Raw genomic sequence first — 104,969 nt, forward strand, 5'->3', positions numbered from 1 at the left:
CAAGTTGTTGAGCGGGGGTGGGGGGGGGGGGGGGTGGGGGGGGGGGTGTGGACGTAAGTTGTTGAGCGGGGGGGGGAGGGGGGGTGTAGTAGTACATACTACACACACTACGCGCTCTACACACACTACACACTCTACACATACTACACATGCTACACACGCTACACACTCTATACTCTACACCAGGTATCACCAAATGGCGGACCGCGGTCAACAACTTTCGTTCGCCACCGCGGACCCGGACCTAAGGTCTGAGCTATCTGCCAAAAATGGACCGCGGAAAGATTTTATTGATTACCCCTGCTCTACACTCTACACTCTACACACACTACACATACTACACATGCTACACACGCTAGGCTACACACTCTATATCAATCAATCAATCAATCTAATTTTATTTATATAGCGCTTTTTACAAAATGTTACCGGAGGGGTTTAAAATGGACACAGCGAGAAAAAAAAAACTGATTTAAAGTGTGCAGAAACAGTCTGAATCGTGGTTTGAACCAACCTAGTTTTTTTTTGCCGGGACCGAATATTAAAAAGAAGAAAAACCGGGACAGCCCGGGAAACCCGGGACAGGCACGTGAAAACCGGGACAGGTGGCAACACTAAGCCAAAGGCTAATTTACAACCCTTGTCCCTGGACAACCCTTGTGGAAAATGACATTGCAAATATCTGTAATATCTAGCCGTTAAATGGACATTTTATGTAAACTTCCACCATAAATGCTGTTTAATGTTTGAAAAAATTTGAAATCACGTTTAGAACATACGCAAAATATTTTAATTATTCGTTTTTTGTTTGGTGCTTTTATTTTCTCAGTTTGTTGAGAAGTGAACTGTATCTTGCACTGTGTCCAAGGTCGTTAGAGTTGGAGAAACGATTTTTATTGTCGCGAACTGTATTACCCATAATTCACTGCGACGTTGGCAGGTCAAAGTTTAACACTGTCATGGCCGCCGTAGGAACATTGACTTGTGTGTCTTACAAATAATTTTGTTTCTTAAATAACCAAACTCTTCGTACATAGGATGCTGTACATATTGGTTACATCGAAAACGAATGACTAAGTGTTCCACTTAAGCATTTGCTATTTTTGCATGAACGCCGTTACCGTGTTTGAGAGAAATCCCGTGTTGGATTGCTGCGGCGGGTTGAGTAACGTGGATTTCACCAAGGTATTCTAGCTAGCAGTTTCCAGTCTTTAAAAGAAGGAAACATGTTAGAAGACGGTGTCGGTCTATCATTTTTATCTAGTTAACATTTATGAATTCAATATAAAATGGAGCGAAAGGGCGGAGAACCTAGCTTACCAGCATTCTCGCCAAAATGACGTGTCATCACTTGGTGTTAGGTGCACAGAGGATTTGTCATGTAACTATATGTAAAGATAAACTTTACATGATAGATATTTACATGCTGTCAAGTTTCCTGTTAAAGGTAGGATGACTGGTAGCGTGGAGTTTGTTATGTGTGCCTAGAAACACATAAACACCCATTTATTGGCCAGGTACACTGACATGCACAAGGACTTTGTCTTGGTGAAATCGGTGCAGAGAAGAATGATGCAGTTTTTCAGAATATTGAAATCAGAGAAAAGGGTGTCGTCATTTGGGTTTCATTAATTTCATAATTTCAGTAGTCTTTGACTCCCCCCATGCAACAACTAGCTTGTCATAAATAACAATGACAGAGGAGCACCTATTTTACTAGGGCTTTTTTCTTGTCATGTTTGCTGGAGCCTCCAGCCTTTCTGGGAAATTGGTCAAATGATTACCCAGGGCCATGTTTTTTTTCCCTTGTTCACAGAGTACATGAAATATGCTGAGTCCTTGTGTTGCAGGATCCAGTCTTTGTCTTCACATATGTATCTCTGTGCTGTATGGGTGGTTCTTCTCACCTTGAAAATGGTGGATGCAATAAAAGGAGTTACAGTAAAATATAATAAACATAAACATAAGTCTGTCATAACATGCTTATCTGATGCAATAAATATTTCATACTGTTTATGCTCTATTTTCTACCTTGAACATGTCATCACACCTTAAATAGAGAGTTTCCACTCTCTTATTTTGACATATAATGATTTGATGTCCTGGCAGAAGTGCCCTGTGGAGAGGTCTGATGACCATGTTTGTGCAGGATTAGTGATGAAGGCCAACCAGATGTGTTTCATGCCTGAGGGTATAATCATAAGGTTACCCCAACAGGGACAGGTATCTGAAAGGCTGTTTGTTGTGATCTGATTATCTAGTTTTGCACTGCATCATAAGATCGTCATTTGTTGCATAACAGCCTCATTGCTTGAAAATGGTGGATAATGATGCATTAGAATAAAAGGTTTTGGAAGGTTGGAAGCCTCTTTACAGACATTTTTCACAATTACGTCATTTAAATGAAAATAAAAGCATTAACCATAAATAAGCTTTCAATCAGTAATAGACTGTCTCTTCATTACTGTAAGAAAAGAAAGGTCTGTTGCTACAAGTGAAATATAGAATTGTTGGTACAAGCAATAAGCCTGGCACTGTATACACGTACTGATTCCTGCAGGACATGGTGAGCTTAGCTATGCAAACAAACTGACCTTCGTTTTTCTTAGGCTGACATGTCTGTGCTGTTAGCGGTGATGAAGTACATCGACGTGATGGAGCCTAGGTTTTGTGTGGCTGTTGTCGCCATCATCTTCAACCCATTCTTCTGGAACGTGGTGAGCCCCACAACCACATTATGTATCATATGTAGACACTAACATAGAGCTGGAAGTCACTGTTACTACATGTTGGAGCTTTGAATGGAAAAGTATAATAATTTTGTTCACAGTTAAAATTTGAATGGGACATATGTTTAGAGAGCATTGTGAATAGTGAAATAACACCATTATTTGCTGTAGCTGAAAAACAGGACAGTAGTACTTGGTCATTTTACTGTACCAATTCATATTGCATAAGGAGACTGTGTAATATGATTAAATGACCATTGTATGTTTGTATTGCCTGCCTAGATGATCTGTACAGGTTAAATTTAAAACAAGCTCATCATAAACTTGTTATAAATAATTCTTGTCACATTTCAGTAACAATACAAGCCAGCTTCCCTCTAAGAATTTATGACTACCTCATGATACTATGTGAACACGTTGAAATGAGGACTGCCACGGCAGATTTGACATCAGCGTATATTACTTTCTCCCTCTTGCCTTTTCTTTTCCATTACGGTGCTTTCCCTTTGAATATCCAGCGAGGTAACAGGATTTGCAACCACACAGATTAAAAAAATACTCCAGAAGACACTAAAATGTGCTGATGGTCTGTTGAATATGTAGGTGGTCTGTTGTGTTCTTGACTAGGTCTGGGCATTTTTCACTGTACCTTCCAGAACTGACATGACAACTAGTTTTTAAGACCAAGTATTGTTTAGCCTCTTTCCCTGGACGCTGCTTCTGAATTAAAGCAAGCGCTCTACACACTCTATACATGCTATGCACTCTACACACTCTACACATACTACACACGCTACACACACTATACACACTACACACACTACGCACTCTACACACATTACACACACTACACATACTACACATGCTACCAGTGTTGGGAACGTTACTTTAAAAATACTCTATACTATACTCTATACTCTATATTATAGAGTTACGCTATAATAAAAGTAACTCATTACCAGGGAAAGTAACTGTTTGCATTAAAGTAAAAAAAAAAAGTTATATGCCAATGAATAAGGATTTTTTGAAAAGGCAGTTTTCACAGTCAGTTGAAATGAGTAGATCAGAAAGGTGTTTAACTTTTGATATTTATTGCACATCAACAGACCAGTGCAGGATAAAATCCTTTAAAATCCCAAATCTTTGTAAAATAAAAAAAAGCAGAAGTAAACAGTTACACTATATTTAAGTGCATTTACATCTATCAAATTAAATTACATTTTCTCAACCTAAGACAACTGGTTTGTTCACAACAGAAGTAAACTTAACAATAAAACCTCTATTCTTAAATAAATCAAATACCCAGTCTGGTAGACATTCAGGAACTTCAAGTATTTTCTTAAATAATGTTTATATCGCCTTGAAAATACTAACTTTTCTTTGGCTTCCTCCTGACTTGCCATTTCTGCCTCTTCTCTGTTTGTGTCGTGTGCCACTGGAGTGCTTCGGCACGCGTGTAACAACACTGGCTCTGATTGGCTACCATAACGCTGCTTTAGCCAATCGCTTACTGACTTGTTAAGTTAACTTGTTAAGTTAAACAGGTGTTACACCGAGAAATGTGACCTATCGAGATCTGTAACTCCTCACTAGCCTGGGCAGCGGTCCACTCGGATTACTGTTAGTATATCAATATATAGTAACGCACCGCTTTTAATGACCAGTAACGTCAACGGCCTTGTAACGACAGGAAAAGTAATTAATTATTTTATCCCGTTACTGACAAAATGACGCCGTTACCTAACGGCGTTATTCGCAACACTGCATGCTACACACTCTATACTCTACATACTACACACACTACGTGCTCTACACACACTACACACTCTACACATACTACACATGCTACACACGCTACACACTCTATATCAATCAATCAATCAAATTTTATTTATATAGCGCTTTTTACAACAGTTGTTGTCACAAAGCAGCTTTACAAGTGCCGAGTCCTAGCCCCCAGTGAGCAAGCCAAGGGCGACAGTGGCAAGGAAAAACTCCCTAGTTTTTTTGCATGAGGAAGAAACCTTGAGAGGAACCAAGACTCGGGGGGGGGGGGGGGGGGGGGGGGGGGGGGACCCATCCTCCTCTGGCCTCTATACTCTACACTCTACACACACTACGCGCTCTACACATACTACACATGCTACTCATTCTACACATTACACACTCTACATGTGCCCCACACCCTCTTCATGACTGCTGTTTATCTGCCTTTGTTCATCCGCTTCAGCATTGTTGAACTTGACAGCAAGCTAATTAATTTTTATATTCTTCTTTTGTATTCTTTATTTGTTTCTGTTTTCATCCAAAACATGGATATAACTTGTCTGCTTTTTAGGCAAACCTCTGTAAGTAAAATAGAAGTAAAATACCTCACAAAGACACAGCTATGGCTTTCATGAGGAAAAATAATTGATGTTGACATTTTGTCTGGCCAATTTAAGATCAACTTTGTGACTCTAAAATTGCTTGTGAGCAGTAGAACGGGGACAGAACTACAGACCAACATTTAGCATGAACACCTTTCCAACTGTTTGGCGTTACAGGTACAGCACTTCCCACATCCAGTTGAGGCTGGTGTGCTTCTGTTTTCTCAGGGGATAGATTATGTCCATGGGATGGGTTATGTCCAAGGGCTGATTTATATCCTAGGGACGATTTATGTCCAAAGGCTGGTTTATGTCCAAGGGACGGGTCATGTCCAAAGGCTGGTTTATATCCAAGGGACGGTTTATGTCCGGGAGCAGTTTATGTTGCGGTACCAATTTCAAGATTGCCTCCTTCTACACGTCATGTCAGAAGTTCAGGCTTGTGATTGGTCAATAGGTGTGTCAGTCGAATGTCCTTTTCCTAGGTAGGTGGTTCTTGGCCACATTAAGTGGTGAAAAGCAGTGTGAGATTAGTGAGATAGCAATGAAGCCCAGCTGATTGGCAAAATTACTTTTTAAAGTTTTTTAGGGAAATCTCAAATGTGCATTTAGTCGGTGTGAGACCTACTGCTTGAATACTTGCCTTTTTAGTGAATGTTATGGACAAAGGTGAAAATTATAAAATGCATTTCCTCTAACAGGCGTTAATACTGTATTCATCAACAATCAGACAATCACGGTCTGCACTGAATCCTGAATAACAACAGAACGAGATTGCTTGGTATTTGGAAATACTGATCTCAGATATTTAAAGGGCAATAAGTAACCATGCAATACCTCTGGACAAACAGGACGAGGATGCTGGTGTTGAGCAGGCCTGCACTGCCAAACACTGATAGGGCAGAGGAAGAGGACAATCACATGACAACATTATTACACACATTATTATTACATGAGAATATTACATGTGTTATTATTACATGAGGCTGTTACACGTGTTATTATTACATGATAATTATTACATGACAATATTATTACATGTATTATTATTACATGATTATATTATTGCATGCATTATTTTACATGCATACATAATGTAGTCTTTGAGTGCCACGCTTTTGATCTTCCTTGTCATGGTTGTGAAAGTAAGAAAGATGACTATAACTATTCTACCTACTCTTTGGTCTGATTTTGGACTCTATTTTGGCCTTTATATTATGTAAAGCTCTGGGGAATGATTTATGTGCAGCTTTTTTCATTGCAATCTTTGAAGTTAATATTTTTTCCTTTGGTGTTAGGTTTGTTGTTTCCTTTGTTTGGGGTTTAAGTGCCTGGTGATTCTGAGATGGGCTTCTAATGGAACGGTGCTGCAGATCAAACACATTTTGGAGAAAAACATGTGGCGCAGTAATGCACTTTTAGACTTAAAGTGTCCTTTAAAAAATAACGTCAGGCCTCAAATGATTGGAATGTTTTTCTTTAGCACAAACGATTAAACTCCTGTGCAATTACAGTGTTCCGATGGTGCACGGACACAAAGGCTTTAAACAATTAAGGTACTAATCAACAATAATTAAGCTTTTTAAAAATAATTGTAAAAATGCTTCAGTCTGTTAAATTAACCAACCTTAACTTAATAGCCTTAATGGGTTTCTTCGTTGGAATTAAAATGGGCCAAGCCTGGGTGCATCATAGAACTGCAGGAAGTCAGCTGTGCTTTTCCTTCACTGCAGGCCGCCTGTGAGAGTGAGACAGTGGACAGTGAAGTGGGTTGTGGCTCGGTGTCATCAGAAGGCCCATGGATGTTTTTTTTCTTCGTGGTCTGGGCTTTTAGGTGATCTGACATTATTATTAAGCCTCTGCTCTTCATCTTTCATCGAGTTGTATGGGCAAAGAGGATTCTAGTTATGTATCATGGTCACAGATCTTGTTCGTTGATTCGTTATTAACGGATGAGATCACAGCAGAGTTTGTTGTTGTGGCGCGGTGCGTGCATGCAAGCTTCTGTCTGATACATGGAGGAGTGTGTGTTGAGTGAGGGAGATCTCTGGAATCTGGATGCTTCTAGGCACTAGTTGGTATATCTCCAGTGTTGCTTGTCCTTTGGCACCATCCAGCCATAGGCTGCACTTCAAAGTGTGAAAATAGCCCTCATTCATTACACACACCCACTCACACACACATGCAGCACACCTTGTGGTAAAAAAGAAGCTCTTTTAGTTCACTATATTAATATTAGTTATTGTTATTATTTTATTAGTAGTAGTTTATTAAATCATATATAACATAAGTACAGTTGGGTCTCTATTGTTTTCTGTAAGTGTAACGTATTGAACAGGCAGAGAGGGATCCAAATGCGGAAGAACACCGCTTTTATTGAAATTAAACGTTGGTACAAGCACAGGCAGGTGTATCACGAGCACTAGTAACAACTGCGTTGTCTTGGCGTGGTCAGGACGGTCCAGGGTCATACCGGGGAAGCCGAAGTCAGGAGGTACAGAGGGACTAGGCAGGAGACGAGGTCGGGGACGTAAGCGAGGGTCGGAACACAGGAAAGCAGGCAGGTAATAGAAAGGCTTGGTATGCGGCATGAGTCGGCAATACTTCGCGACTAGGAAGTGGAATGTGGGCGTTTAAGTAGAGATACAGGGGGTGTGGTGATGAGTGTCAGGTGAGGCTGGTTAGGTGGAGATCAGGTGGCATTCCTTACAGTACCCCCCCTCAAAGGAGCGGCACCCGACGCTCTACGACGAGCCGGGGGTCTACCGCGGCGTCTGGGAGCGGGAAAGTTGGGGTGCGTTGCGTGGAAATCCGCGATCATGGCAGGGCAGAGGACATCCCTCGCCGGAATCCAAGCCCGCTCCTCGGGACCATATCCTTCCCAGTCCACGAGGTACTGGAGTCCGTTCCTTCGGCGCCGAGACTCCAGAAGCTCCCGGACGATGTATGCCGGTCGACCGTCGATTTCCAGGGGGTCCGGAGGGCTAGTGGACACAGGGGGAGTGGTGAACGGACTATAGTGAACTGGCTTAAGGAGAGAGACATGGAAGACAGGATTGACACGATAATGAGCAGGCATAAGGAGCTTATACGAGACAGCGTTGACTCTGCTGAGTATCTTGAATGGCCCGATGTACCGTGGACTAAGCTTTTTACTACGCTGTTTCAAATGCAGGTTTTGTGTCGATAGCCATACCCTCTGTCCCGGATGATAGATTAGGGCTGGAAGACGACGGCGATCCGCGTTGAGCCGGCGTGTGTGCAGGGCGCGGCGTAAATGGACGTGTGCCATCTCCCAGGTGCGGGCACTGCGCTTGAGCCACTCATCCAGGGCCGGGACGTCAGCGGGTGTCTTGTCCCACGGGAAGAATGCAGGTTGATAACCATAGACACATTGGAAGGGTGTGAGTTTGGTTGCGGAGTGTATGATCGAGTTGCGGGCATATTCTGCCCACGGGAGGTATTTGTGCCAGTCATGTTGGGAGGTACAATACTGACGGAGAAACCTCCCTAATTCTTGGTTGTATCGTTCTACCTCTCCGTTAGATTGGGGGTGGTAACCCGAAGTCAGACTAACAGTTATGCCTAGAAGCTTGCAGAACTGCCTCCAGACCAGAGATGTGAATTGTGCTCCTCGGTCTGAGACGATATCTTCAGGTAAGCCGTATATGCGGAAGACATAATTAAACAGATCCAGCGCGGATTCCATAGCTGTAGGTAGTTTGGGGCGAGGAATCAAGCGGCACATTTTAGAGAATCGGTCTACGATAACCATGACAACTGTGTTACCTCCAGAAGTGGGTAGATCTGTGACAAAATCCACAGCGAGGTGAGTCCAGGGCCGGAGAGGAACAGGTAGAGGAAGGAGTTTTCCTGCTGGGAGAGTACGGGGAGTGCGGGATTGGGCGCAGACCGAGCACGCTAACACGTAATCCCTGATGTCATCTTCCCAGGACGGCCACCAATAACGTTGTGAGATGAGGTGTCGTGTATGTGTAATACCTGGGTGACCCGTGCCTGCCGTGTCGTGAGCGAGTTGGAGGACACGCCCCCTAAGGGGTACGGGGACGTACTGTTTACCCTCGGGGCATTCCACGGGACCTGGATCGGTACGCAGGGCTTCATCCAACTCCTCCTGAATCTCCCACCTGATGACAGCAAGGAAACAGGAATCCTGCAGAATATACTCGGGTTCCTTAACAACAGTGTCCTTTTCATACAGTCGGGAAAGGGCATCCGCTTTGACGTTCTTAGATCCGGGTCGGTAAGTTACAGTGAAGCGAAACCGAGAGAAGAATAACGCCCATCTGGCTTGCCGCGGGTTCAGTCGCTTGGCAGATTTCAGATATTCTAAATTCTTGTGGTCTGTATAGACTAAGAAGGGGTGTGTCGCCCCCTCCAACCAATGACGCCACTGTTCGAGGGCGAGTTTGATGGCTAGGAGCTCTCGGTCACCGACGTCGTAATTCATCTCGGCGGCTGACAGTTTCTTTGAGTAATAGGCACAGGGATATAACTTCGGCGGGTTTCCCTGACGCTGCGAGAGAACAGCGCCCACTCCCACCTCCGAGGCGTCGACCTCCACGATGAACTGGAGCAGGGGGTCAGGGAGATGCAGTACAGGAGCCGACGTGAAAGCCCGTTTAAGGAGCGAAAACGCTCGGTCTTCCTCGGCAGTCCAGATAAACTCCCGTGACTTTCCCCCTTTAAGGAGATTGGTAAGAGGAGCTGCCAACTCACCAAAGCCGCGGATGAAACGGCGACAGAAGTTGGCGAAACCCAGGAATCGCAGCAGTTCTTTAGTAGAAGGGGGGGTTGGCCAGTCTGTGACTGCCTTGACTTTATCTGTATCCATGGAGACCTGACCAGGAGAGAGCGTACATCCGAGGAAAGTCACTGTGGAACGATGAAACTCACATTTCTCAGCCTTTACATACAGGTGGTGTTCCCGCAGGCGCTGCAACACCGCTGAGACGTGTCGGACATGTTCAGAGACAGACGGGGAATAAATCAGGATGTCGTCAATATAGACAAACACGAAATCATCAATCATATCACGGAAGATGTCATCCATAAATGCCTGGAACACGGAGGGACTATTTGTCAGTCCATATGGCATTACGAGGTACTCATAGTGCCCCCTGGCGGTGATAAAGGCGGTTTTCCACTCATCGCCCTCTCGGATTCGAATCAAGTTGTACGCACTCCGTAGATCCAACTTCGTAAAGAGGTTCGCCCCCATCAGACGTTCTTGTGAGGCGGTGATAAAGGGAAGAGGGTAAGCGTACTTCCATGTGACTGCGTTGAGGGCACGGTAATCAATACAAGGACGTAATCCTCCTCCTTTCTTTTCGATGAAGAAGAAGCCAGCTGCGACAGGAGAAGTTGATGGTCGGATAAATCCCTTCTGTAGGGCTTCGGTGACGTAGGACTCCATCGCCTGATCCTCGGGACGTGAGAGAGGGTAAGGTTTCGTCCTACGAGGTAAGGGGGCTCCTGGGAGGAGGTCGATTGCGCAATCACATGGCCGATGGGGAGGCAGACGACAGGCACTGTCCTTGTCGAACACGTCAGCGAATCCACGATACTGCATGGGGATGACCTCAGACAGGGGTGTATCAGGACTTTCTACTGAGGAGGACCGGAGTGGTAAGTGAATACAATCCTCGAGACAACGGGTTTTCCACCGTACTAGCTCTCGTCTCTTCCAGGAGATTTCCGGGTCGTGAGCCGATAGCCAGGGAAAGCCTAGTATGAGAGGATCCCGGGGCGTGGATATTAAGAAAAACTCCCGCATCTCTCTGTGGAACAGGCCCACTCGTAGCTCTACGGGGCAGGTACGAAGCGAAATTACACCCTCACCCAAAGGCTGTCCGTTTAGCGAGTTGATTTTCAGGGGGGGATCCATAGGTACGGTGGGAAGGTGGAGGTGATAGGCTAGGTCCCGGTCTATGAAATCGCCAGCCGCTCCTGAATCCACTAAAGCCGACAGGTTCGTGTCTATGCCCCCCCAAGATACTAGTACTGGTAGGTTAACTTGGTTTTTCCTCTGGGTAACCAGTAAGGGTTGGTAAGTGAGTGGGGACCTGCCTAGCTGCATGGACTCATCAGATTCATGGGGGTTCTGTTCACATACGTGGGGAGATGGTGCACAGGACATGGGAATGGGAGTGTCCTCTATTTCAGAGCGGTAGGGCCCCAACAATTTGTCTACTCGTATCGCTGCCTGAACAAACTCAGCTAAAGAGAATGCTTCTCCCCGACAGGCTAGTTCGACCTGCACGTCGGTCCTCAGACCCCGACGAAACACGGTCCTCAAGGCTGAGTCACTCCAACCGCTCCCTGCTGCCAGTGTGCGGAACTCCCTAGCATAATCTGCTGTGCTCCGTTGTCCTTGTTGGATGTCGTAGAGTCGGTCTCCGATGTCGCGACCGTCAGCAGGGTGATCGAAGACTGCTCGGAGCAGCGCTGTGAACTGGTTCTCTGACTGGAGGGCTGGGTCTTTGGTGTCCCACAAAGCGGTGCCCCAAGCACCTGCTGTACCAGTGAGGAACGAGAGAATGAAGTGGACCCTTGGCAACTCTGCTTGGAATCGAGCGTGGTGGTACGTGAAGTATATTGAACACTGCATGAGGAAGTTACGGCATCGGTCGGGAGATCCGTCGTAACGTTCGGGTACGGCTACGGGGACGCTCACGGTTGTGGAGGTTGTCGTTGTGACGAGACGAACGGCTTCCTGGAGTGCTGCCACTTGGAGCCCTTGATCTCGAACTATCCCCACGAGTTGTTGGACCGTCTCGGTGAGTGTCTTTAGTGTATCTTCTGCTGGATCCATGGTTAGGCGAAGTATTTCTGTAACGTATTGAACAGGCAGAGAGGGATCCAAATGCGGAAGAACACCGCTTTTATTGAAATGAAACGTTGGTACAAGCACAGGCAGGTGTATCACGAGCACTAGTAACAACTGCGTTGTCTTGGCGTGATCAGGACGGTCCAGGGTCATACCGGGGAAGCCGAAGTCAGGAGGTACAGAGGGACTAGGCAGGAGACGAGGTCGGGGACGTAAGCGAGGGTCGGAACACAGGAAAGCAGGCAGGTAATAGAAAGGCTTGGTATGCGGCATGAGTCGGCAATACTTCGCGACTAGGAAGTGGAATGTGGGCGTTTAAGTAGAGATACAGGGGGTGTGGTGATGAGTGTCAGGTGAGGCTGGTTAGGTGGAGATCAGGTGGCATTCCTTACAGTAAGTGGTTGTATGTCTTAAAATACCTTAAAAAAACGTTAACCTTAATAAAAACAGCACTCAAGTCCAGTGATGTGCACTTGTAATTTTTGCAGTCCTTGCTTCAATGCAGAAGTGAGCCCTGACACAGCCTGACTCAGTACATATCCCCCCCACAGCCTGACTCAGTACATGCCCCCCCAGCACAGCAACCACCATAGAGGCCCAGTGAAAATTGCCTGGGCAGGTGTGAACTGACTCCTGGCCCACGTGGGTGAGCAGATATGAAAGCGTGGGAGGGAAAGTGATGACTGGGGGCCGTAGAAACACTATGAATGCTTAATGGCAGCAGACACACGTTCTCAGGTTACTCTAAGTTACCCAAGTTACTCTAACAAATCCTCTCTGTGTAAAGGGTTTCAATGTTAAAGAACTTTACAAATACCATTACATATTATTGAATAAAGATTAAACAAACTTTGTGAATTGTTTGCATTCACCTGGATCTCTGGAATAATGGCAATATATTAAAGTTAATCAAATTAAACCTGAAGGTAAGGTTTTTTTAAGGTTCTTTTTAAAGCACGTACAGTGACATCAGCAGGCTACTTGTTGGAAATGACTGAACATGGCAATGATATAATCCCATCTAGTAGCATGTTGGACTTCCTTTGACCTTCAGAAATGCACATGTTCATCATGGAGTAGATTCCACTAGGTTTTGAAATTGTTCTGCGTGAATCTTGGCTCATGTGGCCAGGAGAGCTTCTCGCAGTTGGTGCTGATTAGATTCTGACAGGCTCAGAACAGCCCCTTCTACCTCATCCGAGAGATGTTCTGTAGAATTTAGATCTGTGGACTGTGAAGGCCACAGAAACCTCCAGACGTCCATCCTCAGGTATCTTAGGACCCAGGGTGTGCTAAGAATATATCTCCACACCAGTACTCCACCTCTACTGTTGACACCTGACAGGAAGTGCTCGTAAGTTCATACTGTTTGCACCAAATTCTGAAACTGCTCAGTGAACCAGTTTTTGTGTTCTTTTGCACACTGGAGTTTCTGTTCTCCATAGACGGCAACGGCGGATACTTCAGGAACCTGCTTTAGTAATGGCAGCACTTTAGAAATGAATACATCTTAAGAGGCTGTAAAAGGAAGTGTATGCCTTTATTGTAATGGTTTAAGAGGCTGGTGGAAGAGACAGTCAGGAATTCACTGTTCAGTAAGGCGGGGAGAGGCCGTGCAGTTCCAGCGAGGTCCCCCGAGGGCCCTCACGCCAGGGTCGCCTTCCATGTTCCCGCTTCATAATGAGGGAACATGTTGTTTCCCAGTCCTGCTTAGCGGCCTTGTTTTCCTCTCCAGCGTAGACAGATAGGAAGTCAAGATGTCCTTGTCCGTTACCACCTGAGCTTTTCATTCTACAAACTGTTCAGCCTTATGATCAGGCTTCGTTAGAACATAATGCGTTGTACTCTCCCTAATGTAGCGGGGGCGTGTCACGTTATGCGCGCATGGGATGCAGAAACGCTCCTGTGCCAGAAATAGCTTTGATGCAAATGAAGTCGTTTGTCTTTAGACGGCTTTATTAACCATTACTGGATGACTGCAGCCCATTGGTGAAGAACTCGTGTGAGGATTACACATCAGAAATCCTAATATCCCTCTGGTGTGTTTATACTCACAAGATCTAATTCTGCAATTTTGCTCATGTAGGTACTATTCAGACCAACAGCCATGTTTTATAGTTGATGACGAGTTTCATGCCAGCGTTATGAATCGCTACTTTAGCTGGAGGAAACAAAATGGTAGTGATCTTAGGGGCTAAGATTCCTGCTTGGACGTTTTTCTGCATGCTGTCAACACAAAGGGACGCACTGCTGAGATGATGATGGATGAATTTGTAAGCACATTTATAAGCAGTCAGAAGAACCCGAAACTGATTGGTAACCTCACAGTCAGGCCACGTCCTTGGCACTGTAAGTGCTTGCGGCCTTGTTTTAACTTGCTCCATCACTAACAATGGGCAAGTTAATAATAGTTAAATATAAGAATAGTTAAACATTGTATACTGAAGGAAGACTGAAGCATCCATAATTGAAAAAAATATTTTGAAAAATGGATTATTCCATTTCTTTCTGTCCTGCAGGCCTGCATAGGCCTTCAAACAAAGCAGGCCTGTCCCCTGTCTCCTGTCCTCTGTCCCTCATCTCCTGTCTCCTGCTGGAGTCTGACTGCTACAGAGTACACATTACTCAACCCCCTCTTTTTGGCATCTGTTGACATGGCAACTCTGTAGGCAGGGTTCTGCTTTGTTGGGGTGCGTTTACTTAATTAAGACAGGAAACAGCTCAGCTACTTGAGCCTCTGTGAATTTGCTGGTTCTACTAACCCGGAGCTTTTAGCAATGCTAAGGTAGCCATTCAGTAGCTAATGGGATAGGACATATGCAAATAGGGTATGCAAAGGGTGGTCATTAAATGGGATTACTAATGGCTATAAATAGCTTTATTGACTGAATGTCATGGAGCAACTCTACTGTTCAGTGCTGTTGTATATTAAGCTTTTTAAATAGGATTAGCCACATGTTGGCAATTATTCTGTATTTGTGTGTTCTTTTTGACAAATAGTTTCATTTAAATGTTCTTCATCATACATACGGTTTACCTGAGTAGGATCAGCCAGGTGTGGATATGGACACAGAGGTGTAACCAAGAAGATTTTTGACAGATTTTTCTATTGTTTGTTAAACTAACATCCGTCGTCCGTTATTGATTATCTCACTCTGTTTCCCAGATCACCTCCCTCTAGACAGGTAATCTCACTCTGTTTCTCAGATCACATCACTCTAGACAGGTAATCTCACTCTGTTTCTCAGGTCACCTCACTCTAGACAGGTAATCTCACTCTGTTTCTCGGATCACCTCACTCTAGACAGGTAATCTCACTCTGTTTCTCGGATCACCTCACTCTAGACAGGTAATCTCACTCTGTTTCTCAGATCACCTCACTCTAGACAGGTAATCTCACTCTGTTTCTCGGATCACCTCACTCTAGACAGGTAATCTCACTCTGTTTCTCGGATCACCTCACTCTAGACAGGTAATCTCACTCTGTTTCTCGGATCACCTCACTCTAGACAGGTAATCTCACTCTGTTTCTCAGATCACCTCACTCTAGACAGGTAATCTCACTCTGTTTCTCGGATCACCTCACTCTAGACAGGTAATCTCATTCTGTTTCTCAGATCACCTCACTCTAGACAGGTAATCTCACTCTGTTTCTCAGATCACCTCACTCTAGACAGGTAATCTCACTCTGTTTCTCGGATCACCTCACTCTAGACAGGTAATCTCACTCTGTTTCTCAGATCACCTCACTCTAGACAGGTAATCTCACTCTGTTTCTCGGATCACCTCACTCTAGACAGGTAATCTCACTCTGTTTCTCGGATCACCTCACTCTAGACAGGTAATCTAAGCCATCAAGAAAAAACTTCTCTAAGTATACTGAGCTTCTTCTTGTGACGTTACAGCTCTGGTCCCCTCCCTTCAGGTGCGTCTATGTGTAGTCTGTGTCTGTTCATGTCTTTATATGTACTTCCTGTTAGTGTGGTTGTTTTAACCTATCATCATCATTATCATGTGTCACACTTGGGGCTAGTTGTGGGTCAAGTATTTAATGTGCGTCTTGGTTGTATACCTTACCTGTTTTTGTTGAGTCCACTTAGTGTTGAGTCTCTCTCCGTTTGTGTGTTTTGTTGTGTAATTGTTAACTGTGCAGCATTGTAGCTAATAAAACTACTCTGAATATATGCTCGCCTTGGCATCCTGCATACCCCGCTCAAATCACACTTCTATGTTGGGTGAAAAGCACCTGGAAAATATGTGCTGATTCCCGATCAAGGGCCTTGTCAGTTGATACAGATTCAGTACATGTGAAACCAAAATGACAAAGCAAATGTACTGAAAAATACATTCATGCAAGAGAAAAAGCCAAAATATCTCAGATCAGGTGAATATTGTAAAAGCTGTATGCTTCATTGTAGTGCTAATCCTATCCTTAGCTTGATTTTGTCTGCCTAGAAACTCTATCTAACCTATCTAACCTTTTAAGATAACTTCTGCATCATAATGCGTCACACATATATGGCCTGACTACAGTTGTTTAGCTAACTGCCAATGAGTAATCAGTTATCGGGGTCTACTTATCTGTCTTCTCATTGTTAAGGTCCTACAAGGGAAAATCATGACCAGATTAAATTCTCTCCCTTACACGGCCTGTTCCCTTGGCCTGTATCAGTCGAAGGACATTGTAGTGTATGTCATATCTACGTCTGCCATAAGTCAAAAATGCCTCATCTTTTTCTTAAAGATCCAAGCACTCTTTTTGCTTATCTGGCTAGCATGCACACATGATTTCTGAACAAAGACTTCAAATAGACACCAGCATTTCAGAGGTTATGATTACAGAGCAGTCTTGAAGTGTAGCGTCAGTCCTTTGTGCATCTGATCATTCGCTTTTATTAGAAAGACACACCCACTGGCATATTAGATACAACCATAGGTGTGGTTTTGGGGTGGGCGACATCTCCCCTCATTTTCTTGTCCACAGGACCAACGCTGACCAGATATTACTTGGGTGACATACATACATTTGCAGGGTTCCCAACTTTTCAAGATCACTTGGAGTGAGATTTGTACCTGGAGGGGGTGGCGAGTGTAAATTGTTGACGGGGAGGGGGGTGTAAATTGGACACAAATTAAGTATTATATCGCGATCGATCAATCGCCAGTGGTTGGCGCCAGAGCGAACTAGTAACTCATTGAATCATAGATATGGATCAGAGGTAAATAAACTAGATTTTTTTTTCGGCATGAGAAATCGGATGTGTGGCGTGAGAGCGTGTGAAGACGGTCAAATGCGTGTGTCTCACGCTCAATGCGTGAGAGTTGGCAACCCTGCATTTGCCTTAAACTGTTCACCAGTGCAATGTTGCTAGTATAGTGTAGACATTTTTGACAGTTGTGAGAAATTACAGAGTCTGACCTGGGGCACTTGTACAAACAGATGTTTTGAAAGTCCCTCTGAGGGAAGAGGCCAGATGTGTGCTCATGGAGTAGCCGGGGTGGGCCACACCTTCTCTTCAACAGGTCGTTGTGACCTGCTCCCCCAAAAATGTATTTCCCATCTCAGACAAGCTGAATGTAGCGCTGGTTATGTAATGGCTTACTCTTAGGACACTGTAAGGTTCACATCACATGCTGTGTGTCTGAAGTCTGAAGTGTTCACATCTCTTACAATAAGCACATAAAAATAGATGGAGAGACAGAGGGAGAAGAAAGGAAGAGAAAATTACATTATAAGAACGTTGTTAAAATAATGTTTGTGGTGTATTTAAAGTCTTATAGTTTTTATGTGATTTAAATAATGCAACATAGAGCTTTCTTATGCTTTTCACAGATGAAAGTAGTTCAGCTCTGCATGTGCTCGGCTAGTGGCTGGTATGTTTGGCTACCTTATCTTCATTCCTGATGTGTGATCTTGACCTCCTTTTAGCATTAGCATGCACTAGCATTCATCTAGAGTTCAGCCTTTTGTAATCGGTAAGATCTTTGTGTGTGTGTCTTTAAAAACATAGCGTATAGAGTTGCTATTGACATTGCATGCTTCTGTAAGCAATCACTAAACTACAGTATGATAAATACCTCTTTGCTTCCTGTGTGATTCATTTGCACTCGTTGCACTCTGAAGGTGTGTGTTAACATAGCTGTGATGAGACAACACGTGTTGACATAGCTGTGAAGTCGATCTCACACACATTTTTCATATACGAATAAACTGATGCTGATGATACAGTTTTCTAATCATCACTTTCAACCTGTCCAATTTAACAGCACTGGAACCACGAATACAAAAGAGTAAGAGATCCCAGGTTTTCATTATGAAGTGGCTTTGTGGCTGACAGAAGATGGACATATATATATATATATATATATATATATATATATATATATATATATATATATATATATATATATATATATATATATATATATATATATATATGTGTATGTCACACTGACATTGATGCATTAGACAGATGGATGGTAATAATGCTGTGTTTACCTGGTCCTGATACAGCCTTTTTTATCTGCACCATAACAACCTCTGCTCACGTAGCCCTTCATGAGCTTACTTGTTGTAAGACCAAGGAAACTGAACTACAGCATCACGACTAGAAACCACTGCAGTAGCACATAGCCTATGACCTATGACTTTCTTAAACTAACATGTGAAGTCAGAAAGACGGATGTGAGCATCCCTCATAATGTCCAGCCAGTACCTATATGTTTCTTATTATAGTTGATTCTATTTCATAACCCCGGCTTTGCCACTGCAGTGCTTATGAGTCATGGAGGTGACGAGGTCCCTTGCCCTCCACTGTGAAATAAGCGAGCAGCAGGACAGAGTGCAGCTTGGATAATTGTGCTTTGTTACTAGATTACGCAAGAGTTACGGAGATGAAAGTACAGCTACTGTCTGCGCCTCCGCCCCGGCCCGGCCAACATGACATGCCACGAGCCCCACGAACGTGCTCCTGCTGCCATGGCGAGAGTTCGAGCGAGGTGCGGATGACCAGGGGTGCGGATGACCAGGGGTGCGGATGACCAGGGGTGCGGATGACCAGGGGTGCGGATGACCGGAGACGCCCCAAAAGGACAGAGGCAGCAACTTAAGAGTCGAGGGCAGGAAGAGTGGGAGTGAGGCAGAGAGGGAGAGACGTAAACAGAAGCAGGACACGTGGACGACCCCGGGCTGTGTCGCTGGGAGAAACCAGCGTATTCTGCTCAGTAAACGCTGTGGCGTAAGCATCACTTGGGCAGGAATAGGAGAGTGCTTTTTGACAGCTAGTTTATGACGCCAACCCTGTTGAGAATTGATTGTTGGAAAATAAATAAATAAATACAGCAAAAGTGAAGGAAAAAGGTTGTTAAAACCTTGCTTGGTTGTTTATACGTCATGGAGTAGTGGTATTATTATTGCAAACACACTGTTGATTAGTTGATTTTTAATCATTGAAAACAATAAAGACTTGTAGTCCATGTCAGGCTGAAAACTGATTGACAGGCAGCTTTAAGAGTGTCTTAGGTTCAACCTTTTAAATTCAAGAAGTGCATCCGTAGATATGCAGGGAACATTGCATGTATTCATCTGATGACACATCTGATGTTATTCTCATTTCTACATGGTTTGCACAGCTAATTCCTGAATACAGGTCTCATTATCTTTGCAAGCTCTAGCGAAATGGGATTTTTCATTCACAGATTCCATTTTTTCCATCCAGAAGTGTATGATGTTCTCAATTTAATGCAGCTTTGGCTAATAGGCTTGTGAGTTCCCTAAAGCTACGACACAATTTGAATTACTATGACACAAATTGATTTGAATAGGAAAATAGATTTGCACATAGGGGATAGCAGTGACTCAATGCAAGCACAACATAAGTGTCATCTTCACATAATGACAGATTAATTAAGGCTATTTTAAATTTAATTAGAGAGCAAAACTCTAACTCACCACATGACTTATATGGTGAATTCTATTAGGGTGCAGCTTCTAGTTGCAGTTCCTCCTGTTAGACAAAAAAGGTAGCATGGTGCATGGGTGTGTGTGTGTGTGTGCGTGTGTGTGTGTTTATGCTTTCCCGTGCGTATGCGCATGCATGTGTGTGTGTCTCCTTGCAAGAATGTAAGTATACTAAACTATAAGGCATATGTTTTTGTTGTGTGGTTTTTATATCTTATGGACATAAACCCACCACTGTCATGTCAGTGTTATTACTGTCATCCCCTACCTTCCTGTACCTCTTCACTTTCTCCCATACCTCACCTCTTCCCGTACCTTACCTCCTGTACCTCACCTTCTCCTGTACCTCACCTCCTCCTGTACCTCACCTCTTCCCGTACCTCACCTCCTCCTGTACCTCACCTCCTGTACCACACCTCCTCCTGTACCTCGCCTCCTGTACCACACCTCCTCCTGTACCTCACCTCCTCCCGTACCTCACCTCCTCCTGTACCTCACCTCCTCTTGTACCTCACCTCCTCCTGTACCTCACCTCCTGTACCTCACCTCTTCCCGTACCTCACCTCCTCCTGTACCTCACATCCTCCTGTACCTCACCTCCTGTACCACACCTCCTCCTGTACCTCACCTCCTCCTGTACCTCACCTCCTCCCGTACCTCACCTCCTGTACCTCACCTCCTCCCGTACCTCACATCCTCCTGTACCTCACCTCCTGTACCTCACCTCCTGTACCTCACCTCCTCCTGTACATCACATCCTCCTGTACCTCACATCCTGTACCTCACCTCCTCCTGTACCTCACCTTCTCCCGTACCTCACCTCCTCCTGTACTACCTTGTTCTACACCCCATGTTCTGATCACCGGCCACATAATCCTACTGCCTGCTTTATTTAAACCTGGCAATTTGTTTGCATCTCCTCAGGCTGCAACTCTAGAGTCTGAGCTGTTACCATGACTATTTGCTTGATCTCTCTGCGATCTGAATTCTCCTTTTTTGTCCCCTTTACTGTCTCCTTTACTGTCCCCTTTACTGTCTCCTTTACTGTCCCCTTTACTGTCCCCTTTACTGTCTCCTTTATTGTCTTCTTTACTGTCTCCTTTATTGTCTTCTTTACTGTCTCCTTTATTGTCCTCTTCACTGTCTCCTTTATTGTCCTGTCACGTATGGCCTCGCCCACTCCCTTGGCTGTCACTCCGGGTTCCCTTGCGTCTGTGTTTCCGTGCCTGTTTCTCCCACCCCGCTCGTTGGTCTTCGTGATTCCTTGTTTATTACCACGCCCCTCGTTATTACCGTCACCTGCCCCTCGTTTCATGTCATTGTATTTAAGTCCCGTCATTCCCCAGTCTAGTTATCCGTGGTTTTGTTCATTCTGTATCGTGTTCCTGTTACCCATGCTTTCGTGTTTCTCTGTTCATGCCAGTCATCCTGTTGTTCGTGAGTACTCCCCGTTTGCTGCCCAGTTGCCCTGTGTTATCTGTTTGTTTCAGTTATTCTACGTTTTACCCGTGTTTTGTTTTCCTAGTCCTGAGTTATGTCAATTCATGTTTCGTGTTTGGATTGCCTCAACGTTATGACCCCTGCCTGTTTTGTCGACTCCGAGTTTGGTATTCCCTGTATTAAATCTCGCTCATCTCAGCGTTTGTTTCCATCTCCTCGCTCCATTGCGTATGCAACGTTACATAACCACGGATCGAACCAGGACACAGCGAGAGAGCAAGACTCCGGTGAGTTTAGTCGCTGTAACGGGTTGTTGGCTGCTTCCGTGCAGTTTAACTCTCATGTGTTACAGCGCGAACGAGCCGGAGACAGGAATACCCCTGGCGCTGTGGGAACAAGGAAGTCTCGTCGCAGACCGAAGAAAGCGCAGTCTCTCACTACTGGCTTTCGCGGCGAGACTCCTATTGAGCGCTGTGAGTCTGCCCTGCTTGACGAACACCACAGGGGTGAGCAACCTGTGGTGCAAGCAGCGGGCAGACGGAGGGAATGCACAGACGAGCTTTGGCTTAACCCTCGGTCGGCTCTCAATGGCTGCTGCGAGCTCCCGACGCCTCAGAGGAGGCGGAGCCATCGCAGAGAGAGCCACCGAGGGGCCTGTGTGTCTGTGTGTTCTTCCAGGCTCAACCCGGACCCCGTGGAAGAAGACCTCCCTCCGCTGATCCCGGAAGCCGCTCCCCGAAGGCCCCCCAAGAATTTTTTGGGGGGACGCAGTAGCCACTCGCCCCAGGAGTGGCCGGCTCGGAACCCGGAGGACGTCAGCGCGGCGGACACGCCCCCCGATGACGTCAGTATGGCGGACACGCCCCCCGATGACGTCAGTATGGCGGACATGCCCCCCGAGGACGTCAGTATGGCGGACACGCCCCCCGAGGACGTTGGTGCGGCGACTCCGCCCCCCGAGGACGTCGGTGCGGCGGCTCCGCCCCCCGAGGACGTCATGTCACGTCTACGGCCTGTTCCCGCGATCCCGAGGAGGTCGTCCACGCCAGTTCCCGTTCCCGCTGCCCGTCGGCAGTCCACGCCGGCTGCTGTCCCCACGACCCAGGAGGGGTCGTCCACGCCGGCTGCTGTACCCGCGACCCAGGAGGGGTCGTCCACGCCGGCGCCTGTACCCGCGACCCAGGAGGGGTCGTCCACGCCGGCTCCTGTCCCCGCGACCCAGGAGGGGTCGTCCACGCCGGCGCCCGTACCCGCCGCCCGGCCGCGCCTGTGCCCGCTGCCCGCCGCCCGGCCGCGCCTGTTCCCGCTGCCCGCCGCCCGGCCGCACCTGGTCCCGCTGCCCGCCAGCGGACCCTGCCTGTTCCCGCTGCCCGCCAGCGGACCCTGCCTGTCACCCCTGAGACTGTGCTGCCCTCGTGTGGGCTTGGACTCAATGTGTGTGTTCCTGCCTCTATGCCCGTGTTCCCCTTGCTCCCGTGTGCTGTCCCTGGCTTTGTGTTGGTCCCTGTCCCCGTGCTGGTGTCTGTTCGTGTCCTTGTGCCCGTCCCTGTGCCTGTGTCTGGTGGTGTCGTCTCTGTCCCGGTCCCTGTGTCTGTTCCCCGAGTTGTCACCCACCTTGTTCCTGTCCCTGTCACAGTCGTCCAAGCCGTGTTTGCCTCTGTGTTTGCCCCGGCCCTGTCCCCTGGCCCCGCTCCCGTGTCTGTTCCCAGTCCTGTCTCGTCCAGCCCTGCTCCCGTGTCTCCTCCTGGCCCTGCCCGTACTGCCGTGCCCCGACCCAGCTCCTGGCCAGTCTCTGCTTCCCTGTCTCCAGTCCCTGCCGTGCCCCAGGTCCCTCGCCTTGTCTTGTCTGGTCTTGTCCCTCTGGTCCGTCCTGTGTCTGCTGTCCCTGTCCCTCGCCACGTCCCATGATTCCCTGTCCAGTCTGCCCTTGCGTGCCCCGGAGTGGCACGCCTTGACGGGGAGTAATGTCACGTATGGCCTCGCCCCCTCCCTTGGCTGTCACTCCGGGTTCCCTTGCGTCTGTGTTTCCGTGCCTGTTTCTCCCGCCCCGCTCGTTGGTCTTCATGATTCCTTGTTTATTACCACGCCCCTCGTTATTACCGTCACCTGCCCCTCGTTTCATGTCATTGTATTTAAGTCCCGTCATTCCCCAGTCTAGTTATCCGTGGTTTTGTTCATTCTGTATCGTGTTCCTGTTACCCATGCTTTCGTGTTTCTCTGTTCATGCCAGTCATCCTGTTGTTCGTGAGTACTCCCCGTTTGCTGCCCAGTTGCCCTGTGTTATCTGTTTGTTTCAGTTATTCTACGTTTTACCTGTGTTTTGTTTTTCTAGTCCTGAGTTATGTCAATTCGTGTTTCGTGTTCGGATTGCCTCAACGTTATGACCCCTGCCTGTTTTGTCGACTCCGAGTTTGGTATTCTCTGTATTAAATCTCGCTCATCTCAGCGTTTGTGTCCGTCTCCTCGCTCCGTTGCGTATGCAACGTTACATGTCCCCTTCACTGTCTCCTTTATTGTCTTCTTTACTGTCCATTATTGTCTCCTTTACTGTGATCTTTATTGTCTCCTTTACTGCCTCCTTTATTGTCTTTTTTATTGTCTCCCATGGAGACAATAAATGGATGGATGGATGGGTTAAAAAGCCATATACATTCCACCTATGGTAAAACATGGTCATGTATGTAATAGTGGGGTCGGTGAGTGTGGTCGTGAACAGAGGTGTCAATTCCAGGTTCAGAAAGTAAAAGTCCACACCAGGATTTTGCTCAGGCTTCCTAGATTGTGTTGATTCCACTAATTTAACCTGGATTGCACTAATTAGAAAATCTAGCAAGCTTGAGCAAAATCCTGGTGAGGACTTATACTTTCTGAACCTGGAATTGACACCTCTGGTCGTGAGTATGGTTGGTAAGAGTAGTCATAAGTGTAGTCAGTGTAGTTGGTGAGTGTAGTCTGTGAGTTTGGTCGGTCATGAGTATGGTCAGTGAGTGTAGTCGGTGAATATGGTCATTGGGTGTAGTCGGTGAGTGTGGTCATGAGTGTGGTCGGTGAGTATGGTCATTGGGTGTAGTCAATGAGTTTAGTCTGTGAGTATGGTCGGTGAGTGTAGTCGGTGAGTGTGGTTAGTGAGTATGGTCACTGAGTGTGATAGTAAGTGAGGTCGCTGAGTGAGGTCGCTGAGTGTGGTCGCTGAGTGTGGTCGGTGAGTGAGGTCGATGGGTGTGTGGTCTGTGAGTGGTCATGAGTGTGGTCGGTGAGTGTAGACGCACGGAAGGAGTTTGCAGTCAGCATTTCTGACAGATGTGTGGTTGAGAATGCAGAAATATTTAACTATCAAATGTGGATTGAAAGTTTAATTTGATATTTTTTTGTATTTGCAAACACTGTAAGAAAAACAAATGTGAACAGTCAACAGTTGCTACAATCATGCGCTTGGATAAAACATGGAACATTAAAGTATGGTACTCCATCTGTGCTCACCACCCCACTAAGCCTGACAGGCTGTCTGCATCTGTGCTCACCCTAGGAGGCACGACTCCAGTAAGCCTGACAGGCTGTCTTAGCATCACTTTTCATCCTCTTGACTCCAGTCACTAAACTCAAAAGAACTCCAAAGGTTTTTTATTGATACATGCTCTAAAGTAATTTGTGTATGCTTTGTGTACAGATTATGAGATTTTGAGATTATGTGTACTTCAAAGCATGAAGGCAACATGGTGGCTTGGTGGTTAGCACATTTGTCTCTCAGCACTGGGGTCTTGGGTTCAAGTCCCTATCTGAGGGGAGTTTCCATGTTCTCCCTGTGTCTGCCCGTGGGTTTCCTCCGAGGTCTCCGGTTTCCTCCGACAGTCCAAAAACATGGAGGTTAGGTAAACTGGCATTCCCTCACAAATTCTCCCTGAGTGTGTGACTGTGTGTCTCTTTATGTTCCATAAAAACCAGTTGTCTGAGTGTGTGTGCATGAATGTGTATGTGCTTGTATGCCCACTGGTGCATGTTGCTCCATCACTAGGGTCTGTACTTTCTCGCCTTCCAGCACCCGATTCAGTCCCCCTGGGGGCTGTGGATTCCTGTAGAAAGTACGTTGTGTGCAATTGGCTGCTGCTTCCAGTGTGTGATTGGTCGTGTAAGACCTGTTTATAAATTGTAAAGTTACGTTGGGTATCTTGAAAGGTACTCTTTAAAGTGTACATTCCTTCATTTTATGACAGATGCTTACATTTTCTATTAGCTGTATATGGTAATGATTTAAAGTAATTCGTTGGCATGTGTCCATGTGTCTGTGTGCTTGTGTGTTTGACTATGTATTTTGTATTTTTTATTTCGCTCGTGTGTAAAACGTGGCTGTTGTAATAGTGACGTCTTTCCTTCCTCGTGCGGTTATGTCTTTGCACAGAGAGAGCACGCTCTCCTCATGCTCTTAGTGCGCTACCGATTATTATGACACTCAAAGCTCTCTGAGTGGCGTCACAATAATGACACACACAAATTAACACGTTATAATAACCAGGGCTGACACATGAACACCATCCCAAGGCCTATAGCATCCAACACATCCCTACACCACTTCAGCAAACACATTACAAATTGGACATTGGGCTAATTATAGTGCACTAATAAACTTGTCTAACCCTCCTCCCCGCCAGAAACGTCCTTTGAAGTATGACTTTAATTTGGTGTAATTAGTGAAGCCCTCACTAGATCCAGAGAGTCTCATCAGGGCAGCTTCCTTTCACCTTCCTTTCCTTTGTTGTCTCCCTGCTGGAGACAGTGTCAGAGAGAGAGAGAGAGAGAGAGAGCTACTAGAGATAGAGAGAGAAAGAGAGAGAGATACACCATGGTCTTGTGGATGGCTATACAAATATATTTGATTTGATTTGATTTGACATGATAGACAGGTGTTGTATACATATATGAACTCTTGACAGGTCAGTTCATGACACAGATGTCCGAGATAGCAAAAAGCTATTCAATTTATTTATACTTATTACCAATAACAGGTAAATGTCATTGAGAGTGATATGCACATTCCTTTGAAAGTTCCTCCTTGCCGCGCTGGAACCTGGCTGTGTTAAATTGGTTTTCCATGTCATCTATAGTGTTTAGTTTGGCATTGGAAGCAGTGTATAAGCCACATTAACTTTCTCAATACTAAACCCATCAGAAAAGTTGTGACGTTGCACAGTTAGAATTTATTATGTTTTATACAACGTTAAATGTTTTATTCAAAGTTACTTCTATTCTCAATGTTTGATTGGTTGACCAGTATTTTAAACATGCTGGTGTTTGTGAAGCATGGGTTTTTCACACCAAATCTGTTGACGTGTTGCTAAGTAACGGCTAGATTCGCACTCTGAACTCGTTTGACCTGCGGACAGTTTGGTCATACTCGGACAGAGAGTGTGACTTTTAGGTGGACTGCTGTGATAGGAGAAGTGAGCAGACCTATTTCATGTGAATAGTGTAACGCCTTGGGCACGGAGCCATAACAAGGCAGATGCATTCACTGAGTAGAGAGATTTATTTGAGGTGAATCCAGGAGAACGTCGTTAGTCCAGGGTTATATTAGGTGGGCAATCAGAAACAGTCAGGTATCCAAAATGAAATGACATTATTAACTAAAGCAAACAAGATACACAACAGAACCTGGAATAAACAGAAGCAAAGAAACAATATAGACAGGACTCAAACAAAACAATAAGTAAACGATACAAACCAGGAACACAGAGGCACTGGAAACAAATTTGAGTATACTTAAAAATTCAAGATGCGTTCTTAGAACTGGTCCATATCTGAGTATTGTTTGAATGAACACTATTGTCCCATAATGTAATGCAAAATGGAAGTTACATTGGATGTTGTGTAACTACTTCTTGATATAAGCAATTGTGAATATTAAATCACTGAACCATTGAAAGCATTTCACCTACACACACACTCCTGACAGAAAGACGCACAGATACTCATTGAACCTTTTGCTCAACAGTTTGGATCTTAATTAACTATTTTGTTGCTTCCTAATGTTACTTATGCTTCCTAATGTTGCTTCCTTTTGTGGATTTATTCGCCATATATAAGCTGAGACTTTATGGCTCTACTCACATGACGTGACCACAGTTTTAGGGCCTAACTGTGTTCAATCCCTGATTCTCCTCTTTTTGTACCTCTTTATTACCGTAGCTTACACTCTCCTTCTCAGGTGTTCTCCTCACCATCTGAACCACTCCGCATACACAAGCGCGACGACGTGCGATAAAAGCGGTCCTTATGTTTACGTAGGTTGCCATTTCTGTCCCGTCTGACGCTGTTAGGAGGACGGTGTGCACGCAGGAGGCAGAGGAAGCTTCGAACGGAACTCCAGCCGTAACCCGTTATCTCTCTGCTTTGCGTGATAGTTGCCAAACAGGGAAGAGTAGGAGTACTGTGACACATGAAGCCAGTCACCGCTCGCAAAACGACGGTCGACAGCAGAACTCGTTTGATGGAGAGCACCAACCAGCCGCCAGTTGATGAAGGCCAGCCAGCCATGGTGGCTGGGGCAAGGTCCAGACCTTTTGGTTCCGCCCACGTGCCATGAGCCTGGTCCCGGTGTCTGATGCATGTGCTGCTGTGGTTTCAGGTGGCACGGTGGGAACACAGGACCCGAGGCCTGACGAGACTCTTCGGGAGCCCCTACGTGGCCTGCTGCTGTCTGGGCGTTCTCATTCTGCTGCTCAACGTTTACCGCAGTCACAGGTAAGACTGAGCTCACCGCAGTGGTACCTTCAGAGAAAGCCCAGTGTAAACAGGCCATTGAAGTGTGTTACAGAAATCACTGATGATATTATTGATGAAGGACAGGCCATTGATTTGGTAAAACATTCTGTTTCCTCTGCATCAGCATTTAGGACTACATGTATGTAATGAGTAGATAAGAGAGGGTAAGTACTGAAAATGGTGTGTGTGTGTGTGTACACACACACACACACACACACACACACACACACACACACACACACACACACACACATATATATGCCATAACTTCAAGTGAAGTGTAAAAAGTAAGGTATAACAGGAGAAGAGCATATTTTCATTCTTCAGAAAAACGTGTACTACATACAGTGTAATACATAGCATAACGCAAAACAATTTCATGGACTTCATTCCTACTAATGCTAACAGGTACAGTGGCTCTCATCAGCTTTCTCCTGGCTGCTTCGTGACAGAAACTGACATTGTGTCCAGAACCTCTGACCCTCCCGCGGTGGAAGCGCTCCTCGTGTATGGTCTCATGGGTCTTGGTGCGGATGCCACCTGCCTGCTGTCTCCTGATTGGCTGTTTCTCCTTCCCAGCCAGCTCCCCTTCTCCTCGCTCCTTCTATTTACCGCCTCGCGCGTGTCGCCGTTGCCATGGCAGCTGCTGACTCTCCACTGGATGTGCTGGTGTCATTGACCTTGTGTGCGCGACTGGTGCTGGCTGTGTGTGTGTCTTATCTGTGTGCATGTGTGTGTGTGTATGTGTGTCTGTTTCTGTGTGTGTGTGTGTGTGTGTGTGTGTGTCTGTTTCCGTGTGTGTGTGTGTGTGTGTGTGTGTGTGTGTGTTGGCTCTTTTGGAGGTCTTCATACTCTTTGCTGCTTCTTTTCTTTACACATTGGCAACTTTGAAGACAGGAGCGTGCATAGGTCCTCTACTAACAGTTTTAATAAAGACATGTTGTTTAGGTCCTCTGTCCTGTCCTAACAGTTTTAATAGAGACATGTTGTTTAGGTCCTCTGTCCTGTCCTAACAGTTTTAATAGAGACATGTTGTTTAGGTCCTCTCTCCTGTCGTAACAGTTTTAATAGAGACATGTTGTTTAGGTCCTCTGTCCTGTACTAACAGTTTTAATAGAGACATGTTGTTTAGGTCCTCTGTCCTGTCCTAACAGTTTTAATAGAGACATGTTGTTTAGGTCCTCTGTCCTGTCCTAACAGTTTTAATAGAGACATGTTGTTTAGGTCCTCTATCCTGTCTTTACAGTGTTAATGCAGACATGTTGTTTAGGCTGGGTCTGGGACGTTTCTCCCCCTAGGCTATTTGGTGGTTACGACAGGAATGCCCAAAAAGACTTCTAGCACCCACAACCTGTATGTCAACCATTTATTGCAAATATTAGACTCTTTGAAGTAACTGTCCTATATTTTGATGAAAGCTTTGCATACTATGATGCTTTTCCATCAGTCCTGAAGACATTCTCACATATGTAGAGTGAGGAACTAGAGTTCTGAATTAAAACTGTTTACTGAGGGTGCATTTAAAAGTGTGCGTGTGTGTATGTGTGTGTGTGTGTGTGTGTGTGTGTGTGTGTGTGTGTGTGTGTGTGTACGTGCGTGCGTGCGTGCCTGTGATACAATACCTTTCCCAAATTATATTTGTTTTATAAACAAATTTAAACATAAACCATTTGATTAAAATGCTCTTTTTTACTATTAAGAACATGCATTTAGTCACTTGTGTCCAGATCTTTGAAGGCCCTTGAAATATTAGAGAATGGCACTTTCATCTGTGTAATGGTCCACCCAGTTCCTGGTATTGAAGAAGCACCTTTAATCACCTTTGAAGTGTGGTGGTGGGAGAGGGTAACGTCCTTGCCATGTATCTGCTGCAGAGGGATACCATAACAAGAGGGCAAAGAGGTAACATTTGCATGGAAAGGCAGGCCAGATCTGTGGACTCAATATGCATAGGGTGGGTAAAGGAGGTCACTAGTGTGCGTATGACTCCCTGACGTGAGCGATTTGGAGACAGGGACATGCAAAAAATACGAATCAACAGGGAGAAAACATAAAACAGGAATGTAATGCATTATGAAAATATGCAAAAATGTTCGTTGAAATGCTCCTTAAAAGGTGAAGGTATTGTGATGTTTTAGACTCTAAGAGTTAGCGAAGGTGTAGGTGCTGTATCCGGTTCATTGTGGTAACACCTGTGCAGAAGTCTTTTAAAAGCAGGACACAGAGGCTTGATAGAAAGGGCTTGTTTCCAGAATTTCAATGAAGAAACATAAATGATGTCAGATTGGGTCAGAGTCTGTATTCCAAGATTTTTAAGGATGTAAACACACATACACATAAACACAGACACACCCAGAAGTGGGACTAAAGCTCCCATAGTACTGGGACAGACCGTCCTGATTGGCCATACCCTGCTGAGGAAGAAGGTGGAGAACGTCACAGACCCACCCAGGGACCATTTGAACATGCAGATTAATGAATAATGAATACTAATGAATCCATAACAAGACACATCCAACTGTATCTGCAGTCGTGATTAATCTCTGCATGAATAATATCTTATATATGCATATCTCAGTAAGCTGATCAAGAGTAGAAAGCTACACTCCAAGTCCCTGCTCTGAGCTGGGATTTCATTATTTTTAAGTTATTAAAAGACACTGCAGTGAAGCTATTTGTAGCACACAGTCACAAAGGAATGAGAGCCTCCAGACTCTATTGGCAATTATGCAAAGCTGGCTCATGTTTTGCATAATTTGGGGTGTTTTGTATGACTTGGTCTGACCATTACTGTTTTACTTTCCAACAAAACCCCAAACAGTTTTTAGTTTTGTTCTGTTGCATGGCTAATCTAGGCATATGGGGCTAAGGTAGACACTTGTAACATGCATGTTTGTACATACCAGTGTTGCAGTCTTGTATTAGTGTCTTATTGTGTTCATACTGACTATGCTAAGTTGATTAGAGAGTAGTGTGGCGTGTTACCTTTCAAAGGTTCAGTGCTTTTTCAGTACTTTTTCAGTGCTTCAGACAATTCTACTACTACTTCTACTACTACTACTACCTACTACTTCTACTACTATTACTACTACTACTATTACTACTACTACTACCTACTACTACTATTACTACTACTACTACTACTACTACCTACTACTACTATTACTACTACTACTACTACCTACTACTACTACCTACTACTACTATTACTACTTCTACTACTACTACCTACTACTACTATTACTACTTCTACTACTACTACTACTACAACTACTACTACTACCTACTACTACTATTACTACTACTACAACTACTACTACTACTACTACTACTACTACTTCTACTACTACTACCTACTACTACTACAACTACTACTACTACTACTACCTACTACTACTATTACTACTACTACAACAACAACTACTACTACTACTACTACCTACTACTACTATTACTACTTCTACTACTACTACTTCTACTACTACTACTTCTACAACAACTACTACTACTACTATTACTACTACTACTACCTACTACTACTATTACTACTACTACAACTACTACTACTACTACAACTACTACTACTACCTACTACTACTATTACTACTTCTACTACTACTACTACTACAACTACTACTACTACTATTACTACTACTACTACCTACTACTACAACTACTACTACTACTACTACCTACTACTACTATTACTACAACTACTATTACTACTACTACTACCTACTACTACTACTGCTATTACTACTACTACTACTACTACCTACTACTACTATTACTACTACTACTACCTACTACTACTATTACTACTTCTACTACTACTACTACAACTACTACTACTACCTACTACTACTATTACTACTACTTCTACTACTACTACTACCTACTACTACTACTACTACTACTACTACTACTACTACTACAACAACTACCACTACTACTACTACCTACTACTACTACTATTACTACTTCTACTACTACTACTTCTACTACTACTACTACTACAACAACAACTACTACTACTACTACTACTACTACTACCTACTACTACTATTACTACTACTACAACTACTACTACAACTACTACTACTACCTACTACTACTATTACTACTTCTACTACTACTACTTCTACTACTACTACTACTACAACTACTACTACTATTACTACTACTACTACCTACTACTACTATTACTACAACTACTACTACTTCTACTACTACTACTACCTACTACTATTACTACTACTACTACAACAACTACTACTACTACTACTACTACTACTACCTACTACTACTATTACTACTTCTACTACTACTACCTACTACTACTATTACTACTTCTACTACTACTACTACAACTACAACTACTACTACTACCTACTACTACTATTACTACTACAACTACTACCACTACTACTACTACCTACTACTACAACTACTACTACTACTTCTACTACTACTACTACCTACTACTACTACTACTACTACTACTACTACTACTACTACTACTACTACAACTACTACTACTACTTCTTCTTCTTCTTCTTCGGTGTCTGTGCATATTTCTTACTTTGAATGTTTCCATCACTTGGGATTCCTCATCAGTTGTAGCTCATTTGGCAAGACATGGCCGACGTCTCACTGCTCTGAAAATGCTCTCTGATTTAGGGTCGCAGAACCACAGGGCAGGATGGACTTGTCAGCTCCAACTGGCCTGCACATCTTCCCCGGTGTCCTCTGGTGCACTAGTACATGACTGAAACTTCATTGCGTGTCTAAAAGAGGAAAGCATTAAGCCAAGATGCACATGACGCAAGTGATGGCTAATAATCAATAAAGCCCATCTGAAGGATGATAGCTTTTTTGTTCCTTGCTACATGTCATTGTTTTTTTTTTGTCTGTGGCTCTTACACATCAGCGTTGACCACCCTGTTTCTCCCCTGAATGACGAAATCAAATTGAGCTGTCCAGTGTTATTACACGTGATGCGCCGTGCCACTCGGGATGTTGCCCGCCGTCTAACGTCAGTTTCATCCACAACTATATCTGTTTCTAAATTGTTGAATTTAGTCTGAATGAGCATTTTCATAGATTACAGATGCACCTACATGCTGCAGAACAGCATTGAATATATTCATGAATATATCCATATATTCATATACACTCACTGACACCTTTATTAGGAACATCTGTACACCTGCTCATTGATTATTATTCAATTACCCAGTGATGGGTCAGCAGCTCAGTGCATGCAGTCATGGATGAAGAGTGTCAGTTTACGTAAAACATCAGGGGGAAAATGTAATCAGAGTGACGTTGTGTCCGATGGGCTGATTTGAATATTCCAGAAATGGACAGCGTTTTCCTACACAATGATAACTAATTAATACAGAATAGTGCAAATTAAAAAAAGCAACCGGCGGGGAGGTGTGTCTGTGGTGGAACATACCTGGCTGAAGTGAAGGCCCTGGTTGCTTTAAGCTGAGTGTGTGATTATAGTGACTTATGGCCACTCTTTACGACTGCTGAGCACCGTGGAGTGAACGTGGAACCATGAGGTGAATGGACTCCAGAAGCTGAAGACCACGCACGCTGCTGTCAGCCGCTGACCCAAATCCAAGGCTACAGCAGACACGAGCTTGCAGAAACTGCACAGTTGAAGATTAGAAAAACATTGTGAAGATTATTGATGTTTACTTCAACATGTGGGGTGAAAATTTGGCATAGACAGCTCAGAACAACTCGTAATTAGCATCTCCAACACTGAGGCGGATGTGATACACATCTTGATGTTGTCCTAACGATACGTTAAGGATACATATGAAGCAACTACAAAAGCATCATGAGACGTTTCCCACTGCAATGCACTGCATCAAGATTTGGCTGAACACAAAGCAAATCGAGATATGATGTAAGCAGACAGTAAATTAGATTGAAGAAAATGTGCCATTTTACATCATGTATTGTTTCTCCTCTACTGTAATATCTATACAGCAAGGATCAGCAATGCAGTTTGCAGAAAGCAGGGGTTTCTATATGAACCATAAAAAACGAAGACAGCCTGTCACAAACAGCCTGTCATAACTGCTTTCAAATGTAAAAACAGGTAAACTATTGTTACCAATATGCAGCTGTGAACATCAGTCTCATCATTGTAAGCCCTCGCACACTAAATTTAACTCATATGTCCTACTTTAAGGTTTTTCTTCAGGAATATTAGCTGATTCATGCAATCTAGCTGTGATGTAACTATATCTCCAGCTGTGCTAAACACTCTTTGTACTCAGTGGGATACACAGGTAGCTCTTTGCCAAGGCTAAAAACAGAAGAGAATCTATTTTTTTTCCCCTCCATTGGAACACGTCACCACTGGAACACGTTACCACTGGAAAACGTCACCACTGGAACACATCACGACTGGGAAACGTCACCACTGGAACATGTCATCACTGGAACACGTCACCACTCAGATGTAAAGAATGCTTCTCTCTGTACTTTAAGATTTCCTCCTTAGTTCTCCCTCTTATGATCTTCAGTACTTAATTTCACTCTGATGAAATCCTTGTCCTACTTCTTGGGAGGGATATCACAGGGGAAAATAGATATTAATCTAAAAGTAAATAATATACTTTTTTAATAAAATAATTTCATAAATAGATAAATAAGTACAATCCCTCCCCTTTCATCTTTACCACTTCAGCTGTTATCCTCATGATTGCCATGTCCTCTGTCTCATCGTCATCCAAGAAAACCCATGCTGTTGAAATGTGGATTAAGCACTGGGGTATAATGGAAAAGTTGGAGAAATGTGTTACTACTGTGAAATGTGTGCTACTATCTGAGTACTGTCTGAATCGCTCTCTTTGTGAAATTACCCATAAGGCACTCTCATCTTGCTGGAAATGCACCTGCAGCAGTGACTGCAGATAACTGAATGGAAAAGGAGAAAAGCAGGTCAGATTAGGCCAACCTGAGAGAGATCACAGCTATCCAGGTAGCCAGGAGGTCGGACACCTTCTAGCCCAAAATATTGCTTGCTTGGCCCTTTTGGATTTGTTAGCTAGTGTAAATGTGTGTTGTATAAATTTATAAATATTGTGTGTAAGAAGGGAAGTAGGTGTTCAATGACTTTTTTTTAATGCCGTTTGTCCACTTGTTTACATGTGGCTAGGGAGAAATGGGAAGGGTCTATTGTTATTTTTATGGTTTTATGTCAGCAATTATTTAATTTATTTTTTTAACCTTTATTTAACCAGGAAGTCCCATTGGGATTCAAAATCTCTTTTACAAGAGAGACCTGGCCAAGGTAGCAGCCAAACCACAGATACAATATAAAAATACAATACAATACAATATAAAATTCACTCCCTCTACACTGGAAATAAACAGATGGTTAGATAACAAGCAGTCTTGCCCTTTTTAATACTACAGTCTGTTCTAGACTGGGTTGTGACACCATTTTCTTTTAATTTTAGAGGAGGCCTTCCTTTGTAATAGAAATTTTGCTCTGCAGTTTGGCTTGGGGATCACTGGGGAGATCATTGGAGAGATCACTGGGGAGATCATTGGAGAGATCATTGGAGAGATCACTGGGGAGATCATTGGAGAGATCATTGGGGAGATCACTGGGGAGATCATTGGAGAGATCACTGGGGAGATCATTGGAGAGATCACTGGGGAGATCATTGGGGAGATCACTGGGGAGATCATTGGAGAGATCACTGGGGAGATCATTGGAGAGATCACTGGGGAGATCATTGGGAAGTTTTTTTCGTTGTTGTTGAGGAATGCATTCGCCACATTCAGAGGAGGTGGCAATTTCATGACCTTTTGGATCAGAATCATGTCGTCCTCTGTCGAGGAAGATGGCTGTACCTTCTCTGCTCTTTGTATTTCTTGACAGCAGGATGCTCAACACAATAGCTTGCTGCTTCTAAAACTCCCCAACATGTCAAAAGAACATTTCACATAGACTTTCAATGGTTTTGGATAGATACCACTTCTCTCATTTTTACCAGAAGTTCTGACTTCAGAGATTTCTGCGAAGCTAGATTTGGTGTATGTATGAGATGCATCACACAAGGGTTGGTTCATCTGTGCACCAACTGCAGTCAGAATCGTGTCTTTATTATGCACTAATTATGACCAGCAGTGAGTTCTTGTCTTTGCTATTTCACGTCTTGCAGTAAAACCTCTAGATTATTCACTGTCATCACTTGATGACTCTGCTCTCATTTCACTTTGTCATACAGAACACAGATTTGGTTCTCACTGTGGCATGTGGTATGTTGCCTCCAAGATGTGAAGGGAGTATCAGAAGACTTTGTTGTGCATACCACTGCTGGATATCTTTGCAAATAAAGAAGGGGATTGTGTAAATTATTGCCTTAGAAAGAGCAGAGCACTTAGACAGCAAGGGGTACTACTGGGGCCAGAGCTGGTAGACATGTGAAAGATTCATCCTGAGATCACCCCCAAACTCTTCTGCTATTGTTGTGCTAGAATACTTAATCTCTCTTATATCTGGTGCAATTTTTTTTATCGTTGCAAATGCATCATGTAACTCCTTGGCATTTTCCACACTTTATGGTCACCTGGGCAGCAATCTGGGTGCTTCTAGTTTTGTCTGTCAGCATTTCATTCTTCTGAGTCATTCTATTGTCCGTATACAGGGCTAAGTACTTGAGTATCCAATTATGTGGCATTGAGTTGTGTATCTTCCTGTATTCTGTCTAGGCAAGGCTCAGGCTGCTCTGTCTGGTCTTGTATTCCTTGTTGAAAACCTCTTTCCTCTCTTCTATTTTTCTTATTAACAAAGACAAAATGCGATTTCTCAGGTAAATTATTGCAACTTTTAATGCGCATGATTACATGACTTAAGTTTCAAATCATAATTTTTCACTTGGTTGAACATAATTGAACATAATTGTATCCAGTTAGCATTCGGGCATATATGGTTAATATGCATAGAAATCAGATCATAGTGACTTGCCTAATAATTGTGCACGCAGTGAATATCTCGGGTGTGAAAGTAGGCCAGTGTGCCAGGTGTTCTTGTGAAGATGTTTCATCAGTGTCGTGCGCTACACGAGCAGCGTGAAGTGTCGACTGAATCAGCGCACCGTCACTCTGTCGCCGTTACCGCTTTCCTTCAAACAATGACACAATGCAGCCCAATCACTCCCCATTCTCCCCAGCAATCTCCTTCTCTTCATCGCACCTGCTCTTTCCCCACTGGCTCTTGTCTGGTTCAGGATTGCAATGTTTATAACATTTTGATCTTTTTTGCCTTAATTCCATCTAACCTGCAGTATCTGTATGAACTACATTTTCCATCCACCTGTGGAGGGCTGAAGAGTAAGTCCTCGTCCTTCTGAAGCTGTGGAAAGGAAGTGAGAGGGATTATGGGATTTATGGAATTATGGGTAGTGCCCTATATGGCAACTGTGCAATCCAGCTTGTTTGTGAAGGGATGAGAAGAGCAATGCTTTCTGTGACAGAAACAGCAGTATAAAATGATTCCTTCGGTGGTTCTAACAGCCTGAGGGTCAGAGACTAGCTTATGAAAGAGAATCGCATGTAACCTAGATGATAATAACAAAGATATATTCAGTGAGTATCTTTTGTCAGCCTGTTTCACTGTTTGCCTCCTAGCATGTCTTTGCCTGCTTGACTACGACATTTCTCAGCAGGATGCTACTGTGCAACAGGACTGTGACCCAGTAACCCCTCCCTAGCAACAGTTAAGCCAGTCGTGCTCCCTCGGTTACAGATACATATGAATGAACCAGCTGGGAACCTTTGCGTGCATAAGCTTGTTTTACCAGCTGTGATGTTAATAAAGAAACATGGCTTCACTTCCTTTCTGTGTTCAGCCCGACATAGATAAAGCAGCACGAGTCAAAGCCCCACAAACACCCTGACCCACGGACCTTGAAAAGAAGCACAAAGCTTCCACTCTCTTCTTCATCCTATTTCTCTCCTTTCCTTTCTAAAAGGTCTGGCTACGCAGGCGGGAAGCTTTCAGAGGGCCGGAGCGTGGGGCTCAGGCCCTAGTCCCTTGTTGCAGCTTTTGTGCCGCGTAGCCGTGCAGTCTCACCTCCCCTACAGCAGTCCCGAACCAAAGTCGAGCACTCGGAGGAGCTGTGGTCCCTCCCGCTGCTCCTGCAGAAACACCTCCCGTAGCTCCGGTGGGTCTGGGCCGGCCCCCGCCTTCCGCTCTCCGCATGCGAAGGTCTGGAAAAGGTGGTGCCCTGTGTGCAATGGGAAATGAAGTCGCCAGGATGGTCACCTTTCTCTGTTTAGCACTCAGCCACTGCTCAGATGGCCAGGATGTGTCATTAACATACATTCGTGCAAAGCAAACCTGTTTGCAGATGAATATAGTAGGCACAACATGGCTTTGTATTTCTTGATGGAAAAGCCACTACATGCGAGAACCAGGTGTCATAAATGTAAAAAAAAAAAAAAAAGGTGGTAAAGTCGTAATGGCTTTGCTTACACCATTATTACCTGTAATCAGAGCAGTCAAAACATTTCATAAAGCTAAATCAAAAAGCAGTGGCGTTTAGGGCATAAGGCAGTGACCCTTTCTCACCCACCCCAAATTACATGCTTCCTTAAATTACTGTTTGACTCTAAAATATAGGTCATCAGACCTCAGAATGTGGTAGAAGCGTATATGGGTATGCTGAAAGCTAGTCGTGTGCCTCTTGTTCCTTGTCCTTCTACTGAAGATTTAGCGATGGAATTGACCCACCTGGCTGAATGATTGAGATTTTCACCGACCCGTAACCTTGAAAAAGGCTTTTCAGTTAGGTGCCTGTCTCACTAGTAGATACCAGTCAAAGTTAGCTGGCTATGGTAGCATGTATAAAGATACCATATACATATACCATATACTTTGCAAGAAACCTTGTATGGTAATGACCTATGAAATGACTAAACAATTGTCAACCAAATTTCTCCTTCATATTAATGAGTATCTGTTTTGACTACTGATAAGCTATCAGCTGCTTGATCCGGTGACAACAGTCACCCCAGCTCCATGTTAATCTCTCTTCAGTCCCTGAGGCATCATGCACCACAGCACGCCATTATCACTTATCCTACTCTATGCCAATACGCCGCAACTCCAATACTCCTCTATTCATATACTCATCTACTCAAATATTCCTCTACTCAAATATTCATCTGCTCCTCTACTCAAATAACCTTCTACTCCTCTACTCAAATATTCATCTGCTCCTCTACTCCTCTACTCAAATATTCATCTGCTCCTCTACTCAAATGCTCCTCTTCTCAAATCTCCTTTGTACCTGTGATTTTCCTGCTTCAGGTTCAGTGTCACTGACCTTCTTCCTGACTTCCTGACCTTCTTCCCTTTTAATACCGGCTCATATGAATGCTGTTGTGGTATCAGAGATTGCATTTTGTTGACCCGATCATGTCACAGGTAGTTGTAGACGTGTGGCCTCAAATGACCCTTAAACACAAGTCGTTTCTAAGTCCTTTAATGAACCTGGCAAGCCGAAGCCTTTTATAGCGCTACAGAAAAAGCATGCCAACTGTGAACCTGAGCAAGCATGTTGTTCTGATACCCGTCCTCCATCTTCCCGACCAGCATCACGGTGGCGATGAAGGGACAGCCCCGGCTGGAGCCGTGGGACAGGGTGCATGTGTACTACGCTGGGGCCTCTCTGATGGCTGTGGGCACCCTGCTGGTGGTGTCCAGCTTCCTGGCACTGGGCTTCACCGGGACCTTCCTCGGTAGGTGCCGCCCTCTCACAGTCTAGTCCCCGCTGCCTGTTTACATGTTGACCTCAGGTGACTGACTCGTTAGGGAAACGTCGCTTTGCAGATGCTTTAAAACAGCTGAAAAAACACACCATGGATCCCTTAACTCATTAATTATTTGCTCAGTGTATTTATTCATTCATAGTGTGCATGAATTATTTATGCTTGGGTTTTTCCACTTTCAGTATTTCATCTGTTCATCGGCATATATTAATCTCCTTGTGATCACTTTCAAAAAGACTTTGTAATTAAGATTTTAAAATTAGCTTTGCTGTTGTTTGAAGTATTTGCATGTGCAGACACTCATCCACCCACTTAATAATTTATCCAGCTCTTTAATAGTTGATATGTAGTCATTTTGCTATCTTATATAAATGTACTAATTATTGGTCAGTGTTTTATCCCCACATGAATGCAAATGTTTCTAGTGTCAATGATACTGCAACGATACTGCAATTTCTGAACTTCTCATGTTGCTGCACACATGGCTATTTCCACTGCCCATACCTGGACAAGCATCCAGCTGCTACCCTAACGTCCCCCCGGCACAGCGCCCCCTTCTGTGAGTCTCCTCACTGCAGGCTGATAAGTGGGTTAAATAGCCAAATGACAGTGGAGAAAGACACATGTCAAAAAGTGAACTTCCTTTATTGACAGTTACTTTAACTGGGAGTTGTGTTATAATTGTTTCTGAACACTTACAGTTGTACATTTGTTATAATATTCATTAGTAGGTTTATTGGAAATGTGCAGTATATTACAAAATGTTTATAATATACACTTACCAGCTACTTTATTATAAACATTTAATTTACACACAAGTGCACCTTGCTGGTGTACAGTTCAAGCCTGGTCGCTTTTCAATGATGAGAAAAATGTTGGCCGTCCCATAACAGTCCTTTTCATGCCATATAACCTGTGGTGGACCACTCTCAACACAACAGTGACACTGACATGTACACTTAAAAAACACATCAGCGTAGTGGCTGACAAACCAGTACCAGCCAGACCCACACAACTGGGCCTCTGCCATGTCTGTCCATGCTAAAGCTGTGCGAGACCGAATTACCACCACAACGAAAGCAACGGTCCTGAAAGGGGATCCTCATTGTAAAGTGATGGTCCTGAAAGGGGATCCTCACTGTAAAGCGATGGTCCTGAAAGGGGATCCTCATTGTAAAGTTATGGTAATGATCCTCACTGTAAAGTGTAACTTAAGCTTTATGATAACACTAAAAAAGCAGCTATCATTAACCGCATGGAGACACGAGAAGAGCAGATGTTTACAGATCAGGTTTATTGGGTTTGAAGCCAGGCAAACTGTGGCACTTCCCAGTAAAGCTTCAGTTCCAGTTAAGGTTGACATAAACCATCAGAACCCTGTCACTGAGGAAACGCGACAGTTTACACAGCTTTCATGCTTAAGTTGCCCTTCGGTGGCCTTTTACCTAAGTGCAATTAAAAGGAACAGAAGTGTCGTTTTTGTTTTACTGCATTGTCGTCATTACACCTCTTGCATTTTTCATTATTGACTACCGGATTCAGCAGTTTTTTGCATCTCTGTCCTGCTTTTACAGTTCTCTGGAAAACTGCCCAACGTAATAAGAAAGTGATAAATTCCTCTCCAGTTTCTCTGCCAAACCTCTGAAGCTGGTCGAGCAGGTAGAATTGTGCTCACAACATCACAGGGTCAGTTCCCATGGAGCACCTGTACTGTCATACTGATATATATGTATGCATATATATATGCAGGTCACTCTGGAGAAGAGAAGTCTGCCAGTTCCTGTAAACATAACTCTTAGTGACATGTCAGTGAAATGTTTGCTTAGCTATTGCTTTTGTAGTGGGTTAAGAGGAATGTTTTCTGAACACTGTGTTTACCTGTGATGCATCTGTCATTCAAGGGTACCTTAATGTTCTCAGGAAAATATTATTTCAAGAAATTCCTGCAGTGTATCTGCTGTTGTTGATGCCATTCTGACTGGGAACTTCAGGGCATGTTTGAGGCTCAGCTAGACGTCTGAAACCGCACCGGGACGTCAGTGCATCCACCAGCTGCATCCATCCCAACCAGATGTGGTGCAGGGTGTCTGACATCACAGCCACCTCGTCTTGAACAACCCTCAATGATTTCTTGCACAACTCAGCTAATTACCTATCCCTGATTAGGTTGAGGCACTAAATCAGGTGTAGTAAACAGCACAGTAGTACCAGCAGGCTGGCTTTACTAAGCAAACCCCCGAGTCGAAAAGCGAGTGGAGACGTTTACACAAGAAAAGAACTAGCTGTTAGTTTTGCTCCATTGAAAATGGTGATAGAAAAGGTTGCCCCCCCCCCCCCCACGTTGGTCATGTGTTCACTGTAAGTGTTCAGTAAGTGTTGTGTTGCTGTTAAGGATGGGTATACTGGTAAGCTTAAGTCATTTTTACCAAGAAATATCCAGCAATGGCTAACTAGGTACTTCTCTTTGAAGTACATAAGAAAATTCAAACTGCTGAAACGGTTTGTTTGTTTGGAGACCTGGATAAAAGTTACATGAGAGATGGGCTGAGGTGCCCCCCCGGCTGACATGCCGTGACTGAGTTATGTCAACCACCAGTACTCCCTCTTCCCATCTGGAAAAAGAAAGGAGTGAATGAAAGAAAGAGAGTGAATAAATGAATAAACGAATGCAGAGAAATACCTATTAATCCCACCTGCTCTCCCTGTATGTTTCTTTTTTCCATTGACAAAAAGAAAAAAAAATGTAGGTTGGCAGTGTTGTATCTGTTCAGTGAAAGGAGTTGTTTTCCCATTGCGAACAGGTGACAAATTATTTTGTTTATATAAGTCCGCTCATGCAAGAACTGCTTTACGTACGGGCTTATGCAACCCAAACTCATTTGCGCCTTCAGTCTGTAAATGACAGATAAAGAGTCTGTGAAGGCCTGGGGTCTTCACTGACCAGGGGAGTTACAGCTGGACCTTTGTCCTCAAGTGGGTCAGTGAGAAGAAGAAGAATGTTGCATGCGTCCGTACGCATATGTGTGCATGCGTGTGTGTGTTTGTGTTTGTGTGTGTGTGTGTGTGTGTGTGTGTGTGTGTGTGTGTGTGTGTGTGTGTGTGTGTGTGTGTTTGTGTGTGTGTGTGTGTGTGTGTGTGTGTGTGTGTGTGTGTGTGTGTGTGTGTGTGTGTGTGTGTGTTTATGCTTTCCCGTGCGTATGCTGAACGGGACTTCACGACTAGCGCCTGGTTATACTGCTTCCATAAAGACTGCTCCACTTCTTTTAAAATGTGGCCTAGAAAATTCTTAACCAGGTGAGTCAACCTTGTCCAACTGACCTGAAACGGGAAACGAGTTAGGAGGAAGGGAGGAGGGGAAAAGGGGAAAGACAGGTGTGGAAAGATGGATAACAAACAAATCACTGACTTCTTCAGAATCAAAGTCTTTACTACTTACTAGCTAATAGTTAAAGGAATGAACTGAGATCAATTTCCTTGTTTAACTGTGTGTCAGGCATCAGTTGCCATGGATATGAAGTACATTAATAGCCCAACATGAGCTCCGTTTACATTGTGCGCATGAATGCAGTTTAGCTGGAGGGCTCGTTAGCTGCTGCGTCTCTAGAGGCCCGACCTCTGTCACCAGTCACAGGGGTTTCAGACTTGTTCCCTTTCTTCAAGAAGGCTTTGCTCTCAAAACAAATGCTGCAGAGAAATAAGTTGTTCCAACATAATATTAAGTTTCATAATATATGTTCCCTGAAACTGGAATATTAGCCCAGACAATCCCAGGACCATGACATCAAGATGTTGGCAAGAATCTGGCCGAGCAGAACCTGTTTGTTCCAGCTTCTTGCTATTGCCTGAAGGAGTGCTTTTTTGTCTCTGCAGGGGACTACTTTGGTATCCTGATGGAAAAGAAGGTGATTGGCTTCCCCTTTAACTTGACGGACAACCCGATGTACTGGGGCAGCACGGCCAATTACCTGGGCCTGGCGCTAATGTGAGTACTCGGAGTAATAATGTGAGTACTAGTCACATTAGTACTACCTGGGCCTGGCACTAATGTGAGTACTCGGAGGAGAGTGGCGAGTAGCACCCGATTGCAAACCAATCAGCCAATCAGAGGCTCGTTCCCAACACAGCAGTCACCCGTGCCAGTCTGCTGTACCCATCGTCACTGGCTGAAAAACTCAGCTCAGGTTCTGTAAATTCAACACATGGACTCCCCACACATTCTGATTGCTGCCTAATACTCCATAGATACTTCATTGGTAGTTGGTTGGATTGGTAGATACTTAATTGGAGATGGTGTCCACATGGTAATTATTGTATGGAGACTTGAAGTGTGCAGTTAAGATGATTTTAAGAAACAGTTTTGCCAAACATTTTCTTTGGCGAATGTCAGCATATTCTTAAAGGATGCAGGCAGTTCGCTGAAGCTATGTGGTCTGCTGCATGCTAGCATGTTAGCATATTGAAGTAAAGCATGAGTGAAGTGTGAGGAACCTTCTAGTTAAGGAGAGGATAAATGATTCTTGAGCACAGTACAGCAAATTGAACTCATCAAAAAGTTGAACTCATCATTGTTACATTAATAATATATCAGACACATTCAAAATGAGCAAAGAAAAATAAAACATTAAAAAGACCTGGAGACCCAGGAGACAGGAGAACAGGAGACCCCACAGGACACCAAAAATATATACAGCGTTCCTCCTATACAGAGTTGTTACTATAGATAGCCTTTTGTGTGACAGTAGATAATGGTGCCGGGCTAGCAGTAAAGCCACTTGAAAAAGGCTCTGGGTTTCACCCTAGATAGTTCTCCCCTTTGCGCCTGGTCCAAGACATCATTTCTGGTCGAATGGCAACTACGCAGGCCTATTTTTGCCAAAGACTCTCTTTGCTAAAACGATCATAAATTACTATGACAGTCCGGTGGCTTTGCTGTGTTGTAATATTATGAAGCATGAGCTTCTAACAACCCTGTAAGTGGTTCGAAATACTGTAAGTGGTTCGAAAACCACTTACAGTCATGTTTAATCGTCCCTGCCAGAGCTACGTCACATGCGAGAGCTGCTGTTTTGTCTGCCTGGCCGTCTAGACAGTAACTCTTTGCTGTACCCCTCGACCACCTGTCAAATGCCCCGGACGCAGCTTACATGACCTGCTCGTGGTCCGCTGGTCCGGTTCTGGCCCTGAGCCTCTGCATAGACACAGGTGGCATGACACGCATGTGATGCGTGCACTCCTAAAAATACAAATTAAAAGCACAAACAGGAACTCTGGCTGAACAGACATTTTTATTAGAGAGACTTGAATGGTTCTGTGTTATGTTTTCTTTATTAAGGTTGACACAGTAGAAGGAAATGAAAAGAATAGACCAGCCTTGAGGGCTTGAAATAACGTGGCGCGGCCCGCTAAGCAGCGGAAGTGGCACTGCGATGCTAAAACATGAGGCTTCTGTGCTTTTCTGCTTTCTTTTCTTCTAACTGTTTCACTAAGCAGGTATTGAGAGCTTAGCATGTGTCTTCATGTGGTCACCATGGCAACAAGAGCCAAACCTCTGCTGGTGACTGGCTTGCTTGGTTGCTAAGCAGCTGCTGCTCTAGTCTATGGTCTACAAACTCAATTCTATCTCTCTGTCTCTCTCTCTCTCTGTCTCTCTCTTCTTTCTCTCTCTCTGTATCATTCTCTCTGTCTTTCACTTTTTCTCTCTCTCTCAAATACAAGCACACTATTTCTCTAAAGCAATGCAGAGTGCAGTGCTGTATAATCAATTAGAGTCAAGCTTTCTTCGTTTACTGCCCCTTTCTCTGTGGCTTCCTCCGTTGTTGATACCTTGGTGAACAGGTGCGAAGGGAACGAAAGAGGACGTCTTGTAACCCTTTTCAACTAATTGCCATGTGTGGATGAGCCTGCAGCTGAACCTGTAGGGAAGGTTACAGCCAGGTGCTGGCAACCACGGGGTCATGGGTTTGATTCCCGCTGAGCACACACCCTGTCTTACTGATAAATTTATGTAAATTGCTCTGGATAAGATTGTCAGCCAAAGGGAAAAAAGGCAGTCTAAAAATATGATGGTTCTGCACTTTTTTATCTAAGTATTTATAAAATGAAGGTTAATATGTCAAATTATTCTGTGTGTACATTCTCTGTGTTGTCTGTAGATTATACTTTATAGGTTCTCACCTCACATTCATTCATTAATTTAAGTCGAGTCAGTTTTATTTATGTAGCGTTTTTTACAACACATGTTGTCACAAAGCAGCTTTACAATCGCATTTCTCCAGATCCCTAATGAGCAAGCCAGGTGTGACGGTGGCAAGGAAAAACTCCCTAGGCAGGATTAGGAAGAAACCTTGGGAGGACCAAGACTCAAAAGGGAATTCATCCTCCATTGGGCGGCCCAGCTAGTAGCATATTTATGGTTCTATTTCTAGGCTGAGCAGTCACAGTCCCTCCAGTGTGGAAGTTGGGCCTCAGGTAGGGGTCTGCCTGGGCGTCTGCTGGCGTCATCAGTGTGTCCACTGATAGCACTGGCACATCCATTCACAGCATCGGCACATCAAGGCAGACTATTTTCTAGGTGCTTTTATGGAATTGTCTTTGTAGAAGCATGTAGCCAATATACAAGATATACAGGTTAAATATGTGAACATCAAATTAAACATCCATATATATACATGCCACACGTGGTTTCAGCAGGCTCATGTATAGCAGCATCACTGGAGGTGACCACAGTCATGAGGGCTCACTGAGCCATTGCATTTCACACAAATCATTATCTCTAGAGTGAACGCATGACATGGCTGGGAGACTCAATGACTGGGGGCCTGAAGCTCTACACCTTCATATGTAGCACATTAACTGAAGGCTTGATTACATAGGTGAGTCTTAAGTCTGGATTTAAACACTGCCTAAAAGTGATTTTTGTAGCCATTGGAGGGAATCTCTTCTGAAATGCTTTAAATGTGTGTTTCCAAACCATTTTATGTGTGTATGCACACCATTTTATTCATTGTTTCATTTGTTACGATGCCATAGATTTTATTCACATGCCAACACATACTGTATATTTAAATGCAAATATCTGATACTGACAACAATAACCGATTTTTTTCAGCGCGAGTCCTTTTTCTCGTTCAAGCCTTCTCAGCGAAAGCGTGCTGACATGCTTCCAGCTGGCAGGCGAGCCAGGCTCCTCTGAGCGTATGTGCCACCACATACAATATTAATGGCATTTAACGAGGTGCTTGAACATCTTTGATGATGATGAAGTTGGATCAGGTAAAGGGACGCTCATTAACGAGTCCTCAAGACACACCGTTCTTAGACAGGAACAGAAAGTTAAACATTCTCTGAGTCTGTAGAGGAGTACTGTATGTGAATTACTGGCAAAAAGTGCCCGTATTGTCAGTTCAGAAAACAGACCTAGATCCTCCGCCCTTGTGAACTGAGCTATTCATCATAACCTCTTAGGACACCACGTCATCACAGCGCACATATGACAAACAGAATGACACAGTGAGCAATCAGCCCAACAGATTATATGAAATGACACAAATGCTCACTTCACGTGCTTTCTGTGTAATCCCATAATTCCTGCACACGTGACAGTCGGCAGTGACTTGACTGCTTTCGGAACACAGCTTTGTGACCCGGAAGCAGAAATCCCTGAGCCCTGTGACCTCAGCCTTGGGTCGTGAGCTTCCCTGGGGCCCTCGCTGGGGGTTTTCCCCGCTAACCACTGGGTGATCAGTGTGTACGGAAGTTATTTGCCATGTTGGAAAAACAGCACCATGGAAAAAAAAAACTGAAAGCTTATGATGTAGATGTGTGTTTCCCCATTCAGGTGTACAGACCACAAAACAATGTGCAGAGAGGGAGGGAAAGAGCCAATAGATTTCTATGTATCTCTCTAGCCTCTAAGCATTTTGCTCACCAATAAATGCACCCATGTTGAAAATATTCCTGCCTTCTTTATAGTTCCTACCCACAGAGCTATGGGGATTTCGTCTACTGAGGCTACACACTTTCTCCCACGTGTGCCTAAGCTCAGATGGCCCAGATGAACAGGCGCACGTCAGCGAAGACGTCACGTGGGCTCTTACCCTATGGGTGCTAAGGATATGATTCAGAATGACGTGGCTAGGGCACATATATGTAGAATCCCTCATTATCACCCATATTTCCATTTAATATCTTTCAAACATCTAATTAACTATCTTAGCATATAACGTGGGAGATACATGTAGGTCAGTTTAAAATATCCATTTTGTGTAGTTCCTTTGACGTTATATTGCGTAAAGGAAAGGTTGGGTATGTTCAATTCTTATGATTGGCTGGAATTTATCAATTCAGTGGGAAGCTTCAGTAATACACAGATATGAACCCAGTTCCTGTTTCCCCCTCCTATTGATTTCATATTTCTGAGCTTCCAGCAATATCCAGCTCTCTATCTGAGGCCATTTGTGTGAATTTCACATTCTAGGAATGTTTCCTAGTGCACTTTTATCAGATGGCTGGTTGTAAACTTCTAGTAAGACAGTTCATAACCAAATCAACCTTCTTGTCAGCTATACACTTTAGAAAAGAGGACAGATAGTGTATGTGCCATGAGAACACTTAATAAGTGTTAATAGTTTAGTTTTGCAATTTAACAAAATGCAAAGTGGCAAAATGAGAAATCTGGATACATTACCACCCTTTGCCTTCAAACCAGCATCACATTATCTAGATGCAATTTCACAACAGGTGATTATGAAAATGTTTTATGTCAATTGAAACAGTCATTAACTGAAACAGAAACAGCTGTGTATGAGAATTAAAACTGAATTTGGAACAGCCAAACTGCTGCAAAAGTGACATTTCGGAAGACAGTTCTATGTCACTGGTCATACACCATGGCAAGACTGACCACAGCAATAGGACCCATCTACTACATCAGCAAGATCTCTCCAAGGAAAGGATTTCAGAGCAGACTGGCATTTCAGGATGTGCTATACAAGGTCTTTTAAAGAAGCACAAAGAAACAGTCAGCGCTGAGGGCCGTAGACGCGGTGATTGGCCAAGGAAACTCATCACGCTTACTTCCCTTTGAAATGATAGAAGATGCCCAGCAATGTTCCCTCAGGTTACAACCAGCAGAAACCAGTGGGACCCAGTACACCAATCTACTGTTTGGAGAAACCAATGGGACCCAGTACACCCATTTATTGTTTGGAGAAACCAGTGTGACCCAGTACACCCATCTACTGTTTGGAGAAATGTGGCCAGAAGTGGCCTTCATAGAAAAATTGTAGCCAAAAATCCATAGCTTTGATGTTGAAAGAAGGCCAAGTTACTCGACTATCCACAAAAACATAGTAACTGTGACAAAATGGCAGAAGGTGTTCTGGAGTGTGAGTCAAAATCTGAAATATTTGGCTGTAACAGAAGACAGTTTGTACACTGGTGGTCTGGAGAGTAATACAATGAGTGTCTGAAGGCCACAGTGAAGTGTGGTGGGGATTTGGTCAGGATTAATGGTGTCCTCGGTGGTGAGAAATATAGGCAGATACAGTGGGGAAAATAAGTATTTAGTCAGTCACCAATTGTGCAAGTTCTCCCACTTAAAAAGATGATAGAGGCCTGTAATTGACATCATAGGTAGACCTCAACTATGAGAGACAAAATGTGAAAAAAAATTGAGAAAATAATTTTGTCTGACTTTTAAAGAATTTATTTGCAAATAATGGTGGAAAATAAGTATTTGGTCACCTACAAACAAGCAAGATTTCTGGCTGTCACAGACCTGTAACTTCTTTTTTAAGAGGCTCCTCTTTCCCCCACTCATTAATGGCACCTGTTTGAAGTCGTTAACAGTATAAAAGACACCTGCCCTCAACCTCAAACAGTCACACTCCAAACTCCACTATGGTGAAGACGAAAGAGCTGTCGGAGGACACCAGAAACCGAATTGTAGACCTGCACCAGGCTGGGAAGACTGAATCTGCAATAGGCAAGCAGCTTGGTGTGAAGAAATCTACTGTGGGAGCAATAATCAGAAAATGGAAGACCTACAAGACCACTACTAATCTCCCTCGATCTGGGGCTCCACGCAAGATCTCAGCCCGTGGGGTCAAAATGATCACAAGAACGGTGAGGAAAAATCCCAGAACCACAAGGGGGGATCTAGTGAATGACCTGCAGAAAGCTGGGACCAGCGTTACAAAGGCTACCATCAGCAACACACTATGACGCTAGGGACTCAGATCTTGCAGTGCCAGACGTGTCCCCCTGCTTAAGCCAGTCCATATCCAGGCACGTCTGAAGTTTGCTAGAGAGCATTTGGATGTTCCAGAAGAGTATTGGAAGAATGTCATATGGTCAGATGAAACCAAAGTAGAACTATTTGGTAAAAACACAACTCGTCGTGTTTGGAGGACAGTGAATGCTGAGTTGCATCCAAAGAACACCATACCAACTGTGAAGCATGGGGGTGGCAACATCATGCTTTGGGGCTGTTTCTCTGCAAAGGGACCAGGACGACTGGTCCGTGTACATGAATGAATGTATGGGGCCATGTATTGTGAGATTTTGGGTGCAAACCTCCTTCCATCACCAAGGGCAATGAAGATGAAACGTGGCTGGGTCTTTCAGCATGACAATGATCCCAAGCATACTGCCAGGGCAACAAAGGAGTGGCTTCGTAAGAAACATTTCAAAGTCCTGGAGTGGCCTAGCCAGTCTCCCGATCTCAACCCCATCGAAAACCTTTGGAGGGAGTTAAAAGTCCGTGTTGCCCGCCGACAGCCCCAAAACATCACTGCTCTAGAGGAGATCTGCATGGAGGAATGGGCCAACATACCAGCAGCAGTGTGTGCCAACCTTGTGAAGACTTACAGAAAACGTTTGACCTCTGTCATTGCCAACAGAGGATATACAACAAAATATTGAGATGAACTTTTGTTATTGACCACATACTTATTTTCCACCATTATTTGCAAATAAATTCTTTAAAAGTCAGACAAAATGATTTTCTCAATTTTTTTTCACATTTTGTCTCTCATAGTTGAGGTCTACCTATGATGTCAATTACCGGCCTCTCTCATCTTTTCAAGTGGGAGAACTTGCACAATTGGTGACTGACTAAATACTTATTTTCCCCACTGTACTTACCCATCATGCAGCTGTGATGCTCAGAAAGAATTGACGGCAAGTGGTGGGCCATGGAGCGGGTGCGGTGCATAGTACACCATTCACAATCACATGGAGTACACTGCAGCGCAGACGCAGTACACTGAACAAAGTTAGCGAAGCCAACAATAAACAACTGAGCCAACAACAGGGACAGACCAACACAACATCAACACAGGGCTATAAATACACTGACAAACAAGGAACCGAGCAAGAAATGGGTGCGACACATGAATGACAAGCACATGGTGAGTGTGAACAACAGTAACAAACACGTGGTGGGCCAAACCATGTGAACTCAGAAATGGGGGTGTATGCAGTTACAGTGATGTCATCAAGGAAGCGTCTCTTTGGCTTGAAGTTTATTTTGCAGTAGGATAACGATCCCAAATATTTTGCCAGTGTCATTAAGGGCTGTCACCATATAGAGGAGTTGTGGAGGTGATTATATGGGCCCCCATAAACACCTGATCACTACATCATTGAGTCTTTCAATTTAGATTTCTTGTTTGTTCTTTCACTTTGCATTTTGTAGGTTGGCAAAGTAAATACTTCTTATACTTAAATTAACTTCTGTTTTTGAAAACATTTTACTAGACACAGGCAAGGCACTAAATAACAAAAAACTGTTTAACATTGGTTTTGTGCACATAGGCACTTAGTGTGAAATGTCATTGGCTGCACCAGTACGAATGCCATGTTTACGAGGTATGTTGTAAGGCATAACTCTGAGTTCAGGTCATGAGGCTAGGTTGTCAGAAATTTTTTTCTGTATTAACTTCTTGCAGAGTAAATGTGTTGCTTTGTTGTTCACATTCAGAGAATCAGAATCAGAAAGACTTTATTGTCATACATTGTACAAGTACAAGGTACGAAATTTCAGATTCCGTTGATGATGTTGATGTGTTGCTAGGAGATAATTGTAACCCACAACTCCAGCACGTTTGATAGGAGGGGGTGGGTGATGTGCAGGTTCAGTCCTGGCCTTGCTATTGGCCAATCAGTTCACTTTCTCACAAGACCATCTGATGGCCGTCTGTGCCCACCCGAGAGTGGCATGTGGGCGTGGGGCTGGTGGCAGAGTAAGCAGCTGGTGTTCATGAGAGCTGCGGCACTGGTGACGGCCCACACACACGCATCCAGTTAACCTACTTCAGTCAGCACAGAGGAGAGGAGAGTGTGAGACAAAAGGCCAAGATAGTGGGGCAAAGGGGGCAGGAAAGAAAGACAGAGAGGGTGAGGTAGAGGGGCAGAGGGTGAGGTAGAAGGGCAGAGGGGGTGGGGTAGAAGGGCAGAGAGGGTGAGGTAGAGGGGCAGAGAGGGTGAGGTAGAGGGGCAGAGGGTGAGGTAGAGGGGCAGAGAGGGTAAGGTAGAAGGGCAGAGAGGGTGAGGTAGGGGGGTAAGGTAGAGGGGCAGAGAGGGTGAGGTAGAAGGGCAGAGAGGGTGAGGTAGAAGGGCAGAGGGGGTGGGGTAGAAGGGCAGAGAGGGTGAGGTAGAGGGGCAGAGAGGATAAGGTAGAAGGGCAGAGAGGGTGAGGTAGAGGGGTGAGGTAGAAGGGCAGAGGGGGTAAGGTAGAAGGGCAGAGAGGGTGAGGTAGAGGGGTGAGGTAGAAGGGCAGAGAGGGTGAGGTAGAGGGGCAGAGAGGGTAAGGTAGAAGGGCAGAGAGGGTGAGGTAGAGGGGCAGAGAGGGTGAGGTAGAAGGGCAGAGAGGGTGAGGTAAAGGGGCAGAGAGGGTAAGGTAGAAGGGCAGAGAGGGTGAGGTAGAGGGGTGAGGTAGAAGGGCAGAGGGGGTAAGGTAGAAGGGCAGAGAGGGTGAGGTAGAGGGGTGAGGTAGAAGGGCAGAGAGGGTGAGGTAGAGGGGCAGAGAGGGTAAGGTAGAAGGGCAGAGAGGGTGAGGTAGAGGGGCAGAGAGGGTGAGGTAGAAGGGCAGAGAGGGTGAGGTAAAGGGGCAGAGAGGGTGAGGTAAAGGGGCAGAGAGAGTGAGGTAGAGGGGCAGAGGTGGAAAAGAACTTGAATAAGTGACCACTAAATTTCAGACAGTAACTTTAAAAAAAAAGAAAAATAAATAACAGAAACTTTTTACACCAGCCCACCATCTGTGACCTTTAATCTCAATAAATTTTGTTGACATTTTTTCAACACTTTCAGCTGCAGGCAGTTTGCAGTCATCTGGTAGAGATGAGATCATGATCACTTCCCTGATAAGCCAATCAGCTGCAAGCAGTGTTTTCACACAGAGTGAAAGTTCATAAACTCAATGTGCCTCTCCTGCAGCCTTTTACCAAAAGGGTAAAACATGCAGACTAGCTATCATTCAGTTCACACTGCTTATAAAACCTGGTAAGCACATAAACAGTTCTCGTTTTCTTTGGTCTGTGTGCTTTTTATACAAGGTTTGAGACATGGACAGAAAGAGGATAGCCTGCTCAGTCTCCAATTGTTCCCACCTTTCATGCCCCTTTTGCCTTTCCCCCGTTTACCCCCCTCCCCCCAGTATTAGCTCCACTTGCTTTCTCCTATGTGATTGCCCCCCAAATCCTATTAACCCACTTTCTCAAATGGGAGCCTCAGGCGTTTCGTGTGCCAGTGCGTTGAAGAGGAGCCATAGATTAAACCTTTGAATGGGGGTCATGTTTAGATGGTTACACACCACAACCCTTCCCTCAGTTGACAAAGCTTTGAAATGAGCAGCTAATATGCTATAATCTGTGTAATTTTCCTGTTATCCCATATCCTCAGAGCAAGAGCCCCTAATTTTGGTTGTGGACATGATGGTGGAAGTGCTGTTCCATAGATCGCTTCTAAGTGGTTGACCTAGTTGTACTTTTTCTAAAACTTCATTAAAACAGCCCTGAGTTTTTATTCTCGAAAGACATGAGTCTTACATGTCTTAAAGTTAAATGCATGTTGAGGTCCAGTTAGAAAGTGAACATTTTTAGACCTTGCTTTATAATGCGGTCACCGTGACTCATTGAGTTGCAACTGAAATGTGTTTAGGAAAAAGTCGATGGATCTAGGTATGCCTTAGAGCTGTGTGTCGTTCTAAGGAGGTTAACTCTCCCTGGGAATCCATTGGTTCTAAATCTTAGGATGCTTTATTTCATAACAAGGAGTGGACTGAAATAGAAGGACTGTTTCATTATGTTCGTTATGGTGTGTGTTTTTTAAAACAATGAAAAAAGAACATCTACACTGAGACTCAAAAAATATGACATTCTAAGAATATATTTTAAAATCATCCTCAATAAAAAATTACAAAAAATAAACATTGACAAACATGACAATGGTAATCAGAACCTGGTCTAAAACCTCCTGATTTCTGAGATCTGAACCACAGCTCAGATGTATTATTGTAGAGAACAGCTGAACCAAAGCACATGTGTACTACTGTAGAGAACAGCTGAACCATAGCACATGTGTACTACTGTAGAGAACAGCTGAACCACAGCACAGGTGTACTACTGTAGAGAACAGCTGAACCACAGCACATGTGTACTACTGTAGAGAACAGCTGAACCATAGCACATGTGTACTACTGTAGAGAACAGCTGAACCACAGCACAGGTGTACTACTGTAGAGAACAGCTGAACCATAGCACATGTGTACTACTGTAGAGAACAGCTGAACCACAGCACAGGTGTACTACTGTAGAGAACAGCTGAACCACAGCACAGGTGTACTACTGTAGAGAACAGCTGAACCACAGCACAGGTGTACTACTGTAGAGAACAGCTAAACCACAGCTCAGATGTACTACTGTAGAGAACAGCTAAACCACAGCACAGATATACTACTGTAGAGAACAGCTGAACCACAGCACAGGTGTACTACTGTAGAGAACAACTAAACCACACCACAGATATAAAAAAAATGTGTGCCATATTTTGTCAATTTTTTACACCCCAATCGAAATTTGTCCTCCGCTTTTAACCCATCTGTGCAGTCAGAACACACACACACACACACACACACACACACACACACTAGTGATTACTAGGGGGCTGTGGATCACACGTACCCAGAGCGGTGGGCAGCCCTAACCCGGCGCCCGGGGAGCAGTTGGGGTTAGGTGCCTTGCTCAAGGGCACCTCAGTCATGGCCTGTCTGGGAATCGAACCCACGACCCTCCGGTCACAAGACCAGTTCCCTACCACCAGGCCATGACTGCCCCAATACTACTGTACTGTACTATATACTACCGTAGAGAACAGCTGAACCACAGCACAGATATACTACTGTAGAGAACAGCTAAACTACAGCACAGATGTACTACTGTAGAGAACAGCTAAACTACAGCTCAGATGTACTACTGTAGAGAACAGCTAAACCACAGCTCAGGTGTACTACTGTAGAGAACAGCTAAACCACAGCTCAGGTGTACTACTGTAGATAAGAGTGGAGACTGGAGTCCTTTGAGCCTGACCTGGACTCACTCAGGTTACTCACTCAGTGATGATTATTGAACTCTGAAAACCTGCTTAAAATAGCAGATGCTGTATATCTGACTAAACCTCAACCTGGAGCTGCCTCCTGTGCTTCTGAAGCCAGAAGATGACAAAGGGTTAAAACAGAGATGGAAGAGCACTGTGGAAAGAGCTTGATGGCCAGTAGTGCCTCTGTGGGAGCAGAGCTACGGTCACCCCGACTCTCTGCGGTCGAGGCACCTAGACATCGTCTCACCCGTCGTCTACCCTGCCACCTTCCCTTCGTCTACCCCGCCATCCCGCCCCTCGTCCTGCTTTTCGACCCCGCTCTTTCTCTTTCCTTCTCTCGGCAAAGGGAGCGGCATTGTGGGATGAGCGGAATTCAATCAGCAACGATCTTCTTGCAGAAATTGGCGGAGATAATAAGATGGGGGAGGGAATGAAGATAAATATGGAGAGAAACGGAGTGTTCCGGCTACTGGCCTGTGTGGAATATTTCAGCAGTAACCTCAGACCGAAGTGACCTGGGTTAGCTCTGTGAGTCGCAGCACCGGTCATATCCACCAATCACAATATAAACACACTCAATTTACAAAAAATTTACAGAGATTTCATTTATTCCCATGAGGGGAAACTGAAATTGTGATGTTACAGTAGTGGATTCAGTTGATATTATACACAGGCCATAAACTCTATTCTCAGACTACAAAGAGTTACAGACTTTATACATTTACACAGGACATCGTTGCAGGGCACAAAACACAGTTAATCAGGCGTTCACAATACACGTTGTTGTGTTATTAGAGGTTTAGATGTTTATGGCATGTCTGCTGCTGTTCACATTTTCATACACAAGTGTGAACACCATAGAAACCTTCAATTCTAGTCCCTGTGAATAACAGGTAGTTTACACACACACACATACACACACACACACTCACACACACACATATATATTTCATATTTTAGAGAGGAGGTAAACAGGAGGCAAACAGGAGGAAAATGAAAACACATAATGCTGTTGGGTGTGGTGTGTTTAGTTAATTAAAATCAGCCACCAGCCAAATGTTGAGGCTTTTATGTACATCAATACACTGGGAGCAGATGAAGGGAGTTGGTAACCAGGTAACTGCAATTTTGGATGACCTACAGTTTGGTGCTGAACAATTATAGTGGCAATACTTGTATTGTAATGTACTTGTATACTTGTATTGTAATGTAATGTATAATGTAGAATATATCTATGTATGTGTGAATATATATACTGTATATATATATTATATATATATATATATATATATATATATATATATATATATATATATATATATATATATATACACACACACACACACACAATATACTGTCACGGTACGGAGGTCCGCTGCCAGCCACCCTCGTCTGCAGCAGTATTACATGTTTTCTTGTTGTTATTGCGTTGTGTTCGTCCCTCCGGTGGGCGGGGCCTATTAGGATACCCGGCACCTAAGGGTCGTTTGTCTTGTCTTTGTACCAGTTGACTGGTACTTAATTTGTCCTTCATTTGGATTAGTTCACTGGTTTTGAGCTTGTGCAATTAATCCATTAAATCCTCCCTTGTCCCTGAGACTGGCGTGATTGCTTCCTTTTTATTTGCACTCCTTGCTCATCACATATACACACACGTTTCACTACTGTATACACCAGTAAAATATGTATGGTTCATACATATTTTACTGGTGTATACTGTAGTGAAACTTGTGTGTCTGTCATGTGATTATGCTCACTGGCAGTTGAGAGCTTACATACCGTATGCTATTTTATAGTAGTAATCAGAGTGTTGCATTCATGTAAATGCATCCAAACATGATAACCTCACTGTCATATTATAACTATAACATAAATATAACATTGTTGTACATGTAAAAATAGCACCAAAAAAAGCTGCTGCTGTCAGTCAGTGGAGTCAGATTCAGTCTCTCAACTTCAGCTTCTCAGCTTCAGTCTCTCAACTTCAGCCTCTCAGCTTCAGCCTCTCAGCTTCAGCCTCTCAACTTCAGCCTCTCAACTTCAGCCTCTCTGCATAAGCCTCTCCAACTAAATAAAAACTTTGATCTTTGATATTGTTGTATTTACAGAGTGAATTGCATAAAGCGTATATATATGTCATTTTTGGCAAGATAAGGTTTAAAATGTCACCCCCAGAATTGAGGCGGCCCCTCCATCATCTGTCACGGCCCCTGCGTGGTCTAACACGGCTCCTCCATCATCTAACACGGTTCCTCCAGCATCTAACACGGCTCCTCCGCCACCTACCATGGCTCCTTCAGCATCTAACATGGCTCCTCCGTCATCTACCACGGCTCCTCCAGCATCTAACGCGGCTCCTCCGTCATCTAACACGGCTCCTCCGCCATCTAACACGACTCCTCCGCCATCTAACACGGCTCCTCCATCATCTGTCACGGCCCCTGCGTGGTCTAACACGGCTCCTCCGCCATCTACCACGGCTCCTCCGCCATCTACCACGGCTCCTCCGTCATCTAACACGGCTCCTCCTCCATCTAACACGGCTCCTCCAGCATCTAACACGGCTCCTCCGCCATCTAACACGGCTCCTCCAGCATCTAACACGGCTCCTCCTCCATCTAACACGGCTCCTCCAGCATCTAACACGGCTCCTCCAGCATCTAACACGGCTCCTCCAGCATCTAACACGGCTCCTCCGCCATCTAACACGGCTCCTCCGCCATCTAACACGGCTCCTCCAGCATCTAACGCGGCTCCTCCAGCATCTAACGCGGCTCCTCTGTCATCTAACACGGCTCCTCCGCCATCTAACACGACTCCTCCGCCATCTAACACGGCTCCTCCGCCATCTAACACGGCTCCTCCGCCATCTAACACGGCTCCTGCAGCATCTAACGCGGCTCCTCCGCCATCTAACGCGGCTCCTCCTCCATCAAACACGGCTCCTCCAGCATCTAACACAGCTCCTCCGCCATCTAACACGGCTCCTCCAGCATCTAACACGGCTCCTCCGTCATCTAACACGGCTCCTCCGTCATCTAACCCGGCTCCTCCAGCATCTAACGCGGCTCCTCCAGCATCTAACGCGGCTCCTCCGTCATCTAACGCGGCTCCTCCGTCATCTAACGCGGCTCCTCCGTCATCTAACACGGCTCCTCCACCATCTAACGCGGCTCCTCTGCCATCTAACGCAGCCCTCCGCCATCTAACGCGACTCCTCCGTCATCTAACACGGCTCCTCCGCCATCTAACACGGCTCCTCCATCATCTGTCACGGCCCCTACGTGGTCTAACACGGCTCCTCCGCCATCTACCACGGCTCCTCCGCCATCTAACACGGCTCCTCCGTCATCTAACACGGCTCCTCCTCCATCTAACACGGCTCCTCCAGCATCTAACACGGCTCCTCCGCCATCTAACACGGCTCCTCCAGCATCTAACACGGCTCCTCCAGCATCTAACACGGCTCCTCCAGCATCTAACACGGCTCCTCCTCCATCTAACACGGCTCCTCCAGCATCTAACACGGCTCCTCCGCCATCTAACACGGCTCCTCCAGCATCTAACGCGGCTCCTCCAGCATCTAACGCGGCTCCTCTGTCATCTAACACGGCTCCTCCGCCATCTAACACGACTCCTCCGCCATCTAACACGGCTCCTCCGCCATCTAACACGGCTCCTGCAGCATCTAACGCGGCTCCTCCGCCATCTAACGCGGCTCCTCCTCCATCAAACACGGCTCCTCCAGCATCTAACACAGCTCCTCCGCCATCTAACACGGCTCCTCCAGCATCTAACACGGCTCCTCCAGCATCTAACATGGCTCCTCCGTCATCTAACCCGGCTCCTCCAGCATCTAACGCGGCTCCTCCAGCATCTAACGCGGCTCCTCCGTCATCTAACGCGGCTCCTCCGTCATCTAACACGGCTCCTCCACCATCTAACGCGGCTCCTCTGCCATCTAACGCAGCCCTCCGCCATCTAACACGACTCCTCCGTCATCTAACGCGGCTCCTCCGCCATCTAAGGCGGCTCCTCCGCCATCTAACGCGGCTCCTCCGCCATCTAAGGCGGCTCCTCCGCCATCTAACGCGGCTCCTCCGTCATCTAACATGGCTCCTCCAGCATCTAACACCATCTCCAGCACCTCCGCCATCTAAGGCGGCTCCTCCGCCATCTAACACGGCTCCTCCGTCATCTAACACGGCTCCTCCGCCATCTAACACGGCTCCTCCGCCATCTAACACGGCTCCTGCAGCATCTAATGCGGCTCCTCCGCCATCTAACGCGGCTCCTCCTCCATCAAACACGGCTCCTCCAGCATCTAACACAGCTCCTCCGCCATCTAACACGGCTCCTCCAGCATCTAACACGGCTCCTCCGTCATCTAACACGGCTCCTCCGTCATCTAACCCGGCTCCTCCAGCATCTAACGCGGCTCCTCCAGCATCTAACGCGGCTCCTCCGTCATCTAACGTGGCTCCTCCGTCATCTAACACGGCTCCTCCGCCATCTAACGCGGCTCCTCCGCCATCTAACACGGCTCCTCCGTCATCTAACACGGCTCCTCCGTCATCTAACGTGGCTCCTCCAGCATCTAACGCGGCTCCTCCGCCATCTAAGGCGGCTCCTCCGCCATCTAACGCGGCTCCTCCGCCATCTAACGCGGCTCCTCCGTCATCTAACACGGCTCCTCCAGCATCTAACACGGCTCCTCCGCCATCTAAGGCGGCTCCTCCGTCATCTAACGCGGCTCCTCCGTCATCTAACGCGGCTCCTCCGCCATCTAACGCGACTCCTCCGCCATCTAACACGGCTCCTCCGCCATCTAACGCGGCTCCTCCGCCATCTAACACGGCTCCTCCGCCATCTAACACGCCTCCTGCAGCATCTAACGTGGCTCCTTCAGCATGTAACACAGCCCCTGCTTCGTGTAACGTGGCCCCTCCGTCGTTCGCTTCCCTGTGTGACACATGCTGCTGTTGGGGTCGCAGCCCTGACTCACGCCCCGCATCGGCGCACGTCATGAGCAGGGGGTCATGGGTAGGAGGTCATGTCTTGCTTAGCAGCTGCTGGTGCTTGTGACTTTTCCAATGGACGGCGGGTTAACAGAAGTCCGACTTTGCAGCATGTGAGGAAAGGCCCTGTGAGGGCACGGGTGTGACTGACGAACGCAGGCCCGCTGACGATGACTAATCCTCCTCAACCTTGTCTGGAGCCGACTGAAGGCGGCTCTTTGTGGGTGGAACTTCTGAATGCTTCTCTGTACGGCTGGACATTCATTCAGCGGCTGAGATGAGAATTCAGCTCCCTGCACTGAACTCAAAACGGATGAACTGTGCATTTGTCTGCTAATTTTTTCCTTGCGTTATTATTCATATTCATTATATAACATAATGGAGCCTTGTGTCCTCATATGTAGATATTTTTCTTGTCATGGTACACCGTCTGCCTGGTCTGTCCATAGAAATGTTGTTTACTGCCACTGTTTAATGCGGTGGTGTTTTTTTCTCCCAGGTTCTCAACAGCAAACAAAAGTGAACAGCTATATGAATGCTAGTTGACTTATATGTGTCCCACCATGAGAGACTCTTGAGTCAGAGGATGAGGCTTCATGCCTCTGTGCTCCCTCTCCTCACTCCAACACATGCCATTAAAGGGGGGGGGGGGGGGGGGGGGGGGGTCGCCGCCTGAATCCATGTCAGTGTTTGTGCCAGCTTCCTCATCTGGAACCCCCATTCAGACGATGGCAGTGACCTCACTGCAAACCCGGCAGCATTAAACGCTGTGTTTGCCCAAGTGTTCTGTTCCTACAGGTGGATTTCTCTTGGGCATAGGTCAGGTATTTAAATCGTTCACCTTTGTGCTAAAGAAGAAGAGTTTGGAACAAATGGATGCTTTAAATATTGACTGCAGGAACCTGCAAGTGTGTGATTCTGCTAACCATGCAAACAGATGAAAAAAATACCCACACTCACAGACATGACGGGAACAAAACAGAGCCCTGCTTAAGAACTGGAACCTAAATGTCCAACTCACTCTCCATTATTTGATACAGAAACAGCCACATAACAACACACTTAGTATATATAGTATATTGGTATGGTAATGTAATGCCTAGTAGGTAAAGTATATAGTATTAAAGTCAAATTTATTCATATAACGCTTTTCACAACACACGTTGTCACAAAGCAGCTTTACAATCGTATGGGTCCAGATATTAGTATATAGTATGTAGGTATAATATATATTACATAGTACAAAGTTTGCCATAAGTACATTTATGTAACATAAGATCTGTATGTGTATGTGAGAGGGGGAGCTCTCATGCTTTAAGTCATGACCGTGTTGTATTTTTGCAGACCACGTGGGCAGCACTGCTCAGTCTAAGATGACAAAAGAGAAAACATCATAGCAGACAGAGCAGACATTTCCCCCAGCCTCATTCTCATTATCGCTGCATTTACATGTTGTCATGGCCACACTGAGCTTGTTTTTAGCCCCAGAGAAAGAACTGTGAGGCCTAACACTCCCCCCCCCTCCCCTTTTGTTTTGAATGACAAAGGTAGTCAGGGTACTGACTGTAGTTCTCTTTGTCCGTTTAGAGTGTAAATGTTACCTGTGACTGTGCTGTTGTCTCCATAGGAACGCCAGTCCTGTGGGAGTGCTCCTCACAGCTGTGGTGGGTCTGTCCTACCGAGTGGCCATCGCATATGAAGGGTGAGGCAAAATAGGGCACTTGATCTCAGAGTAGTTAAATGGCTTTTGTTTCCTTGTTTCGCTGATAAGCCCCACTTGTGTTCTTTCTTAAAGCTGTGCGTGTTATTCAGATCGTGTTGTCATATTGTCAAATTTGAGAGAAAATCAAACACTCTTCAAATTGTTTGTGTCTGATGCTGGATTAAAAAAAGACCTAATGTACTTCTGGCTGAGACACGAGTTCGTTAGGAGAAAAGAAAAGTTCATTCGGCCCACACACCAGGCAGGCGAAGAGAGCCGAGCCCACGCCGCGTTTGTGTCCCATGCTGCTGTGCAAGACGAGGACGCCACAGACCCTTGGTGACGGGAACGTTGCTGCGGTGATGGGTGCAGAAAAGCCGTTGACACATATGACGCATATGCAGATGAACAATAGAAGTCAAGAAAACACAGCAGGGTCATGACCAGCGCTCTGGAAAACACGATTTACGCCCGAAAATATTAACGGCCCTTTAAAACAAACACAAACTTCAAATTTCGTTAAAAAGTAGGGCTTAAAATGTTTGGTTGGTTGGTTTTTAGTTTTTAGTTGGTTGGCAGGGGAAATTAGTGCACGTCATCTTCCAGACAGCACACGAGGAATTCGAGCTCTGCTGTCTAAATCCTGCCTGCATTTCTTCACAGAAATACATACACCACTTCTTCTTTGAACAAACAGCTCTCTAAGGGGCAGCGGTACGGACCTGTTTCCTTGGATACTGATTGTGTGCTCAGTTGCGTTGCCAGTTTCCTGATTGCAGGAAGGTTGCACTAGCAATAGAAAGTAACTGTTGCACACACACACATACACACACAAAAGTGTCAGTCCTATTAGACTCCAGGAAGTCAGTTGGTTTGATTTGCTCATTTCCACTGTTCATTCCCACGTGCTCATTTAGTTGATCTGCTACCTTCTCTTCCCATCTGACAGTTCTGTTTATCCCTCTCTCCCTTATCCTCTCATAGCTCTCATAAATTAAAGGAGTTTTCACTTTTCCAAATATGAAAACGTTTGGCAGTGACAAGTAAAAGCAAATGGCGATCTCATGCGTGTGATTGTGTCTGGCGTGACCCCCCTGTTGGCTCTCACGCGTCGTCAGTCACACGCAGTAAACCACCAGGGGCCCCCGTCAGGGCAGAGGGTGATGGCGCTGGCTGGCGTGCACCGAGATGACCTGTGCAGGTGGGTGCGTGACATTTACACCCTTTCCCCTTGAATCTGCAGACCGTTCACAGAGGAGATCTACCGCCGGAGGAGCCAGCACTGCCAGCACAAATAACCAGTGTTTGGGGATCTCCCTGGACACCCCCACCTTGCTCCCCCCCCCGCCCTGCTCCGCCCCTGCCCTGCTCCGCCCCCGCCATGCTCCGCCCCCGCCATGCTCCCCCCCACATTCCGCCTGCCAGAGGCTCTCCGAGAGGACGTGGAGATGGTGATCAAGCTGTGGCTCATTTCAGCCTGCGGCCTGTTAGACAAATTTTTTGTAAGCCCCCTTAAATCCTGTTCTGCAATCAGTGGGCGCCTGTTAACTGTAATATTGTGATTCCTACGTTTATGGTTTCATCTCTCTATGGAAATCTTCCCAAATATTCCCTTTCAGCATGTCAATTTCAACTTAATTTGAGAGTAGAGATGAGAATTATACTGTGTTCAACTGATGAACGACCTTATACGATAACAGCACAGAAGGCACAAAGTAACTGAACCCGTTTAAGCTACAGTCGTATGTGTACATTTGTATGTTATTCCCAAAATCTGTTCCACTAGTATGACTAAATAAAAAACAGTTTACATGTTCCAAGCAATAAATCACCATATTATTTCCCAAGATGTTTGGGAATGTTTGAATTAATGTGTAATCAATATGATCTTGTGGAAGATGATAACATTTCTGTGAAACACGAAATGTGATGCTTATTTTAGTATGCCAAAGCATGGTTTTAGTCATACATTGTTTACTTTTTTTCCCTTTCCCAAAAGCTCAAAACCATGATACTTCACTGGGAGGGAGGGAGGCACAGAGAGCAAGCAGACACAATGGAAGCTAAACCATGTACTTAATGGAAGACGCTGGGACTAAATCTGTTAGTTCCCTCACAGCAAATGTAATGTATCTGACGGCACTCGTAAATGCAGTGTGAAGGAATGAACTCTGTCAGTAGATTAAGTAATCGCAACATCTTCAACAGAAATCACCTTATGGCATGTTTAAAGGGGGAAAGAAGGCATTTCACTTTAAACACAATTTATCAGCCAAATAACTCATCCTGAAGGTAAACAGTTCAGTGTCGATGCTTTACACAATTTGTGTATTTTCATCTTGGATAAAAGTTGAGCATTCAATCCAAGGCATTGGGCTACAAATAATGTTTAAAGGAAACACTGAAGTGTAACTTCCTTGACACATGTAAAAGCATGATACAATCCTCTGTTGGTCCCTTGAATGAGCTTAGTTTTGCGTGCATGTCTGTGGTGTTGGTCGCCCCAGCAGACACAACAGACACAGCGTTGCCGTGAGTGATAATCACACTAAGCATCACAGCATATTGGACCTCCCAAAACACGCCTCTCAGACATTCTACTTTTCAGTCACTATGGATGCTTGTTTGAAAGGGATGAGGTCCTTATGTCTCTGAAGAACACCTCTCCACCTGCAATGGCTAAACTCACTGAAATGGTTCTAGTGGACCAACATATTTTGGGTGTGTAAAAATATGTGAAGGGTTTTCTAGAGAACTTTCCTGTGACTGTGAAAAGAGAATACAGGTGCAAGGCCATGTAATCTATAAGCAAATTCAATTATTTTAAGGTCTCTAAATTATTTTGGTCAAAATAGGCTAGTAGGGTAGTAGGCAACATGCAATATGCTTGTTTTTTATTTCAAATTCAGGCAAGTAGCCAATTTTATGCCTCTCTCTCTCTCTCATTCTCATTATCTCTTTTAGTTCAAAGTGCATTATAGTAGTCTCACCGCGAAGTGAACCTTAGTTAAAGGGAACATTAGGACTGTGCTTCACTACTTGACAGTCAGCTGCGTAGAACACACTTGTGTTAATTAACCCTCCACTTCTAAGTATTGATAGAAACATTAAACGTTTTTGGGAGTCCTCTGTCTTTGCTCTCCAGGCCTATAGAAGAGGTGCAAATATTTGATGAAGAAGGGGCTGCACTGTCCCACAAAACAGTTAAACAGTTTCTCTGTTCTATATTGACGTAGTTTTTAGGTACTTGTACATGCAAAATACAGCATAAGCCATTGGGTACCAATGTAAAAAATAAATAAATAAAACTAGTTAGCATCATACTAAATAAGAATTACAGTCAGCATTTTAAACGCTGCGGCTCAGCTAGACTTCAAGACGCCTGAATGACTGACGGTTCTAGGGGTGTGATGGGCCGCTCAGCTAACAGTTTCTTTTTTTTCTTTTTGCATAGGCGCTCTCTCTCTCTCTCTCTCTCTCTCTCTCTCATTTCGTGCCTCTCCTCTTCAACATATCTCACTGCCATTATTTCCTTATGCTTCCTCTTTGAACCAGCCTGTGTCTGAAAGATTTGTTTGCTTGCTGCTCCAAACTTTGTTCGTTTGACTAGTGAAACGACCTCTTTCCCGCTCCTCTTCATCTCTTAGGGTTTGGTCTATGATGAGGTCCTCTCTGCGTGTTATCCAAAATGCAGTTATTTGCTGTCAAAGAATGTCTGTACTTAGAACTTAGTGGAATGCCTTGTTTTAATTATTTTACCATAACATGTCTTATGAAATAGATTTAAAGTATAATTTGTTTTGGTTTCTGTCTGAACTACAATTATTACCAGTTAACCCCCTCTGTATACATTATGAGTGTGTCTAAATAATGTGTGAGGGCTCCTTTTAATCCATGGCAGTGTTTCTTTACTCGGGTGCAATCTGTCACACTTGTTTTGACTTTTTCTGTGAATACAATGCAAGTTCTTTTATTATTTGATGGTTTTCCTCTACTCAGTCAAGCTATAAAGCATTCTATATGTGTCATGTTCATATGTGTTTCTTGTGACTACATTTCAGCAATAATTACAGAGATCAAAAGATAAAAGAGTCGTGGAAGGTAATATCATAATTCTGAGCTTGTGATGGCTGCAAAGATAAATCAATGTCAAATAGAATTATTTGAATAACACGTTTATTTAAATAATTCTCGATTTTTACTTTTTCTAAATGTTTTGCTGATCTTACGAGTACAGTCTGGCGTGCTCAAATTGACAAATGTGCGCCCTCTTGCGGTGTGAACAGGTCAAACAGGTATTGCGCGGACATGAAGCAAAGCGCCTGTTCCCCTGTGAAGAGCACCAGATGTAGTTACAGCTTTATCTTGAAGGAAAAGTCACATAACTCGGGTCTTTTCAATAAACAGGAAATTCGTGGCTAAACGGGATGTTATGTCAAAAAAACATGTGAATTATTACCAGTCTTGAAGTTTAGTTGGTTGGTTTAGTAAAAATAATGAGTAACACTGTTTCTTGATGAGATTAGGTAAAAATCCACTAAATTGCATACAATGCTGCAACAACTGTTAAACTTGCCTCTTACAGTTTTTTTTTTTTTTTTTTGAAAAAAGTAACATTTTGTCATTAACATCGTCTCAACGATATCTGTAACTTTTCAGCAGTGCTTGTTAACCGTAATTTTCTAATATTTCACCGTTGGCATAAACTGAAGGACTTCTTGTCGGAGCTTGATCCTTGCGCAATGACGCAGGCCAGTAGGATACCTGTTACATCTCAGCCGAGTACCGTAATGACGCGTTTGGAGGAGGAGTCCCGAAAACCTTTAAATAGCCCACCCTCTCCATTGGACTTACAGCCACATTTCATCCTTTCCAGCGGAAAAGGACAGGCAGTAATTCCTGACTTGGCCGTGTTTGTGGAACTACAGAAGACCCCAAGTCATGATTAAGAAAATGTCACCTTCGGAGAATGAGTTTGATATTCCTGCGAAAAACTGTTACAGAATGGTGATCCTGGGGTCCACCAAAGTTGGAAAGTCGTCTATAGTATCCCGTTTCCTGAACGGAAGGTTCGATGACCAGTACACGCCGACGATAGAGGACTTTCACAGAAAGCTCTACAGTATCAGGGGTGACGTGTACCAACTGGATATTTTGGACACATCAGGGAATCATCCATTCCCTGCAATGAGGAGACTGTCCATACTAACAGGTAAATGCACTTTTATTGGTGTCTTAAAGAATGCATGGAACACAAATGCCGTTATTGAAGTTCATTTGTACCTATTATGTATCTTGGTAGTATGGAAGAGAGCGCACGTTTGCGTAAAATCAAAGCATCTCTAAAGAAACTGTTGCGCGCGGGAATGCTGGACATGTACTTATGTTTATGCGCTTTGGTTCTCCGCAGGTGACGTCTTTGTCCTGGTTTTCAGTGTGGACAACAGAGAGTCTTTTCAAGAAGTACAACGCCTGAAACGTCAGATATATGAGACCAAGTCCTGCCTTAAAAACAAGACGAAGGAAAACATTGACGTGCCGCTCGTGATTTGCGGCAACAAAGGCGACCGCGAGTTTTACCGCGAAGTCCAGCGCGAGGAGATCGAGCAGCTGGTGGCGGGAGACGAGCAGTGCGCATATTTCGAGATATCGGCCAAGCGTAATACTAATGTTGACCTGATGTTTCAGAGACTGTTCACCATGGCCAAACTACCGAACGAAATGAGTCCGGACCTCCACCGCAAGGTCTCTGTGCAATATTGTGACATGTTGCACAGAAAGTCTTTCAGAAACAAGAAGGTTAAAGACGGCGACGCGTACGGAATCGTGGCACCTTTTGCGCGCCGCCCTAGCGTGCATAGTGACTTGATGTACATTAAAGAAAAGGCGGTTGGCGGCAGCCAGGCCAAAGACAAAGAGAGATGCGTCATTAGCTAAGACTGACCTGAAACAATTGTGATGTTTATATCACGAGATGAAACGGTTGAGCTGCAGGTGGACGGACACGCACGCGGTTGTTACGCCTCCTGTCACTCCGTGCGGTGACGAAAGGAGCAGCGTTTGAGCGCGGGTAACAATGTCACGGGCTTGAAGCGTCACTACGCACCGTGAAGACGTGTGTCACGCGCACGAGACCTGCTTACAGAACGTCCCTTTGTTCAGTCAGCGCGCGCTGTAACGTGGCTTCATTTCTTGTGCGACTCAACAAATAGCGTCAAGTTTGCTTGTTTCATCTGCCTTAGAGTTCTATTTGGTGAGAACAGATGTCGAGCGCGTGGAGCTGTAATGTTAATAGATTACTGTTGTTTACATTTGTCATACTTTATACCAAATACTTGAATGTTGTTTTTTAAACATTTTATTGTGAATGTATATTTATTATTCCGTCATTGTACATATTTTGCAAATAAGAGAAAATGGTAAATAAACAAATTGTCACATAAGCCTATTCGTGTTTTCTCTTACTCAACAGTGGATGACGGTGGGATGGATAGCAACATAGTGGAACTCAAGTCTTCCAAAAGCAAAACGCAGCCATTTATCGCATATGGAATATTACTTGTAAATGTTGTACACCACATGTATCATAGCCAGACTCGGTTTACTCATCACTTAATGAATGTCACAAAGAAAAACATTAGCCTATTATAATAGGGGAACTATCTTGCACAATTTTGATTGGGCTGTGAAATGAACTACAGATTCCCATCTCCGTGAGTCAATCCACGGCAACGGATACTCATTTACCGCCGGCATCAGTCTCCCAGAATTCTGATTACATAACATCCTTATACGACTGACTGCACATCCACTGACTACAGAGCAGTACATTAAGAAAGGTTACACATTCATGGCAAATAATCAGGCGGTTTCCAACAAAACCTTTACTTTTTAAGTGAGTATTAACCGTTATCCTACGACTTATGACCTTACACTGCATGCTAACCCTCAAATTACGGAGCAACATGTTTATACATAATAGTTTATTGAGTTCTGAAAAGTTCGGAATAGAAGTTCAGTTCGGAATATAAAAAAAAAATGACAGCGCAGCTAGGTCTAACATTGGCAGCAACTGCAAACGTATATGAATGAATAATCCAGTTCCACTGGCAACGACAAGGATAGTTTCCTTTTCAGAGTAGTGTCTCAGTCAAATAAGTCGTTGGATGGTGGTGGTTTTCCTTTAATAAATAATCCAGCCCTTTTCGGCCTTTCACGCAGTAGGGTCCTGACACCTTAATCAGGAGGGTTTCGGGATGTCGAACATGCACAGGCCCTTGTACTTCTGTAATAACTGGTTCTTTGTGCGGACCTGATCCCTCAGAGTTCGGAGTTCGTGCTGCTGCACCTCTGGACTCGCGTCGATGCCCGGCATGGCCAAAATCCGCTCCCGCGTGTCTTGGATCCTTGTTCTCAACTTGTTTAATTCCTGGTGGACATCCTGATTGTCTTTGTCCATGCTATCGAAGAAAGAGCAATTGTTAGCAAAGTTAGTATGATCACAAATTAACGCCAAACGACAATACTAGTTACCTACCAGTACATTTTGAATTATTCAAATAAATACGGACTACACATCAAGCAAAAACAAGTTTTGAAGATTAAAGTTCAAGGATTAGACGATATCGTTAGACATCTAGATGGTTAGCTAGTTGGTTAGCTAAATTGTCAATATAAGCAATGGGCTTACGAAGATAGCTTACGTATTTTCACGATCGGGTTTGCTTAATGTAGAGTGTTTGACGTATATGTGTAAAGTAAACCATACATACCATTTGATAATATCGTGTATAAGAGGTAAAAATGAGTAATCCTCTGCATCTTCTACCACCGACACAGTAGTCGCCATGTTGAAATGACTGATAGTTGACGCATAGTTTTTACGTCATGAGCTTGTGGCGCGGTTCCGTTAGACAAAAGGAAATCGCCCTAAATGTTTCTCAAATCCCAGACTATAACGTATCTTTTGATTTTAGTTTTTGCAATTTTTGTTTTTGTCAAAGATCTAACTTTGTTTATTAAAAGGTGGTTAGCGGGAGCAGTGTTCAGACAAATTGCTCACCATCTTGTCGAAATGTCTTAAAATGGCAAAGATGTATGAAATAATAGCAGGCTTGTCTGGAAGTTGAGTAGCTACTTTTGGTTATCTTTTTGATCTTTATGTACACTTTTGGAACCCCTCGAAAGAAAATACATTATGTTGCCATAGTATAATACACTTAAATTGCACAAACCTAATTAATAACACAAATTGACGAATCTTTACAAATGGCTAATTTTGACTTACACATTTTTAAAAATCAAACAGAAAAGTTATTTTTGGGCCTAAAAATAATTTCTTAAACAAACTAATAAAGTTTCCCTCTGAAAGCAAAATATGTCGAATCATTTTGAAACAGTATCAGCAACCCTAAGGTTGGCTTTTTCATTAATAATGTGTCAGATGTCCCGTCCTGTCAGACATCCCGTCAGACGTTCCATCAGAGATATGCTGTTAGAACTCTGAAGTTCTGGACAACAGATCTGCAACAATGGAGCAAGAATTGAAGCTTGAGACTTCTGAAGCTTGAGAAGCTCTGAGATACAATATGAACTCTGAAGAAGGACTTCTGTTAAAAGAATACAGCATTACACCCTCAGGGCCAGTTCAAGAATGAATAGACCAGGGCAGCTACGGGTACTTTAATTCACTGTTAGGCTACAAGCAACTGATTTATTGTAGATGAGTTGTGCTCCTGGTTGACTGGAACGCCTGCAGCTTCACCAGCCCTCAATAGCATCACCCCGTCCCTGGGGCAGACTGACCATCTGGGTGTTCACTGGGTGTTTGATAAGCTCACTGCATCTTCCTTGCATCTCATGTTTTTCTTTTATGCTTGCAATAGTATTATGTTGTCGTCAGAATTATGTTGTCATCAACATGGTGTTATCAGTTTTTCTCTCTTTCAGAATCCTCAAAATGACAAATTGGAGGCTGTTTGCAGCAGGTAAATCTGTTTCAGGGTGACCTAGTCCTAGGGCTTTTTGCAGCTCTCCACAAGCCTATTTTTTCTTCAGATTTGCTGCTGCTGGTTTTGTTATGTCAGTGTGTGTGTGGGGGGGTGTGGGTGTGGGCACACAGGTGTGCATATGTGTATAGCAGAGGAAGCTTTGAGTGCCTGATCGGGTCACAGCAGTCATGGTTGGACCTAGCTAGTTATGTATTAAGGCAAGTAAACAGAAATATGCAAGAAATCTGAGGAACAAGATGATCTCCTTGCTACACATCAACAGAAGCCCACTCTACTCATCCAAACACAAAAGAACAGGGCATTCTGCTCTCTCTCTCTCTCTCTCTCTCTCTTTCTCTCTCTCTCGCTATCTCCTGTGAGATCCCAAGTTATGTAAAAGATTTTTGATGTAATCCGGACCTTCTAACAAGCTTAGTTACACCATTGTTTTCATCTCCAGTGAATGCGTGTCACGGTACAGCCCCTGACTCTGCCCTGTTTATATTCGTCTGTGTTCCATTGTGCCTGTGTTTATGTGTGTGCTTTGGGCTGTGTGTGTGTTCATCGTCGTTATTTAAGAACACATATTCCTTGTCCCATAATGTAATGTGTAGCGCTTGTGTCTTTGTGTTTACGTTCTTGTATTTAAGTGTACATTTTGTCTAGCATCTTTGTCAGTTATTGTCTGAGGTCCCGCAAGTGTTCTGTGTTTCTATGTGCCACAGTGTTCTTAATATAGCGCACCATATAGCTTCCGATCATCTTGGCGTCCGGCTTCACCTCGCTTGTCTCAGTAACACATTTTTGAATGTTTTTGAATGTTTATGCTGTGTACCTTGACTCATCACAGACAACAGATGTTGTACTGATACATGAGGCTTTGGACACCGTCACTGTGGCATCTGGCTTTCGCTTATGACTCCATCTTCCTCAGTGGAGAAAACAAGGAGACAATGAGAACATAACTTCTCTGAAAGGAAGAAAGGGTCGCCTCTTCCCCCTCACTGCCATCAGCTATGCCTCATGGCTCACACGCCTGTATATTTCTTGTATGCCTTTTTTTTTTTGCCATTTCAAAGTTACGGTCAAGGCATTTCCCATAAGTCCTGCATCTGTCACAGTGTTTGTTTGTCTCTATTCCCTTGTCCTTCCTACCACACTCTCAGTCTCAAAACGACTGTTCTGGCATAGGTTCTCACCTGGTTGTGTTTGTCTTTCCTCGTTATCTTTATTCCTGAATTATCCCACATAAACATGCCCATTTTAATGTCGTTTGAATTTTCAAACAAGCAAATTTAGAGAAACTGACCTAAAGCCCAGGACGGCATGTCATACTCTTCCCCAGTCTCGAACAGCTGCTTTAAAGCTGATCCTTCCATTACAACAGGATATTTTCATTATGGTATCACTTTCATTAGGATATACTTCATTTGTTTTCATATGATAAGGGACATTTTGACCCTCAACAGATTAAGCTTTTCTGCCTCTTAAAATATCCATGCTCATTTTTGTGTGTTATTGCATGGCTCAAGTTAACCTGGAGGTATTGTTTTCCTGTTCATCATGGGTCCTTTGGCCTTAGCGATACAAATAGCTCATTTAAAATTAATAATAAATATATTATTTAACTTCAGAATTTCTCAGCTCAAGACACATTTTGTGTCAGACCTACTGGTACAAATAATTAGATAGTTTCTCTGAAATGATTTACATGGAACAGCAAACCCACATGAATAACAAGACCCCAGCCTATGCACTCAAACACACATACACACACCCTGAATGCTTTCTAGTGAACAAACAGTGTCCCGTTATTTGCTTTGCTCTAGTGCTTAAGTGAGCCATGTAGAATATTATGCCAGCCCATCGAGCGTGCTCTGATAGGCCATCGATTATTAGACATTAATAAGTAGCCACACTGGTTATTTTTCCGTAAATATGTAATTCTCAGGAGACAGAGGCAGATGTTGTAGCCGGACCTGGTTCCTCACGTGTTGTTATCAGCTAGTGGATTACTGCCCCTTAATGGAGGCTACAGGAAAGCGCTCTGTTAGCATTATGCATTTAGCTAAGCGTTCTATTTTCATAAGCCATGGGAGAACGTGTGTGGAGGATTTACAGATGACAAAGGCTTCAAACACAAACACACATGCCTGCCAGTACACACACGTGGGACGTGCTGATATGGCATGTAAACAGGCGGAGGATTTCACGTGTATCGGCCCTCTCAGTTTTCCCTTGCGTTCACGCTCGAGAGAGTTATGTTATTATGCGGTTTATGTAATTTCAGCCTAAACAGCTTTGTCTGCATGACAACACCTGTGTGCTTTGACCTTCTCATCACCATGGATCTGCTCCCACAACATAAACATCTGCATATTGAGAAATTACATAATAGAGGAGTTACTATTTTTAAGTTAAAACAACATTCAGCTGCTGTAATTGCAATTGGAAGTAAATGCAATAACCTCACACATTTAGACACACACATACAACCACACACTTCAATCCTTCTTAGCGTGGCCTGCATTTTCATTTCATATGAGACATCCATGTCTTCAGAGACACCCATGTCCTCAGAGAGACACCAATATCCTCAGAGAGACACACAAGTCCTCAGGGTAGCCAGCAGAGACGGGGGTGGAGCAGTCTTACACAGGACAGGCCTCCTCCTCTGATCCTGGAACAGAGCCTTGAGCCGGAGGTCATTTGACCAGCATGAACATAAACATGTGCTCAGGCATCACGGCTCGCTCTCTGCGCGTCAGTGTGTCGGTGTGTGTGATCAGAGAGAGAAAGCCAAACACTACCCTGCTAAGGGCTTTTACCAGAGGCTCCTCCATCCCAGAACAACGTGTGCTTGTGTTTGTCTGTGAAAGGTTGTAATAGAGAAAGAGAGGGTGGATACACTGAAAGGGGTTTTCCTTAGTGCTAACATGGCTGAGATAAGAAGTTTGTGTGTGTGTGTGTGTGTGTGTGTGTGTGTGTGTGTGTGTGTGTGTGTGTATGTGTGTGTTCGTTTTGTTCATGTGTAAAATATCCATCACGGGTCAGTCCTAATGACCATCTTGGTATGCCTATAGTGTGTAGAAAAAAAAAAAGACTAGTAAGGCCTATCAATGCTAACACACTTCCACACATAACAGCTCAAATATGGGGTCATGTGTGTCATGATGCCTTTTTAACGTACACCTGTGCCCTTATTAAAGTGCAGAAGGATGATATCACTATGGACCAGATTAGATCAATGATTGAACTTTTGTACTAATAAACATTATGTAAAAGTGAAGCCCGGTTGATCTTCCTGCTGGTCATGGTGACCTTCACGATACTCTTAGTGTATTCTGCTCCATGTTTAAAGTTAACAGACCTATAGAATGACATCAGGTTGCCTAAGGAACAAGGGATTGCTTTTCCATTGGGGAACAGTAAAGAAACCATAACAACCTCGTCACCACTCACTGTGTACTTGTGCCTCACACATTTCCTAATGTACAGCACCTCTCTGATGGGGCTTGGGGCTGATTAGTGTTTGACAGGGTTAAAAACCTGCCTACCTGGACATGTCAGAGTCTAAAATCTCTTTAGCCTTGAATATGTCTTCCATTGCATGGGTCCTTTTTACATAGCATGTTGTTAACAACCTGCTTCATGGGGTAATAAATCCCTCAAAGATGCTTTTCATTCTTTGAAAGGTTTGTTTTTTTGTTGAAGGGGTTTTTCATTAAAACAATTAACATGGCTGACAGCCAAAGGCTGATGCCCTCTTGTGTCGATGGGGTTCCTTAGTCTACCAAGCAACTGCCACTATGCTCTCATCTGCAAAGACAAAGCACAATAGGTGAATATGGCACTGCCTGCCCACATACAGTCATCGGTCCATAGGAAAACAATATATTCAATAACTAAGGACTTTTCTCACTTTTCTTACTTTTTATGTGTTAGCATCCATTAAATCTCATAAAATGAATCAGTTCTTTCCATTACCATTAGAAGTAGCAGACTCGGATACTGTAAATAATAGTAATAATAATACTTTCTATGACTATGATCAGTCCACACACCCTGTAATATATATCACAACTTACCTTGGCAAAGTGATTAAGAAGGCAGGCAAATATGAATATTGCAGTCATTCCTTTCCTACTAATGAAGTAATGTTTACACTGGTTTGTTATGGCTGACACCGTTCAGCTGAGCAGACAGCATTGCTTTGTCTTGTGTGCATTCACATTCATGTGGTTGTTATGGCACATTCCGCTTAAGTCACTTAAGTCATTTAACAAATTACATGACATTTTGGAAGAGTGGAGGCAATGTAGTATCTTCTTCTGGTGGACAAAAAAGCTCTTTATACTGCTTGTAGGTTTGGAGTAATGCTGTGTGTTACGAGTACAATTCTGCACTTGCAACAAGAATTGTCTTTGACTCACATATGAACTTTAGTGACATCCCATTCCTAATACATAGGGTTCAATATCCACTCTTTGCAGCTAGAACAGCTTCACCTCTTCTGGGAAGGCTGTCCACAAGGTTAAGGAGTGTGTTTATGGGGATTTTTGACCATTCTTTCAGAAGTGCATTTGTGAGGTCAAATACTAATGTTGGACGAGAAGGTCTGGCTCTCAGTCTCCACTCTAATTCATCCCAAAGGTGTTCTAACGGGTTGAGGTCAGGATTCTGTGCAGGCCAGTCAAGTTCACCCACACTAGACTCTTGCTTTGTGCACTGGTGCACAGTCATGTTGGAAGAGGAAGGTGCCAGCTCCAAACTGTTCCCACAAAGGGAGCATGGAATTGTCCTTAATGTCTTGGAATGCTGAAGCATTCAGACTTCCTTTCACTGGAACTAAGGGGCCAAGCGCAGCTCCTGCAAAATAACCCCACACCAAAATACCCCCTCCACAAAACTTTACACTTGGCACAATGCAGTCAGACAAGTACCGTTCTCCAGGCAACCACAAAACCCAGACTGGTCTATCAGATTCCCAGAATGTAGAAGATTCGTCACTCCACGTGCCTTCACTGCTCTAGAGTCCAGTGGCGGCGTGCTTTACACCACTGCATCTGACACCTTGCATTGCACTTGGTGATGTATGGCTTGGATGCAGCTGCTCGACCAGGAAACCCATTCCATGAAGCTCTCTGTGCACTGTTCTTGAGCTAATCTGAAGGCCACATGAAGTTTGGATGTCTGTAATGATTGACTCTGCAGAAAGTTGGCGACCTCTTCACACTATGCGCTTCAGCGTCCACTGACCCACTGACCCCCACTGATCAGTTTACATGGCCGTCGTTTACATGAGTTGCTGTCATTCCCAACACCATTTTTTATAATACAGCTGACAGTTGACTGTGGAATATTTAAGAGCCATCTATGTACTACTGTGTGTGTTCCGGTGTGTGTATGTGTCTGTTTTTTGTGTCACGTGTTCCTCGTTGTTGTCTTAGTATTTAAGTGAGTGTTTCGTCAACAGTAGTCAGTTGTTGGTTCGTTTTTGAGTGTGTATGTTTCGTGTTGGTTTAAACACTAACACACTAATAAGCTAATACACAAGCTAATGAGCTAATAAATAAGGAAGCTATACTGCAAGCTGCTCTTGTCTCTCTGTCTTACTCTCCACACCTCCACATCACAATATCATATCATCTCATATCATCTTATATCACATAATATCATGTCATATCAATCGTATCATATGTGCAAAATCATCATTAATCTGCATTAGGGTTGCAACGGTATGAGAATTTCACGGTATGATAACAGTCTCAGAAAATACCATGGTATCACGGTTATCACGGTATCACAGTTCGTATATTATTATAAGATACACTGACCCTTAAAGAAATTACAACAAGTTTTTTTTTGTTCAATGAACTATTTATTGTAGAAACCTGGAACTATTGTATACAAAATGTCTCCTTTAAAAAAAATAAGATGTACATGTGTTTATATAAATACTGCAAAATTAGAGAAACCTAAATCATGGATTTCAGTCCAATTATTTAAGTTAAAATTATTTAATATCTGATTAACTGAGCCTGGGTCAGTGTCTGATCAACAACTGTTGTAAACAAGTTGGAATATAACCAGATAATGCAGAAAGAGAGGATTTATTTCTGACATGATCCTCACAATAGATTTCTATTTTAAGGCTTTCACATCGAGTCTGGTTTTAACATATGAAAAAAGGGCACGTTAGAATTTGAAAATGAACGCATGTAAATTAATGGCGTCTTTCACATCCAGTGAAAGCAAGGACCATAAAAAGCTAAGATTATACTTTAGCGAGTGACCGTAGCGCGCGACTCCGCACAGTTCTCCTGTGTTAACAAATACGAACCTCTTGTAATTCCAGGAGGAAACATGAGAGAACGTGAAAACGTTAAGATTGGGCGTTTTGAAAATAAACAACTATTAAATAATGTGATAAAAAAGTGAATTATTTCGAATCATTTCGAGTATATGTATAAATATTTAACTTAATTAAGTTTAACGTGCTGGGAAATATTGAAATGGACCCTGAAAGTGTCGTACAAGTGCTTTAACTCCACCTTATAAAGGTGTATGAACCCTGCAAACATGACTTTGTTCATTGCGCTGAGGCGCGGCGCGCGCAAATTCGAGAGCTGCACCACCTCGCGAATCGACAGCGCACGAGGCCCTCGCGCACGGCTAGCCAACGCGATTACGTCATTTTCGCCGCCGATTTTAGTTTAGCCTTTTTTAGTTAAAAATTTGTTAAGTCTGATGCACTTTCTGCCATTCTCACCGCTGTGTGCAGAGTAGCTGAACCGGAGCGGAGTTGCGCATGCGCGGGTAAGTTTCTCCGATGGCTTGCCTTTAAGCAAACGCACACGGTATGATAACCGTGCATTTTAATACCGTGGTATACCGTGAAACCGGTTACCGCTGCAACCCTAATCTGCATATATTAAGAAAAGGTTGTGTTGTTGCGTTTGCGTATAAACACAGGGTGTGCGTGCATGTGTATTCTTAAAATCAGCTTTGGTTATAATGTTCTATCAGTGGAAGAGATTGTGTATGTGTGTGTGTGTAAAGATGTGTGTTGCAATCAACACACTCATACAGGGTATATGGTTGTCCAGTGCTTCTTAACTGAATTTATATTTACTACCACTTTAATCAGCCTTCAACATAATAAAGTGCAGAAATTTCAGGGCCACATTCAACAACTCAAGCACCTTATCCATTGATAAATTTTATTCTTTTAGTTTCAGTAACAACAACAATAAATAAAACTGGTATTCTTGTAAATGTTGCTTTCATTATAAGGATGATGATTGTTTACTCATTGCTTATTATTACAAAAAATGCTAATCTTGTTAAAATTATCAGTCTTGTTCCAGTTCATGTGTAAATAACCTTGGCCAAGATTCAACTGTGTGCAGTCTATAGCCTACTAAAATTGTCCATCCTATCTGTGTCTAATCTATAGCCTACTAAAATGATAATCAATCATTCAAAACCATTTAAATACTAAGGCACTCTATGTAGTTCCAGTAATGTGGGAACAGAAACATCGGTGACATTATGAGGTAAACGTGATTAGCGCGCGTGGGTTTACGTTAGCTCATGCGCTGTTGTGGGCACACTAACTGAATCATAGCAACTGTGATTGATTTTTGCCCGGAAAGTTTTGTGACCGAACTAATGGCTTCTTTTCATCTTAATCTTCCTGTTAGGTGTTTTGTGGTAGATTCAAAAACTTTAAAAACACGGCAGTGTTTTCATGTAGTGCTGAAAGTCTAAACAAAAACAGCATCAGTAAGAACACAAAAATAATGCAGTTGTATCAAACATGGCGTCCCGATAGAGATTTTAAAAAGTGTAACATTTCCTTCATTATTACATGCCATTAACCCATGTTAGAGACCCCTCTGTCCGTTCAAATGTGTCAGTAGGAATACTGTTTTCATAGTTATGATAAATTGTGCAGTCATTTTTGATTGAAGTAAATTCACTGATCACAGCTGCCTAATAATGTCATGTTGGCATTGTAGTCCCTAAACTGGCTGAAAAGTGATATATCGGATTCAGGGGCGCAGATGGCACTGGGGACGGGGGGGACATGTCCCCTCCAGATTTATATTGACCCCATCCGAAATCTAGCATCTACAAGCATAAACGTATATATTGTACAGCTTGGTCGCCCTCACTTCAAAATTTCCATCTGCGCCGATGATCGGATTATCATGTCAACCACATTATCAAGAACATAAATGCCTATTCCATTTTTTACTGAGGACTTTGTCGTGCTCGCACGTGATCGAGGAAATGACGTCCACTTACACTTCGTTGCGCAAGAGCATATCTTGGGTTTTCAGCCCCAGGCATTAGGATGCAGTTTAAGATACAGGAGGCACTTGCGCAGGGTTGTGAATGTCCGCTGCAAGTAACGGTGCACGTTGTGCATCATGAATAGGATGAAATGCAAGAATCAACGTCATTGCATTGAATAATGGATGCCGCCTGTGCAACAAATCCAGTCGTGAAATTTCCTCGCTCCTAAATTTTCCAGTCCACTGTCAGCTGTATTATAAGAAGATGGAAGTGTTTGGGAATGACAGCAACTCAGTTAGGCCACATAAACTGTGTTAAGCCACATAAACTGACAGAGCAGGGGTCAGCAGATGCTGAAGCGCATTGACATTCTGCAGTCAATCACTACGGACATCCAAACTTCATGCGGCCTTCAGATTAGCTCAAGAACAGTGCGCAGAGTGCTTCATGGAATGGGTTTCAAGTGCAATGCAAAGCGTCGGATGCAGTGGTGTAAAGCACACCGTCACTGGACTCTAGAGCAGTGGAGGCGTGTTCTCTGGAGTGACAAATGTGATGGACTAGTCTGAGTTTGGCGGTTGCCAGGAGAACGGTACTTGACTGACTGCATTGTGGCATGTTGAAGGTGGAAGGGGGATTATGGAGGTCAGCATACCAAGACATTTTGGATTCCATGATCCCAACTTTGTGGGAACAGTTTGGAGCTGGCCCCTTCCTCTTCCAACATGACTGTGCACCAGAGAACAAAGCAAGGTCCATAATCGTAATATTGAATCCTATGGATCAGTAATGGGATGTCATATGTAAGTCAAGGAAGGTTAGCGAATACTTTTGGAAATATAGTGTGTGTGTGTGTGTGTGTGTGTGTGTGTGTGTGTGTGTGTGTGTGTGTTTGTGTGTGTGTGTGTGTGTATTACAGACTCATTAATTTAAAGACAAATAAATTAAAAACTCCCTCTATAATTTTATCACAGTATAACACAAGTTCTCTTTGTTGCCAGACTACAACAGAAGTATGGTTGTATTTGCCTAAGGATTCACTCAGCTAGTTGCCTCCTTGACGTGTACACCCTGTCCCACCCCTCCTGTGACACGGGGCACCGGGTCTGCCTTGTGTCACCAAAATGATGTCACATTTTCTTCAATTCTGAGAGGCAATGTTGTGTTGGGAAGCTGACTGTAGGAGAGAGGTGACTCACTCAGTGGGTTGAGGTTCTCAAGCTGTGACGTATACTACATGCTGCTCTTGCTGTAATTACATTTGGAACCACAAGTGTTTCTCGACAGAGCAAGGCATGGTGAACAAAATGAAAGAATTTTGAGAAATATTTTCAATAAGTAATATTTTGTTTGTAAAATATTTGACTATAAATGAGATTTGGACAGTAATACTTCATCAGCATAGCTAAGTGCTATACAGCTGAACAAACTGAAGCAAATTTACATCTTCAACTATAGGAAATGTTACTTTCTGGAATCTTCTTTATATGTACAGAATGTACTATGTATCTGTAAGAGGGTGTGATGCTTCGGGTTTGTTGTCATGTCACTTAAGTGTGCAATCTGTTCATCTGAAATGTGTCAGTTGCCTGATTTTTTTAACTTCTCTTTGCTGGGACAGATTAACTACACACACACACTATCATCTTATTCTCAGCCCTTGTAATGCCTGAGATGTTTTTGAAAGGTTTCTCTTTTCCACCAGCAATCCTCTGTTTCTCCAGCAGTGGGAGCAACATTTGTGAGTCATTGCTGTGTAGTCAGGTATAAATAAAGGATAAGGGTAGTGATGTTTCTGTTTGATGACTCAGGCCGGGTGGGAGTCTGTTGTAACGTGTGCGCATACACGCGGACCCAGCCGTGACCAACAGTGCTCTGTGTTACCCTCCTGCTGTCTGTGTCTCCGGTGTCTGATAGGCTGGTGTTTTGCTGTTACTCTCCCCTGCTTCATCACTTTGTGCTAAATATTCATGCAGTGAGAGATTAGCTGCTCGCACAACATAGAGTTAGAACCCCTCACACTAGGTCAGAGTAAAAGTACAAATACGATGTTGTGTTGTTTTGCTATTTGACGTACACCATACTTTGAGACTAGTCTGTGTAATATCTGTCTGTGTCTGTACTAATGCACAGTAGAACTGGAACTACATCTCCCAGTGTGCCTTTCATGCCTCCTAAAGCCTCATCTTCAGCCTGGTGTTATTGACTGGTGTCATTCTTACATCTGCTGAAGCAACTCAGTTATTCCTGAGTCGTATTTCTGCCAGCACTAGTTCCATGTTTCCTGAGTTTTATTTCTGACAACACCAGTTCTTCTTTTGCTCAGTTCTGCCAACACAATGTTGACATACCATTCCACTTTTGTATTTAATGTATTATTATACTTCTTGAATCAGATTCTTTACTGAACAAGATGTGTTAGCTCACTACTTCAGCAGCTTTGGATTGGAACTGTTAGTGTTCGTACACACACACACACACACACACACACACACACACACACACACACAGGCAATGTGTCATGTCGGCACTTTGTAGTGAACAACTCTAAACAGTAAATGCTTGTGAGTGTATATTTGTATGTAGCCATGACTGAAGAACTGGATTCTGGCTGCAGTGAGAAGAAGGGTCTCCCCATTCTTGTCTTGCTTTGTGAAAGGCCTTATTGTTGCTGTCGCCGCTCTCAGGATTGGACTGAGCGCAAACACATCAGTCAAAGCCCAGAGTCACTCACAAACTCAGTTATCGTGAGCAGTGTACGCATTTGAACACGCATGTGCAAAAACAAAAAAAAAGGTGATGAGAGGCACTTGTCACAAAGAGCACGGCTTAAGGGGGGAAATTTCCACGCCCTCACCATTCATAGCCGCTCCATGACACACTGCCCAAACAGCAGCAAAGACCAGTGACGCTGGAGTCACCAGACCTGGGACTGGGTGGGGGTGGAGTGGGGAGGGGGCAGGGCTCAGAGGCAAAGATCTAAACAGCTATTAAATCACTGCTGATTAAAAGGTACACGTCAAATCCACCGCAAAGGAAAATTCCTCTCACAAGCTCTCTCTTCTTTTTTTCTCTCTCTCATTGCCTCTGTGGACATGTACATATGCAGTGTGCTGGCTTGCTCAAATGCTCTCTCTCTCTCTCTCTCTCTCTCTCTCTCTCTCTCTCAGGCACACAAACACACACAAATACACACACTTTGTACTTGAAAATCTGCCCAGTACTCAGGTGCTATTTTGGCTATTTTTCTTGACCAATCACAGTATGGATGGAACTGTAAATACATGATTAGTGTGTTCCAAACATGATTGCTTTTACCTCAGTCTGCATCACTTGACTTCATTAGCCATATTGATGCAGCAGTATTAATAAGAACTGCTCTGAAATGTTTTATAGTCAGCAAAATGTTCTTCAGTTGGAAGCCATTGGCTCCATTCAAACCACAACCAGGACAAAAATCAAGTGTTCTATGCATAGACTGTATAACATTTCTTTCAGGAAAAAAACTTCAGGTGCTGGTACCACAACAACCAGATCAGCGCTGTGTTTTTCCTTGGACCCAGGTCCTTCAATTATTTATTAAACTTCCATTTAACTGATTCCTCTATAACTCTCATTTAGTGTAAGATTCATGCCCTACTGTTCAGGTCAGTTGCATCTCATATGGTGTAAATTTTAAAAGGATGACCTAACTTTAGAAAATGCCAGGCCTAGGCAAGCTCTATTGCAGTTTATTTAAGGCTAAGGTTATTTAAATGACAAGATATTGGTGGTTAGTTTGGGATTGTTGTTAATTATTGGTTATTGGTGTTTACTGTGAGATTACATTTAAACAAGATATTGGTGGTTAGTGTGGGAATAGTGTTAACATACAGGTTATTGGTATTTGCATTGGACTAATTTTAAAATGCAGGCTATTGGTGTTATTGGCTATTGAAGTTGTGTATTTGGAATGTCAGATACTGTTAAATCCTCTAAAATATTGTCCTAACCATCTGGTAATTTTATTATTTACAGTATTTATCTTTGATTTAGATCAACCAAAATTAACCATTAATTTGCAGTGGATATGTTTTTTAAATGTCCTACAACTGCTTGAGTATATTTTAGTTAGATCACTTAAAACCTGGAAGCACCATCAGAATTGCCTAAACATATCAATAACCATTCAGACCTCAAACAATTTGAAAGATCAAAAGAACTTGTGTTGGACATTTTGGAACTTATTTTATCACTTGTCAATTGGCAATTGTGACAAAACATTCCACTGACACTTCGGTGATAACGGTTGAGTCTGTGAACAGACTTAACAGTAATCTCACAGTAAACACAAACAGTCAGTAGTCCACCTGTTATGATGGGATATCTGGCTTTGTAAATTTTGAGTGTTTCCAGGAACAACACGGAAATACCATATTGTTTTCATACAGGGGAAAGTACTTATTATACGCTCAATTTGCACCACGCTGCACATCAGACTGCAGCAGCAAACACTGTCAGACGGCCTGTGACACAGGAGAGTACAAAGTCTCCTGCAATTAATTCGTCCCACACCACTTGTTTTGTGCGGATCTATAATATCTGCCTATTATTTCCTGAACTGTAGCCTGCCTGAACAAGCATGTTTGTGAGTGCAGCCAGTAATCCAACATCAATATATAATCCAGAGATGTAAGGCAGATGCAGAGCAAAGCAAAGAGCGAACAAATATTTTTGACTAATGTTTTAGGACTTTGTGTTGGGCTTTATTATTATTAAACGGATTGAGGATTCTGAATTGAAATTTTGGATTTTGAATAAGAATATAGGATTCTCATTAAGCATTTAGGGATCATTTATCATTTATAGGGATTCAACAAGCAGCTTCCCGGAGCTGTGATCATGCACTCTCAAGATGATTATCTTGTACACTTAACACATATGACAAATGTCTAAAATGAAACTGTGAGAAGCAGTTTGAGAGAGTTTTGAGAGCAGTTTGAGTGAGAAGCAGCTCAGTCCAGCTGATTTCAGCAAGTTCTGCATTTCTTTGAAAATTCTCAGTGATTGTGCTTCTTTTCAAAAGGCCTGCAGAAGCAGTGTTATCTTTTTCAAAATAATGTAAAAATTAGGACAAGCAAGAAAAATGTGGACACCATGTGAATGACATCAGGAGCAGATTTCCTTGTTTTTCATATTAACAGCATTATTAACATTAGCAGCTAAAAAAGGTGTTTGCATAACATATGGCTTCCTTAAATTAGTGATGATGGAGTTATGAACTATTAAAACAAGAACCCAAGATGATCTCAAGCCTTGCATGACAAAATGAATGTGTAGCATCAGTGTTGGTGCAGACACAAGCCTGACTGGACAACGTTTGATCATTTATATTTAAGCTGCATCTGTTCGTTATCGCGTTGCCGTTTTCCTCTTGGCGCACTGTCACGTTGACAAACTAGAACAGAATTTCAGCGCGGTTAAGGATGTTGTGGAATTTTCTCAACTGAACCCACAAGCTTTTTGATGACATCCATTTCACCCTTAACGTTTCCATGTCGCTAATAAACGATGCTGCTCGAGATGATACTGACCTCCAGCCTCCATACATACAGCTCTCCTGCGACTCAAACGTGTGGTTGGTGTACACGGAGATATGCAGCAAGGAATTGAGGGAATAAGGTCAATCGAGATCTGACTGGTCAGCTGGTGTGGAGCGTGCGGAGCACGAGCTCTGAATAGCCAATGCATCCACTATAAAACGATAAAGAGCGACGAAGACGTTGGAGTGGAAAAGAGGGGGGTTAATTACCCAGAGGGAGCACATAAAACCTCAAATATTTTGTTTTTGTTTACCTCGTGCTGTATTGATTTTTTCTCCCTTGGTTTTCCATCCCTCGTCTCAATTTTTCTGCATTTCCACATTCATTAACCATAAAGTCTGCTGCACGTCGTGCTTAGAAGAAGAATCTTCTGTTGATTTATACAATTCAGAACACACCACCAGGACTTCTCAGAAATGTGACGCATTTGACCTAGGTGTGCTGCCTCACTGGGTGTTTCTCTGGATTTATATAATTCTGCTTTTTTCTCAACCACTCCAAATCAAAGTGTTAGATATATATAGTGTGAAAATTATGAATTGTCCACTTAACAACCTCGTTGTCTCCCTTTGAGTCGACGTTAATCTAACCTTTTTCCTAGAGGGGCTGTTCAGCCATGAAACCGAATGTGTGTTGACCTCATTCCTTGATCAGGTGACATGGCACATAATTCCTCTGGAACACGATATCATCATCCAGTCAGACAGTCCCACTGTGTACATTACATATACCTTTAATTGTCTCTACTATCCACAGCCCCTTCCATTACTATAAAATTTAGCTACATTTTAATGAATTAGATTTTCTGATCTCCGAAATTATAATGAATATGCATCTGTAAATAGGAAGTAGGGCGTTTATTTACAATTACATTGAATCTTTGAATATAAGGTCACAGCTCCACTTTGTGGGTAATATCAAAATTACATCTTCAGCGGCTGTGGAAATACCGCGACCATTTCCTCCATCTGCTCTTTGGTATGTATTTGAAAATAATATATTTGAATTAAATTTGTCAATCTATGCATTAAGCTCCCTATCCATGAGTTCAGGTACGGACATTAACGTTACACAAACGATCATTCCTTTTAACCATGTCATAAACCATTACATATTGAATAACACTTGGAATTATGCAATGTGGAAACACACACAATGACCAAGAGTCCAACTTTCGCACTTTATTAAAAACTTTAGTGAGGCTTTTCTGCGCGTCTGTGTTGACATGGACAGTTGTGGTTGAACTGCCTCGCCGTGACTGCAGATGTCAGCGTGTGACAAACAGACTGCATGACGTTTGCGTCAGGAAGCCAAGACACGACCTTATCTGCAGCAGTGCCATGATACGTTTCAAAACATGCGGGAAAAGGTTCGTCCTTAATTCTACCCGGACTTACAATGTTCTTTGTAAACTGTTATCATGGAGATGGTTATTTATCTTCTTTTAATTTTTATAGTTCTAGTAAATTACACTAAATATAGTGGGAGGGGGTGCCTGGTTATATCACTTTTGCAATTATTTGTGCCATACCTTGGCAACACATTGCCCCTGTGTGTAGCATACTTTAGGTGTTGTCAGTCTGAAAATCCCATGCAGTCTAAGAACTCCTGAAATGTCTAGGCTCTTTCAAATTGCAGAGCAAGCAGCACCATCGATGATAAATAACCAAACCATCAAGGATGAAAAACAAATTGTGAAATGCTAAGTAAATCGCTGCTTTTCACCTGTGCCAATGCTGAATAAAACCATATGCAATATCACGGAGAAGCAGGTGGTAGAGAAACAGCACCAAAGCAATTTAAGGCGAGTTCAGTTTCAAGTCTTCACTCCATTATTTGAACACACTAAAATTACTTTCGATGTGTAAGAGGGGGGGAAACTTCCGGGTAACGGTAACTTGTTTCCACCTCTGTGCTATGCCTGCCCTCCAGTGGTCATATTCAGCACTGCGGCCAAATCATTGTTAAAAATAATAATTTTTAAAAGTATGGGCATCATAGGCTCATTGTGTCTTCCCTGAGGCACAAATAATGTGACAAATGTACACAATGTTTAACAAACTGTGAAAAAATGAACAGCTACAATATTATGAACCTTACTGGCATCTTATATACATTGCATGGGACAGTCCATAACAGCATATAACCTTTGGCAAAATAAACATTTTCCTACTGAGAGTGAACACAGTATTTTTATATTTGTGCGTTACCAGGTACAGAGTGAAACTTCTGTGTAGTTGTTTCTTTCTTTCCCTGTGACATTAAAATGTAATTTCTAAAATCAGGCAGGTTTGAGGCAGCTCTAGCCTTCTATAAACTGAATCCTAAACATATACAAATAATAATTAATTATTAACTGACTAATAAAAACCTTAAAGATTTTTTTTGTACCGTGTACAATTGTGAGGCAGTATTAACTCTTATAACCATGAAGTCTATTCTACTTCAAGATATTTCATCATGAACATGCATGTCTCACCATCACATTCCCCATTTACCCATGAAACATCTAGCAGGGTAACTGTCATGCTTTAAACTTAGACCCATGGCAGAACAGCAGAGACTCTGCACATGCCTAAGGCCATCACTGGTGTCCTGGTGTCATCGCACTGGTCCACACGCAGCTGAGCTGTGGTGAGGAGGCAGGACGCCTGATCTCCAAGACAGCCCTCCAGTCATCGGCCCAAGACAGCAGCCGTCTCTGGGCGGGGACGGGGGTCAGGTGTTTGTTGTGGCAGGCAGTAAAGAGGACGTGTTCCCAGGCCGGGTTAGGCTCTACACCTGGGCCGTGGGTGGTGGTTCCGAGACGGAGGAAAAGTATTATGACGGCTACTTGTCTGAGCACAACGTGACTAATTTTCTGGGCAGTGGAGGTGAAGATGGGATCTTACCAAGGATGTCTGGCTTGTCGTCAATGAGGATGTCTCCAGTCACTACGGTCTTGTCTCTCGTGAGAATAATCTGATCTAGGAAATCAGGGCCCAGGTGCTTCTCTACCCATGCATACTACACACACACACACACACACACACACACACACACACACACACACACACACACACACACAGTATACTGTGCAAATCAGAACCTCTAATACAGTGTAGCTTTTTGTTTTTGAGAAACTCAATAGAAAGTGTAACCTACCTTTTCAGATGGACAGTGCTTGTAATGTTTTATTGGACTGGTGCAAATGAAGACATCTGTACTGGTTTGAAAATATACTCCGTTAGAAAATTCGTCTAAATTATGCAATCTTTACAGTAATGTTACTGCTGAATTGCATATCATGTATTTTGAAGGGATTAACCAAGCCAAACATGATGCCTTTTGGCTAATTGTTAGCAATACGGTTCCTTAAATGATAACATCGACCTATTTTGTGCTTACTTTTCCATTTTGGACATCTCCTTCACAGCTTCCAGGGCTCCTGGTACCGGTTTTAGATCGAGAAAGAAGTTCTTTGACTCCCAAATACTTATGGCTTTCTCCTGAGGACACCCACACACGTTGTATGTTTATTTGCCATAATGGCTGCAATTCTTGTTAGTCTTTGCATATAAAGGCTCTACATTTGAACAAATACAACGGTTGGGTGGCTAATGAATGTAAAACGGCAGAAGCACTTACACAAAGGTCCCTCCTCAGCTCCCCGTACTGTGTCGACACCCAAAACCCTCTCCGCTCCTCCAAGGTAACGTACGGCTCGTTTGGATACCTTTCCCTGTATTTCCTTAAAAATCCCTCCTCGAAATCTGCAATGACACCGTCCATGTCAACAAGAACGCGAAGTCTCCGGCTGGCGGACATGTTGCCACAGGACCTGTGCTGAAGGTGCACGGTCTCTCTCCCGAACAGACGGAAGATCCTCCATAGCGGCAGAGTCATCTTGCCGAGCCGTACCGGTGTTGCTGGACGGAGGTCCCGGGTTCATTCAGCGTTTCCTTCAAAATGCTTTTAAGACCGGTAGTAGATATTCTACCCAGCTAGTGACATGGCGTGTTGCATTGTTTTTCGTCGACCTCTCCTGCTGTTTCCTTCTCTGAACCACTGTTTGCAATCTAATGGCTTATATTAGCGAAGTCCTTGTAGCATTTGAGCATTACATTCAAAGTTATATGACATTAGCCAAATGACACAAATACCTAGCTATGCTAGCTAACTAGCCGAATATTGACCGTCATCACCCAAGATAATTTAGCAATGGCGAGATGTCACGCTTCCGTTTCCAAGATTCTCAACGTCACACCTGACACAATACACACACTAAGTTAAAATGTTCATTACCCTTAAGCATTACTGAAAATTTCTGTAAAAAGCAATACATATTACAATAATATCTGATGTACTTTAAAAATAACAATACAAGAGAAAAGACATTGGTCATTCCGTGACACTCTGATGTATAGACAATTTATGATGTATAGGGTAAAAGCCCATATTAAGCTCACTTACCTATTAAGCACACTTGCAAATTTGAACACAAATGCATATTCTGAAAACATCCTGTCAATGTTCCATCTTCTCGGTGGCTATTTTGAAAGCCACATGAAAACTTTGATCTGGAGAGACCCCTCAGATTTAGAAAATTTGAATATACAGGAGGTCCTCGGGTTAGGCTATATGGAAGCATTTCAGTGCCATCAGATTTTGTGCTTGAGTTTGAAGCTCTGAATTTTTTTGCCTTTGAATTTGAAGCACTGAAATTATGCATCTGAATTTTATTGCTTTTGAATTATTCATGGTTAATAAATTACAACGAAAAAAAATTCAATAATACCAAAATACCCATTCAAAAATTCGGATGCAAAAATACGCGTAAAAAAATTCCGAGTAAAAATCCGGCACACAAAAGATGAGCAATCGATCTTTTGTTAGGTGTCAAAGATGAGATGCATTAGTAACTGTAAACCTATAAAGTGTAAAATCTATGGTACTATCTGGAATATACGGAGCCTATAAGGTGACATCATGTAAAAAATAATAATAAACCGTGGCCACGACTTATTAACGCGTGGGAACGAGATACTTAACGCGTGGGAACGAGATCATTAAGGCGTGGGAACGAGATACTAACGTGGCCCTTCACGCGCGGCAACTAAGTTCTTTTTTTCACAGCAAAGCAGCAGCTCCCAGGGTTGTTCGCGAACTGACTGCCAAGGAAGGGATGTGCACTAACTGACTGTCCAAGGAAGGTAAACCTGGCTTTATATAAAGTAATACTTAATTATCTTGTTTGTACGTGTTAATTATCTCATTTGCATGTGTTAATTATTTCCTTCACACGCATTAATAAGTCGTTCGCACGCGTTAATAAGGCGTGGCCACGTGTTATTTTATTTTTTACATTATGTCACCTTACGGGCTCCGTAGAAATGTATCTAAAATGGCACCTCAGTGTATATAAATACTCATTTCACTTTGTTGTTTATATAAAACATTATCTCTTCTACCTTGCTAAAATGGCCAAAAACTAAATTAATTCTAAATATTTATTCCAAAAACCTACCCAACGAGATCATTAAGGCGTGGGAACGAGATACTAACGTGGCCCTTCACGCGCGGCAACTAAGTTCTTTTTTTCACAGCAAAGCAGCAGCTCCCAGGGTTGTTCGCGAACTGACTGCCAAGGAAGGGATGTGCACTAACTGACTGTCCAAGGAAGGTAAACCTGGCTTTATATAAAGTAATACTTAATTATCTTGTTTGTACGTGTTAATTATCTCATTTGCATGTGTTAATTATTTCCTTCACACGCATTAATAAGTCGTTCGCACGCGTTAATAAGGCGTGGCCACGTGTTATTTTATTTTTTACATTATGTCACCTTACGGGCTCCGTAGAAATGTATCTAAAATGGCACCTCAGTGTATATAAATACTCATTTCACTTTGTTGTTTATATAAAACATTATCTCTTCTACCTTGCTAAAATGGCCAAAAACTAAATTAATTCTAAATATTTATTCCAAAAACCTACCCAAGATCTTTCAATTTTGATGATTTGAATGCAATTTTCTCATTTGCACCTGTCCAGTTAAAATTTTTTTGCCAGGTTATTTGTGATAGCTTTTTGCATTATTCGCCAAACTGTTTCCTTGACTCCAGAAAAACCAAAACACTGAATCTGTGAAAGAAAGACTAGTTGATTTTTTATTGCACATACAATCAGTCTGCATTTAATATTATACATTCATGAAAATACTGCACACACAATACACAATACAATAAAATGGGGGGATTGTTCAACATATTTACACTCTATGTCAGGGGTGCACAACATACGTTTGCGGCCTGCCGGCGCCTCCGCTGCGGCCCGCCGGTTGATAAATAATTTGGCCCGCCTTCTGGCTTCGTGACTGAATTTGAATGACGAACCAACAGTGTTGTTTTTTGGGCTACTTTTTAGTTGGGCTACCACGGGAGTTACAAGTCAACACTAAGGGCGTACTCACACTAGGCTCTGTGATCCGGGCCCGGGCACGGTTGCCTGCCGAAGCACGGTTCGTTTGGCTAGTGTGAGCGCTCCAACCGTGCCCGGGCCCGGATCAGTTAACCGTGCTCGGGCCCGCTTTGAAGAGGTGGGCCAGGGCACGATTCATGTGGACTCGGGCACGGTTCGCTTCTAGTGTGAGCGCTATCCGTGCCCGGGCCCGCTTGGTGCCTCGCCTGATTGGTTCATTTCGCTGGAACTCAAACATGACATCAGTGATGCGACGCTCACGTTAAACAGTCATAGCGGCAAAGCGATTAGCAGACAATCGTTGTGTTAAATTATCGATAAATCTGTGCTTGCACCGTGTTTCTGCACTCCCAAAACGACTCCAAAAATACAATAAAAAGAGAATCGTGAACTCTATAGTGTTGTGCGAGCGCGCTTTTTTCCAAATAAAGCGGCGTTGTGATGACGTAAGCGTGCTCGGGCCGGGTTGCTGAAGCGAGTGTGAGTGCAGGCCAGCGGGGGAGTGGGGAGGGGGGATAACCGGGCCCCAGCACGGAACAAGCAAACCGTGCCTAGTGTGAGTACGCCCTAAGAATCGATCGCGATATAATACTTAATTTGTCTCCATTTTACACTACATTTAATCTCTTAATGGGACTATGATACAGTAAATACATAACACAAAGACTTGATGCAGATTGCACATACCAATCTCTTCCTAAGATCAGCACCTGACCTGAGGTTCATGTCAAAATTTTTGAACTGTGATTCATCAGCAATTGGAGCAGTGAAATCTTCATTTTGTTTTGTCCCATTCTGCCCATGTACATTTGTAATGCACTTGAGCAGGCCTAGTATTTCATTTTGTTGCTGTCGCAGCACTTCGAGTACAGTCAGAATTTCTCTTTCTATTACTGAAAAAATTGTGAAAAATCATTTATGATGTTCAGTTTCAGCATAATTGTTTTAGATTATATATGTCTTAGAGATTGTGAGAATGTGAATTACTTGAACATACTGGCCTTGGCTGTTCCTGAACTGCTTGTTGCTGAATGTTTGCAGCTGAAGTGCCAGGCCTGTCTGTTTGGTGGAGTCACATGTGGTGCCTCTGCAAGGTGAGGCCTGGCTCTTTTAGCAGGAGGTTTATAAGCATCATTTTCACCTTCATATTCAATTTCTGTGTCGGATTCAATAAATCTTCGATTTATCCTACAAATTATGAACATGTATTTATGAATTATTCAGTCTAAGCCACAGGTGTCATACTCAAGGACCATGGGCCAAATGTGGCTCACCGCATCATTTTATGTGGCCCACGAGAGCTTAAAAAGCCTACAGGCTTATAATTATAATTATTAGCCTACACTGTAAAAAAAATCCTTAAAAAACAGTCAATGACTGGCAGCAGTGGCTGCCTAACAAAAACTTTTTAAAGTAAATTTTAAAGTAAAAAACCCTCATTTTAATTAAGTGGAAAAACTATTCATTTACAGAAAAAAATCATTAAACATTCTGCAGAGAAATACTGTTATTGTAACGCTTGGGTGTGGGAAGCAGGCACCAAGACGATTACGGTGAACAACGAACATTTAATAAGACAACACGAATAAGCTCTGTGCAGAGCGCAAGCAGCACATCAACACACTCACGCTGACACGTAGTTTTAGACATAGACGAGCACACGGCACTGCGCGAACGCACATTAAATAGGTGAATTACACAGACCCACGTGACCTCGAGACAAGGCACAGGTGTAACAAACGAACACGCTCACAAACAACCCACACCCACGGAAGTACAAACATGGCCTAACTGCACGCAGACGACATCATGACGCCCACAGGGAAGGGTCCGGAGTTGTTTCGTAACAGTTATTTTACAGATTTTTCCTGGATTATTATGATTTAGCACTTTTAATAGAGTGACAGCACTAATATTTTTGCAGAGAAATATCGTTATTTTACAACCTTTCCCTGAATTATTATGATTAAGCACTTTTAAAAAAGTGACAGCACTAATATTTTTGCAGAGAAATATCGTTATTTTACAACTTTTCCCTGAATTATTAGAATTACAATTAATTATTACAATCCAGCTGCAAGATGAATTTTAATTGAATAAGATTTTCTCCATTAATCTGGAAAGGTTTTGACAAAAAATACTGCAGTTTTAAATCTATTCATATTCATTACATATTGTAATGGCTTAGAGTCAGAAGGACAAGAATGAGCCATGACACCAATGTTAACAAACTGTTATTTTATAAGCAACACATAAGGGAGGGGGAACACTAACGCACATACAACACACATCCAGGGAAACGGGGAACTCACCGCGGGGCCTGCTGGGAGGCCTGTAGACTCCACCCCTCAACGCTGCCCATTGGCTGACGGTACAATATTCAGTCACCGCAGAACGTGATAGAAGCGGATTTTTTAAAAAACCCCATTAATGTCTGCCACCCAAAATCCAGATCCAGAGTGCTAAAAATGTAGAAATGACGTCAACTACAAAATGTGACATCAGTGGCATATGGAGAAAGCCAAACTGTTAAGCACATTGATTTGTACATCATTTAATGTGACGATAAATCATTAGCGATAGAATAGTCGACGACGTTCCTAGCAAATTAGACTGAAAAGCCTGTTCCATTACAATGTACGTCTACCAGTATATCAGTTCATCTGTCTCTCAGTGTGTTACAGGTTATTTCCTTGGTTATGTTCAAGTATAGACCCAGTGTTTAGAAATGTTTCTTTTACAAGTCCAGCACCCAAACAAACTGCCATTTTCTATTGCCAATGACTGCACAATAACTAAAACGAGAACCGACATCAATAGAGATGGAACAATCAACAGAAATCTCCTACAGCCATTACTACAGTTACATACTTTAGACATGCCAATGTAAAAATCTAATGTCTGAACTGACATTAGGAAGTCACTCTTCATTCTGTAGTCATCATAAAAATGAGCATAATCATGATTTTCAATTGCAGAAATTGTTTTTTTTTTCTTCTTCAAATCAATTACCATCACGTTCTGTGGCAAATTAATATGTATGGACTATATGTTGTGAACTGTGTACATTTTTCTCCTGAACATCAATGGATCCTCTGAATTACGAGGACACCTAACAATCAAAGTACGAGTATTGCTACATGTAAGCTAATACTATGAAAACCCCATTAACTTCTGACATTGAAAATCATGTTTAAACCAGCAGTGGCAAACAACTAAACACATCGCCAAAAGACATTAGATAATACAAGTTAATAAGATTTTGATTAAAATAACAGAGAAAATAACTTTTTTGTTCTTACAGACATAAACCTTTATATAATCAACCAAATGTTTAATTGCAGGTAATTGCTGTAATTGTACATGAATCTGTATATAATTTAAGAAAGCAGAAATATACCGTATAAATAATACTGTATTTTTTCTGTTAAAAAAAGAGAAAAGCGTGTAACTTGTAATTATTATCATAATACTTAAAATAAAAGATATTTTGTCAAATTACAAATAATGTCTGTAATTTTACAAAGTTTTGTATACAATAGGAAAAAAAATGTTAAACTACATTGAAATATTTAGTTATTTACAGTGTATAGACAATTATAATTGTCCAAAAAACGGGTATGCCTTTTGTGCTATGAAGCGATAGTGGTTGTCCGAGTACAATCTATGTTGGCATTTTGAGACCAAACACGGAGCTAAGTATGCCAAAATTAGGCATAAAGAAAAACAACAAAATAAAAGGCAAACTGCGATCACAACAGAATGCTTTTGCAAAAGCCACAACCACAAACAATGCGGCAGTAAAGCTAGCTTTGTTGAAGAACATTTGTCATTGAACTATCTATGTTGTAATGCAGGGGTGGCGAGTGTAAGTTGTCGAGCGGGGGTGGGGGGGGTGGCGAGTGTAAGGGCGTGCTCACACTAGGCTCTGTGATCCGGGCCCGGGCACGGTTGTCTGCCGAAGCACGGTTCGTTTGGCTAGTGTGAGCGCTCCAACCGTGCCCGGGCCCGGATCAGTTAACTGTGCTCGGGCCCGCTTTGAAGAGGTGGGCCAGGGCACGATTCATGTGGACTCGGGCACGGTTCGCTTCTAGTGTGAGCGCTCTCCGTGCCCGGGCCCGCTTGGTGCCTCGTCTGATTGGTTCATTTCGCTGGAACTCAAACATGACATCAGTGATGCGACGCTCACGTTAAACAGTCATAGCGGCAAAGCGATTAGCAGACAATCGTTGTGTTAAATTATCGATAAATCTGTGCTTGCACCGTGTTTCTGCACTCCCAAAACGACTCCAAAAATACAATAAAAAGAGAATCGTGAACTCTATAGTGTTGTGCGAGCGCGCTTTTTTCCAAATAAAGCGGCGTTGTGATGACGTAAGCGTGCCCCGGGCCGGGTTGCTGAAGCGAGTGTGAGTGCAGGCCAGCGGGGGAGTGGGGAGGGGGGATAACCGGGCCACAGCACGGAACGAGCAAACCGTGCCTAGTGTGAGTACGCCCTAAGTTGTCGAGCGGGGTGGGGGGGGGTGGGTGGCGGCGAGTGTAAATTGTTGAGCAGGGGGGGGGGGGTGTTAAATTATTAGCTGTCAGTCAAATGCGTGTTTTCCACTACGACGATTTTAAAAGTATTAGCGGCTCGCTAGGCTTGTAAACAAACCGTGCACCACGAAAATGTAGCAGTGTGTCGCCCCGTTAGTGCAGGTGAGCCCGCGGACCGGCTGGGGAGCCGCACGAAACCAGGCAAAGAGCCGCGGGTTGGCCACCCCTGTTGTAATGCATCTTCATATATTTTCCTGAAACAGCCAGTGTTGGGTAAGTTACTTTAAAAATGTAATTTGTTACAGTTACAAGTTACCTTGTTTAAAATGTAATTGTAATGTAACTTTCCCAATTACTTTAAAAAAGTAATGTAACTAATTACTTTTGGATTACTTTAAGGTTTAAATGAGTATTGACCCATGATCAACATTTAATATTTGAGAACTGACAGTGTGAACCTTAAAATAGAGGGATACTAAGCTGAGAGGGAATTGGTGGACAGGCAATCACAGGAGGTCCACAAGAAGATTCTCAGACTCCTGTCATTGGGCCATACTCTTTTCCGCTCCTCCCCCAGGCTCCACCATTTTCACAGTTTGCAGACTAACACAAGCAGGTTCAGAAACCACTTCTTTCCCACAGTGGTCACCTTATTGAACTCTTCCCGAAGACCATTCTTTCCTTCCCCTCTATCCATACCTTACCATCCACACAACATCTGTACAGTGTCCCTCTTCAATTCACATCTGTATTGCCCTATCTACAGTGGTATAGGATAATCTGTATATTATCTGTATGATTCCATCTGTATTTATCACATTTATTTATACCATGCTATTTTTCTTTGCCCTGTGCATTGTACTGCCATACATTACAAACACATGCATTTCCCTAGGTAATTTATCTATTCTGCACATATCTATTAACCATCTTTACTTACACTAGCTGTAAATAACTGCATTTTATCTCTAAATACTGAATTCTATACAATCTGCACGTGTTGCACTTGATTAGATACCAAACTGCATTTCATTACTTCATACAAATTTAATTAAAATGTGTTGCTTGTCGAACGGTAGGTCTAAGATAGGTCCAATGAAACCAATTGGGTAGGCTAGGTCGTGTCATAGACATCGACAAATGTTTTTCCAACACCAAACAGTCATAAATATTCATTTGATACCGTGTGTCGTTGTCTATAAAAGTCATGTATGATTCCAACGAATGCCTGTTTAGGACTTTAAACTGTTAAATTGGTTAGCCTATAAATCAAGCTAGCATGCTAAAGGACAAACACATTCAAGTGAATGGTAGCAGCTAGCCCAGCAGGTAACTAACTATGGAAACTACAGTCAACATACCTTGCTGTTAGCTCGCTTACAACCCCAATAATGGTTGCCTTCTGATCGGAAATAAACCTCCAAACTCCGAAATTTACACAAAGGCTTGGCATAATCACAAATAGTTGCCGATGGTGGCACATGGTTCACATTTATTGACAACACGTAGCGAAAACAAATGCTCCTTAAATTTCCAGTGCTTCAAGGCATCTGTCATTATTGCTGCTTGAGCTGAAACTGAACCGCGCGCTTGCTGCTCCAGCACAGAAACAAGCGGTATGATATTAAAAATATCATTAAATATTTTGCAAAGGTTTTTGTTTATATTTTTTAATGTAACTAAAATTGTAATTCTTAATATTTCCAGAAGTAACTAACTGAATTACATATTTTCTCAATGTAACTGTAACGAATTAGTTACACTTTTTTTGTAATTAAATTACATAACGTCGTTACATGTAATTCGTTACTCCCCAACACTGGAAACAGCATTGTTACCTTTAAATTCTTTGAGCAGGTACATGTTCTTCAGCTGTCTGTAAATCTGACAAAATTTCAGCTCTTGGCAGCTTGATAAGACTCTAATGAAGTAGAAAAATATCTATGAATAATGTGGAAAAATATCTATATGTACTTTATACAGAAACCAGTAACACTTTATTGATGGATTCATAAATATGTCAGGCCAGATGTCACATGCTGTCATTTATTGTTATATTATAACAAGGATTATATTAGCATGTGATATTTACCATCTATTTTTAACATATACAAGTGTGTTAAATTCAGCAAATAAACTTTTAAAAAACATACATTTTAGTCTATTTGTAAACTTGTATGTGTTTATAATGTCGTGGAAAGAGTCTAGATGGAAAATCTCTCAATTACTATATAATTAGGCATATGTGGACAATGACTGAATAAGTAGAATAAAAAACCAAATATGAACTTGTTTGGCAATTATAATAACCTACCACTTGTGTAAAGGACACGGACAGCAAACGAATCCCAGTCTATAGTAGGTGTTTCTTTAGAAATTACAGCAGCTCTCATTCTGCCACTATTTTTAAATTTTGGCCACCTGCATATTCCATAATTTACCCAATTATCTGGCACAACTTCTACCTCCTTTGTTAAGTTAAATTCAACAATGTAATACATATCTCTGTAACAGATGGGAAAATAGAATAAAATACAAATTTATTTAATAGCCTACATATTGATATAAATGCAATTTAAGAATGAGCAACCAACTGTAACAACCATAGACAGATATTTACATATGTATGAGAACTGCAAGCAACTACAAACTCTATTTACACATTCTATTATTCACATGTCAAAAGTGAAATGAAGTCGCATGTAAAAACAGAGGAATAAATGGAGAGGTTGTGTACATTTCAAGATTACATTCTAGTTAACATGAAGCAGAGACATTGCTATTTGTTTCTGCTGAAGAGGCAAAAACAATCACTGATAACTGAATATTTGAGTTCAGGAAACAAATTAGAGACAATATAGATTTTATGGTCACATGAATTCATTGGACAATAAAAGAATTGTTCTTTGGTCATGAAGTTCTGATAAACAAGAAATGTGGACCCCTGACTGACAACAATATTTAAAACTAATAAAATGTCATTATTAATTCTAACACAGTTGTCCGGTACTACACATCTAATCCACATCCCATTAAGAAATATATCTTTGTAGTGATCAGTCACTACTTCAAGATTTGTTGGAACTGCCCCATTATTGTGTTTCTTTCTGCACATTCCAAAATGTATTCAGGCCAGATGCGAGGTGCCACGTTCCTGCCGAGTCTCAGTCAGATGACAGCACCAGCACCTGGCCACATTCGGGCCAGATGCGGGGGTACCGAGCCGGCAAACAACCAACGTTGCTGAAACGGAGCCGGAATCGGCCCAGATCCATCTTGCTAGCTGGCATCCCTGTTGCCAGCCCTCTGCCTGCGGAAAAATGTCAGTTCCTCTTTGGGATCAAAGATGAGCATATGGCTATCCACAACATGAACCACCTTCTTGGAGTTCCCAACAGTCTCTCTGGAGTTGAACGGACGGACGCGGACCACCACTTTCACATGGCTACAGGCCTCTTCTCCCGAAATAATTTCCTCTTATGACACTTAAGTGTGCTCACTCCACCACTACACAGTGGTTCATCTCTTCATTCTCATTTAGCTGGTGCTAACAAATAACTATCTAGATAAACTGCGGCATTTGTGTAAATACTACTGAAATGACAAAATAGCCTAAGGGCGTACTCACACTAGGGTCTGTGATCCGGGCCCGGGCACGGTTCCCTGCCGAAGCACGGTTCGTTTGGCTAGTGTGATGACTCCAACCGGGCCCGGATCAGTTAACCGTGCTCGGGCCCGCTTGAAGAGGTGGGCCAGGGCACGATTCATGTGGACTCGGGCATGGTTTGCTTCTAGTGTGAGCGCTATCCATGCCCGGGCCCGCTCGGTGCCTCGTCTGATTGGTTCATTTTGCCGTTACTCAAACATGACGTCAGTGATGCGACGCTCACGTTAAACAGTCATAGCGGCAAAGCGATTAGCAGACAATCGTTGTGTTAAATGAGCGATAAATCTGTGCTTGCACCGTGTTTCTGCACTCCCAAAACGACTCCAAAAATACAATAAAACGAGAATTGGGAACTCCATAGTTTTGTGCGAGCGCGCTTTTATTCCAAATAAAGTGGCGTTGTGATGACGTAAGCATGCTCGGGCCGGGTTGATGAAGGCAGTGTGAGTGCGGGGGAGTGGGGAGGGGGGATAACCGGGCCCCAGCACGGAACAAGCAAACCGTGCCTAGTGTGAGTACACCCTAAGTTCCTAAACCTTGCATAGCTGCATCTACTTGACGTGTGTTCAAAACACTGTCTTATAATGAACTAACTAACCCTAGCTAGCTAACATTAGTTCAGGTCAGAACCACTACAGCAGATCACAGTGAATCCATAGCTGTACACGGCAACATTGGTACACAGCAGCAAAACCCTTTTGGGACTGCCAGTTTGCTAACTACCATAGTTAATTTCAGCAGCTAGTCAGATTGCTAACACTGTGGTAGTAGTAATTATTACGTGTTGACAGTTACTGTTTGTAACTTAGGTAGTTACTAGCTAGCATATGGCAGTTAGCATTGCTTAACAGTCTGTACTACATTTAAGCTTAAATAAACTTAAATAAACTTAAAAACACCACAAAAGACAAATAAAAGAGTAAATATACTCATCGAAGTGGAGCCAATCCGGTGCGCCACCATAACTCTCCCTCTGTCAAATTCAAGCAACTTGAAAAAATATCTTTTGAATTTTTTAACGCTTGAATTTTTTGCATTGTAATGTATTAACCATGAATAATTCAAAAGCAACAAGATTCAGATGGATAATGTCAGTGCAAAAAAATTCAGTGCTTCAAATTCAAGCACAAAAGAATTCAGTGTGTAACGTTTCAAGGGTGGGTGTGACGCAAGTGCAAGATAGACTAATTTATTCAGAAATAAATACTAACAAAGAACACACAATACAGGGAGAGAACTAGAACCTAGAAACGCTAAACAGAAAGAACAAACTAAATCCCACCAGAATAACACACAAGGGGAAACACTCAATGGGAACTAATATACGATAGACAAGAAACGGAACTGAACATAGCGCATACACGTAACAAGGGAGCTAATCGAAACGCTAAGGAGAGGACACAACTAAAACAGGTAAGCCATACAACTGGGTAATGTGAACTCATGAAAATACAACAACTAACTAAACGTATACACATGAGAATCAAATGAAATGCAGGGGCAACAGATACCAGAAACACTAAAACGTAGGCGAACCACTAGACAACGAGAGAACGAACATCAAAGAATACTAGTGACGGGGAATCTACACAGGGAAAACACTAGCGCTAGACACTGGGAAATAAACCAACACACGGAGACTAGGAGTGAAACAAATGGAGAACACGGGTCGCGAGAGGAACAGGTCTTACAAACAACATAACAGAGGAGAAGCGAGGGATTACCGTACAGGGAATGACCGACACCGGGTAAAACACGAGGGGGTTTTTATACACGGAAACACAACGGTGGAACAAGACTCAGGTGTACGAGACTGACGACGAGGGCGTGACAGACAGAGGGAGGAACGAATGGGAGCGGGGAGCTAGGCGGGACCAGGGAGGAGGGAGGGGCTAGACGTGACACAGTGCTTCAAATTCAAAATCTGATGGCACTGAATTGCTTCCATGGGTTACATCAGTCCCCAGTTACGATGTTTCGTGGTTACGACACATCTCCCATTTACTGTATAAAGCCTTGTTTCGACTTAAGTGGTTTTGTGTCTTCGGGATCGAGGAGGACAGCATCACCCCAGTCGCATTGTATGTCATTTTAGGTTGCTGGTTCTCTCTCACAAGCGTAAGGCAGTCTCTCCTGATGGCAGTGCATTGAAGAAGAGGAAAGCCATCACCATGGAAGTGAAATTAGATATCATAAAGCGCTTCGATAAGGGGGAAACAGCAACAAACATTGGCTGGTCACTTAGACTTAGTCGTGCGACTGTCGCTACGATTATCAAGGATAAAGATTGCATCCCTGAATATGTGAAAGGATCTGCTCCTATGAAATTGACAGTGATAACCAAGCAATGTAGTGGTCTTATTGAGATGGAAAGATTATTAGTGCTTTGGTTGGAAGACCAAAATCAATGGTGTATCCCAGTGAGCCTTATGGTGATTCAGGCGAAGGCTAAAAGATAGTTTGAGGCGTTAAAAACAAAATGGGGAGGGAAGTGAAAATGAAGAGTTTGTGGCCAGTAGGGGTTCATTTAGCCGTTTTAAGGCTAAATGAATATTAAAGTGTAAGGTAAAGCTGCTAGTGGTGATGTGAAAGCAACAAGTGAGTTTCCTAAAGCGTTGGCTGAGATAAAGGAGGGGGGGTTACTGTACTGAACAAGTGTTCAACGTGGATGAGACAGGCTCGTTTTGGAAGCGGTTGCCTAACCATACATACATCGCCAAGGAGGAGATTTCAGCACCAGGTCATAAAGCCAGCAAGGAGAGACTGACTTTGCTTCTTGGGGGAAATGCTGCTGGCGACTACAAACTGAAGCCCTTGCTGGTGTATCAAGCTGAGAATCAAGGGCATTTGGAAGGGTCAAGTACCAGTCATCTGGAAGGCTAATAAGAAGGCATGGATAACACTTGCAGTGTTTAAGGACTGGTTCAGCAACCATTTTTTGCCAGGCGTGGAGCGGTACTGTACCTCCAAGGATATCCCCTTTAAGATGTTGCTAGTATTGGACAATGCCCCTAGACACCCTGCCCATCTGGATGACTTTTACCCTAATGTCAAGGTGGTTTACCTTCCACCTACTACCACTGCCCTTTTACAGCCTAAGGCCCAAGGAGTCATTGCTACATTCAAGGGCTACTACCTTCGAAAGACTATTTCTATGGCTTTAGGGGCAACTGAGAGGAACAAGGACTTGACTCTGAAGGACTTTTGGAAATCCTACAACATCCTTGATGCTGTGAAGAACATTGCTGATTCCTGGGATGAGGTTAAGCAGACAAACATGAATGGTGTTTGGAAAAAACTGTGTCCCCAGTTTGTGAATGATTTCCATGGGTTTACAGAGACAGTTGATAATGTTATTGAGAAAGTTGTTGCCCTGAATAAGGAAATTAATTTGGAGGTGGAGGCTGATGATATCAGAAAGCTACTAGCATCTCATGGAGAGGAGTTATCTGCTGAGGACCTTATCCAATTGGAGAAGCAAATGATAGAGGAAGAAGAAGACACACAAACCCCAGAGCCCAAGAGATTTACAAGGCTGGGCTTGGCAGCCCTGATAGAGTGAGATTTGTCAAGGTTTGAGGCTGAGGATCCCAACATGGTACACTAAGGTTGCCAGAGGGGTCATGGATTGCCTGCGGTGTTACCAGGAGATCTTGGAGGAGGAGAAGATGGTCTCCTTCCAGACTAACCTGCAGCAGTATTTCAAGAAGATAGAGACGCCTGCAAGAGATCCTGCAAGAGATCATGTAGCCTCAGCTGCCTCTTCAGACATACTTGCCCCAGTATCTCCAGCTCCTTCTGTAGCTTCCTTCTCCCAATTATGGTGACCACCTCCAGACAAAATGTTGGACAAGTACCAAATTTAAGTGGGACAATGTGGGACAAACGTAATAACTTTAAGCTTAAGATATAATGTCTATCTAATTTACCAAGTAACATTTATTCAAAATATATACTATTCTTTTTTTACACAAAGAATGTTCATCTTACCTTAATTGTTCTTCTTCTTGAATTTATACTTTTTGTTTGACCGTACTGCTTCCAGTAGTGTTTTCTCTTTCAGTGCATAGCTGTAGAACTCCATGCAGCTGTATTCAAAGTTGTTCTTAACTTGAATCTCACTCTTTATAAGATCCACAGAGCACCGGTTTCGTTGGTCAGTCCATGCTGCAGTCATCAGAGAAAAAACTCTTTCCACATGTGCATTTGTCACAGGGATGCTAAAGAGAAAGGATCCAAGTACAGTCAAATTTGGTGTGTTTGTGGCTTGGAGCAATGTTGACCACTTCTCCACAACAGGGACTGTTCTCTTTATAACCTCCTGCTGGCGTGGCAAAGTCAGACAGTACTCTTCATAGAGTTCATCCATCTTTAGTTTATCCTTCATCTGGAGGATCTCCACCACATCACAGAGGTGGGAGAATATGAATTCACTCTTAAGTCCTAACACTGCCACATGCTTGTGAAAGTTGCTGTCTGAAAAGTCATACCATTTTTCAAGGTAGCTTAGTGAAGTTCTGTAGAAATTAGATAAGTCCTGCTTGATTGCTGTTGCTACACAGTCTGGAAACTTTTGGAGAAGTGCACTGGTCTCAACTCCAAAAAAGGTGCAATACAGTTAGCCTTAATAATGCCAGCATTATCTGCCTTCAGCTTTTGATAAACAGAATTGTACTTTCCATAATTCACACTAGCATTATCAGCAGTGTAGGCAGAGATCATCTCCAGTCGAAGGCCATTCTCTTTAAGTTTATTTGTTATCTGACGGTGAATTGATTCTGACGTCTCTGAGCTATCCTCGTAAAAATCAACAACCCTGTTCTTTAACCCAAGTCCAGTACCTTACTACCAGTAGAAAAAGTTTGGTGCTGCCGTGGTTGGAAGAATCTGACGCCGCTGAAAAAAACGGTGTGTGCACTCCACCTGCAAGCACAGGCGATGTCAGTTCTAGTAAACATTTTTCCACTGAGACCGGAGCAAGAACATCGGTTACGATGGATGCTGCTTTAGTGCAGCCACACAACATTTTTTTTGCTATCTCAGAGTCAGGAAAAATGACTGGGGCTAATTTGTTGTTGCAGTCGGTAGAGTGATATGAATGAGCATGTTGTACAGCATGATAAATGCTCGTCACTTCTGCTGCAGAAATGTTATCAAGCTGGGGGTCATTTGGCTTAATGAAAAACGATTGCATGGATT

The 104,969-nt window shown here is 43.4% G+C and overlaps 5 protein-coding genes and 1 long non-coding RNA gene across 8 annotated transcripts; 4 read left to right on the top strand and 2 right to left on the bottom strand.

The window, feature by feature from the left end:
- The first annotated feature begins 952 nt into the window (after positions 1 to 952).
- Positions 953 to 66,264, top strand: pemt (phosphatidylethanolamine N-methyltransferase). The gene is made up of 7 exons (XM_076987894.1): positions 953 to 1,185; positions 2,610 to 2,717; positions 27,968 to 28,083; positions 39,740 to 39,885; positions 43,786 to 43,897; positions 62,158 to 62,232; positions 63,476 to 66,264. The coding sequence occupies exons 1-7, from the start codon at positions 1,108 to 1,110 to the stop codon at positions 63,528 to 63,530; spliced, it is 690 nt and encodes a 229-aa protein (XP_076844009.1). The 5' UTR covers positions 953 to 1,107; the 3' UTR covers positions 63,531 to 66,264.
- On the top strand, positions 57,821 to 61,148 carry LOC143488904 (uncharacterized). Its single transcript, XM_076987890.1, has 2 exons — positions 57,821 to 58,608; positions 58,707 to 61,148. The coding sequence occupies exons 1-2, from the start codon at positions 57,821 to 57,823 to the stop codon at positions 60,595 to 60,597; spliced, it is 2,679 nt and encodes an 892-aa protein (XP_076844005.1). The 3' UTR covers positions 60,598 to 61,148.
- A 570-nt stretch (positions 66,265 to 66,834) lies between the features above and the next one.
- On the top strand, positions 66,835 to 68,615 carry rasd1 (RAS, dexamethasone-induced 1). Its single transcript, XM_076987893.1, has 2 exons — positions 66,835 to 67,444; positions 67,643 to 68,615. Exons 1-2 carry the CDS (start codon positions 67,174 to 67,176, stop codon positions 68,167 to 68,169), a joined length of 798 nt encoding a protein of 265 aa, XP_076844008.1. The 5' UTR covers positions 66,835 to 67,173; the 3' UTR covers positions 68,170 to 68,615.
- Positions 68,616 to 69,200: 585 nt separating this feature from the next.
- med9 (mediator complex subunit 9) lies at positions 69,201 to 70,145 on the bottom strand. The gene is made up of 2 exons (XM_076987895.1): positions 70,005 to 70,145; positions 69,201 to 69,692 (listed from the first exon to the last, which is right to left on the bottom strand). The coding sequence occupies exons 1-2, from the start codon at positions 70,079 to 70,081 to the stop codon at positions 69,473 to 69,475; spliced, it is 297 nt and encodes a 98-aa protein (XP_076844010.1). The 5' UTR covers positions 70,082 to 70,145; the 3' UTR covers positions 69,201 to 69,472.
- A 16,129-nt stretch (positions 70,146 to 86,274) lies between these two features.
- On the bottom strand, positions 86,275 to 89,612 carry nt5m (5',3'-nucleotidase, mitochondrial). Of its 3 annotated transcripts, none has more exons than XM_076987975.1 (6): positions 89,561 to 89,612; positions 88,736 to 88,860; positions 88,496 to 88,596; positions 88,253 to 88,313; positions 88,000 to 88,114; positions 86,275 to 87,889 (listed from the first exon to the last, which is right to left on the bottom strand). In XM_076987975.1, exons 1-6 carry the CDS (start codon positions 89,595 to 89,597, stop codon positions 87,693 to 87,695), a joined length of 636 nt encoding a protein of 211 aa, XP_076844090.1. In that variant the 5' UTR covers positions 89,598 to 89,612; the 3' UTR covers positions 86,275 to 87,692. The 3 variants fall into 3 exon arrangements, with proteins under 3 accessions (XP_076844090.1, XP_076844091.1, XP_076844089.1); XM_076987976.1 differs by lacking the exon at positions 89,561 to 89,612 and adding an exon at positions 89,009 to 89,340; XM_076987974.1 differs by lacking the exon at positions 89,561 to 89,612 and having other exon boundaries at positions 88,736 to 89,337.
- On the top strand, positions 88,938 to 101,660 carry LOC143488966 (uncharacterized). The gene is made up of 5 exons (XR_013124598.1): positions 88,938 to 89,071; positions 90,224 to 90,300; positions 90,694 to 90,770; positions 92,609 to 92,661; positions 99,235 to 101,660. It is a non-coding gene; the product is annotated as an uncharacterized LOC143488966 (long non-coding RNA).
- The last annotated feature ends 3,309 nt before the right edge of the window (positions 101,661 to 104,969 follow it).

The sequence above is a fragment of the Brachyhypopomus gauderio genome, unplaced genomic scaffold (genome assembly GCF_052324685.1).
Source record: "Brachyhypopomus gauderio isolate BG-103 unplaced genomic scaffold, BGAUD_0.2 sc57, whole genome shotgun sequence".
NCBI classification, from domain to species: Eukaryota; Metazoa; Chordata; class Actinopteri; order Gymnotiformes; family Hypopomidae; genus Brachyhypopomus; species Brachyhypopomus gauderio.

Coding starts and splice junctions, on each gene's coding strand:
- med9 (XM_076987895.1), bottom strand. CDS start 70,081: ATGGCGACTACTGTGTCGGTGGTAGAAGATGCAGAGGATTACTCATTT. Junction 69,693..70,004: donor ATACACGATATTATCAAATG/GTATGTATGGTT, acceptor TTTCTTCGATAG/CATGGACAAAGACAATCAGG.
- LOC143488904 (XM_076987890.1), top strand. CDS start 57,821: ATGGCTCCTCCGTCATCTACCACGGCTCCTCCAGCATCTAACGCGGCT. Junction 58,609..58,706: donor GCATCTAACGCGGCTCCTCC/GTCATCTAACGC, acceptor CATCTAACGCAG/CCCTCCGCCATCTAACGCGA.
- rasd1 (XM_076987893.1), top strand. CDS start 67,174: ATGATTAAGAAAATGTCACCTTCGGAGAATGAGTTTGATATTCCTGCG. Junction 67,445..67,642: donor GAGACTGTCCATACTAACAG/GTAAATGCACTT, acceptor GGTTCTCCGCAG/GTGACGTCTTTGTCCTGGTT.
- pemt (XM_076987894.1), top strand. CDS start 1,108: ATGAACGCCGTTACCGTGTTTGAGAGAAATCCCGTGTTGGATTGCTGC. Junction 2,718..27,967: donor ACCCATTCTTCTGGAACGTG/GTGAGCCCCACA, acceptor CTGTGGTTTCAG/GTGGCACGGTGGGAACACAG. Junction 28,084..39,739: donor AACGTTTACCGCAGTCACAG/GTAAGACTGAGC, acceptor CTTCCCGACCAG/CATCACGGTGGCGATGAAGG.
- nt5m (XM_076987974.1), bottom strand. CDS start 88,993: ATGACTCTGCCGCTATGGAGGATCTTCCGTCTGTTCGGGAGAGAGACC. Junction 88,314..88,495: donor GAGATGTCCAAAATGGAAAA/GTAAGCACAAAA, acceptor TTTTCAAACCAG/TACAGATGTCTTCATTTGCA. Junction 87,890..87,999: donor CGACAAGCCAGACATCCTTG/GTAAGATCCCAT, acceptor CCCACGGCCCAG/GTGTAGAGCCTAACCCGGCC.